This window comes from Hydra vulgaris, chromosome 12 (assembly GCF_038396675.1).
Source record: "Hydra vulgaris chromosome 12, alternate assembly HydraT2T_AEP".
Classification (NCBI taxonomy): Eukaryota; Metazoa; Cnidaria; class Hydrozoa; order Anthoathecata; family Hydridae; genus Hydra; species Hydra vulgaris.
The window spans coordinates 72336631-72480809 of NC_088931.1; the positions used below are offsets into that span (position 1 = coordinate 72336631).

The following is a 144179-nucleotide window of genomic DNA, read 5'->3' on the forward strand; positions in this document are numbered from 1 at the left end:
TGTATGGCCTTAAAAAATGCAGCACTTTGGATTTATGAATTTGGAATTATGTGTAAATTATGTTTAAACAAATTTGGAAAATGGAATTCCTATTTCCAAATATGTTTAGACATAATATAGACATAATTTCCAATTTTTCTACTCTAGCAAGGCATTATGGAATATATCGTAGTAGAGTTAGAACAAAATCAATAGTTTGAATTGCTATGAACAATAAAATGTCACAGGAGGTAGTATTTTGTTAAGCAGTAGTGCTTTGTTAAACAGTTTAAGGATGCTTCTAACATTCAAGATAGATTGTGAATCCATAACAATTTTTTTTTTTTTTTGTTATTGCTGAAATGGTTTCAAAAGTAAAAATAACAGACGTTATTTTAACATTCTTCTAACAGCAACAACTTTTAAAATATTTATTAAAAACAATTTTTTTTTAACTGATTCTGAGTTTAAAAATTATTAACCACAATGAAAACATTTATGCTACTTGACATTAGAATCAAATCAAAGTGAACAAATGTGTTAACTAAATACCAGCTTCATTTCCATTAAATGGAAAACAAAAGGGATTCATGAACACATGAATCCCTTGTATTCTTTTAAAAACACTGTAATTAAATAAAAACAGTCACTCAACTGATTTATCAAACAGCTTTTATTAGATTTTGATTCATTACATTATTGCATCTTTAAACTTTTTTGTTTTGTTTTGGAAAATTATCAGATAATTTATTTCAAAAATCTAGATTATCCTGCCTATACATAAGATAAACCATTCATAAGGCAGCTAGGTAGAAAAAATGTATAAAATCTTCCATATTAAAATTACAATTTTGATAAAAACAAACTATGTTTAATTGGAGATACATGCTTTTGATACTTCAAAGAGTGTTGCAGCCCTCTCCTGCGTCGGATAGTTAGGGAGCTTGAGACTTTATGTGTTTTCCAACTTAAAAGGTATCTGTCTATAACAAGTTTTTCTAATTCATTTTTATATACTATATCTTATAGTTTTGTGCATTTAAGTAAGATTTAACAAAGTTATTATATTTTTAGTTAAGAAGTACACAAAAATAATTTGGACAGAATTCAGTATTCTGCAAAGGAATTAAATTGTATAAAGGTGGCAAATTGTTTGCCACCTTTGATGAAAAATTTTGAGAAGGGGAAATTTGGAATTGAAGTTGTAAAGTATGTGAAAAAATTGAACTAGTTTAGTATCAATATATCAGCATAAACAATTAAAAAATATAAAAGAAGTTTGTGTACCTAGAGCTTCCTTGTACCTAAGGCCAACCCATTTTAATTGAAAACTTCTAAGTAAGTGTTTAAGAGTTCTAAGTAATGCTTCTCAGTTGGGTGATTAGTTATTAAATTTTTTATTCTTTTATCCTATTTTGATTTTCAGAAAGCAAGTTATAATCAAAAACACTTTTTGATGGTCTAAAATAAATTTTTGTCGCTGGTATCTTAGATTGTTTTACAACCCTAGAGGAAATGCTTTACTATAAGTTCTTGTATAATATATTGTTTGTTATTTAAGTATTAAATGCAATGTTTAATAAGTTTCCTCTCAATCCAGGGTTGGCATTAAAAAACCCACCCAAAAAAAAACAAAAAATCCCAGTTAAAAAAACCCGGGTTTTTTTGGTTTTTTTTAAAATAATATTTTATTTAAAGGATTCTCTTTGCTTAGTTTTTTTCTGTGATTTATTTATTTCAGAAAACATTTAAACATAATTATGACTAATTAAAAGGTAATTATTATTGAAAAGAGGATATGGATATGATCAGAATTAGTGATCGACCGAAACCGAAATTTGAGCAGAAACCGAAAGTACCGAAATTTCGGTTCAGTGAAGCCATAGCCGAAACCGAAATTTTTGCCGAAACCGAAACTTCGGCCGAAATTTGTAAAAGAATGTTTAAAATCCTTAAACTTTTATGATCAATGAATTAAAGCAAAAAAAGCTATTTTACATATAGCTAAGCAATCACCATGAAACATAGTTTAAATTTATAATATGTCAAGACATTTCAATAATTAAAGGTAATAATTGAAGTATTTTCTCTGTGGAATACATTTTTTTTCCTGTTTTCTGGCAAAAATTTGTTTCTTTCATTTGAAAGAATGTCTCCAGCAGTTAAAAACAACCTTTTTACTTCGGTAGATGTTGGCGGAGGTCTAAAGAATTTTTTTGCTACTTTTGCTAAACCAAACTTTGCTTTTAATGTTGTTTTCTAATATAAAGCTATGAAACTTCAGACCTTCTTCGGAGTTTGAATCAATTTTTGAGATATTGTCAACCCAACCAGACATTGCAAATTGCAACATTTCAACCCTCTGCCATTTTGTTCTGGTGTCAAATAAGGGTATTGTTCTTTTTTTAATTGTAATAGACTCAACTTGATCTGAAGTTGGTATATTTTCAGGACTGCCAGTAGTTATGAGTATTGCTTTTTCAGTTAGGAGATTTTTTAGAGTAAACAACTTCTTAAATGCGATGAAAGTCCGCTAAGTGATTGAAGTTTTGGATTGTGCGATCCACAAGGTATTTTCAAGTTGCAGATGTTGCAAGTTCCATATTTGAAATCATTAGTTGCCACGGTAAAATGATTCCATAAACCAGTTTTTTATCGATTATTTTCTATTGTAAAACTTTAGTACTGAGAAACTTTTGATTTTTTCTATTGGTTTGGGTTGCTTTACTTAAATGTTAATTCATTTTAAAAATGATTTGAGATTATTAACTTAAAACTATTATGTAACGTGATTTCAATTAAAATTTCTACAATTGTTATAATTAAAAATTGATTTACTAACAAACGATTACAATTAGGAAATCGTCATGATCCCACTATAAATTAAAACTTAAAAAAAATCTTATGAAAGTTTCAGTTCATTTCGGTTGCGGTTTGAGCCGAAATTTCGGCCGAAACAGGAAAAGTAAAAAAATTGTTGAAGCAGAAATTTTGGTTTCGGTTTCGGCCGAAGCCAAAAGTTTCCGTTCACTAATCAGAATATAGCATTTAATTAGAATTAATATTTTTAAAAGACATGATTTTTTTGAAATATTTCTGAAAAAATAGTTTTAGTATTTTTTACAATATACTTTCAGTGATCTCAGTGGCATTCATCAACCATATCAAAGTCAGGCCTGTGTTCTATCTTACAAATTACTCAAGAAACTTTTATTCAAACAGTATTATTATTTGTGTAGCATTAAGTATATTTAACTTGCATATTTCGATGCAATGTGTATTTTTCAGAAAAAAATCTTTATAAGAATACCATTCGGAAGTGGAAGAAAGAAAGGATGGGAGTGGAAGGAGGTCAGTGAGATAGAAGGGGACAAAAATAGTGTTCAGTGCGATCATTGTTCAGAGAAGATTAGTGGAAAAATTGAAAGAGTTCGTAAGAAGAGAGAAAGAAGGACACTGATGAACAAGAACCAAGACCTGGAAGCTCAATGAGCAATATTAGCCTCTTGTCAAATGAGTCAGATACTTCAATTTCCGAAAGATCTATTATGTCCAGCTCCACACCAGCAAAAAGATTTAAAAGTAGTAACTGACATAACTTTGTAGTTAGAACATCAAATGATCAGAAAGATGCCATAGACAAGCAAGTTGCCCGGTTTTTTTTCAGCTCTAACATGTCTTTTAATTCAGTGGAAAATTGTGAGTTTCAGAAACTTTGCTCTTTTCGTCGTCCTGGGTATGTCCCACAAAGCCGAAAGAAACTGGGTGGAGATCTATTAAATGAAGTCTATGATGATCTGTCAGCTGGTATAAAGAACGAACTGGAAACCAAAGACACATTGGTAATTTGTCAAGATGGATGGTCTTGTATTCAGAATGACCCAATAATTGCTCACTCATTTTATGATGGAAAAAAGAGTTATCTGTACAGCATAGTTGACATAGTTGAAAAAAACTGCAGAATACTGCTTCAAAATCATCAATGAAGCTATAGTTAGCATAAAAAATGATTATAATAAGTTTGTATTTGCTGTCTGCACTGACAATGAAGCTAAGATAAAGAAAATGAAAGAGCTGATCAAACAAGAGTATCCTGATATGTTAACATATGGCTGTAATGCACACTATATGAATTTGCTACAGAAAGACATTTGCAATTCTTTTTCAACAATTCTAAAACAGGTTGTGGAAGTTCAGAAATATTTTAGAAATGTGCATATGGCCCATGGTTTGTTAAAGGAAAAAGGTGGATGTATGCCTCAGCTGCCAAATGAAACACGCTGGAACTCTCAAGTTGCTTGCATTTAGACATACCAGAAAAATTATAACTTCTACGTGGAGATTTATGGAGAGAAGATGGAAGATTTCCCAGCCAATATTGGAAGAATAATTGAGAATATAGCCATAAAACGTGAGGCAAGTCGTCTTCTTAGTCAAATGAAAAAATTGGGGATTGCCTTAGACAAGATGCAGAGTGATTCTTGTCATCTCTCTGACGCAGTTCATATCTGGTATTCATTGATAAAGGATGAAGAGCTATCCATATAATATGATGCAATAAAGAAGAGATTTCAAGATGCTGTACAACCCTTTCATATTTTGGCCTATATAACTGACCATCGCTATGTAGATGATTACAAAAGCTTCATTGATAATGATAATGAAAACAGTGCAGAACAATGGTTAGAGGACAGGAACCCTGATTTCTTGGGTTTACTATACAAGTTTAACTTGAAGGACAGGGAGGTGTTCCCCAAGCAAATGTTCTCAGAATCACTGAAGGTTATCTCTCCATCAGAATGGTGGAACATCATGAAAGGAAAGGTTACTAGATCTTAAATCAGAGATAAAGAGGTTTCTGCCAATTTCTGCAGCTTTCTAGCTTCTCTACACTCCTGTCCTGCTAGCTCAGCCTCAATTGAGAAATGGTTTTCAACCTTTAAATTTGTCTGGTCAAAGATCAGGAATTGTCTTGGTGCAGATAAGGCAATGAAACTTGTGAAGATTTACAAATCATCTCACAATAGCTCAGCAGCTGACAGCAGTTCCTGTGATGATATTGAATCTGATCAATAAGTAGGTAAGTAGTAGGAAAAATTGTTTTAAACTTCAGTATAACCATCTAAATCCTGAAAAAAATTCTATTTCTATTATTTAAGTGTAATTTATATTTGTATTAGTTTATTCTTGATGATCCCAGAGGAAGTGTTTAACTGGAAATCTGTCAAAAACATCTAAAAAGCTGACAAGAATTGAAAATTATTGTAATAATTAAACAAAGTAAAATTATGTAAGGAGAATTTTATTTACAGTTCTTCAATTTATTAAATTTTCCTTGTAAAAGCTGTTTTCAATAAATAAATATAACTATTACCATGTGTTTTTAATTATTATTTTGAAAAAATTAAATGTTTAAAGATAGTTTGAATGCAAAATAGGTATTATGTCTTTCATTATCTAAGCAAAATAAGCTATTTTAAAAAAAAAAAAAAAAAACCCAGTGGGCTGGTTTTTTTTAAAAAAACCCGGGTTTTTTCCAACCTTGTCTCAATCGGGTTCATTATTAGATTACATTTTTTATGAGGCTATCAATTCTTGTACCTAGGGCCATATATGCATATAGAATTTGCTAGATAACAAGGAAGATGGTTGAATTTTAATTGGTGCAGAATTTTTTTCTTATCGCAGTTGTTTTAGGACTACCATTTTATGTGTAGACTTGTTTGTCAATTTTTTTATTTATTTAAGTGTTGCAATCAAGTAACACTAGACAAATTTATGGGAAAAGATCTAAGATTAAATAAGAGTTAAACCTAATTTTCAGAGAACAGTCCTAGACACAATAGCTAGTGGCCCTAGGTAAGTTAAAAAAAGCTTACCGTACCTAGGGCCACTAATTTTATGAACCCTTCAACGTGACAGACTTTTATAATTCAAGTCACAATACCTATATTAACACAAAGTAATTAGTATAGAGAAATAATTATATCAGTTTCAGCACGTTCAGAGAAGACTGGGGCCTTGAATTTGAGCATTGAAAACATTCCAGCCCTAGGTTCACAAAATTCCCCTATATATAGTATAAATGATATTTGCCATTATATAGGTTAATTTGTAAACTCATACTAAACAAAATATTGTTATGAAAAAATATTTATGAAAGATTGACTAAATCTTTTTTTTATGTACATTCAGTATATAAAATGTATCATGTTTAAACCATTTTTAAAACTATATGCTTTTTTTTTTTAAAAAAAAAACAACTTTATCATGTTAACTAACAATGCTACATGATAATATTACCTGAAACCTAGCAAACTTCTCAATTTTTAACAGAAAGAGCTAAGAAAAATTGACTTACTGAATCGATGAATGACTCGGTAATTTTTTCAGGCACAATATGCGTCGAACTTCCATAATTGAATGAATTTTTTATTAAAGGATCTTCAAAGTTTTTAAAAACCAAGTTTGGATGAAGCATCCAGTCAGGACCAGACGATCTAACAGAACCAGCCATTTTGGTTTTGTAAATATAACATATTAGCAATGAGCAATAGCCCGACCGATTTCGGCTTTAAGATGCCGATATAAATTCAAATGCTTAGTAGTAGATTCCCGACATGCACGCTTTTTTATAATTACAAAAAACACGCTTTTTTGCCTTCAGACTCCAAGTTTCTTGTTTTTATCCCTTTTTATTCTATTTGTTTAAAGAAGTATGTCCTACTTAAATATCTTTTGGCCCATATTCACGCTAAGCCAATCGTGTTTAGATTTTTACACCAACAAATCGTTAGTGTCTTAAGGATTATCTATCAAAAAATCTAAGCCCGATCGGCTTGGATTTTTTGATAGATAATCCAAGTTTTTTTGAGTTGAAAATTACTTTTAAGTTGTAAAGTGTAGTTTTATATTGTTTTCTAACATCCTTAAGCGTAAATATGTGTTTTGAAAAAAAAAAAAAAACGCCCAAAATTGTATGTAAATTGTAGGGACATCCTCCTTTTATCAAATTTTTCTTTTTTATATCTTCAAAAAGTAATTTTAAATTGTACCAAAAATAGGACAAACGTTAAGATAACTTTTAATAACACTTTTTAAACCCACATGCCAAAGGTCTCACCGAGCCCATTATCGTGCTTAAATATAAAACAAAATTTATTGTTACATGCTATATTTGATTTGAAGTCTCCTACATGCATTGTCACATCATCAACGCATTTATCGTTCACCCTTATACGCTTTTAAAAGTTGGCTGCTTATTAAATTAGAAACTAGATATTAAATTGATCTGAGATTTTGTCATTTTCAGAAGGAGCTTTGTTTGATTACATTTGAAAAAACTATTTAAATTGATGTTATTCTATTAAAATAAATTATGTAAGCAAGCTATAATCAAATATAATCAAATTGCAAGTTTTACAATCATTGGTTGTAAGACTTAGGTAGGCTGAATTTAATTTTACCCTGCTTTCCAGTTGTTATCATGTGTCCTTCATCATAAATGGTTAAAAGGTGTAAAAACAAGTATCAATTTCCAAATTTAGCTTGAAATAGAGTTTGCACAAAACTACGCTATTTTTAAAACTAGATTAAAATAGATAAGCTTATAATTTATCAAGAATCAACAGATCATATCTGTGGTCATTACTCATTTTATGAAAAGTGTAAATTGGCCATTTTGCGATAAGTATGCAGTTTTGATATATTTCGTTAGATCTTTTCATTTGGTCAAACTATGATTGCTGCAGTTTTACAAAAAATAATTTATTTTTATGAAAAATAATTTATTTGTCATTAATACCCAATTTATAGCAACAATCAAATTTTAAAACTCTTCTCCTGCAAAATTTCATATTTGCGCTTATTATAAATTAACCAATGACCACAGATATATTTTCATTGTATGTTAGCTTAGAGATGTTAAAAAAAATAAGCGGAGCTCAGTTTAAAAAAAGAATAGAAAAGCAACAGGCATAAAATGATTTTCTAATAAAAGTTGGTAAAATGTCAGCAAAAAGTTGGTAAAATGTCAGCAAAAAATTAGTAAAACGTCAGCAAAAAATTGGTTAAATGTCAATCTTAAGACATTCTTAAAATAAATCAGAAAGAAAAAAGTTACAAAACTTAAGCAATACAAATATAAAAATATATGGCTGGAACAAGAAGTAGGCAAATTTGGTCTTATCGTCAAGCCCCTTAAAATAAAAATTTCTATAATAAAAATACAAAAGCAACAAAATAAATAGCACAGGTTGATGTTTAATATGTAATGCCATACTTTCCACAGATCTGTGTTTTTTAGATATAAACTTTATTAGCCTAATAAGTTTATTAGTTTTAGAAGATAACATTACTGAGTAAAAAAATAAATTAACTTAGTTAAAAAAGAAATTTGATCATATAAATGATCGAATTTCTTTTTTAACTAAGTTAAATAAATATTAAAAATACTTTATTTGAGGTAAATTAATATTTAGTGTTAAATAAATGTTAAAAATACTTTATTTGAGGTAAATTAATATTTAGTGGGGTATCCTTTTGAGTTAATAATTGTTTGACAACAACAGCCCATTGACAAGATAAATTTTTTGCGTTGCTTAGGCGTAATGGTGTCCCAAGCAGCCTTTATTTCAATCTAAAATTGGTCTAAATTTGTTGCAGTTGATCGATTTATGTTTCTGTTAACTTCCTTCCATAAATCTTCTATTGGATTTAGGTCTGGTGATTGTGCGGTCCACTCCAAAACATCAATCTTCTTAGCTTTAAACCACAATTTAACCTTTTGGCGGTGTGCTTGGTGTCCTTGTCATGTTGGAGTTTCCAAACCAAAGGAAAATTTTCCTCAGCATAAGGCAACATAAAGTTTTCTAGTATTTCTTTGTACATATATTGATCGACTGTCCCTTGAATTTTATGCAACGGGCCCACGCCACACCATGAAAAACTGCCCCAAATAATCACCTTTAGAGTATACCGAAGGCTGAGATCTTGGTTTTGGGGACAACGGACATACTGTTTTCCGTCGGATCCAAAGCAATTAAACTTATACACGTCATTCCAAAGCATATTTTTCCAAAAATATAACTCCTTGTATACGTACTGTTTTGCAAACTTCAAACGACTGACGAGATTGCGTTTGAGACCAATGGCTTTTTTTCGGGCAACTCTTCCAAATAGCTCATTTTCGCGTAAGCAACTTTTGACAGTGCTAACAGACAGATTGAATTGTAAATTTTGAGCGATTTGATTTTTAATTTTTGTTGCGCCAGCAAATAGATTTAGTTTAGCGATACGGACTATGGCTGCGTGTTCTCTGGGGGTTGTCTTTCGTTCTCGAGTCTTGAGTTTTTGGTCGCTTAATGAAACAGTATTGTTAAATAAATTAATAGCATTGATAACTTTTTTACTATAAAGCCCAATCTTCGAGCTATAGCTGTGTAATTCTTGATCTCGAAATGCCTGTACTTGTCCTCGAAAGACATCTGTTCCATGTTTACCTCGTCCCATAGTTGAAAGAACATAATTTTTGATTTGATTTTATCATTTTAAGGGTAAATTTAATATTCATGAAAATGAATAATAAATTTACCCTTAAAATACTAAGCATAAGGCTTTTCTTTTGATATAATAAAAGAACTTTGGTTGTTTTTTTTAAGAAAAAGTAAATGCGCGCTATTTAAAATGACCTCAAAAATATAAACGCAACTGCTAAAATGCTCAAAACAAGCAATTTTGATAATTATAAACATCTAATCACTAGTTCCGTTCAAAAAAAGTAAACATTGTTGATACTTTAAAAAAAAACAGCAATTGCTATAAAAACATAAAACTTGACATCAAAAATTTAAACCAACTGGTCATGAAAGTGTGTTATTTATATTGTCGCCACTGTATATTGCGCCAAATAGCAGTGTAATATCTCCAAAAGTATCAATACAAACATAAAAGAATTTTAATACTATTTTTTTTATTATTAATATATTTTTTTTAATTTAAAAAAATAATTGAGTAAAAAATTTGCGTTAATTTTTTTCTTTAATTTTCTTTAATTAAAAAAAATTGAATAAACGAATAAATTGAATAAAACGTGAATACTTCTAATCAAAAGCTTTAGAAAAAGTATAATTCATTGTTATTTAACAAAATAGGCCGCGGGCCTTACGATAAAAAGATTTTTTAAAGTTAACTTTCGTGGTGCAGTCGTGAGATCTAAAAAATTCCGATGTAAATACGCGTTTTAGATTGTGGAAATTCTAAAATAAAAATTTCTCAATTCAATGACCCGCAGTTCTTGACTTATAGTGCTTCGAAAAACCATCAAAATGACCTATCGACTTTTTTTTAATTTGTTCTGTTAACTAAGTTAAAAAAAAAAATTTTTTTTCTATAATGTCATTGGATTTTTAATTTCAAATGATTTAAAGACAAAAAAAAATTTTTTTTTAAGTATTAAAGGAAGGAATCGTATTAAAGTGTTGTTATCGTGTAAAAATATCGACTTTATCGATTTATAGTCGATTTAGGCAGTAGAATAATATTTTACAATCTGATTTTCTACAAAAAAGCATTTTAAATTATTTATAAGCATAAAAATTAACCATGAGCGAGACTAGGTTTTTTCAAACCGAGACGAGACCGAGACAAGAAGTTTGTACTTCTCGTGAGACCGAGAACGAGACGAAAAATTTAACAAGTTTTGAAAACAAATTTATTAAAATCCAAGTAAAAAAAAAAAAAATGTAAACATGGTTTTGACAAATAGACACAAATGACATTTGTCAAATGTAAACAACTTTTTCAAATATTAATTCAGAATTTTTTTGCCAAACTTTTCCAACAAGACAATGTTTTCTCTGATTAAGATGATTTGTTCTACTTTTTCTGAGTGTAAGTTGTGTCTGGATGATCGGACGACATTTCCACCTGAGCTAAAAACTCTCTCTGATTTAGTTGAACTTGCTGGATTAGCTAAAATTTGTCTAGCTAATGAAGAGAGTTCTGGCAATGTATCAAGTTAAGTCCCTTTAAAGCAGGATTTAAGTAGTTTGCTGCAGCACTAAATAAGTTTCCAGTGTGACAAAGAGGAAATCTTTTCTCAATGCAGCTTTTCAAGTTTTTTGCATATAAGACACTGTAGCCATTTTTTTATTCCGTCTCAATAAATTGATCAATTTTGTCATGGATTAAATAAAGAGAATCGGCGACAGTGTTAATTGTTGGAATAGACTCAGCCGACCACGTTTCTGTAGCTTCTTTAAGTGGTGTCAAAATTTCTACTGCTCCCTCGATTGATTTCCACTGTGATGCACTGATGGTCTTTGAAGAAAAAATATCTTTATTTGCACATAAGCTGATAATTGCATTCTTTAAATGTAGGACAGAAGCCATGCAATCCAGTTCACTACTCCATCTTGTGTCAACAGATTGGCGTAACTGTCTAAATTGATTCCTTGAGCGTCTGATTCTGATTCAAGCAACTCAGCTGCAACTGTTGACTGGTGAGTTAAAGAAGCCAAATCTTTGCATGTTTGCAACGCATCATCCATTCCAGCAGTCATTCCAAATGAGTTTCGAACTGCACATTGCAAAATATGATTGTTGCACAAGCGTTGGTCAAGGCGCTTTGACAATTTGACTGCAAGTTTCATGTTTCTTGCCTGGTCGTTCACGCAGTACATTGGCAAATCAGCAGGCAAATTTAGTTCTTCTAAGAAATAATCCAGTTTTCCTTCAATTAAGATACCTGTGTGTCTGCCTGGGAGCTGTTGGACATGGGGTGTTCAGTGATGTAGTCTTCAACTTTCGTCAATAGCATGAAAAGTCCAAGAGATGTAGCTGTCCTGAGCACTAGAAGTCCAAAGGTCAGAAGTAAATGCAGCACTTTTTAGATTTGACGTAATCTCCGTTATTATGCTATTCTTTTTAGCTTGAACTTCTCTTGACCGAATTGAAAGCTTTCTTGAATATGTTGTTCTGTGATGAAGGCTCAGTTTTGGGTTTGCAATGTCAAACAATTTCTTTAAACCTCTTCCTTCGGCTGCTGAAAAGGATGCCAGATCAGTGCAAAAGTAATCCAGCATTGCAGAGTCAAACTGTTTTTGAATGGAATTGACTTTGTCATATTTGGACTTTGTTTCAAGCATTTCGACCATGGTTCGTTGTTTCTTCTTAGGAGGAGGAAAAAGAGAGTCGTCAGTTTTTTCAGAATACTCAACGTAATCTTGGCTGTATTTTTTTTCGTGGTGACGATGAAGTCCGCTTGTGTTTCCATCTTTTGTTTTCAAAGACTTTTTGCACGCCGTGCATTCAGCACCGTCACTTGTTTTTTGAAAATATCTCCAGATTTTGTTTTTTCTTGGTGACATTTTTGATCGAAATGAGGCAAGAATATTTCTTTTCAATATGAACAATATGTGTTAAGTTGAATTCCACTGGTAAACTAATGAAATTAAGTCGAAAGTGCACCATTTTATACAAAAAGTTTTTGTATTTAAAATCTAATTAAAAATATTTAAAATCTAATTAAAACTTTTTAATTAGATTTTTTTAAAAGATCTAATTAAAAAATCTAATTAAAAGTCTAAATAAAAATTTAATTTGTTTTTGTCAAAAACAAATTAAATTTTTAATTAAATTTATTAAAATCACGGAGTCAAAATATTAATTAATTAAAAAAATAAATTATTAAGCATTTTGTAAATTATAATAATTTTTAATTTGGAAAATAATATAATATTTAAGTCTTGTTCCACTTCTCGCGATAATTTTCTATTTCTCGTTTCTCACGAGAAGTCCCATTTCTCACGAGAAACGAGAACGAGACGAGATCTCGCTCATGGTTAATAAAAGTTAAAAACTATTTGCTAATAGAATTTGTAATACAAGTCTTCTATTAAGTTTGCTTTATATTTATTATAATCATAAACACCATCATTGTAAACATCGTTGTCAGCAGCAGAATCAGTGTTCTCCCACTTTGTTCAGTTACACTGATCTGAAAACTTTAAAGGTGAACTATATACGAACAGCGTTTAGTTTCACAACCAGTATTAAAGTTACACTTTACGAAGTTCAGTACATTTTCTAGCGCTAGTCATGCTTAGCTCTAGATTTATAAACCATTTAATGGTGACTTCTGCTTCACTAATCAACCTAAATCACTCCCACTGTTGAATCATACACTCATCAGACATCAAATCACTCATTCAGTTGTATTTCGTTTATTATTTAATTGCTTGGCAGCTTAAAAAAAGTAGCCCTGCATCTTTTGTTTCCGCAAGACTTAGATGTTGCACAAACCATTTTTATAGAATTTTTTTTATTATTTACTTCAAAACAATATGTTATTAATGAATAACAAAAAAATTATTTAGCTAAGTTATGTAATGCCCATATTCCAAGTTCCTACTTTTTATTTTAGGCACCTAATAATTTTCATCTCAGCATATCACAAGGCAACACAAATTATTCAAAACTGAATTGATATTTTGATCACTTTTTTATCACTACAGAAACACTATACTTATATAAAACAAATTTTTTTAAAAAAGGAGTTTAGCAACCATTTTATGACTTCATAAAGTATTACGAAATCATTACCCAGCCGTCATATACAGATATGATACAGGGACTGTTTGGGTTGTTAACTGGGATTCATTTGGGTTCCCCTCCGGGATCCTGCCTAATTTGGCAATTTGGTTTTCATCTGGAGCTCATATGAGTTAGCCTGCAGGGTATTCTGTATAGGTTCCAACAAAATAACGTACAATAAAACTGTAAGTATCCCATATAGATTTGCAACTACAATCTATACGAGAAACTCTCCATAAACCTGCCGGATTTTAGATGTGGTTTACATGCAGAACCATGAGGTTTAACCCATAAGAGAACCAATGCAAATATTGGGAAACTATTTTATAAACCTGACTACCAGCCGGCCTCAGAATCATAAAATTGAGTTTTAGAGCTAAACCCTCATTAGGAGATAATAGAATGAGTTGCCTAGTCATAAAAACAGAGACACAAGAAAAACCCATGCATTGAGTCAAGAAGATCCAGCATTCAACATCCTAAATTGGAAACAATGTGTTAATAATACGTCTGTGCCAGCCGAATAGATGAAGAAGGGGTGCTAGGCTGGTCAACAGATAGAATCTGTTTACCCCTTAAGTGTTTGCCTAGGAGGTCTTCTACAAGACAGTACCCGGATGCATTTAACATCTACCCTAGATGAATATTTTATCGAGACACTATCTCTAGCCTTTACTCAACCAAGAACCCCAAGTCAGGGGAGTTTTAAGCCGGATTTGGGACCTCCTAGTCTTTGCCTAAAAAGGTGTATCCTTCAAGGCAGCAGGGCATAAAGGAGATTGTACTGGGTTACATGTTACCAGTAGCAAGGTAACCAGGCCTAACACTTCAATAAAAAAAATTGAGAAAAAAATCATCTTTTTTTTTATAAAATATTTAATCTCAAACTTATATAAGTTTGATATATTCATACATATATATACTATATATATATATATATATATATATATATATATATATATATATATATATATATATATATATATATATATATATATATATATATATATATATATATATATATATATAATATATACATATATATATTTATCCTCATTTGGCTAATTGCCGTTTACAGGCCGCATACCCAGGCCCGTTCAAAGACAAGTTCAACTCACTAAAAAGCATCATAAATCTCTTTGATGGACCAAGAGTAAGTGAGTTTTAGGACGGACGAAGTAAATAAGAGAGAAAGTTAGAAGAAATCGAGTTAGAAAAATAGCATAAAAAAAGCAGACAGACATTGCACTGGATGTTAGAATGTGCAATATTAAAGAAGAAGTTAAGAAGTTTTTCATTTCTCAACTTAACGAGAATTTGTCTGATACAAATTCTACTGACAATTTATATGAATTTATTTATCTCAAAAAAAGCTATTATAACTCGCGTAAACATATTATAATTACACTTAAACCGTACAAAAAATATTTATAATAATTATCATTAAAGAGCCACATAAATTATAATCTACTTGACATTAAAGATTAAACTTGTATTTTATGTAATTTAACCACACTCCTCCTTGACTCTTAAAGGTCATACAAATAATAATCAAAATATTTTTGGCATGCATCGCTTTCGATCACTTTCGATCACTTTCGAAGGAAAGCCTGTTTCTTGAAAACATTTTTTGGCTTCAATGTGCACTTTGCTTGCTTCAATGTGCACTTTTCTTGCTTCGGAAAAATATGGTATCCCGCCGGATCTTGGCCGCGGTTTCCATATGGGGCCCAGTCAAATCCCGTACTTTAAAACCATAAGGGGCCCTTTTGGGTTTGCAACTGGGACCCATGGGAAACCCATGGGACCATGGAAACCCATCGGGAACCCGCCGGATATTGGCCGCGGTTTTCCTCTGGGGCCCATATGGGTATGACCGCCGGGTATCCCGTAAGGTTTACCCATTACAAATCTTAAAAAACTGCGTTTAAATGTTTAAAATTTACAGAAAAAGCAAATTTATATATAACTTGATTGGTTTATTTCAAAAAAAAAAAAAAATTACATTCGAAAATTAAGCAAACTTTAAAACGATTCTTTATTCGTATATTGAATGCTTTCACGGTTATCTAGCGAATTGGTAGCTTTTCCATTGTTTGAACGACTTCTTTGAAAACCTCTTTACTCAATATGACTCGTTTCAATATGACTCGTTTCAATATGACCTGTAAAAAAATCAAAGTTAACTGTTAGTCTTAAATTTTATAGGTAACAAATTATTTTTAATGTTATAAAACTCTTACAATTTCTCCTAAAACTCTTCAGATGAAAAATGTAATTTTCACCATCGAACGTAGAAAAATATAATCTTTAATTTTATAATCAACATTTATTTAAAGATTTTAAAATGTACTTGTAATAAATAAGCACATGCTTGTGATTCATATAATAAATTGATAACATTCCTTTAGTTACTGATAAATAAATTATATAAAACTATTATATAAATATAATTATATATTTACATTAAATATAATTTGATATATACTGTTTTAATTACTGTTTTATCTTTTTTAATTAATATATTTTTTCAGTCCACTGAAGGAAAATACTAGTGTCATTAAGGAAATGAAGTAAGTATCACCCAACAATCATGGCGTGCCAACCTCTTTATAGTGTAAACATTTTATGGTTTAACCCAGTGGGCACACCAACCTTGGAACAGTGTTAAATAATGTTATTACTTTGGTTGTAATAAGGTTGGATTTACGTTGGAAATGGAAAGAATGGTAACGTTAGATTTTTGAACGTTTCCTTTTCCAACGTTGTAACGTTAGATTTTTCTACCTTAATCAATTTAAATGTCAACGTTGTAATTTTGATATAAAAGCAACGTATTTTTTAAGTAAAAGTTTGTAGTCATTTGGACCCGAACCCTATTTACACACTTCACAGATTAACGAGCTTTTCACTACAATACACAATCATTCTGATAAAAAAAGTATTTACTAATATATGCTAAACTTTTTTTTTTAAATGTAAATGTTATAAAATTCACTTTGTTTTGATGAAAAGTTGAATCCATTAATTTTAAGTTAATATTACAATTATTATTCAAGAATTAAATTTTCAAAAATTTGATAGTTTTTTAATCACAAATATTTTCCTTATCAAATTATATACGAAATCCTCGTCCTAAAATATGCATTAAAAACAATGTAAGTATAGCTATTATAATGTTCCGATAAGAAATTACATTGTTATAATAACTCCGATAAGGAATTACATTGGTGTAGCCAACGTTATTAAAACGTTGTAATTCCGATGAAAAGTAAGGTTGTTGTAACCAATGCCATTATAACGTTAGATTTATTTGGTCAATGTTGCCTTACATAACCCATCATGAGTTCAACGTTGGATCGAAGTCGTGTGCCCACTGGGTATACTTTTTAGCATTTTTAAAATGTGATGCGTATCGAAATGTGAAATTACATTAAAAAATATAATGGATGTAATGTTTGAGATTAGTCGAAAACAAAATATACTACTCCTGTTGTATACTTGATTCACCGTGGTATACTTTTTTGTATACTACTGGCGTAGTATACTTTATTTACCAGCCATGGTAAATAAAGTATACTACGGGATACATGGGATACATTTAGTACCAACCATTTCAACTTTAAGTTAAAACACAAATCAAGAAAGTTTATTGCTTGTCGCAATTCGTTGAAAACTGCAAAGCTTCTATTAATACTATTTTGAAGTTTTCTTTTTAAAAAAAAGATAAAATATCTGACCAACGATAAATTGAATATGTCAACTCCATTGCCAGAGTAAAATAACTAGTTTATTTAACTAAATTCATTATATAATATTGAAAAGAACCCTAAATCTCACAAATCTTATGGTAACTTGAATATATTAATTTGGGGTCACCAAAGGACCTCACGCTAAGTTTAACTAATAGGAAGAAGTAGGAAAACGTTGGCTTTTGTGCGCAAAAATTTTAACAGTATTTCCGCGGAAGTAATTTCCGCGGAGTAATTTCCGCGGAAGGTAGTAAACGACCGGGGCTGGTATTTGACTGTTCTACGGACGGGACTGCATAAATATTTGTGCATATTGACTTATTTTTATATATCATATCAATATGCACCAATATTTATACAGCCCCAGCCATAAACCCGGCTCTGGCCAAGGTTAAATACTAGCCCTGGTCGTTTACTAGCGGAAGGGAGCCAATAAACTTCTATTTCTAGTTAGTATTTAAGTTCTGAATGACGTCCTTTATGGACGACCCCTTTACTATTAAAAAGATATTTGTAATTTTAATAAGGATTATAAGTAAAATTGTCCATAAAGATTCTAAGAAACTCAATATAAAGTGATGCAAAGCAAACTTTATATTGAATTGAAAATTATTGTTGAAGTTTTTTGATGCCCCATTTTAAATATCCGCTAAAATAACAATGCAAAGCTAAAAAAAAATCAGGACGCGAAAAAGTAGTTGATACCAGTACTATCTTAATTAAGATCTAACTGAAAAACCAGTCGGCAAGATTATACTTTTATTATCTCGATTTAAAAACAAAAAACATTAATATTATTATTTGTTACTTAAATGACATAACTTTAGTGCTATGATATTGTTTGCTAGTAATACGAAGTCACAGTTATTCTTAAATGTCATAACTTAAAAATTTGGAAATAATAAATTATCAGCATTTAAAAAACTTTTTGCTTACTATGCAGACGTAATTAACATTGATATTCTTTTGATATAAATATTTGTTTTAATCATCCTGAAGTTGTAAGAACAGTATTATTGGAGTCTATCACCATGAGTTCGATTAAAGTTTTTTCATTCGATGATTACAATGTATTGATTTCAGCTCTTGTCACCATTGGTATTCAGTTTTCTTTTTTCATTGTTGCTGCTACATGCAAATTTGACAAAGTAACAGATTTTGCTGGAGGAAGCAATTTTATTATTTTAAATGTTCTCACTTTTTTTTTATCCAATGTTAGTACCTTATTTTTAATTTTTAATATTTTTTTGTTAGCAAAGAAATGCTATTAATGGCCATTTCTAATATTCTTGATGCTATTTTTAAATTATTGATAATATTATTTGCTTGTTTAGCCTTGTGTGTTAAGCACAACACTCAAACAACATTTTTATTACACTGTGTATAACTCCCATCCAATTTAATATCAATTTAATTTGTTTTTTAAGAATTGTTGAAATTTTATTTCTAATGAGATAAACTACTACTTTCTTGCTAATAATAACTGGTTGAGGTCCCAGCTGACTTTATTAAACCCAGCCCAATTTAAATACTCAAGTTAGTAGGGTTACTAATATGTGTTAAAATGTTTTTTGTTAGGTTTTAACAGTATTCAACTGCTGTAAAAGCAAAAACAGAATATTTTATTGTAGAAATTTTTCTTAAAATATTTTTTAATTTTTGGTAACAGTTTTAGTGTGAAGAAATAGAAATAATTAAGAGATAAATTGTGATTATGGCTGCAAAATAGGATGTGTTGCTAAGTTAATTATTTAGGAGAGCTGAGACTGTTGCAGGTAAGACAATTGACAGGGTAATATGCCATGTTACAGGTTTCATATCAGAAAATTTTCTTCTCTCGTAACATCAAGTTGAGGTGCAAAACTAAAAATAATAGATGTTTAATGATGTATGGAAGTGAATTAAAGGAAATAGCTTAATAACAACTTTTAACAAGGATTAATAAGAGAAAATGTGCAAGGATGTTCATAGTAATTATGATGATGAATTTAAAAAAAAATATTGATTAATAAATTTACATTCTCGTTTCAATAATCCCAAAAATTATGGTTCATCAATATTATACAGCCCTAGTCCTAGCTTTATTTAATCAAACCTTAACCCAGGTCAAAATCATGCTCTGGTCAGTTACTAATTGCTAAATATCTAATTTTTAGTAATCTTTTCACTAAAAATGTCATTCAAATGTCATTCAAATGCCTCACTAAACATGTCATTCAAAAGTGGTGTACACTGGATTTTTAGATGTTTGAGTTATGACACTTCAGGCATTGTGCAAACTCCAAACTTTTGTACGTTTATGCTTATATCAAAAAAGAATGTTTTGCAAAGAATTGGGGTGATTGAAGCTTGGGAACAAAAAACCCTAATTTTTGGGCCCACCCAGCCCTTAAGGTGGAATCAATGAGTTTATAAAATATTTTCTTTATTATTTTTATTTAAATTTATATTCATCAACAAATTTCAAATTTCATGCAATAATCTCTTATTTTTCAAAAACTATGACCATATAAAGTTTTAAACCCCTCAATTTGAGGGGGCTATAAACATTGCAGGGTTATAAAATCTGAATACTAAGAGATTATTGCATGAAACTTGAAATTTGTTGATGAATATGAATTTAGATAAAAATAGTAAAGAAAATATTTTATAAGCTCATTGCTCCCACGTTAAGGGCTGGGTTGGCCAAAAATTAGGTTTTTTTGTTCCCAAGCTCCAATCACCCTATTTCTTTGCAAAACATTCTTTTTTGATATAAGCATAAATGTACAAAAGTTTGGAGCTTGCACAATGCCTGTAAGTGTCAAAACTCAAACATCTAAAAATCCAGTTTACACCACTGAAATGTTAAATAAAAAATCAATCAGAATATTCAGATATTTATTAGTCTGATTTTTGATTAAAATTTCTATTTAAAACATTAAAAAATATAATAAAGTTTTGAATTTAAAATTATATATATTCTAAAGTATTTATAAATATTTATCTAAATTTAAATCAAATAGTAACATATTATAGTATATTAATTATTAATGTTTAATACATAAAAAGCCAAAGTATAATGTAATATAGCTTGTACTATAGTAATATAGTATAATGTTATATAGCTTGTAACTATAGTAGCCTTGACTAATGACTCCTGCAAGTTTGACTAATTAATTTTTTCATATGCTAATTAACTGCTTTTGACATTTATTAAAGAGTATTTCCGTGTCAAATGACCCAGGTCATGTCACCATACATCTCAGATTTTGCTGATTTTTATACAGTTGAGAGTATTTAGTAAAATAAGAACACTTTGAAATTTTTAGTCTCTGCCTCCAAGATGATCCTGAAATATGACCGTTTTACTTATAGCAGATACTGGCCAGTCCCCTCTTGTCTCCTCAAAATTGCAATGTTTATTTAGAGGTTTCAAGTCACATAACTATAAAAAGATTGGATTTTTTTGATCTTTCAAACAATATAAAGATTTTGATCTGCAAGTATATGGATTTCCATATATGGATAACGGGGCGCGGTTCCCACTTTTTTGTAGCAGAATATTGCAATTGATTTTTCACTACCTTCTAGACTAGCTAGAGCTCTGAAAATTTTAGCATATCTTAGTGCCAATGAATGTGAATGTTAAAATTGTTTTCAGGGCCCCAAGAAATTTGTGGGGGTTTTTCTATAAAGTAAAGATAACTTTAAAATATTGTTTTCAAAAATATTTTTGGTTTTTTACTTGTTCTGTTTTGTTTAACTATTTACAAAATAAAATACAAAAATCAAGATTGTGTTAAGATTTGCTTAGATGCATCAATGAGCAAAGTATACGTCCAGTTGTTGTTACAGGTGCATCAATGGTAAAAATTATATTGGTAATTGGAACCCAACACTCATCTACTTTAAATGGTCAGAAAAGTTTGTTAAATAACATCTTGTACAATACTGTCAATTTCATTTATCATACCAATCCAATGAAAGGAATCATATTTACACAGAACAAAGTCACCAAATTTCATTGTATTGATGTTAATTTTCAATGTATTGATGTTAATTTGCTGATTAGGTTAAATACTTTGAATATCAGAAAAAGAAAACATGCCTGTTATATTCAAATCTTCACTTTTTCGTTTAAAGCTAATAGTATCTATAGATTCTGGGTCAAATTGATGATAGCTCCTAATTCCAAGAATTGTTCTACTTAGCTGAAAGCATATTTTCAAAGTAATGCACAATTCTGTCAGTCTTTCTTTTTCTATTTTGAAAAAAATAATCACCTTATTATTTTTTGTACAGCAGGCAAGCATTTTATTACAATTCAATATCTGGTCATTTATTGGGCTTTGTAGACATGCATTTGCAGTTAATTACAGTGCCACCAATACCATCGCATGATGACTTACCATGACTTGTAGCAAAAATGTCCACTCTGCATCAATATCAAAATTATTTTCATGGACACAGATATTGTAAAGGTTTTTGTGGTTTTTATACTGTGCAGCACAACCGTCTGAATAATAAAGAATCTTTGAAATATAAGTATGATTTTCTTTTAAATGATTAACTATTTGTCTGAACTTCAAAAACAAAACTAATGTCCTGCTCATTATCTTCTGACATGAAGCAAAACAATTTTTCATAAAGCTGGTCATTTTTGTTTAATAAATAGAGGGCAACAGGGTGTAACATGCATTGATTTTAGCAAATGAAAAAAAAAAAGAATGAGATGTTATCTTGTTTATTACCTATGATAACATCAGTTTGTATTCTTCAATTGTTGTTCTCTGACAGATATTTTTCAATGTTGTTTTGTCTGTTTTCTTTTCAATTCAAAAATTTAGAAATCTAGAAAGTAGTGAAAAAACTATCAATACTTTCCAGAAATTAGATTCCGCTACAAAAGAATGGACCCATAATCCAGCCCCCTCCTCTGGTGTCTTGGGCCCTGAAAATAACCTTAATATGCACGTTCATTGGCAATGTTAAACAACCGGGGCTGGTATTTGACCTGGACTGAAGCCAAGTTTATGGCTGGGGCTGTATTAATATTGGTGCATATTGGTATGATATATAAAAATAAATCTATATGCACCAATATTTATGCAGTCCCATCCGTAGAACCAGCCTTGGCCACAGTCAAATACCAGCCCCGGTCTTTTATTAATCGGCACTACAGAAATGCCAAAAGTTTCAGAGCTCTAGCTAGTCTAGAAGGTAGTGAAAAATCAATTGCAATACTCCACTACAAAAAAGTGGGAGCCATGCCCTGTTATCCAATAATGGAAACCCATATATTTGGAGATTAAAATCTTTATCTTTTTTAAAAGATCAATGAATACAAAATGATGTGTAATTTTTTTTGTTGATATTATTAAGGCCACATAGGTTTCTTGAGCTTTAAAATCAAGTATACAAAAAATTGCCTAAATTTAATTAAATTATTAAAATGATAAATACAAGTACTTAAAAATAATTTCTTACATTTCTGATCATTTCATTGAATACGCCTAACCTGAGAATAGCCAGGTATAAATTTTTAAGTAAAATGATTGATTATTTTAATGTTATTTTCATGTATAAGTTATGTAACTTGAAACCTATAAATGAATGTTGCAAATCTGAGGGGACAAGAGGGGTCTGGCTAACATCTGTTAAAAGTAAAATAGTCATATTTCAAGATCTCCTTGGAGTCAGAGGCTAAAATTTTGAAGGAACTCTTTTTTTTACTAAGTACTCTTAATTGTATAAAAATCAGCAAAATCTGAGATATAGGGTGACATTTTTAAAAATTTCTGGGTCATTTATCATGAAATTATCCTAAAGGCTTTTAGAACTTTTGGTCATCGAAATGCATCAAAGAAGTATGTGGTACTGTTATGTTTTGGTTAAAAATTATCCAAAAAAAAAAAAAAGTTCTTAATGCTAAAAAATTACCTACACATTTGTCATGTTTGGTTTGACTTGATTTAAGTTCTTTAAAAAGCATTATAATTAGAAAAAATTCTCAGAACTCATTGACAAATGAAAGACTGCTGTAATGCAAGAGAAAGCTATGGCTTTAATACTGTGAAATAATGAAATGTTCTTAGAATATTTCCGCTTTTCCATCTTTTTAGCTTTTTTTTCTATTTCCATCAAATATATCTAAAGGAAAACAAATTTCAACAACTTTTAAAACATTTTTAACCATTTTTTATACCATAAACTTTATAAGCTATTAAATTAGAATATTTTAAACAATTTATTAATAAAATTTTATTTAGACTTACTATAAGCGACAGATTGCTATTTTTGTGTTGGTTTTACTTTGGGGTTTTCGGTTAACTGGTTATCTATTTTATCGAATTTTAAAGATAGGCGAAGATAAAAGATTTGATGATAAAAGACAGGATCCAGTCAAGTTCGCTGTTTTTTGGATATTGCAAGCTATTTGGGTGTTCACTGTTAGTCTACCTGTCATATATATTAATGCTCCTAAACTAGACCAAAATCTTCAAGTTACAGATTATGTTGGATTTTTTATTTTTTTATTGGGTTTATTAATTGAGGCTGTTTCTGACCAGCAAAAGTTTAGTTTTCGTAATAACCCTGTGAGTATATTTTGCTTTAGAATATAGTGTTTGTTATGTAATTATATGTAGTATAAATACAAACGAATGAAAAAAATTTTTTTATTTTATTCATAACATAAGGTATTTTTGCAACAATTCAAATTATGACTTTTATTGCTGTGTTGTTGTCGTTAATGTCCATAATTCCTCACTAGTGCAGTTAAGATTGGTTTCCTTAATGTCATTTTCTTATCTAAATTACAAATTATAAAAGAGTTTTAGGTATTATTTTGCAGGCGAATGTCCTTTTTGGTGTTAATCTGATTTACAGATCACAAAAGTATTTTTATTGTGATACTACCTGTAGGTTACTTTACCTTAACTACAATTAAATTGGAGGTACTTGAGATTATTGGAGGTATTGTATCAAAGTTTTTTTTCTTTTAGGTAAGTTGTCCTTGCCACAATTACAGAGCCTCATTTGCTCTTATATAAAAATAAAAAATAAGTTTCAAATAAAACTTATTTTTTGAAATATTTTAAAATCTTTAACATGTTTGTGATGCTAGGAAAAAAAATTCAGTAACTTACCCAGTATTTTCTTATTTTTCTAACCAAGCAATATAATTAACTAAGGTTATTTGTAAAAAGTACAAATAAAAGTTAAAATATTTAAAGAACAACATTTTCAAGATGATTTTTAATCAATTAAAAAAAAATAATAACATGCTTAAAAAAAAAAAAAACGTTAAAATATAATAATAACATGCTCCCAAGTGCAGAGTTGTATTGATATTAAAAAGAATGTTCGCAACAAATGTTTGCGAGAATATTTTTGATTAAAACAAAATAATAAATGTATACAAAGAAAAACTAACATTAAAATTTAAGTCGAAGCTTGCATTGTCCATTTTATTCATAATTTTAAGTTTTTAAAATGTAAGCACTTTTTTAGACACAATCTACAGACTTAATAATTTATGCAAGGGTATTAAATTCTAAAGAGTTTTAGTATATGACACCATTGTAGAAATTTGATAAGAAATCTAGAAATACTTTATAATTTTTTATATGGACTTATGAAAGTTAACAATAAAAGTTAAGTATAGGGAATTAACTTTCATTGTTGCTAATTTTTTCTATTTACTTCATTATTGATTCTTACTTCTTGCTTGTAATGGAATGAACTCGTGTGAAACTAATATATTTGTTAATCCCCTAATTATTGACTAATTTTTTTGTTATGACACTAAATTTTAAAATTTTAAAAATGGAACTTAGCTTTTAAGACATTTAATAAAATAACAGAAAAATACAAGATGGTTGCAAAGTACAAGTTGGTTGCAAAAATTCATGCTCGATATTTATAGGTGGAATAGGCATTCACTTTGGACTGTGTTATTTATTATATGATCATATTATTTATGGACTGCTTTTAAATTACCATTTGCAGTGAGTCTACCAAAATAAAGTCAATTTGAACTAGTTTGTGTGCAAGGTTGGTATGCAAATGAAAAAAGAAAAGTTGCATTTAGTTAGTGTTGAACATATTTGTGATCTTTCTCTAAGGACAATTAAAAAGTGGTTTGGTTGAATTTGAAATAATGACAACAATTTTAACAAACAAAATTTGAAAAAATATATTTTTTTTCTTATTATTTCCACTTTAATGAGTTCTTGAGTTGTGTTTAACTTTTTCCTTCAGCTTTTTTCTATCAGCTGGAAAGCGGCATTCAGAGAGTGCAATAAGACCAAAGTTTCTACTTTTGACATGATTTAAATAAGTAAAAAACTCTTCTTTTTCTTCTTTAATCTGATGTTGTATTATTGTTGCTGATGATATTATTTTTTGTTATATATTTAGTATTTCTATATTATCGCAGCCGTAATTTTTATTTTTGTTTTTGAATTTTGGTTTTAAAATATTTTTAATATTTTATTGTTTCTATGCGTGATACAAGTATTTTTAACATGTGTAAGTTTACTGAACTGTTGAGAATAGCATTTTACCAGAATAATATAAATCTAAATATTATTGTTGCTTCTTGTGACATGCACTCAGCCTTAGGCTATTTCATGTTGCAAGTTCGTTAGAATTTTTATAACAACTTTAGTTTCATTCTTTAAGAGTAACAAAGGTCTTTGGTGCAATGCTGGTTTGTGGTCCTGGTCTCGCCATCCCAATTATTTTGGTGAAATCCTTGTCTGGTGGGGTTCATTCATAATTAGCATAGCAGTTATCCGTGAAAATAAACTATGGACATCGATTATGAGTCCTTTAGTGACTATGTTGTTGCTGCTCTTTGTAAGTGGAGTACCTTTACTGGAAAAAACAGCTGATGAAAAGTTTCATTTGTACGTTCATTTTTTCATTTACTTTTTTTGTTAAATATGTTTTTTTCTTTTTTTATTCTTTTTATAATTTTCGAAAAAATATTTATATTTATGACTTCATTTCATTGTATATATTTGCAAAAAATTTAGCAAAACATATTTTAAACTAAAAGTTAAATTTAATTGAAATTATTTTAAGTTTATGAAAGTATTTTAAATTTTTTTATAAATGTTAATATGCAAATTTATTATTGTTTTAGAAATACTGACTACGTTAGTTACAAGCTTCAAACAAGCCCCTTAATATTGTGTCCACCGTTTCTTTATTCCAGAATGAACAGAATCCTCAAGCTCATTTTTTGTTTTGAGTTTCCTTTTTACAGTAAATTAGATAGCGAGGATTATAAGCGAATTGATCCTTGAGATCAGCGTGACATCAAAATAAATAAAATTAGGAAAGTTTATGAAATTTGAAACTTTGACCGAGTAGTTTAAATCCAAATTGTTTTTTGAAATGTAGTTTTCTTATTATAGTTTTGTAGTTTTGCAATTGTCAATAATTTTTATTAATTGTACCATTAATAAATATATTTAACTAATTCATGTTTTAATTTTTGCTTTAACATTTATATATGCTGACCCGACCAGTAAAATTACGGGTCTTTTTAAGTTTATACTTTTTCCTCATCTTAGCGTTGGGTATTGTTGTTGAAAAAACAACAACACAAAATAGTGATTCGAAAAACTCTAATCATTTTTTAAAAATCGAATCGAAGTGTCGCGACACATGATTCGCGATACAAATCGATTCGCACGGCCCTAATATTTATATATATATATATATATATATATATATATATATATATATATATATATATATATATATATATATATATATATATATATATATATATATATAGATGATATATATATATATATATATATATATATATATATATATATATATATATATATATTCATATATATATATATTCATATATATATATATTCATATATATATATGTGAATATATATATATATATATATATATATATATATATATATTATATATATATATATATATATATATATATATATATATCAGTGGCGTAACTTTAAATTTGCCCCCCCCCCCCCCCGCCAAAAAAGAAAAGGGCCCCTCCCACTTTAAATTTTTTCAAAATATATTTATAAATGAAATATCCAATATTTGCTTATTATATTGAGTTAATATAACATGATTAAGTATATAAAAAATATTTATTTTATAAATTTGAAAAATAATCTAGAATCTTTTCACAAAATAATTATAAAAAAGAACGAACATCCTTAATAGCAAAAACTAACTTTACCTCACTTATGCCTATGGGAGAATTTTTATTTTCATAATAACTATACTATCTTAGGACAGTAATTCTTAGAATGCTATCAAGAATAGAAAAAAAAATTAAAGAATATACTAAGAAACTTTGTATTTGTTGAACAACTTTAAATATTAACTTTTCTTGCCTTCTTATTCGCAAATTCCGCAATTACTTTATCTAATTCTAATGTTTGTGCTTTTTCGTTCTCAATTGCCAAAATTGTACAATGTTTGAGACGCTCCTGAGACATGCTATTTCTTAAATATGATTTGATAATCTTTAATTTGCTGAAAGATCTTTCAGCACTTGCAACTGTCTCAGGTATTGTCATCAGTAGCAATATTGCTGTGTTTACATCTGAAAAATCGCGCTCCATAAAACTGTATTTGATGAGCAGTATGTCAGCTAAATCTTTTAATGTAGTTGCTTCTGTGATCTCATTTTTAATAAAAGTGATTGCATTAATTAATTGGGTTAGAAATTGTTTTGTCAAATCGTCTGGGTAACTATGTTGCAATAATTTAGCTGATTAAATTAGATCATCTTCAGACAATTTTATTAAATTTTGAGGTTGCAAAAAATTAAAAAGATTTGAAAGTTTTTCCATTCCAGTAAATCTATCACTTATTTGTACGTTAACAATATTTATGGTCCTATAAAAAACATTAATTTAAAATCTTTTTTCAGCGCATTCGTTTAAATCACTTCCACTTAAATTATCAAAATGTCTCGCATATTTGGATTGCCTCTTAACCTTAAATGTTGGTTTTATTTTCCACTTACAGCAAATAGTAACAGCCTCTAATTTAAATAAATCGTATTTTGATCTAAAATCTTTTAACTTGAATTTCAGTGTACCAAATAACGTGGCCGCTTCGTATAGATCTATGTACTTTTTTTGTAAGTTTTTTGAAGCATAATTTTCATTCGTTAATATGTGATACATAATGACGCAAATAAAAACAAATTCAAAGTTTGATATTTTGTCCCTTAATTTTAGAGCTTCAGTTTGTTCTACTCTTTTCGAATATTTTAAAGAAACTTCAGTTAAAGTTTTAACAATATCTAAAAAGCGTAACTTTATAACTAATAAAGAATTAATTCTTGAAGACCATCTTGTTGGGTTTAATTTGTTTAATGCTACTTCCGACTCCCCGCTAAAATTTGATAGCAAACCCCGTCTTTTAATACTGTTGCCAAAAAAGGAGTAAATTTCTTGTAAAATTATAAAAAAATTGTTTACTTCTCTACAACTAGAAACAGCGTCATTTATAACCAGGTTTAAATTGTGAATCGCACAATGAACATATTGTGCAGATGGCTGAATATTATTTATTTTTTCTGAACTCCGTTATAAATGCCCTCATCGCGTTAGCTTGGTCATATCCTTGACCACGGCACTTTTTTAAATCTATTCCTTTATTTTCAAGCAATAATAACAATTGATTGGTTAAACCTACAGCCGAATGATCCTTTATTTCAGAAAAACCCAAAAATGTTTCTTTAATCTCTAATTGACAGGGTTGAGTGTCCTGTTTGCGAATAATGTGAACGTATCGAAAATTTAAACTTAATTGTTCTTTTCTAGATACATCTTGAGTTGTGTCAGCTATAATAGAAAAAAAGGCAGATTCATTTATTTCGAATAATAATGTTTTTTCTAAATTTTGGCTTAAACATTGAATCACTTTATTTTGGATTGCTGAACTAAGATATTTTATAGTGTCTTTAGGCTTATTGAGTACTTGTTTCATTGTATCGTCGTACTTTGACTCCCGTACGCCATTGGTTATTTTTATCATTTGAAAATAACCAACATGGTTCACAATATGCTGAGTCTAGAATTTTGGAATAACAGAGCCAAAATCGCTGTGTTCGACCAAATTTATATGCACAATAATAATAATTTGTGGAAAAATGTCTAAAATTTTGTTAAGGATCTTTTTTAAATGGTCCTTGTGGTTTGCATCTTTCAAAGGAAATAATAAATCTTTTTGTGCTATCATCAAGAAATTTTCCTTTAAAATATCCCATATCTATTGTTAATGTATTTAATTCCTGAAATATATTCGGTTCTGGATCTGTTTCTTCACTTCGCATTGCAGTGGTAAGATTTTTAGGATTTGCGAAAATATATGCATTACTTTTATAACGAGATTCATTATGATCTTTCAAAATTTCCTTGTGTTTTAAGTTAATTGAAACAGATAACATTTCTTCTTGTTGGGTTGCTTGAGAAGTACTAGTAACGACATTGATATTTTTATCTGCAACTTCTTCACTGGGTTTCTGTTCTACTGATGAAAAAAATAAGGATATCTTTTTATTGTTTTTACGTAATCTATCAACAGCCTCCTTTTTTAATTTCCTTTTTCTGGCTCCACTCATATAAGTTATTTTTGAGTCCATGCTATTGTAAGAAGAATATTTTATTAGAACAATTATATCTATGTATTAACCCTATATATATAGTTATATATAGCTAAATATTTTTGAATAAATAATAGCCTTGATTTGTATTTATTCTTTAGTTCGTATTTTGATTCCACCCTTTTAATTTTATATCAAATATGTACACATAATTTGTGTTTCTTTGTTAATTTGTACTATTTTCGTACTATAACAAAACCTAGTGCGTACTCAACACAAAAACATGGTTCAACCTGTATCGCGTTTATATACATTTTTTATTTAAAAATTCAAGATCTTAGTAATTAATTTATATAGGATATTTTAAATAGCTTGAATAAAATTGCAAGATTTTTTTAACAAGCAGTTAAAAAATATTACCAATATTATAAATATAACTAATTTATTACCTATTAGCTAAACATTTTGATAACTCAACTTATTGTAATGAAAATTATAATTTTATGACTTTTTTACTGCTTTGCATGAATGCATATAAATAGAAAACAGTGGCGGATTTACCATATGCGAGGCCATAGGCAAGTTTTCTATTATATTAGTTGAGTTTTTAATTCTTGTGTTCTATTGTGTTTTGGATATTTATTAGAACGTAACGAAGCAAAAAACGCACATAGGTTTTAAATGCACATTAAGTATTTTTTTTTATTTTGGATGAAGATGCACTAATAAGACTACTCAAAATGCGATACCATTTATTTTTTTCGCAGATTTTAGGAGGATCGATTACATTGACTTAAAACTTAACCTTTCTGACTTTTAAAGACGCAAACTCATCAATTAAATCAGAACAGTCCAAGGACCGACTTATTTTATTTTCAATGGAAATTAAAGCTAATGCAGATAAGCGGTCTTGACCCATAGTGGTCAAGAAACGTAGATAGTTTTTTATGAGTTTTAATTTGGAAAATGACCTCTCTGCGCTTGCCACTGAAATAGGGGAAGTTAGTAAAATTCGTAGGGCAATAAATAAATTTGGAAAAATTTCGATTAAAGAATTTGCCGTAATATTCTTCAAAACTTCCAGTGCATCTTTTGATTCCGCCAAAGCTTCCATTCTTAAAAATGTATTTATTTCCTAGTATAACTCTTCATGGTTCACGTCCGATTCTTCTGTACTAGGATTTCTCAGTGATATTTCTAAATTTTTACAATCATTCAATAATTCATTTGCATCTAAACTTCGCATTTTTTCGGTACGGGTTAAAAAACCTAATATTTTGTTGTATGAATCAAGCATTTTGAATCTTTCATTTAAGCTTACTAATGCAAGATCAATTATTGCATTAAAAAAAATCTACTTTATATTTAGACTTTCCATTTAGAGGTGTATCAGTTCCTTCATATTCAAAAAAACGTCGTTTTCGGCTAAGCCGCACTTGAGGGAATACTGGCTCAGTACCTAATTTTATAGCTATTTCTTCAGATTTTTTAATAATCGCTTCAAATGATTCATCACTTCTGAATGATTCTAAAAAAATTTTCGTAGTTTCCACCAATTTTATCATAATAGAAATATCTGCCGAGGGATTCTGCATAACTTTACTTACTTTGTTAATTTCAAACAATAAATCATGCCAAATTGTAAGTGAAAGTATAAACTGATATGAGGATATCTCATTTGCAAGACCGTTAGCTTCAGAAACAGCAACTCCAATTGAACTTGAATCTGCAACTTCGTATAAAGCTTCTATAATTTGAACCAAATTATCTTTTACAACTTTTATACTATTTATACGGCTTTCCCAACGCGTATCTGATAATGATTTAACAGTCATTTTACAAACACTTTGCAGTATGTCCCATCGAACGGTTGATGCAGCAAAAAATGTAAAAATTCGTTGAACAGTACCAAAAAAGTTAATTGTAATTGATACTGATTTCGCAGCATCACATATCATTAGATTAAATGTGTGGTTAGCACATGGAACGTAAAGAGCTCTGGGATTTTTTTCTTTGATTAAAGCTTGAACCCCTTTGTATTGCCCTCGCATGTTAGCACCATTACCATACGATTGCCCGCGACAATTCATTAGATCCAAATTATACTCAGCTAATAAATTTTAAAAAGTTTCAACTAAACCTGAACCAGTGCTATCAGTTATGTGAAAAAAACCACAAAAAAATTCTTCAATTTGTACTTCTTCCTGATTAATTTTAACGCATCTCAAAAGAATTGAAAGCTGTTCCTTATGACTTACATCAGGAGTGCAATCCATGATAACAGAAAAATATTTTGATGACTGTACAGAAGATACGATAGTTTTCAGTATTCTTCTCGCAACCTTAACTTAAGCAACAGCAACTTACTTGTACTAAGAAAAAAAAAAATGCGAGGCCACCTGAGCGCGAGGCCACCGGCAAATGCCTGCTTTGCCTGTGCTTAATACCGCCGCTGATAGAAAAGCACTTACCTTCTAAATATAATTATATTTAATAATTTATACTTAATTTTCCACTTTAAAATCACCTGACTTATCGACAAATACTAAAGTACTAAATTATATCAGTGGTATTTCTATAATTAGACAACGTTACTATTCGCTAATGTTTACTAACATTCAATAGAAATTCTAAAATGGATTTGCTATTGAAGTTAAATTCTGAAATAGAATTTCTATTGAAATTTAATTCTCCGATAAAACTTTTATTAAAACTAAACCTATTATAGAATTTCTATTGAAATTAAATTCTATAATAAAATTTTTATTGAAATTAAATTCTATAATAGAATTTCTATTGAAATTAAGTTCTATGATAAAGTTCCAATTGTTAAAAAATTATCTGTGTTTCATTTAAGAATACGTGAAAAATCTTCGCGGGGCCCTCTAAGCTCCGGGGCCCTACCGCCTTGCGGGGCTGTGCTCCCCCTAGTTACGCCACTGATATATATATATATATATATATATATATATATATATATATATATATATATATATATATATATATATATATATATATATATATATATATACATATATATATATATATATATATATATATATATATATATATATATATATATATATATATATATATATTATATATATATATATATATATATATATATATACAGTAGCGTGCAAAAGTAACCGGACGAGAGCATAACTTGAGATAACTTTTGAATGATAAGTCCAATTTCTTTCAAATTTTTACTGAAATGTCAAAAAATTGATTACAAATCTAAAAACAAATAAATTTTTACTAAATCTAAGTAATCTAATCTTAAAAATTCATTTAATTAAAACTTCCGCTGCAAAAGTATCCGTACCCAGTGAAAAAGTGCACATGGGATACGGGTGGATTTTTTCCATATGTAACCCATGTGGGGATTATTATTTTGTCCCACGTGGGTTTCATATGGTAAATCCCACATGGATTCCATATGGTAAATCCCATATGGGATACGCGTGGGTTTTTACCATATGTAACCCATATGGGGATTATTATTTTGCCTGGGTTGCCACATAAAACATGGGTTTTATGTGGTAAATCCTACATGGGATATAGGCGGAAAATACTACATGTTATAGATCTTAAATGCCACATATTTTAATCCAAATAGCATAAAAGTAGTCAATACCAGACAAATGAAAGTCTGAATGCTTCTATAATAATTTTTAAAAATCCTTCAATTTAAAAATTACTTAATTAGTAATTTAAAATTAATCATCGAAGCTTTCAGAGAGCCTTAACTTAATCTGGTATTTGCTACTTTATCCCATTTGGGATTCAAAATGTGTAGCATTTTTCATCTTTTACATGTGATGTTTTCCACCTTTAACCTATGTGGAATTTACCATAAACTATTATAACGAAATTTTATAGAATTAAAAAACGTGTTACAAAATGAATTTATTTTTAATTAAATGCTATTAATGAATACATTCAAAATATATATTGAAAATATTATTTTTTCTTTTGCGATTTTCACGCCGTCTTTTGTTGATTGAATTAAGTAAATCGCTTCGGCTTGCATAGTACCAAAGTTTTTAGTATTTTCTAACTTTCTTTAAACATTTTCTAAAAAAATATATATATATATACTTATAAATAAATACAATATATATATATATATATATATATATATATATATATATATATATATATATATATATATATATAAATATATATATATATATATATATATATATATAGAGAGAGAGAGAGAGAGAGTATTGTGAAAAAGTTAAGAACCACAAAAAAAACAAATCACAATTTATTTTTATTTTTAAATTTTTTTTTAACCGAATATATTTTTCTGGTAAAAAGAATAATAATAATAAATTTTAGAAAATAGACAAACAAAATAAAAAATAATAATAGTGATAAAAACTTTTAAACAAATATAAAAAATGTATTTAAAGTTTTATAGGTAATATTTATTTTAAAAAAATTGTGAAAAAGTTAAGAACCACAGAATAAAAAACGATAATTTTTACCACCAAATACCGCGTAATTCTACCATGAATTTTTAAGCACTCATTTATACGATTTGGCATTGAGTCTATTAAATTCTCTAAAATATGTTTGGGAACATTTCCAAGTATTGCTGGTAAAATATTGCGCAACTCCTCAAGGCTCCTTGGTGCTTTCTTGGCAATCTCTTTATCAAGCCAACTCCGAAGATTTTCAATGCAATTTAGATCTGGGCTATTTGGTGGCCAAGTTAGACGCTCAATATTTTTACTTTCGAACCATTCAGAGACAATTTTAGCCCTGTGACGTGGTGCATTGTCTTGCTGAAAAATGAACGGAACGCTTTGCTCAAGTGCATCAATTGACGGTAACAAGTTGTTATTTAAAATATCGACATAATAAGTAGAGTTGAGTTGACCATCAAATAATTTAAACATACCGAGACCATAATATGTCATGCAGCACCATATTCCAACCGACCCACTACCTTGTTTTGTTCTTTGAACGATGCAATTGTGATTATATTTTTCTGAAGGCTGCCTGCGAATCATAATTCGGTTTTTTCGGTTATCAACCTCGATATTCATCTCATCACTGAACATTACTGTCCTCCATTTTTGTTTAGACCATTCTTTGACGCTTTGGCAAAATTCTTTTCGCTTTTTTATATGTCGTTTGGTAAGTTGCGGTTTTAATACAGCTTTTTTCCATAACATATTGTTAGCTAATAGTTTCCTACGCACAAGTGATGCCGAGGCTTGACGTCCATTTGAAAGCTTCCATTCCCTTCTTAATTCATGCGACGGCATGGTTCGATTTTTCTTTGCCAACCTGATTAAAAGGCGATCATCATTGGGTGTCGTCAAACGCGGTCTTCCAGAACGATGGCGATCAACGTAAGATTTCGTCTCTTTGAATCTTTTGATGATTGTTAGCACCGAACTATGTGATCGCTTTACTATTCTTCCAATTTCGCGAGCGGATTTACCTTCCTGGTGAAAATGCACCACTTTTACACGATTTTCATAGGTAATAGCTTTTCTGCTCATTTTTTCAAAAGGAAAGAATTTTTTTTTGTTTGAAATTAAATACTTTTTTTAAAAGTATTTAAAAAAATTAATTTTTTTCAAATGTTTTTATTGGTTCTTTGGTAATAACTCAGGTCATTAAAAGAATATTTTAAAAAAAAGGGAAATATAATTTTAAAAAGACGTTTCCGCCGCATTTAGCACAAAAAATTCTTTGTGGTTCTTAACTTTTTCACAAAAAAAATATAAAAAAAATTAACACATAATATTTAATCCTTATTTTTTATAGCATTAATTAACTAACTTACAAAAAAAAAAATTTTTTCTTTTTTCTCATGCTATATTTAATGTTTGAAAAAAAAAGACTATATTATTATCTATAGAATAAAAATTAATTAAATTTAATTGAAAAAAAAATTTTTTTTTATTTAGTGGTTCTTAACTTTTTCACAATACTGTATGTATATATATGTATATATATATATATATATATATATATATATATATATATATATATATATAAAGAGAGAGAGAGAGAGAGAGAGAGAGAGAGAGAGAGAGAGAGAGAGAGAGAGAGAGCAATTTTAATAAGGAACCTTATTAGTCGAACAATTTTAATTATTAGCCAGGTTGAAGTCATTAATGACTACAATATTTCACAAATAATTATTTCCTAATTTATTACTTACAATGACTACCGTATCATGGGTAATTGAACACATATTATGCATAATGAGCTTGAACCCATGAGGAGAATCCTGAAAAAAAGTGATCAATTAGGATAAGTAGTTAAACAAAAAAACAAAAACAAAAATGTAAAAACCTACTTTTTCAATGATGTAGACGTTGGGTGCAATAGCCACTGGATGCAAAAGTATCTTTACTTTTTCGTCACACACACGGCCTTCTATAATCTACAGGCCTTGACATCGCGCAAATTGCCGTAAAAACTGAACGCCGATTAAACTTTCACTTTTACTTATATTAATATATTTTTATATTAGGTAGGGTAAAGACGGAAATATAAAAAGAAAATCCAAAAATTGTTAAAAGATAATCATATTTTTCGTATTTCAAATTTCATTAAGAATATTTATGTAATATTAAATAGTATCAATAACAAGCAAAACCATAACAAAGTATATATCTATATATTTGAAAGATAACTGTATTTTTAATTTTTTTTGCTAAAAATGGTAACAAAAATCACCAACAATAAAAAACACCAACAAAAGTTGATTCAAGCAAAAAAAAAGTTTTATCAATATATCTCAACAGGGTAAATATTTACAAATCCAAACATATTGAGAGACATATAGGCTAATGAGAAAATAAAAAACATAACAAGTAAATAGCATAATAAATTACAAAACTAATTTTCACAAAAATTATGATAGCTTTAGTATTTTGGGAGTGGTAATTAGTGAGTAAGTCTTTAGCAGAATATTAGAATATACTCTGCATTGTTTTTATGTGATTTTAAATTTATATTTAGCAGCAATGAACTGAAACTGAATAACACAAAATGTTCTGCATAAAGGGTCAGTAGCAACTTGAAAAAAAAAAAAGCAAAATATTGACCATTGGACAAGAGTATCAGAAGGAATTTCAAGTCCGCCTCTGTTTAGGCTATACAGATAACTTCCATATTTATAATAATAATTGGTAGAATCATCATAAATTTTTATTTCGCTTTTTTGCACATAGCCAGCTATGTAAACTATAGCCATTAATGTAGATTTATTAGCTGAGCTTTCAAGATCATGTATATTATCCAGAAGTTCTTTTTCATCAGTAGAAATATCTCTAAAACATGTCACAAGTAAGACCATCGATACCATCAACAGGAATGTCAAGTTGTAATATCAATTTAGTATGTTGAATATTAATTTTTTCAATTACAGATTTAGCGTTTATAAAGTAAGTACCTCCAGATTCCTGTCAAAGCTTAGAAAAAGCTTTTTCAAGTGGATCTGTTGAAAACCAACCTAATAGGACATACTTTGCTCCATTACTCAACAAAGTTTTTATGAGATCAATAAAGCCATAACATGAATGCGCTATTGCATTGCTAGTATCTAGCGTAAGCTGTTTTACACGCTTACCAGTAGGTTTCATAAAATTTGACAGTTCAGCAATATCTCGTAGCAGTTGTAACTGTTGATCACCAACTGAGTGGATTTCTCCGCATAATTCATTTCTAAACCGAATGCCAGCACCAAGTGCTTTGACATTAACAGCATTCGAAAAAAAATTATTTTTTTTAATAAATATAGCAGTACCTTCAAATGCTTTATTTTCAATCTCTGGATGCGTTTTTAATGCAGCTACTGTTTCTTTGCAAAAAACAGACAAACAAAGCTTTACAGAATGTCTCTCTATTGGATTTGGATAAACTAATTTAGCTGTAAGTTTAGAGAGTTTAAAAAGACTATTGCACTCAGTTTTATATAAAGTTTCTAAATCACTCCATTTAGCCAAAGCCAGTTCTTTATTGTTCAAAAATTGAAGTTCGTCAGTCTTTTCTATCAACTAATTGTTTCGTATAGATTTTAAGAGATGCACATAATCATACAATAAATATATACCTGATGTTGTTAACCATTGTTTACTATCAACTGTTTTAAACACTCCAAAAAATCTTTGATTTACACGGTTACCATCAGTAATTATTACCAGTGTCTTACTATTTTCAATATTATTTATCGTATCAACAATTTGTTGACATTGAGCAAACTGAAATTCAGAGGAAAGATTTGCAACAGGTTGAGCTCTACATATAAATTCTGGACCTCCAAAAAGACATTTAATCATAAATGATAAAATTGTTTTAGCTAACTTTTCAGGGTAGTTTACTGCTTGACCAAACAAAGCACCTCTTTGGTAAAGTAATGAAGCTTTGACATCAGTTAGTAGTATGGAAGTTCTTTTCAATAGATTTAAATTCATAAAAATACTATTTATGAAACTTAGGTCCTCCATTGAGCTTATTTTTGAAGTCAATCGTGTTAAAGTCCTTATACTTGGCAACTTGTAGTCAATACACAAACAATCATATAAACTTCGTCGCATAGCAAAATACTCATATGCTCTACATATAATATCTGAAGTATATAAAACGTTACCAACATTACTTTTCCTCATAGCATTAAGGTGTTCGAATAGAATATTTGACCGAAGCGAACTTTCTTTATTTTTTAAAAATCTAACTGCTTCAAATAAAGCTGATTTTATTTTTATTAACTTTAATTTGTTTACAGCTAAAGATGAAATATTACAAGTTGTGCCATTATGGTTAGCTACAAATGAATATTAATTAAAAATTACAAAAATAAATAATGGAACACCAAGTTTGTACATTTTTGATTATATGTGTAAACTTTTTTTATTAAGCTGGAAAACAATATCATCGTTATTATCACTTAACAAAGATTGAATATCGTCAAATATAAGTTCATCCTCTTTTAGAAAATCATTTAACTCATCTGGGAAAATGCTTCGAAAACCGCTTGAAGTTACAGTTTTTCTAACTTTACTTGCTGGTGTGGCTAAACAACTACGGAATATTTATAAAAACAGATGGTGGGTTTTAAGGTCGTTGCTTCCCATATTTGCTTTCAAAAGGTGCTTCATTTGGCCAATGCAGTTGACATACTGCTGTATAGTCTGTAACAATAAAAGCAGTTCTTGGGATAGCTTCACTACATCTTTTTCTCTCCTCTAGATTCTTTGGGAATTTATAAATTGATATTTTTGTTGTAGTTGAGTATTGATATTTTTGTTGTAATTGTGATTGATATTGTAGTTGTAGTTGTATAAATTGATATTTTTGTTGTAGTTGAGATAGTTTGACTAGCAAAGAGGTACACAGCATTTTAAAGGCATTTTAATTATTAAAAAAACTTATTGTTAGTTTGACAATATTGTTACCTTACAATGTAACGCCTTGAACCTTACAACGTTATCGTATTGAAGTTGCGCTATCTAATTTATAAACAAATCAAATTTTAAAGATTTATTAAAAAAGCGCAAACACAAACTTTCGTCTAATGTTAAATGATGAAAATGTAAACACAGTATTAGGAATTGGCCTTCAGTTTAACAACTTTGTTGCGCGATGTCAAGGCCTGTTATTATAGAAGGCCGTGGTCACACATAATATAATATTCTGAAACTAATAAACAAACATCTAAATTTCTATAAGTAAACTTATTCTTTGATCATTGCCTTCATATCTCATCTTATTTTCATATCATAATCTATTATGGTATTATTTATATAACAAATCACAACAATATTATTAAATTTGTGATGTTCAAATATCATATGAACATTATCTAACATGTTCATATGATATTTGAATATAGTTCTTGAGTATATTATCTGCAAACAATCGACTGATGCAAGTTCAAATGTTGTCAAAAACCAAGCATGCATGCATGGTTTTTGACACACTGCAGTGTCCCACAAAGAAATGCTGGTTTGAAAGTCAAATTTTCTTTATCAAAAAAAAAAATTAAAATAGGGGGGAGATAGGGAGGTTTCTGTAACTTTTTTTAGGCTCCAAAACTTTTAACTTTATATATAATAAGGTTCATAAAACTTAAGGGACTTACGAAGTACATTGAGGAACAAAAACAGGATATTTACAGAAACTTTTCAATTTTTAATCTGGAGTACCACAGTGTAATTGGGAATAAAGTCTCTGGGTTCAGTATTCAAAGTAATATGATCTAATGTAATATATAAATTAAATAAAATGCTTTAAAATGCATGCAGTTAAACATATAACTCCTGATAGTTAACTATTTGTATAACTAGTTATACATAAAATTTATTATATATAACTTATTTTTTAAGGTTATGCTTGAACAAATTAGTACCAATTAATTCAAATTCAAGATTTAGTTCAAGTTCAAGTTCTTATTTGTTTATTGTTTTTTCACTATTTTATATTTATTTGTTCAAATTTGTTAACTAGTACTAATTCTTACTACAGTAAGAATATTTATCATTGTTGAACGTGATTTTATTAGTAACTTAATTTTACTTTCAACATATTTTGACAACACATTTTACATTTTAAATGATGACAGCTTTACTTTTCAATTGATGTTAAATTCATTACGTTTCAATAACTCAGATTGAACTTTAACTGAATTATTGTAAGCTTTGTAAGGGTTTATTGTATATCAAATGGTATTGTAAATAAAGTAAAAATAATATATATATATATATATATATATATATATATATATATATATATATATATATATATATATATATATATATATATATATATAGTATTTAGGCTATGGGATCATCCATAAATGATGCCAGTAGATAGAGGGGCAGTTTGAGTTTAACAATAATTGACAATGGGGAGGGGATGTTGAGAATTGAATTTTGAATTAAAAATTGAATTAAAAAAAAAGTAAATTATTTTATTTCAAAAAAAAAGTAAAACAATTTATGCTAGCTATGAGCAGGTTTTAAAGGTATTTACACCAACAATGTGGTCTAAAAACTTCTTGCTTTTGTTGCTTAAAACTGTTGAGGATCATAGGAAAAACAATTTAAATTCCAAAATTAGCTTGCTTATCTGAAAGATCAATTTATGTTTTTCTTTTTGCTTTTAGTACTGTTGAGAATAAATGTATAATTGAACCAGAAAAAAATTGATGGTATATGCATTTTTTATATTATATTAACAATTCAGATATACCATCATAATATGATAACAAAAACTGACATCATTTTCAATGGGAGATGGCAAAAAATTGACTGAGTTTGATAAAGGGTGAAGGTGTTCAATAAACCGGGTCATCATCTTACATCATTATGCATAGATGACCTATGATTTAGGTAAAATAAGTAATCAATTTGCCATATTTCTCTTTAGAAAGTGTAAGAAAAAAGCATTGTTATGCTGAGAACCTACCTTTTGAGCAAGCTTTGACCACCTATTTTATAAATTTGAGAGACAGAAGTGGAGGTGCGAATCCCAAAAGAACTAATAACAATGCTCTAAATTGATTTTAACTTTGTAGACTAACATTAAGATAGTATTTAGAAATAATAAATGAAGTTTACATGATTTTTATAATTTGTATTTATTTCCATTAATTATCAGTTGTCAGTCTCTATTTTATAAAATGAATTAAAAAACTATTTATTTATAGTATAATAATAATACATAAATACTAGTTTCCTAATGCTATTATCATCACAATGTTAATGGTATTCGTTTTAAAGTGAAATTTTGTATCAATTTTGTTGTTTTAATGTTATATATATATATACATATATATATATATATATATATATATATATATATATATATATATATATATATATATATATATATATATATATATATTATTTTTACTTTATTTACAACGCCATTTGATATATAACAAACCCCTACAAAGCTTACAATAATTCAATTAAAATTCAATCTGAGTTATTGAAACATAATAAATTTAACATCAATAGAAAAATAAAGCTGTCATCATTTAAAATGTAAAGGGTGTTGTCAAAATATGTTGAAAATAAAATTAAGTTACTAATAAAATCACATTCAACAATGATAAACATTCTCACTGTAGTAAGAAATAGTACTAATTGATAAATTTGAACAAATAAATACGAAATTAACAAAAACAATGAATAAATAAAAACTTTAACTTGAACTTTAACTAATTCTTGAATTTGAATTAATTGGTACTAACTTGTTCACGCATAACCTTAACAAATAAGTTTTTATAACAAATTATATGTATAAATAGTTATGCATATAGTTAACTATCAGGAATATAACTCGGAGTTATACATATAACTTATATGTACAACTATATGCATTTTAAAGCATATTATTTTATTTAAACATTACTTTAGATCATATTACTTTGAAAACTGGACCCAGAGGCTTTATTCCTAATAACACTGTGGTACTCCTGATTAAAAATTGAGTTTCTGTAAATATTCTGTTTTTGTTCCTCAATGTAGTTCGTAAGTCCCTTAAGTCTTAAGGACCTTATTATATCTAAAGTTAAAAGTTTTGGAGCATAAAAAAAGTTATAGAAACCCACTCCATGCTATTTTTTTCTTTATTTAATAAAAAAAATTGGGAATTCTTTGACTTTCAAACCTGCATTTCTTTGTGGGACACTGCAGTGTCCCATGCATGCAAGATTGGTTTTTGACAACATTTCAATTTGCATCAGTTAATTGTTTGCAAATAATATACTCAAGATCTATATTCAAATAACTATTATATTATCCTAATAATACGTCTATTTGCACAAATCTTAATCTTATTTCTATAAAGAAAGATAAACATACTTGCCTGCTATTCTCTATATTAATATAAAATATTTTCACGCAATATAAATGTAACGCAATGCAATTTAAAAATATCGATTTAAAAATTTTTTTCTTAGTTTTTTAAAATTAATTCCCATGCAAATCCCACAAGAAACCCACGTGGGATTTCCCATGTGTGTAAATACCATATGGTTACCACACGGAACCCACGTGGAACCCATGTGGGACGCGGTTTTTTTTTTCACTGGGTACAGAAAAAAAAAACTTGAATTAGATTTTTTTTTTAAACGTTTTTTAAATTGAAAATACTTTATTTTAAAGTAAATTGCTTAAGTATTTTGTTGGGAAGCCCTTCGCATTAATTAATGCTTGACAGTGACAAGGAATTGAGTCCACCAGCTTCATAATCACAATAACTTTGATTTTTCGCCATTCTTGTTTCAGAATATTTAATAAATCAAATTTACTTGCTAATTTTCAACCTGAAATTCGTCAATCTATGTGTTTCCATAGATGTTCAATAAAATTAAGGTCAGGACTTTGCTATGTCAATTCCATTAATTGAATTTTTTTGTTTTTTAAAAAGTCTTTTATAAGAGTTAAAGTGTCTTTTGAGTCATTATCCTGCTGAAATATCCATTCTCGAGCCCTGAAAAATGTTCCACGCAAAATGCTGCCTTGGTAAATGCTAAAATTAAAGAACTTTATAATGAAAAATGTGGTGTTGACACAATCAAATGTCTTTGAGGTCTGCAACTCTATTTGGAAGACGTCCTACAAAGAAACTTTTTATTTATATAAAGAATCGAAAAGCACGCTTAAGATTTGCTAATGAACATTTGATTTGGGCAAGAAAACATCGATTGAAAGTACTTTTTAGTGATGAATTTAAGTTTATGTTATTTGGATCTGACAATATTCGATATGTCCGTCGACCAAAAGGCCATAAAAACGATCCTAAATACTAATTACCAACAGTAAAGCACAGAAGTCGAAACGTTATGAACTGGGCTAACTTGAATAGAGATTGTATCGGTCCTATCCATTTGATTGATGACACAATGGACATAAATATATGTACAAATATATAGTGAAGAATGTTATGCTACCACATGCTAAAGACAAAATGCCTCGAGGAAGGATGTTTTAGAAGGACAATGACCCAAAGCACACTTCAACCCTTGTGAAAAACGTTTTTAAAACCAATGAAATTCGATTAATCGAATAACCTTAGCAAAGTCCTGACCTTAATTCTATTGAATGTCTATGTAACCTCATTGATCGACAAATTTCATGTCGAAAACTAACAAGTAAACGTGATTTATTGAATACTCTGAAAAAAGAATGGGAAAAATCAAAATTATTGTGATTATGAAGCTGGTGGACTCAATTCCTTGTCACTGTCAAGCATTAATTAATGCGAAGGGCTTCCCAACAAAATACTTAAGCAATTTACTTTAAAATAAAGTATTTTCAATTTAAAAAACGTTTAAAAAAAATCTAATTCAATTTTTTTTTTTCTGTACGGATACTTTTGCACGCGGGAATTTTAATTAAATGAACTTTTAAGATTAGATTACTTAGATTTAGTAAAAATTTATTTGTTTTTAGATTTGTAATCAATTTTTTGACATTTCAGTGAAAATTTGAAAGAAATTGGACTTTTCATTCAAAAGTTATCTCAAGTTATGCTCTTGTCCGGTTACTTTTGGACGCTACTGTATATATATGTGTGTGTGTGTATGTATATATAATGGCCCTGCGAATCACACATTCTCCGCATATGTAGAGTTATAAGAGATTAAAAAAATTGTTTGTTTTTAACTTGAACGTAAATCATCGATAACTCAGTGGTTTAGTGCGCTATCATCAGTGTCTTTTCTGAGGGTTCAAATTCACCCCTTAGCATGATACATTTTTATTTTTTTCAACTTTATATTAACAGCAAATTTAAATATAGCAAAAAAAAGTGATTGTTAAAATAAAAATTTAAAGTTTTCTTAATAGTATAAAGAGATTATGTACTATCGTTTCATATACCGCCCGCAGAGTCAGTTTATGCTAAAGACGTTTACGCATGCAGACGTTTGTTTACAGTTACACTTTTTTTAATTTTTTTTTATTTGCGTAATTTTAATGACATATTGTTATTAAATATATTTTTACACATCTGTATATAAATTTCATTTACCTCCTTATAAAAACGTGCCGAGAGACTCTTTCTTGCCAACACCCCATCTATAATGGCTGCCGGGAGTTCCGTGGGGTTTGAACCACAGATCTTTTGTTTCTGAAGCAAGTGCCCAACCACTACGCCACGGCTGCTCATGTTGTTGCAGATGTTTTGTGCTGAGAGAGAATTCCATACAGTTGTTGCAATGTTGTGTGTTATAGTCCTGGTTTTTAGTTTTAAAATGGATGCGAAAATCTGTTTACACGTAACACGGTACGTGATATGGCTTTGTTGTTCCTAATACACGAGGTTAGAATTATCTTGTTCAACCTTTTTAAAAAATTTGTGTTCTTGATTGTGTTATGTACCTCAAAAAAAATGTTTTTCTACTATATTGAGTTCTAAGTTATTATTAGGGATGTACTTATGTAAGGATTTCTAAAAGTTATGGAATATTGTGGTTGAAAAAGGAGTTGCTATCCAGTTTTTAGCAACAAACGAGCTTTTTTTTCATCAAAATATTACCTGCCTCTGAGAATAGTCTCATTTTTAATGTTTACTTATTTTTAAATAGTTAAAAAATATAGAATGCCTAAAACAGTAAATACTTCAACATTAATCTAAATGTAAAAATATAAAACAAAGAAATAATTTTAAATGTAAATATTATGCAGGTTTAAATTTTAATATATTATAGGTTATAAATATATTATGTAGCCACAATGCTGAGGTGCAGGCTTTCACAATCAAAAACTTCCAATCCGGTACACCTCTAGTTATAATCCTAAAGTTTTTAGTTTTTAAATCGTTTAACTCAAAACTCAAAAATTTGGAGGTAGAACAAGATAATTCCCAGACCTCGCGAAACGTATCTTGTCTTCGAAAATTGTATACTGCTTCTTCAATGAATAATAAATCATTTGACAATAACAGCCATGTAACTTATTTGAAAAACATGTGTAATTTATAGGAAAATAGTTAGCAAATTGTTACTCTTTTTTTGGAAGAAATTTATGTAAATGAAAAAAAGACTTATAAAGGAGGTTGTTTGACTGTTATGCAAAAAAAAAAAAAAAAAAAAACCTGATGAAAATATGAATATAATGCAAACATTTACAATTTGTTCTTTATTATCATTATACAATGATGTTGTAGCAAATGGTTCTTATAAAGAACACGACTGCTCTCTATACAAAAGGCAACATTATAGAAGTGGTTAAAATGATCAACAATTGCGGTTATAAAGCTTTTACTTTGATTTCAGACAATAATTAAATTAATAGAAACATTATTAGTGCTTTATGTGGAGGTGATTTTAGGCAATTTATTCAGCATTTTCGTGTTCTAGTTAAAAAATATTTTTTTATTTTATACAAAAAAATTTGTATCAAAAAGACACTGAGATAACTTATATTGAACTGATTCAATTCAAAACTGATTTGCATTTTTTCTTATTTGTTCGCAGGAAATTTTCAAACAAACTATTTGGAAGCACAAATTGAATCTCATTGACAGTTTTTGGTTAAAACCATCCTGCATTAATTCATTAACAGTTTTTTTCACTCTTTGGTATCTTTTGATATCTCCTCAATATGAACCTCAATATGAAAATTATATATAAATACATGTATAAATATATATATATATATATATATATATATATATATATATATATATATATATATAATTAGTAAAAAACACTTATCTAACTTTTATCTTCGACTTAAAGTTTCACCATTGCTGGATCATCAGGAAGAGTTCTCTTCAGGAATTCTTCTCATCAGGAAGAGAACTCTTCCTGATGATCCAGCAATGGTGAAACTTCAAGTCGAAGATAAAAGTTAGATAATTGTTTTTTACTAATTAATTATTGCTCTGTTCTTTAAGAACATTGAGCACTCTATTTGTAATATACACTAACATAATTTACATATATGTATATATATATATATATATATATATATATATATATATATATATATATATATATGTATATATATATATATATATATATATATATATATATATATATATATATATATATATATATATATATATATATATATATATATATGTATGTATATAAATATATATATGTATGTATGTATGTATGTATGTATGTATGTATGTATGTATGTATGTATGTATGTATGTATGTATGTATGTATGTATGTATGTATGTATGTATGTATGTATGTATGTATGTATGTATGTATGTATGTATGTATGTATGTATGTATGTATGTATGTATGTATGTATGTATGTATGTATGTATGTATGTATGTATGTATGTATGTATGTATGTATGTATGTATGTATGTATGTATGTATGTATATTTATATAGGCAAGGCCGCCGAGAGGGACAGCAACCCCGATTCGCGCTCTTATTAGGACCTCTTTCTTTTTTTTTTTTTTCTTTTTTAGGTACCTTATTTTCATTTAGCGCCCCTTGGATATCCACCGCCCTGGAAAAACTCTCCCTTTTGTCCCCGTCTCGGCAAACTGTATATAGTGGCGGGTCCAGCATTTTATTTTGACAAACATTTTTTCAAACAATTATTGCAACTTTCTAATATTATATAAAAATTTTTTTAGGTATGCACCACCTTAAAAAAATTTTTTTATTAGCTATAAACGTAAAAAATATGTTTTATTTTTAAGTTAATGATTATGCTTATTTTTCCGGAAAATGAATTATTTCCATTAGATGTTCTAAAAACAAAAAACAAATATTGGCAATTTTTTTGGAAAATGAGCTGTTCTCTTTAAAATATTTCTGAAAAAAATTTAAAATATATTTTTTTTTGTCAAATATTACATATCTATCACTAATTTTGCAGCCCCAAATACACACTTTCAATTGAAAAAAATGCCAATAATCTTTTTTTTCGTTTAAATATTTTGCTTTAGAGATATGAAATAAATTCGATTTTGACATTGCGAAAAGTTAATGCTTTCTTCTGAGTACGGGAAAATAAAATTAAAAACCGAAAGTGAAAGAAAAGTAATGGCGACAAGTAGCGGATTTACCTTTGGTGCAACTAACAACAATACTAATATATTTGGTGCCAAAACTACAACTTCAACGTTTTCGTTTGGTACAGCTCCTGCGTTCAGTGGATTTGGTTTAAGTAATACTTCTAATGCTTCAACAACTTTAGCATTTGGTGCAACAACTAACACAAATCCTGGATTTTCATTTGGTGGTTTTGGTGCTGGTCTAACGTCAACATCATTACCCAGTTCCAGTGCAGGTAAAATTCATGAATGATCAATCCTATTGTTTTTTAACATAATTACATAATTTTGTGAGACAATTATTTTTGTTACTAAACATTCTTATATAACACTTAGTTGTATAAAAGAACCAATATAATCATACAATTTTTTTATTCTTTAAATTTTCAAGTCTCATAAATGTTATATGATACAATATCGATATGATAAAATTGTGGTTTTGGTAGGTAAAATAATTAATCTGTGTTACGAAACTGATTATTATATTTTTCTTATGTTTTTATCAAGATTTTCAAAATGCACAAGTCAGATTGTTGCCATATTTTTAAGCAACAGTTATTTTATAAAGCTAATATGTTAATATAAAAATTTTTTTTTCTATAAAATTTGCAGTAAATTTTGATTTTTTTGTCTATTCTGGGCTTATTCCATTCCTAACAGGTTTTTTTTGTTCTTGGGCATTTAAAAACATAAAAAAGACTTCTTTTTTTTTCTCTGTTATTTTGAAGTTGCATTTAAAAAATGTGTATAAATCATATCATTCTGATTTAAAAGTATAAATAAGTATAAATTTTCAGTAACTTAGGTTATTTTAGATATTTTTTAACCTTTTCAAACAAAATATTATTTTTGAGAAACTATTTTAAAAAGTTTAAATACAACAATTTAAAAGTTTGTCAACTGCAATAATATATATATATATTATATATATATATATATATATATATATATATATATATATATATATATATATATATATATATATATATGTATATATATATATATATATATATATTTATATATATATATATATATATATATATACATACATATATATATACATATATATATATATATATATATATATATATATATATATATATATATATATATATATATATATATATATATATATACATATATATATATATATATATTTAAATATATATATATATATATATTTATATATATATATATTTAAATATATATATATTTATATATATATATATTTATATATATATATATATTATATATAATATATATATATAAATACATATAAATATATATATATATATATATATATAAATATATATATATTTATTAGGGTGCATCAAATGCCCCGTACTTTCAAAAATCGATCTGTCCCTATTCTTAAAACTTTCAATTGGTTCTCACAAAACACTCTGTTAAATTTTTTCAAAATTGAATGAGATTTAGAGGGGCCACCTCAAGTCTGAAACTTGCAATGATACCCTAAACAGAGGGAAAAAAAGTTTTTCAAATGTATGTCATGTTGGATCTCAAAAGAAGCAAAATTTTATATAAATTTCAAAAATAATAAAAATTTTACACAAAAATTATTATTTTAAATTTTATTACATAAAAATTATTATTTTTTAACAAAAAATTATAAAATAAAATTTTTTTAATGGTTTTTGTCAAAAATTTTTTATAAGTTGTTTTTAACAAAAAATGATATTTATTTTTGTAATTTTTATAAAATTTTGCTTCGTTTGAGACCCAACATGACATACATTTGAAAAACTTTTTTTTCTTCTGTTTAGGGTCTCATTGCAAGTTTCAGACTTGAGGTGGCCCCTCTAAATCTCATTCAATTTTGAAAAAATTTAACAGAGTGTTTTGTGAGAACCAATTGAAAGTTTTAAGAATAGGGACAGATCAATTTTTGAAAGTACGGGGCATTTGATGCACCCTAATATTTATATATATATATTTATGTATTTAAATATATATATATATATATATATATATATATATATATATATATATATATATATATATATATATATATATATATATATATATATATATATATATATGGGTCATTCTCCTGAAAAGTAACATTTTCAATAGTTAATTTTATAAAAATTAAATATTAAATTTTTTAAACCAAATTTTTTGTGGTTATAGCTTTGAGTATATTTAATCATTTGAAAGTATCCACACAACTCGTTAAATGTCAGTTTACTAAAAAAAAACAAAAAACTTATAGCGTAATCCACAGACATGACAACTTTACCACAGACGTGACGTTAAGAGTAATATCACTAATGCTGTAACAGCTATAAGTGTTGTTCAAGTAATTTTCAAAAATAATAATCATTTGTAATCAATAGTTTTTATTAGCTAACATAAAATAGTATATGGTACAAGTTTTTAAAATTTTTTAAGTGTTATTAGTACGTAAATTAGCAAATGTTTTTGAATGGTAAATCTTGTGGAAAACTGTATTGCCCCTTGTTGTTGAGGTTTGGCTGGTACAATATAAACACTACATCACCTTTATCGATGACAGAGATGTCATCTTTCTCCGAAAATGTAAAAAGTTCCTGGCCAGATCTTCTCAAAAAATTTATGACAAACTCATTTCCATCTGCAACTAAGGCTTGAATTAACCCAACATAGTATTTGACAATTTTTTTTGAAGTTTGAAACTTCACAATCACAAAGTCATTCATTTTAATAGACAAGCTGTCCTCCTCACTATCGTCGTAAACACTGTGATAACTTAGTCTTGTCTTTTTCTTTTTACATTTACTTGGGCCTTGGTTTTCTTGTGGCAAACCTTTGGATATTGTTCCTTCAGCAAGTGCTTTCTTCCTTTTCAAGGATCGTTGACCTGGTAAAGTATGTTAAGGAATTTCTTAAAACAGAAGCAAATAAAATTATTTATAAAAAAAAAATTACACAATTAAATAACAGTTAAATAAGGTTTTTGATGCACAACTTATTTCAATATTTTATGAAAATACAAGGCTTGCTGAAAAACTAAATATTAATGTTCAAACATTCTTGATGGCTAAGTACCTAGAACATTTAAGCAATGCAAAAAATTGCAATATTCAATATGAGCCAATTTAAATTTATACATTAAAAGGATACGAGGATGAAGATCTGTCAAAGATTCAGTAGGGATTAGTACTTCTCCAATACTATAGTGATTGCATTTTGTACCATTGTCACATTAAGTGCATGTCAGCCTTCTCATATACAGCGTTTCTTTTTTAGTGGAACTCCAAAACACCTCATGAACTTGTAAATTCCCTCTTGAAAGTTGTTAGGTTTTTGGGTACACATTTCTCATAGAGATTGAAATCTGTTTTTTTAATAGTATAGATGGTTATACTTGGACACTTTTCTTTTATTTCTTCAACCAAACAATTAATATCAGGAATATCTTTCCCTTGTCCTATTATTCTGTCTGCTGTTCTTTTGATACATCCCCTATTCCCTCAGGGGCACCTTTTCCGTGCCCCTTTTCTGTGAAATACTATCTCATTGTTTTAGCTCCAAATTCTTTTCGAAAAAAAGTACCAAGCAAATAGAACATGGACTTGTTTCGGTACTGTTGAGAAGTACTATCGCTAAGAAAATGAACTTTTTCAATGATAGGCAGCTTTTCTTTCAAGTCATTAATAACAGGCTTTAAATGTGCACAGATCCCAACAAAGTCGTGTTGCCTGTTATCTGAAAATGTACAGTAAGATTTGGCCTTTATTTTGTTTTCATAAATACTGTAATAGTACGCCACAACTGTATAGATTGACAATCGGTTTCTTGATCCACCAAAATGGAGCGATTGAATTTCTTTTGAGTATTTGCAATTGTAATTTTCTGAAAAATCACAATGAATGAAAATATCCCAGGCCCCAAGTTATTTTTATTTCTGATGTAGCTTTGTACTGGTGTTTTATATTGCATACATGCCTCATAAACTTTTCCAACATGTTATTAATAAAATGTAAAAACAGCTGTTTTTTAGTTAATGTTAACTCTTCTTTTACAGTTTTGAAACATGTCTTCATTTTACCTTTTAACAAAACTTCAACTCTTTTTTTAGACCATTCGGGAAAAGTTGCTTGTTCATTCTCAAATTCTTTACAAATTATTTTTTTGTTTAAACAGCATACTCCACATTTTCTTTCTAGGCACAATTCTCTCAGCTCGCTATTACATATTATACTTTTTAGCAAGTCAGTGGGATATTAATATGCCAACATCTTTAAATACAACTTTTCAAGAACCAAAGCAAAATTCTCATGGTCAATACAAAGACAAGTATCTCGTTTACGGAAGTCTGGTTGAACTACCCAAAAGGGTCTCAATTTACAAAATGTGCTATAAGATGTTGAGTTGAACTCGTTTGTTTGTTTAAAGTCATTATACAAATTTAACATTGTATCATTCAATAGTCTTTTCTGTTTTTTCCGTTTGTTTCTTGTTATAGTTTCTTTTTTCCCAGCTGTAAGCCTACTAGAACTATCTTTTTCTAAAAAGTTTTGTACTTCCATCTTAAGTTTTCGTTGTTTCAGTATATTTGAGAGTTGATGTGTATGGTATGGATTGCGTGGTAAGATATATCTAGAAGTAAGATTGTTAAGGCTTCTTTGAAGTCTGTACTTCTTTATTATCTTTCCGCTTAATACCCTAGCAAAAACCTTTTTTTTGTTAATACATCTCTCAGTAGAAAAATTTAATTGTATTTGTGTCTTTAACACTTTGCTAAAAAAACAAGCTTTTCTTTACTTCCTTTGAGCATTTTGTACCACTAGTCATTTTTTTAACCACCTTTCGAGGAGTATTATCTTTTGCAGACTGCAGTCTGTAGAATTTTTGTTTGTATTTATCACCTCTTTGCTTTAACAATTTGTTTTTTTCTTCTAATTTTTAGATTTTTTTCTTTAACCCATCTCTATACTTTCTACAAATTTTTAGCCCGCTGCTATTTCTGGAACTAGATTCTTGACTGGGACCAGGAAGTACATTGAAGTCTAGTTCATTGTCGATAGGAATATTTAAAATTGGACTTTCAGGTGGTGTTGACAAATATTCAATTAGTTGTTTTCTTTTCTTTTTCATTTCTCGACTTCTTTTGGTCCTTTCATTCCAACCTTTTCTTACTGATCTTTTATCCCTTTCTGAAAGTTCATGAATTTTCTTCCATGTTGCTTTTTTTCTTTCTCTGTCTTTTTGTTTTTGTTCTTCATACTTTTCTGGGTTTTCAGCTTTCATCTTCTCCCTCACCTTTCTCATACTTAGTTTTTTCAATTCTCTAGTTTTTTCTATCTTTCCCATCTTTGTAATCTATCAGGCTAGAAACATTTATTTTTTCTCTAATAATTAATAGTATAGCGTTATAATTGCTATGCTTGGCAAGATTGAAATCCCATGCAGTTTATTGTATTAATGTATTATTTAGTTAAGCTATATTTAAATTGTTTCTTATATTTTAGGTAGCTTATTTGGAAGTAAGCCAGCAACAACAGGGTTTAGCTTGTTTGACACAAAAAGTACAACTGCTACATCATTACCTTTCCAGCTAGGTGTAGCAACAAGTGCACCTTCACAATTACAAAGTGATAGTTCATTTGCATTGTATGTTCTTTTCATTTGTTATCATGAAATGTTTTTTTGTAAAGTTATTTTTTGTTAGTCATTGATTGATTAAACAAATCTATTTTCCTTTTTTGCATGATTTTGAAATGAAGTATGTTCATTTATTTGTTTAATGTATTGTTTATATGCATAAACATACATACATGTGCGTAGTATAAGTGGAAATATAGATTGAAATGGCTATATTTTTAATGTATATTAAACCACATAAAATTATATTTACTAAGAAAAAGAAAATTGCAATTTATTTTAGAACTAGATATCATTTTTACACAGTAAACTCAAAAAATTATTTTATTTAGAACAAAACCACTTGAAAATCCTAAAGAAGAAAAAGTTCCTGCAGAATTTGTTACATATATTAATGAAACAGAGTAAGTTTTTTTCTATTTACAATCAAAGTAATATTTTTTTAGAAAGTTAAGTGTGTTTCATTTATATCAGCAAACTCAATTAACAAAAGGTTTCTTATAGCAACATAGTTTACTTAAAAAACTAAAAGCAAAATTTTCTAAATTATTCTTACCAAACTGTAACAACATAATTACAACATTATTATACCACCATAAATTATACCAAATTAAGCAATCACAAAAGTTTTTACCTGGAAAATTATCTGGTCTTCAAACTTTAGTTTATGCAAAATTATGTACTTTGTAAACCATTAAGCATTTCTCAACTGTTACTAATGGTTTAGGAAAACATGCGTTATTTTTAAAATAAAAAATAAAAAATTTTTATTGGGTAATTTTGAAAGGCATGTTTAACTGAACTTAAAATAAAAAAAAACAGATTTTTCCAGATATTGCAATTCGCAATTCCTTAATTAATCCTTAGGTTAATACCATTATTTTCAATGTATAATTCATATAAAAAAAGCATAACAGTTTTGCCCTTATTTTTCTTTTATACAAATTATACATTGAACATAACGGTAATTATCCATTATAAAACACGAAATCTAGTGTTTATATATATATATATATATATATATATATATATATATATATATATATATATATATATATATATATATATATATATATATGTATATATATATATATATATATATATATATATGTATATATATATATATATATATATGTATATATATATATATATATGTATATGTAGAGTTCCACGCGGTTATTAAAACAAATCTCGTTTTAAAAAATAAAAATAATGAATTTTTTTTTCCATTACTATAAGTATATAGTCTTAAAGGTTAAAAAAAAATAATTAAAGAAAAAAAAAAAAAATTGAACAAGCTATTTATAGATTTTAAAGTAAACGGAAAAAGTATAATTTCATTTAAGAAAAAGTGTTTAACTTTCATTATTTTTTTAAAATCTTGTAGTGATCCAAAATTTTTCCAATTAGTTTTAAATTGGTCGGCTGCAAAGCTGGTTTAATATGTTAAAGCACTAACATTTAATTTTTAGTTATTTCACGCGATATAAGCAAAATAGTTTCTTACACAATCATGATGCGTAGCTGACCGCTGGGAAGGAAAAGTTGTCTTTTTTCATCAATTTAAAATTTTTTTTTAAATCCTTGTCGATTATTTACGTCAACTAATTAGCCATATTAAGGTTTTGCAATAATTAAAAAAAATTGGCATCAAATAGTTAAAAAAAACCCACTCAACTTCCTGTTGCGTAGCTGACTGCCAAAACTAAACATTTAAATGTCGCAAATTTTGTCAATTTTTTTATGCAACAAATAGTTTTGCCCAAACTATTTTGAACTTCAAAACATTTATAGTCAATTAGAAATTATTTAAAACTCCAAAAGACTTTATAGTCAATATAAAGATATGGAATCACTGCAGGAACCAGTTGCTTGCGCATCCAATGAAAATAAAAAAGGTGAGCATTGTGTTTTTATAGAGTTTTTAAGTAATTTTTACATTTATTTGAATGTTTACTTTTTTTATTACAGCTATAAAGATAAAAAATAGAAAAGCAATGAATCAAAAGAATTACATGAGTAGAAATCATGAAGAAAAGAAATTCAAAGCTAAAGAAAATGCTAGACTTCGAAGACAAAGATGGAAAAAAGATTTTCGAAAAATTGCAGCTGAAAGATTAAAAAGTTTAGAAAGAATGAGAAAATTTCGACTGCGGCAAAAAGACGCATCTTTATCTCTCGAATCAAATCACTCATCATTTGCAAATGTGCAAGTTAAAGGAAAGTATATAAAAAAATTGAATCGCTCTCTTCCCAAAAGTCTTGTTCAGAAAAAGGAACTGTTGTGTTGTTTACTCAATGAAACTCAACCATTAACTTACTCAATTCCTAAATCAACAAACAGTCTCCGAGAAAAAGACTTAGTGGTTATACAAAATTTTTATTGCGACGATGAAATAAGTCGAATATCCCCAAGAACAGCAGATTATACTTCTGTAGTGATAGGAGAAAAAAAGGTGCGTGTTCAAATTCGACACATGTTATATACGCTAAAAGAAGCTTTCGAAGAGTTTAAGCTAAACAATGCAGATGTTAAATTAAGCCTGTCAAAATTTTGTCAGTGGAGACCAATTTACGTTCGATGTGTATCATCAATTCCTCATAACGTGTGCGTTTGCATGTTACATGAAAATATGCGTTATGCTCTTGAATCACTTTCGCCGGGTTCAGATATATTCACTACAATTAAAACGGGAAACTCTATGATTCTAAACTTTATTTGTGAAAAACCAACAAAACAATGCTTCAATGCCGTTTGCAAAGAATGTACTGTTTGTAATATGTTTGATAAATTATTACTTCAGTTCGAACAATTTGAGTTAGATGTTTCATGGAATCAGTGGCAGAAACCTCAAGCAAAATCGTATATCAAAATAGAAAAGGTTAAAAAAGAAGGAACAATTGCAGTTTTATTATCACATATTAAAGAAATGTGTGCAAAGTTTATTATTCATTGTAATGTCAAGAGCAGTCAATCGTCCGTATTTAAATTTAATATAGAATCAGCGATTCAAAAAGACTCAAATAAGGCTGTTATTCAAGTTGACTGGGCAGAAAATTATACTTGTATTTACCAAAACGAAACGCAAGCAGCTCATTTCGGTCAAAATCACATTTCTATATTTACATGTGCAGTTTGGCATCGTCAAATTAAATCTTTTGCGCTAGTTTGTGATTCAAGCGATCATACAAAATTATCTGTTGTTCCAAACATAAATAAAATTATCGAGCTTCTATCAGACGATATTACAGAAGTTCATATTTTCAGTGACAACGCAACATCACAATTTAAAAATAAATATATTTTGGCATCAATGAAAATTTTAGAAAAAAAGCATACAATTAAAATGCACTGGCATTTTTTTGCTGCAATGCATGGAAAAGGAGTTGTGGATGGAATTGGAGCCACTGTAAAACGTGTTGCCAGAAAAAATGTTTTAACTGAAAAATATATAATTTCTAGTGCTAGCGATTTGGCAGCCGCAACAAACAATTTAAAAATTACCGTTATATTACTGACTGATAAAGAAAAGCTAGAGATAAACAACTCTCTTGGTTTGAGCACCTTTTTTAAGAAAACAAAAAAAATTAAAGAATTGCATAAATGCCATTACTTTCAGGTTTTAGACGGTAACGTTGTAGGTGAGCAGCTTTCGCCAAATATTGCATAATATCAAAGTGATAGAAGCGTCTAGACATTTAGCAGTGATCAGGTAATTTAAAAATCACCTTAAAAAGCTGTAAAAATTTCTTAATAAAAGCCATAAATAAATATTAGATTTGTTTTGCGTAGCTGATTGTTGCGTAGCTGACTGCATGATTTCTTAAAACGTTTTTTTTTTACCTGTTATTGTTATTCTATTGAAAGTCTTACTTATTTTTTTCAATACTTTTCAAGTTTTCTTGGGGTGACTTTTTTTGCGCAACTAAGCTCGGAAGGTTTATTCAGTTTATCCCTAATACATTTCGATCAACAATAACAGCTTACACGTTTAAAGAACTTCTAGTTGTTGCTTTTTAAATTATTTTAGTTGTTCAATTATTGTCCAAATACTTGATGCTTTTAAAGCTCTGAAGATCAAAGTTCCAAAGTAAATGCAAGTAAAATGAATGTATTTATATACATCTTTGAGTTAAAAACGTTTATATAATAAGGTTGTGAACAGATAAAAATATCAATAGTACATTTAAAAGGAAATTGTATTACCTACCCCCTAGCCCCATTATTTAAAAAAGTGAGAGTACTGAAGCTTCTAAAGCCCCCTCCCCCTTTTCCACCCCGGGGTCCAGGTTTCTTTTAATGTAAAATTATCTTTATAAACTTTATAAATAACTTTTATTGTTTCTAAATACAAGCTATAAATATAGTTTTAGATTTGTTTTGGGTTTTAATTTGAATTATAATAAAAATTCGCATGTTGCGTGGCTGATTGTTGCGTAGCTGACCGCATAGTTTTTTGAAAACTTTTTATTTGACGTGTAATTATATTAAAATTTTATTATATTATATTAAAAATTTTTTATAAATATAACTTCAATGAAATAATTGTTTTTGAAGAAAAAAACGTTTTTATAAAAAAATAAATTATAGATTCGGAGAAAAAATAATTCAAACTTTAAATTAAAAAAACAAGCTTTTTTGCGCGTTGCGTAGCTGACCGCTGTCTTTTATTTCTATTTTACTCAAATTGTCTTCTTATCCTTTTTTTTTTGTGAATAATAATAAAAAAGGATAATTTGAGTGTAAACGTAAAAAAAAATTAAAAATTATAATATAACGAGTCAGTTAAATTTTTAAAAACATGTTGCGCTCGTTGCGTAGCTGACCATAGAACTCTACATATATATATATATATATCCAGATATGTGGGTCGGATAGGGGTATTTTTTGGTATCCGATATCCGGCTGGATAATAACTTTATCCGGTTTTTATATACCAGATATTTCATGTTAATGTCATTTGAAAATTGAAAGAAATCTAGAAGGAAATTGAAATCTAGAAGAAACTTGAAAATTTTCTAGAAATATAGAAGAAAATCAGAAATCTTGAAGAAAATTGAAAGAAATCTATTTTTTAATAATCTAATGTTAATGGTTTCTATTCAATTTTGTTATCATTATTATTAAAATACTTCTAAAACTATATATGCGCAATAAATACATCAGTTTATTGCTCATTTCTATTTCTTTTACCGGAATGTGGATAAATTAACATTTATAGCCTTGATCGCTTTTTCTCATAAATAATGAAAACAATTATTTGAAAATACAGAGGATGCAGATGCTGCTAGTAGCTTAAGTGCTAACTCTTTTAGCAGTGGAAACTTCTCTTCATGTTTCCAATAATTTAAAATGTCATTCTTTTTTTCTATAATCAAGTGATTAAAACATTATTTCCTTGAGTAGGTTTAAAAAGGAGCCTTGATTAGAATTGAATACATTTTGAACTTCCTTGTGAAGAAGATTCAATGATAATTTTTTTTCCACTTTATACAATTTAAAATGAAATTTTTTTGCGTGATTATGCAGTGGAGATGTGCAAAGTGACTTCTGACCAGATTTATTACATCACCTGCTTATCTGCTTTCCACATGGAATGCAATTGCTGTGAAATCACAGGTATCATTAATTTTGAAAAGCTTCATAACAAAACTCGCCATTTTGAAGGTTTATCGCAATAATATATTGTCATAATAAACTATATATTTTAGGATTTAAATTACATTATCCGGCCGGAAAATTTTTAAATATCTGGGTATTCAATATCTGGTCGGATAATAAAAAAAATGTTATCCTGGACACCCCTAATTTTATGCCACTAACTAATAAGTTTTTTCCACATCTTGTGCGTAATTAGGCATTAGTTTTTGAGATTACTTTCAATTCCTCCTATAAAAATGCGATAGGAGAGAGATCTTATGAGCTTTATCATTTTATTTAATATTTGATCGTTCTCCAACTCATTCAAATAACTTATACAATTTTTTAAAAAAAATAAGTTTTGGATTTAAGCCTTAAGTCATTTTCTTCTAAAAAAATAAATGGGTAATAAATTACCTGTTATCTCAGGTTTTTCAAACATAACACTACGCTAAAATTGTTTGGAAATAAAGCTAAAAGTATTCTTTGAAAAAAACAAACAAACAAGGAATAATAAAATATTCAAATAAAGTTTAACATGTGTTCTATTTAAAAAACTCTAGCTGAAAATTCTGTTATCACTAAGTCTAATACGTTTGTTGTTTCCTTGTTATTTATTTGAAATTTAGGTTGATTTTTATTTTAGTTAAAAAAAACAATCATTCAGTGCATCTAAAAACCTGTTTTTGGTAATATTCCATTCGATTTTTGAGTAATTAAAGTCACCTCATATAAGTAAAGCTGAATATTTATTTTTTTCTAATAACATATTGGAGTGTTTTATTATTTTCCTTAATACAAGCTTCTACTCTATAGATACACCTAATAAGAATTATTTCATAACCTTTACAAACTGAGCATCATATTTAATTAATATTGTTTCATTATGTAAATAACTATTAGTCAAATTAAAAGAACTGATGCTGTCATGGATATAAATGTATATTCTACCTCCCATATTAATCAGTCAGTCTTATCTGTTCAAAAATAAGTCAAGATGTTTGTTGATGGTGATTAGTAAGTGACTAAGGCCCTGGCCCCAGCAAAAAATGAGACTTTTTGCAAACCCAGCCCCAGCAAAATTATAAGATTTAGCAAGAGTTAATAGTCCAGACTAGAAAAAAAATTATGATACTTTATATATTATAATTTTATACTTACATTTATACTTACACTATATTACCTTACTATTTATTAAATACTGGCATATATAATATATTTTTAAACTCTAGTTTACTTGTAACAATGTTGCAAGCAACCACTATTAAGTTATAAGTTACTTTAAAATAGAAGAGTTGAAAAACTAAGAAATTGTTAACTGAAGACTTAAAAAGTTGTAGGTTGTATAGAAAAGGAAAACATGAGTAAGAGTTATAAGGTTTTTTTGATGTGCAAGGAAAAAAACTGGATTAATAAAAGTTTTTATAGCATGAAGGAACAGATGCAGTAAAAGGATGCAACTTGTTGAATAAGAAGCGAGCAAGAATGAGTTTTGGTTTATTGTAATAGAGATGATAGCTTGTTTGAGCATTGACCATGACAGTATTTGTAAAAAAAAGAATGAAATGCAACCTTACAACAATGGGAGAGTTAAAATCTACAAAAATCTTAAAATCTACAAGCCACTGCAAGCCTTAGACTGTTGCAGAAAAGAGATCAGACTAAAAATCGACTTTCTTGTTCTAAGCAAAAAGTGAAGACTTTTTTTCAAGACAAGAGTATAAAGTTGAGTCGTCTGCAAATAGAGCCATTTTAAATGTAAAATTTTCATGAAGATTGTTGTTGTAGATAAGAAACAATAAAGGAGCAAAGATGAAACTTTGTGGTACCTTTAAAGTTACTCAAAATGAAGAAGACTGTAGGCCTTCATGAATAACTTTAATTCTGCAGTTAGAACGAAATAATTTAATAATCTCAAAAACTTTATATAAAGAAACTAATAACAGCGAAGACTAATCCAAGAATAGTTTAAGAGGTCAAAATGTGTTTTCTAGAATTTGTTCAAAAATTGGAACCACTTATTTAGCACTTTTTAATAGTTAAGCAAAAATTGAAGAGAGTTCTGATTATCACTTTTTAAAGACTATAATGGAAGTAAAAGTATAAAGAATGATTACGGTTTAATTAAGCAACTATTCAAGATGGTAAAAATGTGGAGTAGGATGAGGTTTGAATTGATGAGAAAGAATAAAAGCTTCCAAACTTTTATTCCAGAAAGAACAAAAGCTTCCAGGATGCGGTTTATGCATACATATTATGGATATAAACATATATGTTTTCTATATATTTAGATGCTGGCATACAACATCATTATATATTTATACAAACTTTGGTATATATGGTGTAGTATTTGCCGAAAGAGAAGATGATCAGATGGATGTGTGTTGTGGCTCTAACAAGACAAGAAAAAAAGGCATAATCTTAGACAGATTAGAAAAAAACGTTGTATCGAACAACATTTGTTAGAGAAGTAATTTAGGTATCAGCATGTAGTGAGTAGCAGCTTCAGGCGAAAATGGTATTAGTATAAGTAAGAAAACTTGAAGTGAGTGCTTTACATATTGTATGAATGAGCTTCAGTTAAGGAAAGATAATGCTCTAGATTGTTTATATTAGGGTAATTCAATGTCAAAGACCCAGAAATTTTGAAAATGTCAACCCTTATCTCAAATTTTGCTGATTTTTACACAGTTGAGAGTACTTATTAAAACAAAAATTATTTGAAAGTTTGAGTCTCTGGCTCCAAGAAGATCCTGAAATATGACCATTTTACTTTTAACAGATGTTGGCCAGGCTCCTCTTGTCCCTTCAGAATTGCAACGTTTGTTTAGAGGTTTCAAGTTATATAACTTTAAAAATGATTAATCTTTTTACTTAAAAATTTGTACCTGGCTATTTTTAAGAGTGGCAAAACCGATGAAATGATCAGAAAGGTAAAAAATTATTTTTAAGTACCTGTATTTATTAGTCTAAACAAATTTAGGCAATTTTTTATATACCTGATTTTGATGCTCAAGAAACCCATGTGGCCTTGATGATATCAACAAAAAAAATTATTACACCTCATTCCATATTCATTGATCTTTCAAAAAATATAAAGATTTTGATCTGCAAGTTTATGGATATGCATATATAGATAATGGGGCACGGTCTCCACTTTTTTGTAGCAGAGTATTGCAATTGATTTTTCACTACTTTCCAAACTAGCTAGAGCTCTGAAAAATTTCTGTAGTGCCTATGAATGTGCATGTTAAAATTGTTTTCAAGGCTCCAAGACATTAGGGAGGGGGGACTGGCGCAAGTGCCTCACTTTTTTTGTAGTGGAATCTGGTGATAGATTTTTCACTACTTTCCAGACAAACTGGAGCTCTAAAACTTTCAGCATTTGTGTAGTCCTGATGAACGTGTGTTAAAATTGTTTTCAGCTCAGATGACCAAAAAGCTAGGGCGCTGGGGGAGATGCCCCACTTTTCTCAAAAAAAAATTTTTTTGTATTTTTAATAAAGATTACTTTCAAAAAATTATTTTCAAAACTTTCGGTTTATATTTGTTCCATTTGGTTTTTGAACATTCTGTATTCAATGATCTTTCTTAAAATGTTTTAAGAAAGTAAATATGTCTATAAGATTTTTGATTCGCAAGTATATGAATAAAAAACATTCATCCATCTAAAATAATGGTTTTAACAGAATTTTACATTGTATAATTAAAAACTTTTTGAATTGAAAAGAAAAAAGACAGAACAAAATTGATCTGTCAAAGAATGACAATTAAAGAATACAAATTGATGTTATGAGAGGCAATAAACAAGTTAACAACTCATTCCTACATTGCAAAATGTCAAGTTGTTACCTAAGGTAAGAAAAGTTAGTAAAATACTGTCTTAGTTAAAAGATTGAAGTGATTATGCAGAAAACTACACATTTGTGATTCAAGATGAAATCCAAAGTTTGTGTCAAAATCAATGCAAGTTACACCCTGTTGCCCTCTATTTATTGAACAAAAATGACCAGCTTAAAGAAAAATAATTTTTCTTCATATCAGAAGATAATGAGCATGATTTTGTTTTTGTGTATGAAGTTCAGAAAAATACTTAATTATTTAAAAGAAAATCATCCTTATATTTCAATGATTCTTTATTTTTTAGATGGTTGTGCTGCACAGTATAAAAACCACAAAACCTTTACAATATCTGTTTTCATAAAGATGATTTTGACATGGATGTATAGTAGGGTGGAGTGATTTTCATACTTTTTTGGAAATTCGACTTTAGTAACCCAGGAGTAAGTTCAGCAGAGTAAAATATGAGCTCATGAAAAATTTCGGCTGTCCAAAATAAAAAATGGCAAGCTTAATCGACTTTGAAAAATTGCGAAAAAACGCAATTTTTCTTAGTTTTCACGTTTTTTCTGCAATTTATGAAATCAACTAATAATAAATATAAAAACCAGTCAAAATTTTATTTTTTCAAATAAATTTATTCATAATGAAATAGTCAAATAAATTTATAATAAATTATAAAAATTTTATATAATATAATGGTATATAAGCAATATTCGCATTTAAAGATTTAATTTATTTTTAGCAAGTTTTTATACCTCACTTTAACGCACATCTATTAATATAAAATACAATCAAGTTTAAAACAGATAACTTAAAATTAATTATAACTAAACTGTATATACAAAGTTTACTTATGTAGGTTATTTTTAGTTTTTTAAAGTACAATTAGTGGTAATAAAAATAGTCATGGAGACCATCACCAAAATCCAAACATGTTTTTTAAGTTTTTTTTTATTGTTCTTAACAAATCATAAACACTTAAATTCATGAATATAAGATTTCAATTGCCAAAGGGATGAGCATATGTGAAATATTTCTAAAATAAATATCTTGCAAATGTGAGTCGAACACTTTACCACTACCCTACTACTGCAATGGTCCTAAATCCTAAACACACTTTTATATTCCTCGCAATCAAAAAAGTAAAAGCATTCATAATAAGATACATTCATAATAAGATTGTATACATTCATAATAAGATTGTATACATTCATAATAAGATACATTCATAATAAGATACATTCATAATAAGATACATTCATAATAAGAAGTACATTCATAATAAGATGTTTTATTAACATCAAATGCATAACAAAATTATTTATTAAAAAACCACGTTTTTTAATAAATAATTTTGTAATGTAAAAAAAGTCGTTTTTAGTTTCAAAATATGGTCGATATTCCCTGGATTTTAGTTTGGTCAAAATATATTTATGATGAGCTTCCCTGACATATACTTGGTGACTAGCCTCTGTAACTAATTTGACAGCACGTTCTACGCTCTGCGCATGAGAAGGAAATTCAGGTAAGTTCGGAACTTCTTTAGTTGCAATTAGTGCATCGATTTGGCCATCCAAAAATTGAAAGTTTATGTCATTATTCAACATTAGCAATATTTGTAACACGGCATTCTTTATCTTTACTTGTCCTGAGTTTTTTAATGACTAGTAACGCCTGTTCCCTTATGTTAGAATCTTCATCTCTAAGCATACAATATAAAAAGTTCTCAGGCAATAGACAATATGAATGTTTTTTTAGATTTTTAAAACAAATATTCTGTATTTCCTCATCTTGCTTTTCATCTGTTCTGTCATTTTAAAGAATATACTTTTCTGTCATTTTAAAGACCTTTTGATAAGATACCATTTTTATCATCTTTACCATCAACACCCAAACATACCAAGTTACTTAAATTATTATCATGTTGATCACCATATCTTGACATTGTTTTCTTCTTCTCTCTATAAAATAACTCAAAGTATTATATTTAGCTAAATATCATATTAAATGGTTTGTAAACAAGCATTTATATAAACTAATAAATAAAGAGATATATTTATATTTGTCTAACTTATATAATGAAGTAGTATTTACCTCTCAATTTTGCTTCCATCTACAACTTGATTCAATTCAATCTCCGTGTTTAATGATTCCATAATCTAGAAGTAGAGCATTTGCTAGTGCAGCTGCAGCACGAGATGAGACATCATACCTATAAATAAGAAACTATGAAATAAATAAACAAAACTGAAAAAGCAAAGTATATTATCTATATGTGATCCCTTAACATTCTATATTCACCCTCTCCTCTCCTACTGGGGATGAGCAATGGTGAAATTAATGATTTTTTTTTCACACTTTTAATATAGTATATATAAGAAATTCTCATCTAAACTCAATATGTATACAAATTTTATATACCTGACAGCCTCCATTGCAAATCTATCAAGTTTAATTAAATTATATTATTTAATTAAATTATATTGAGAACCTTTTAATGGATTATATTCTTCCTCAGAATCATTTACCTGTAAAAATACTTAGTATTTAAAATATTAAAAAAAAAACAACCTTATATCTCAAGCAGCACACTTTGTAGGGCCAACATTTAAAAAATGTTGATATTGTTGAAACAAAGCTGTTTTAGTGTTGCCCCAGTGTGCTGTTTGCAATATATATATATATATATATATATATATATATATATATATATATATATATATATATATATATATATATATATATATATATATATATATATATATATATGTATATGTATATATGTATATATATGTATATATATGTATATATATGTATATATATGTATATATGTATGTATGTATGTATGTATCTATATATATATATATATATATATATATATATATATATATATATATATATATATATATATATATATATATATATATATATATATATATATATATATATATATATATATATATATATATATATATATATATATATATATATATATATATATATATATATATAAATTAAAAAAAACGCATCTAATTTCATCTAATAGTCAGAAACCTTCCTGATAAACTTACTGATGGTGACTCAAGTTATTTAATAAAAAAATTAGATAAGAGTTTTTACTAATTTATTATTGCTCTGTTCTTTAAGAACATTGAGTACTCATTTGTAGGTTATTATAACATAATTTATATATTTATATATATATAAATATATATATATATATATATATATATATATATATATATATATATATATATATATATTTTTGATATCATTAAGGCCACATGGGTTTCTTGAGCATTAAAAACAGGTATATAAAAAATTGCCTAAATTTGTTTAAATTGATAATTAAAGGTACAAAATATTAATTTTTTAAACTTCTAATCATTTCATTGGATTCGTCACCCACAAAAATAGCCATTTACAAATTTAAAAAAAAAAAAAATCAAATATTTTTAAAGTTATGTGACTTTAAACCTCCAAATAAATGTTGCAATTCTAAGGGGACAAGATGGGCTTGGGAAATAATTGCTAAAAGTAAAACTGTCATATTTCAGGATCTTCTTGGAGCCAAAGCTACAAGTTTCAGGAATTCTTATTTTACTAAGCACTCCTAACTGTATAAAAATTAGCAAAATCTGAGATGTATGGTGACATGACCTGGGTCATTTGATATGGAATTACCCATTAGAGAAATAGCCTAAAAGAGGAAGGCTAAAGCCTGATAATGATGATGATGATGATAATGATGATTATGTTGATTATAATGATGTTTATATATGCATATATATACGAAAAATAACATGAATTTCAAATTAAAAAAATATACTTTAGGATGTATAAATGTTTATGCAGTCCTGATCACAAACCCAGCCCCGGCTATATTTTATCAAACCTGACCCCAGCCCTGGTCAAATTTTAATCCCGGTTGCTTCCTAATGATGATTTATTCCACCATTTCTTACATAACTCTACACAAAATGTGTTTGCCTAATTTCAATATCATTTAAATCCATCAAACTTGTTGTTTAGTAACATTGCATTAGTATACCAGCAATACAGCTTGACTGTATTTACTTGATGTAGTTTTTTCAGATTCTACTTCCTCAAACGCCATATCAAAAAGGTTTGTTGATAGTTCTTTCTATAGCAAGTTTTCTGTTGCATTTGTTCCTGTCAATAACTAGTTCTTTTGTTTCTTTCCTTTCAAGTTTGATTTGGATTAATGTATACTTTTTGAAAATTCAATGTTTTAATCTTTCAGCAGCTTTTAAAATTTCTGCTTTGTTTGCATTGTTGGTTAATTCTACTAAAACAGGGCTACTTAATGCATCGTTCCTGGGTTTGAAACAATGAACTTTTGTTTATATTTTTGTGCTTATTTCACAAGATCATTAACCAATTTGGAGTCCAGTACTCTTTTTTTGAATATCAATCTTCTTTGAGTTTGACATTATTTTCTCTCTAATGTCCTTGTTTAAAGTAACAATTGTCCCTATGGCTTAAAAATCCGATTTAAACTAATCTCTCAGCAATCAAAGACCCAATTTTTCAAGTTATTTTTAGTTTTATCTTATTTTTCTAAAACTGCAAGACGATTATTTAGATTTTTGTTTATATATATATATATATATATATATATATATATATATATATATATATATATATATATATATATATATATATATATATATATTTAAACAACTTTAAAATGTATTCTACACAATAGAGTGCTCAATGTTCTTAAAAGAACAGAGCAATTATATATTATATTAGTAGAAAATCACTTAACAAAAATTTTTTTTCGTTTTACACTGTGTTTCATCAACAAAGATTCATCAGAAATCTGACTTCTGATAAATCTTTGTTGATGAAACACAGTGTAAAATGAAAAAAAAATTTTTGTTAAGTGATTTTCTCCTAATATAATATACATATATATATATATATATATATATATATATATATATATATATATATATATATATATATATATATATATATATATATACATATATATATATATACATACATATATATATATATATATATATATATATACATATATATATATATATATATATATACATATATATATATATATATATATATATATATATATATATATATATATATATATATATATATATATATATATATACAGCGGAGAAAATAGGTTTAGCCTCACCTTTATTTTTCATTCTAATTTAACAAAAATGGCAATGAAACAATTATTAAATCTACCCTATTTCTTATTATCCTCTACTGCAATTAAAAAGTTTATAAATTGGTATGTTTAATTAATTACAAGCAGAAAAAAAGTATTCAATTTGTGGAGAAAATAGAATTAGCCTCATTTACGTTATATACAAGAAAATACAAAAAATATTTTGTTTTACGCTCATTTAATATTAAGTATTGCTTCCTGAATTTTTTCCTAAAACTGCAAGACGATTATTTAGGTTTTTGTATATATATATATATATATATATATATATATATATATATATATATATATATATATATATATATATATATATATATATATATATATATATATATATATATATATATATATATAGACACACACACAATATTACAATTATATTACTATATGACAGTGTTAAAATTGCTTTGATCAAAAAGCTAAAACTATCTTTTAAAACAAAAAATAAACATAATAATAAAATAAAGAAGGTATTTTTTAACATTCGATTTAAAATTGCATTAAGTTATAATATATTATAATCTAATATCATTATGGCATATTATAAATATAAACTTTTAGAAAATATGTGCTGTTACAATTTTTATCAATGCAATGAAAATCAATCAATATATTTTACACACAAAAAAGGGTAATTCTACAGTTAAGAGGCCTAAAATAATTCTATTTTCACGCTTTAATTTTAGAAATCTTCTTTATCAATCTTTATCAATCTCTGAATGAGATAAAGTGAATACGAAGAAGATAAATACCTGTGACTAGTCAAATTATTATGTTTTTCAGGAATTATCTTAAAACACAAAGAGAATTGAAGGATGAAATATCCAGAATATCTTCACAGACAGTTAATGAGATTCAAGATCAGTTAAACACCATGAATCAGGTGCAGTGTTTGTCTGCTATAAGTTTTTTTTATTTTGTATACTATTAGGGTTCCCACTCCTTAAAAACCTTAAATATCCTTAAAAAATAAACGCCTCTATATATTTCTTCTTACTTTTTAAAATTTTTTTAATCATCTAGGGAATTTTAATTAAGTGAATGGATTATACTTATTAATAAAGAAGAAAATATATAGTTCTTTGATAGTTTGTAAACCCAGAGGTGTGGTGGCCCCAGAGGTTATGCGGGATTCCCGCATGGGCTTTTCACTTTTTCATCTGAATATGGGACTTTTGGCAAATTTTAATTTTATCTACATTTTAAAGAAATTCCACAATCATTTACAATATTTATGTTTGCACAAATTAAACTTTATTAATGCCTAGATTTTAAGTCTTCAACTTTGAGCACAATTATATTAGTATTAAGCATAAAAATAATATTGCTCTGAAAACAAATTAGATATTTTAAGACGTATTATGATATTTTTTTCATAAGAAAAAATATGAACCCATAAACAGTTTTTAACGATCGCAATGTTGACAAAATAAATTTAAAAAAGTATTTGAAAAATTTAAAAAAATATTCTGTGATTAAATAAATTTAACCCCAAAATATTTTTTTTAATTAATTAATACGCAATACAATTACTTTATAGTGATTGTGTTTTGTTTTAATTCATTTAAGTAAAATGTTTTGGTGTTAAATTTTAAATTAAGTTATATTTAAATAAGTATTAAACTCATGTTTTGCATTTTTGTAGCGTTTCGAAACAAGTATAAACTTGTTTTATAATAAATAATGTTTTTTATTTTTAAACAGTTTATATTATTGTATGCAAATAAACAAATCACTCCGTAATATCCTGTGCAAAAAGTACATTTAAAGAAGATATGTTTTATGCAAACTTTGAATTATGAACTATATAGATGCACAATAAAACCTTTTAAAAATAGCGTAAAACCATATTATTTAACAAATTTATTTTAATTGAGGTGTGGGAATAACGCAAATATTTTCAAATACAATTTCATAATACACCTTAACAATTTACTTATTTACGACACATTTTTATTACTATTAATTATAGTTAAGTTTAAAATAAATTACAAAGATTCCATAGCTTTAAATTTTTTTATTTTCATTATTTTAATTTTGTTTTATTTTTGAAATGACAAAACAAAAGCATTTTTAATAAAATAGCATTTTTGGAAAAAATATGAAATACTTTCAATTAAGTAACTAATATTTTTGTTATAAAAACTTTTATGTTTAAATTATGTCAATAATGGCACGATTTTTATAGCGGCATTTTTGCTGTTGTGATTTATGCGAAAATGTTAAATAAAAGTTAAAACACCGAATTAAACAAAAGCATAAACTATCTATAAAAAGAAATTCTAATTTTTGAAGATTTTCAATATTTATTTTAGAAAAATAATAAAATATAATTTAAAAAAATGTATATTATTTTACAGTAAAATATATATCATTATATAGTAATAGAAAAATTAAAATCTTTGATTTTTAATTTTGCGATAGGCTATAATTTTCAAACAATAAAATACTAATCGTATTTGCTTGAGGTAAATTGTGTTATAAGAAAATCAGAACAAAAACGTGGTCGCTGCATCGTTTTGTTACCATTTTTTATTTTGAAGTATTACAAACAATATTAATAATTACAAGTGTTATTTCAACTTGCTAGTTTGTATTGATTATTTATTAGAGTAAGGTCAGTTATTATATATATATATATATATATAAATATATATATATATATATATATATATATATATATATATATATATATATATATATATATATATATATATATATATATATATATATATATATATACACACACATACATTACATTTTTTTTTCGTATGGGCCTTTACATCGAACATATACGGTAAAATACCGCATATATAGGCCTTTTAATATAAATCCCGCATGGGCTTTTTAGAGCCACCACGCCCCTGTGTAAACCTATATTTTTATGAAATATATATTTATATTTATATATATATATATATATATATATATATATATATATATATATATATATATATATATATATATAAAGTAATATATTAATTTATAATGATTTCTCTGTTTAAACTTAAAATTTATTGAAAAAAATAAGATTCTGTTTTTAATATAATCGTTTTCTCCTTAATTCTCCTTATTTTTTCTTTCAAAAAGTTGTTGTTCGCGACCAAATCTCCTTAAATATCAGGAAAATATCTCCTTAAATCTCCTTTAAATCCTTACTTTTAGTTTCAGTTTTAATAGTAACCCTGAATATCTTTTAATTTTCTGCATGTTTACATAATTAATTTGATTGTTTACATAATTAATTTGATTGTTTACATAATTAATTTGATTGTTTACATAATTAATTTGATTGTTTACATAATTAATATGATTGTTTAGGCAATTGCAATAATATCAAATAGCTTGCAAAGAGACAAGCTAGCTGCTGAATATCTTAAAAATCAAGTTGGCCAGGTTTATGCCTTATTTTTCTTTGAATATTAAATGCTTAAGTAAAAAAAGTTATAGCATAGTATATAATTCCATTATATATAAATAATACTGGGATTATACATAAAATGTATAATTCCAGTTGTTTTATTGTTGCTGGCATTTAAATATTAGTGTTTAAACGTTTCAGATTTTCTTATATAGATTTTTACCATAGGAGAAGTATAAAGTTAGTAAAAGTTGCTTTAGCTACTTTTACTAACTTAAGCAATTTTTAACAAAAAAATTAAATAATGTATAGCGAAAAAAAGGTTTTTCTGAAGCAAACTATTTTTAGATTTTTGCAGTAGGATAGGGAAGTCTAAAACCTTAACTAGATTTTAATATAGGATAGGGAAGTCTAAAACTTTAATTAGATTTTAATATAGGATAGGGAAGTCTAAAACTTTAATTAGATTTTAATATAGGATAGGGAAGTCTAAAACTTTAATTAGATTTTAATATAGGATAGGGAAGTATAAAACTTTAACTAGATTTTAATATAGGATAGGGAAGTCTAAAACTTTAACTAGATTTTAATATAGGATAGGGAAGTCTAAAACTTTAACTAGATTTTAATATAGGATAGGGAAGTATAAAACTTTAACTAGATTTTAATATAGGATAGGGAAGTCTAAAACTTTAACTAGATTTTAATATAGGATAGGGAAGTCTAAAACTTTAACTAGATTTTAATATAGGATAGGGAAGTATAAAACTTTAACTAGATTTTAATATAGGATAGGGAAGTCTAAAACTTTAATTAGATTTTAATATAGGATAGGGAAGTATAAAACTTTAGCTATTTTTGAGCAAAAAAAAAATGTTTAGTAAAAAAAATGTATGGTAAAAAAAAAAAATTTTTTTTTAAAACTTTTGTAATTAATTAAAATTTCATAAAAAGTTCAAACTTTTTAAAGTTGTTTAAGAATCATCATAATCATAAATAAATAAAATTACACTGTTTAGTGAGGTTATGTTATTTGTTTGATGAAATATACTTACTCATAGAAAAGGACTGGAGTCATTGAGTAACTCCTGCTTATGATTGGTTTAAATCTATTTTATAGCTCTATTCTATAGCTGCTGGGCTCAACCTATTAAGGATTTAGAGAGAGTTTAAAAATAAATTTTATTTAAAAATGATAAAATAGCATTTTCATTTAAAATTTTAATATTTGTATAATAAATTCTTAGCATCTGATTCATATTGATGGTCCTATATTACCCCGCCTGACTATATCAAACGATGCTTTTTTTTGATCTTTAAACTTATTTATTATTAGTTTTAAAATAATATATAAGTTTAAAGACCAAAAAAAACTTGTTTTTTTTTGTTTTTGTTTTTTTTAAACATCTTTGCTTCCAACAAGGCTGCAAGCAACCACTAATTAAAGTTGGAAGTTACTGGAAGAGAAAAGATGAAGATTGTAGAGCAAGATAACGATTGATGGGCGACTTAAAGGATAGCAAATTATATGAATCAGGAAAGCAAGATGAAGGAAGCAAATTCCAAAGAACTGATGTTCGAGGAAAAAAACTAGACGAATAAGAGTTTTTGGAGCACTTAGGTACAGTCACAGAAAAAGGATGAGACTTAATTGAATGACGAGTAACACAAGAATAAATTTTAGAAGATGACACAAGAGATGCTAGCTCTTTAGAGCAGTGCCAATTATAGAATTTGTAGAAAAGAGAAAGAGAAGCAACATTACAACGATGTGATAATGGTTGGAGGTTGGCTGCAAGAGCAGGTCTAACTATGTTTACAATGCGTTTTTGCACCTTGTCTAAAAGAGAAAGGGCATCATTAAAAGATTTGCCCCAGATATGGTAACAGTATTCAAGGCCGGATTTGAGATTTATAGAGATAGAGAATCGAATCTGAAGTAAGAAAGAAGTCGAGCTCGATAAAGAGACCTTAGCAGATGCTAATTTTACAACTGATTATGGTTTGCAAGAAAGATCAGAAGTAAGAGTTAATCCTAGAAGATAAAGAGTAGATTACTCATCAAGTACATCACGTTCATAAATATAGGAAGATCTAACTTATTGCGATAACGATTGACTGAAAAAAATTGAGTTTTATCTGTATTAAAGTTCACCAGCTACTGTGAGCCCTAAGCTGTAGCAGAAGTGAGATCCTTTTCAAGCTCAAATGCCCCCTCCAAGCAATTAGAGAGTGTTGGTTTCTTATCACAACAAGAATAAATGGTAGTATCAGCAAACAAAGCCACCTTAAATGTGAGAATATCTGGAAGATCGTTAATGTAAATTAAAAAGAGTATAGGGCCAAAGATAGAACCTTGAAAAACCCTTGAAGTTACAGAATAAGAAGAAGAATGCTGTCCATCGAGGATAACTTTTATACTACGATTGGAAAGGAAGGATTCAACAATCTTAACGTTGTTGCCAAATACACCATAATAAAAAAAATTATGCAGAAGACCAGCATGCCAAACTTTATCAAAAGCTTTTGAAATGTCAAGAGCGATGGCCTTAACCTCTCCACCTTTATCTAATGCACGATAAAACCTATCGGTTATTACTGTTAGCAAATCAGCTGTAGAACGAGAAGATCGAAATCCATATTGATGTTCAGAAAGTTAGTTATTAGGTTCAAGATGAGAAATTAAGTGTTTGTTAATTAAAGATTCAAAAATCTTGCTTATGATAGGAAGAAGACTAATAGGACGGTAGTTAGACGAATCAGATCACTCTCCAAAATTTTTGAAGACAGGGATAACAGATGCTGCTTTCCAGCAGGCTGGAAAACAAGACTCTGATAAGCACTTGTTGAATAGTTTTGAGGGTATAGGCGACAGCTCCGGAGAACACTTCTGCAAGAGAATAACAGGTATGTTGTCCAGGCCACAAGCTGTAGAAGAGTCTAGGCAGGAAATCACTTTAGATACAGAAGCTGGAGTGATACGAATGTCAAGCAATGGATCAACCTGTTTATTGGCAATATCAGGTAGAATGCAACTAGTGGAATCAAGAGATGATATTGATGAAAAGTTCTTAGCAAACAATTCAGCTTTGTCTTTAGGTGAGGTGACAAAGTCTGAACCATACAAGAGAGGTGGACTTAAAGATTTGCCCTTATTATTAATACTATTAAAGATTCTCCAGAAGTTGCGAGAGCCTAATTTTTGAGATGAGATACAAGATTTCATGACCTGAGAATAGCGTGCTTTAGCGTTAGACAATACCTCTTTACAATAGTTTCTAGTAGTAATAAACAGACGTCTGTTTTCTGGAGAATTGTTTTGCTGATAGATACGGAAGTAACGATTTCATATGGCAATCACAGCAGCACAATGTGAGGAAAACCATGGAGGAGAGTGAGGCTTGACCTGGAATCATTGAGAGGGAACAAAAGATTCCACGCCAGCCTGAATCCACAAAGTTATGTAAGAAGGACATTTGTTGACAGGAAGACAAAAGACTTCCAAGGGCCATCACGAAAAAAATCACAGAAAGAGTCCCAGTCAGCTTTACTGTAGTTGTAAGAGGTACGATTATAGGGGGATTCAGGTGATGAAAAAGAATGAGATATTACTTTTAGAGAGATCAAACTGTGATCAGAAGCACCTAAGGGTGAATGTGGAGAAACTGAGCACTGACTAGGATCAGAAACAAGACATAAGTCGAGTAGAGTAGGTAAATGATTCAGGTTGTCTGGAAAGCGAGTTGGAAAGTTGACTATTTGAGTTAGGGATTGAGAATGGCAAAAGTTGTGGGCTTTAATGTCTGCAGAATCACTAGAGCCAAGCCATTTAGAGTGGTGAGCATTAAAGTCACCTACAACAACTATATTAGCTGATGGATAAAGAGAGAGGGCTTGGTCAATATGATCAGAAATAGCATCAAAAAGAGTGCAGTCTTGAGATGAAGGATGGAAATATAGAACAATGAGAAAGGCAATAGAGGGGAGTGGTGTTAAACGAAAGCACATGAAAGATTAGTCTGATGATTCAAGCCTAGTTTCATGACAAATGGGTGATTTCTTACGAATGTAAATGCCCAGGCCAAGCATGTGTCTATTGGAGTCTTTACGAATTAAAGGAAGATAACCATCAACACCGAGATTGCAAAATGAGACAGCTGAACTCAAATTAGTCTCACAATGAGCAAGTATGTCTGGTGAACTTTGCAAGAGATAAGACTCAACAGAAGAAAAGTTACTTTGAAGACCACAAATATTAGTGAATAATAAGTTTAGAGAACTTGGTGATGACAATGGTTTTTTGTGTTTTATAGTTTTTGGTACTTAATTCATTTTTAAATTTGTTGAAGAACTTGACTCAAAGCATAGATAGTACTCAGAACTCTTTAATAGCCCAAGCAATTGCTACATTACTATTAAAAAACACTATGCTGTAACAAAGGGCTCTAAATGTGGCCTTGACAATGCACACCAAAAGTACGAACAGGGATACCATCCATGCGCAACATGGCACTGTTAGTACTCTGATATTTTACAGCTGTTGTTGGAATCAGCCTCTCTGAGAGCTACCACAGAGCTTGGGAAACCTGACTACCAGCTGGCCTCAGAACTATAAAACTGAGTTTTAGAACTGTACCCTCATTAGGAGATAATAGAATGAGTTGCCTAGTCATAAAAACAGAGACACAAGCAAAACCCATGCATTGAGTCAAGAATCCAGCATTCAAAATTCTAAACCAGAAACAATGTATTAAAAATACATCTGCGCCAGCCTAATAGATGAAGAAGGGATGCGAGGCTGGTCAGCAGATAGAATCTGTTTACCCCTTATTACCTGTTTACCCCTCTTTATAATATTTCAACAGATAGAATCAGATAATTAGCAACAGATAATATTTCAACAGATAGAATCTGTTACCCCTTATTATCTGTTTACCCCTGTTTATAATATTTCAATTATAACTTAAATTCAAAGTTTCTTGGTTTATAATTGACCTTAAAAAACTTTTAGTCAGTTTCAATTTTGAAAAGCTTCTTTCATCAGAATAATTTGTAATAATAAAATAATAAAAAATTCTTTAATTATTCTCAAGAAATCTCACATACTGAATGTAATCTCACATACTGAATACTATCTCATACTGAATGTAAAAAAAAATCAAAAATGCATTAGACCAAACATCAATTCCAATCCTGAAGTTTTCAGTCGTTTGTTCCAACTGCAGAAGTAACTTATTTAGTCTAGACAAAGGAGAGACTGCATATCTTTCGGTAGAAAAGGAATGCACATTTTTAGGTAGAAAGGGAAATGTATTTGATAGTCAATAATGTATTTTAATAATAAAAATATTATTAGTTTCTTAATTAGAATATTATAAAATCTCTTCACTTATTCATGAAATTGCTAAGACAGTCAAATGTATTAAATATGACTGAGAAACTCTGTAGGCTCTGCTATTTATATCTTGGTATTTATATAAAATATTATGATTTCATAATTTTAATATGATTAGTTGGAGTATAGTTATCTTTATGTTATATTACAGTTTGATTCAAGTTTGTTGGTTTCTTTTGTTATTTAATGGAGAGCTTACAATGTTCTAAAATTATTGGCACCTCTTAACCTTGAAGAAGTTAATTGAAGTCTGACATTCCATCCAAATAGGGATTGCATCTCGAAATTCGAGAATTCCATAATTCCTTTTGATAATATAGTTTCGAATTCAAAAATTTTTCCAGCGAATTCTGAAATTAAAATTTATTTTTTCATGCTCTCTCCAACTTTTAAATTGTGTTTTTGTTTCTGTACATATAAATATTCTACATTCTAATTCTATAAGAAGAAATAAAGAAAACAATTGTAAATTACAGTTATCCTGCATAATACAAGTAGACATAGAGAAAACATTCCTAAATTGCAGTTAAAGGGTTTCATATCTTCATTTCATATTTGCATGTAATAATCTGTTGAGATTTGCTTACTGCTTATATTTTCATGCTATTTTTAATAATCTTATTATTAACATTATAAGAAACAAAAAAGTATCAAATATCAAATATATCTAATATCAAAAGTATAGTATTATACAAATATGCTTGCCACTTTAAATTTAAGATGTTATCATCTAAAATTAATTTAATAATATATTCAAACAATAATGTTATATAAAAACAATTTGTTACAAAATTATTTAGATATATGTAAATAATAATATTTAGATTTGTTCAATTTCTTTATTTAATTTTTTTAAATTTAATTTAATTTTAAATTTAATTTTAATTTAATTTAATTTTAATTTTAATTTAATTTTAATTTTAATTTAATTTTAAATTTAATTTTAAATTTAATTTAATTTTAAATTTAATTTAATTTTAAATTTAATTTAATTTTAAATTTAATTTAATTTTAAATTTAATTTAATTTTAAATTTAATTTAATTTTAAATTTAATTTAATTTTAAATTTAATTTATTTTTGTAGGAATTAAAAAATACAGAAACAGCTCGTCTTATTCGTGATTTACCTCAATCCAATCTGCATGGCTTTAATGCTCCTATGCAATACTTTCAATCACTTGTTCTTACTTTTCAAATTAGAATAAAAAAATCACGCCAAGAAATAGAAGAGCTAGAAGTCTTTCTATCTTCATCTTCACCCTCTAATCAATTTACCCCACAAGGTAAGTTAACGCATACAACATCTACATCCATAGTTTTCATCCATAGTTTGAGTCAAAATAAAAAAATTAATATGCATTTTATTAGATTTTAGTTTGCAGTCATAAGCAACTATTACCCAATAAAACTTGTTCATTTAGTTAAAAAGCAATATATTTAGTTTTTTAATGTTAAGATTTACTTATCTTTTATATAAACCTCTAATCAATTTTAGATTTAAAAGTTGTACTTAAAAGGCTAAGTGAATCATTTCTTGGACTTGCTGCTGAACTCCAGACTGTCCATGAAGCTGTTAAGGTTAGTTATAAACAGCTGTATTATCTTAAAATAAAATTGTTTTAAATGATTTTTATAACTTGTTTGTTCAGAGGAGGTATTTAGAATTTATTTATAAAATCTATTTTTTTATTTACTTTACTCTGCATAACTATAGAGTAGGGGAGTAAATCTTCAAGTTAGGAAAAAAAATGTCCTACATTTAAAACTCTCCCTTACTAAAGCTAATATACTTAAACTATATACATAGTAGTATATATAAAAAACTATATACATAAGTAGTATATATAAAAAACTATATACTTAAGTAGTATATATAAAAAACTATATACTTAAGTAGTATATATAAAAAACTATATACATAAGTAGTATATATAAAAAACTATATACTTAAGTAGTATACATCTTTGAATACATTATAAATAATAAATGTTTCCCATCATGCTTTTGTACAAACTTGTACAAAAGCATTAAAGTAAATAAAAGATTATCTAAATCAAATGTTTAAAAAAATATATAAAAAAAAAATTCGCAACATCCATTGCGCCAAACTAATTATTAATTATGCTGTATAAAATAGATTAGTATACATTTGTTTGAAAGAATTCCTTTTAACAATTGATTTAAAGGTATATAACTATTCTATTTTCCATCCTGCCTAATTCCCCCTACCACTAGGTAAAGAAATTTTAAAGTTTAACTTATATAGTAAATAAATGAGACTTAAATAATCAAAAAGTCCTTAATTAAGTTCTTCAATAATCAAGTTCTAATTAGTTTTTGAGATTAAAAAATGCGGCTAAAAACTCACATTGTCATAATATATCATAGCATTTAAGTTTTCTAATTTTTTCTAATATTTTCTAATTTTTAGATGATCAAACAAAAGTATTTACAGTTTCTTCGTTCAACATTTAATGATTATAGCGATCCCTTCACATCAAGACGTAAAAAAGACTTGCGAGGTAGGTAAGAAATAGGCAAAAATCTTTTTCAAAGATTTGCATGTCATAACATTTATTATTAGCCAAATATTTTGCGTATGTTTGTAAGTAGTGCTATTCAAAAAAATGAAGGCACATAAAAATTATAAAGTAATATATAAATTCTTAAGTATCGACAAGATATGTACATAAGATGCAAAAAAAAAAAATTATTAACGTTTGAATAACGATTAATCTAATCGTTATTTGTTGTTTTAACTGATTCCGATTCTCTTATTTTTAAAACTATTAATTTATTGTTTTAGAAAAAGAACCATCAGATTTTAATGGACCATCGCCATTTCCTGTGATTCAGGGAGCTGGAATTATATCCGGTGCATTTAAAATTGACAATAAGCGTGAGTTTTTGTATTAGACTTTATTTTTAACTTAAATTTTTTTTAATGCTAATTTAAAAAAATTTTGTTTATTTGATTTATTTTTATAGCTCAAAATCTTGGATATAATTTACGAAATTCTTCTGCTTTTTCGAAGCCTACTGGTACTGGTTTAACTCGCAGTTTGTCATTTGATGAAATTGCGAAGTCAACTCCGATTAGTGTTTCAACGGAATTCGGATCGTCTACTAATAACAATTTGCTTTTAGGGCAATCACCATCCACTAGCTCATCTTCTAATTCATCTTTCAAGCTTCGAAACCCTCCTAATGGAAAAAGGGGAAAGTTATATTAGCTGATAGTTTAGCGTAGATTTGACGAAGATTCAATCAAGTTTGCTATCATTAAAATATAACTTTAAAATTAAAAACTTTATTTATCGCAATAATGGGAATTTCTAGTTGTATAAAAAATATTTGAACTATAAAAATATAACTTCTTGTTGATTTTTTAAAATATTTTCTTAATAAATTTTGATCACGCAAATTTGTTACCAGATATTTTGTAAAAACTGTGTTACGTCCAAATAGATCGTTTAGTCGATCTTAACACATAGTCTACTTTTCTTCTTTTTTTTTTACTGTTAAAATTTTTTACCTCCCTAAGACCGCGAGCGCATTGCAATCGATCTTTTTTAATTGCATTTTTTATTACAACTTTGTCTAAAACCTTTCTCTTCAAACATGAGCCTTGACCAACAAGGCCGCTTCGCGGAGAAATAAATTGGATAAATACTTTACTGACACAATTATTTTGTCAACAGCTCGATTATTGCACTTCATTGCGTTGCAAATTACAAGGACTTGTAGTACTTTAAAAAAGCAGACCAAATTGTGTGTTTTCGCAATGATAGAAGCTGCGTTGCAACATTGTAAAGAAACAGATAACAGTTTTTTTTTGCAATCGTGGAACTTGGTTAAAAACAACACCTGTTAATTAATTCCCGCGGTGCTTAAACAATTTTAAAATTAGGCTGATGGGCGGCATTTTTTTAAATGCTGTGAACGCGTATGTTTGAGTTAATCAACAATGGGCTGTGGCTTTTGTTATATTATAGTCATAACGCTTCTCGATGAACCCTTTTCAATTGTTGACAAGTCTTTTTAATTCAGTTCTTTTTTCTCTAGTATATCGGATAACCAGAGTACATTTTATCGGGAAAAAAACTGAAAGTTTTAAGTTATCACAAATAGTATTTTGCACCGCTCCTTTTTTTTTGTTGTTGAAGTAATAAACAATTTCACTAGTTTCTCAAGCTGTCAAGATTAAACCAGTCTGCTACATAAGTAAATCTTTAATAGAAGCTTAGTTAAAATATGGGATTACAAAAATGGAGTTTCTTGCGTTGGTCGAAACAGTTACTAAGTTACATTTGTACTTGGACAAAAAAAATTTAAAGGTCACAAACGGCATAATTGTTTTTCCGTTTTTATCTTTTTTTGTATGTGTTTTCGTATTACATAATAAAATCGTTTACAACATGTAAAGTCCGTAGACTTATTCACCGTAGACAAATTCAAAGTCAAAATAACAAAAATATATATATATATAATTAAAATGCAAACAAAGGTATCTGATAGAAGATCCTAATGATCTTATCGCCAGAATAATGATCTTATCGCCATTTTTTCAAAAACAACACGTATTCCAATACCAGAAAGAAAAAAAAAACGTACACATTGTTTCATAAAATTTCATTACATATTGTTTAGTTACATTAGTATTCAAAAATATTTTCAATTAAGAGAACGAAATTTTTGAGTTTATTTTTGAAGACTAAAAAAAGTAATCGAACAATCAAAATTTGGTAAAACAATCCTATTCTAGAGATGTGGTGTACGATATGAAATACAAAATTGATTAAATCTTGTTTTGCAATGTGGTTCATTTACAAAATTATTATTTCTTAAGGCGTATTTGTTTATGAATTTTGAAAAAAATAAATCTTAAAAAACTAAAAAGCATAACTCGTTTTTCCACATATAAATGAAACATAAAACATTAAATACATTTAATTCGTATACATTGAGTATTCTTGTTTCCATAAAAAAATATTCTAGTTGGCAAGAATCGATTTTCAAAATTGATTAAACGCATAGCGTGTTTTTTTTATTTATTTTATTGATATAGAGTAAAACCGGGTCAAACCGCCCACTTATCAATAAAAATTAAATAACTTTTTTATAATTTCATTTTTTTTTTCGTTTTTTTTTTAATTCGATAGGCAATAAAAAACTACATAAGATAATATAAATATATGTTGAAAAAATATATATATATATATATAGAAAATATTAAATGTAATAAATGAAAAAAAATTGGTCGGTTTTAGGCGACATTCTGATAAAACCGCACACTTGAGAAAACATTGAAATTTTGAAATTTTAACTTTTTTTAATTATTTTTTTAACACAACTTATATTTAGGAAACTATATTAAAGTTAATACATTTTTTGCAAAAAAAATATTTAGTTCCAACCACATATTTCTTTGGTAAACATGTTTCTTTGTAAAACCGTTTCCGACACATCGAATTTTCGCATTGCAACTTTTAATCGTTTGGCTGCTGGTACTTGTTCTTCATTATTGTTTTTCTGAGATTACTCAGCATTGTTATGCTCAGGCATTTGAGTACTTGGGATAGAGAGTCTACGCTTTGCGTCAAGTTTAGCAACTTTCACAGCTTCCTTTGTTGCTTTTTCTTCACCTTTTTGTTTGAGGAACTCAATCACATTTTCTTCGGTAATACTATTTCCGCCAAGTTTTGACATGTAGTACTGCTTCAATTTCTTAACATGTGATTGATTTCTTGCTTGAAAAAACTGCTCTAACTCTATCTCAATACTGTTTTTGCAAAGCTCAACACATGCTTGATACCTATCAAAACTTGAAGCTGGTGTAGTTGAGAAAGATGGCAATTGGTGTGTAGTTGGACTTGTCCCTTTTCGACACACTACGCTTTGGCTTGATCACCCAAAAAACCTGTTAATCACAGTTCTAAATATGCGGCCCCTAAGTTATACCAGTATGTTGATGTTGCTTGGCGACGCATTAATGAGCAATTATTTCTGGCGTACAAGAAGCGGCTCTTTTAAATGCTAAGGTGCTCGCTTTTCGTTTTGAAATTTCTTTTGACCATCTCTTCATAAAGGCATAAAACAAGTCTTTTTTTTTTTTTTTTTTGTAGTTATTTTAGGTGCTCCCAGAAGTCCTTACGGTCTTTCCACAGAACACCGCGTCTTTACCAGGCTTGCCATTTTTGCAAAAGTGCAAATGATCTTTGCGTTTAAGGTAACCACATACAATATATATATATATATATATATATATATATATATATATATATATATATATATATATATATATATATATATATATATATATATATATATATATATATATATAATTTTTTTTTTTTTTAATGAGATAATCCCACCGCACGCCTAATAAGATTGCGGTGAGAGAGAAGAATTTTCGAAAATTAATAAACGTCCTCTCCCGTGTATTAAACACCTGAGAGAAACGAAAGCGAGCTTCAAACAAAAAAATAGTGCAGACTCACTTTGTTACTCAATTTATTACGTTCTCTACTATAATATAGTATGCTTATAGTTTTTATTATAATTGTACACTATAATTTTTTTGTAGGGAAGGGGGATGGAATTTCCAATCTGTGTGTGACAAGATACTAAAACAGACAAAGTAGATAGCAGATGAATTAATGCATTTTTAAAAAAAGCATGTCGTATATTTAACAAACATAAAAAATATTTTTATACATAAATTGTATTCATTAAGTATTTAGATTAGATATTTATTAAACATTTAATTAAATTGTAGATGGATTTGAAACAATTTTACTCTCTCTTGGAACAATTTTAAATCTCTTTTTTTAAACAAAGTTTTAAAAATTTTGAAAAAAAAATTAAATGCAAAACAATTTGCAAAAAATGCAAAAAAAATTAAATGCAAAAGTTTATACTATTTTATATTTTATGTAAAAAACTTACCCAAATTTAATTTTTTTTTCTTTGTAGTGTTTATGTCCTATGAAAAATATTTTAACAAATTTTAATATCTATTCTAGAGCCACTTAAACATTTAACAGGTCTCTACTTAAAAATTTTTCAAAAGTATGTCTTGTTGGATCTGAAATAATCAAAAATATCAATTTTAGATAAAAAAGAAAAAGAAAAAAAATCTTGTAGAACATTTTTTCATTTTTAGTTTGTCATTATCTTAGCAGTAATATTTTTTTAAATTAATTTTAGCGGCCTGTTTAACATTTAAGGGCTTTGAGGGGGCTCTAGAATAGTTACTCAAATTCGGTAAAAAAAATTTTTACATTGTACACAAACACTAAAATGGAAAAAAAAATCGATATGAGTGGTTTTAAAATTTTTTTGCATAGTGGACACCCCTTACTATTTATAGAGCGCTACTTTTTTTTGTCAAAAGACTAAAATATATTAACTTTTTTAATTTTTTATGTTGTATTAAAATTGACTGTAGGAATTTTACGTATCCATTTATTAATATGGGTGTGTAGGGGTTTTATACTTTCAAAGTTAAAAATTCAACGAAGGTTAGAAGCTACCAAGACATCAGGACATGAGTCATCTTCTGTAAAAGTAAAGAAACCACATAGTATAGTATTTGATAAAGACTGGTTTCAAAAAAATAATAGTGTTTTTTTTCAAAGTGATGGCCACGACGGAAATTTTTAAAACTTTCAAATTTCTTTTTACCATATACAACTAACAATGCTGGTCAACTACCAGTTATTTAGTTTTTTTTTTATGTTTATCCATGAATCTGTGTTTTGCTCAATAATTTTTATAGTTTAATAGGAAATTTAATAGGAACATTTAGAGGAAAAATTAGAGAATTTTTATTTCTCTAATTTTTCCTCTAAATGTTGTTAAATAATGTTGTTCTCATCACTTGCAGATATATTGCTATTATTAATGTTAGTTTTAGGAACAGTACTTTCTTTAGTAGATTTTGTAGAGATGAATTTTTTATTTTTTGAAGTACTTTTGAATCATTATCTAAATTATTTTGATGAATAGCATAAATTTTCATTTCATTGCACAATTAATATTAAACTTTACTGTGGTTAACTTTTTAAAATCAAGAAAAGTAAGATCAGCATTGTAAGTTTTTCTTTGACATAATCACGATCTACGAAGCAACAAGCAGCTATTTTTGTAAAGTGATGGCTGAGGTGTTCAAATAACGATGAAGTTTTATACTTGACTTTAATAAAACTTTTTAACCATGGAACTCAAAAAGAATTTTTGTATCTTTTATTTTAGACTTTATATTGCTCTTTGTTTTTAGAATTTCTCTTAAATATTGAATTTTCTGGGTCTTCTACAACAATTGTTTCCTTGTACAAATTTTCACCTATTTCTTTACAAGAAAAACCTGCTGAATTTGGCGTTTAATTTGGAGAAGCAGAATCGTAAGAATTAAACCTTCTTTACTTCAACAATGCCATTTTTGAAGTTGTTCAGTACATGAAAGCGATAATATTTTTCCTTAATTTTATGAAAGTGTTTTAGAAATAACAATAATGCAAAAACATGGCAACACAGTTCACTCACACCAACTGAATGTTCACAATAGGATTTCTGTGGAACGTTATTTTTCAATAACATTATATCAGAACGAATTTGTTTCCTGCGATATTTTAAGTGCTCTTACAAACAACGTATTAGGTGAACTAAAATCCGTTAAAGCAATTTTTCTGCTTATCATAATAGAATATCCTTTTTGTTGTTGACCTAAACTGCCTTTACGTTTATTTAAAGCATAATTTTAATTAGTTATAGAAAAGTACAACGAATTCGTCACTATTCCAAAGAAGCAATTGAATGTGGGATGCTTGTAGGATTCAAGAATGTTACGAATACAAAACGCCTTTCTGCTTTACTTTTTAGCTTTTGAGTTTAAGTTTATTTATTCTGATACGTTACCCATGTAAAGTGCCACATTTAGATAAGCCATTGTCAGTTAACCATTTTATAATATCTTTTTTTTTTATTTGAAGAATCAACCATTATTTTTTATTAAAAAAAGATAGAGATTATATGATTTTTGTTTTAACGGTTTCATTCATTGTAAGCGAAAGATACTATGACTCAAAATGAGGTTTTGATCTAAACCTGCCCCAACCCAAACCCTCAGTCAATTCAGCAGCATTCCTTAACATATTTTTCATAAATTAGTCAATGAAGCAGCACTCTCCTACAATTCAGTATGATATCTGGTCTTCGTTTTTAAAAAATCGAAACATTACTTTGAGTCATAGTATCTTTCGCTTACCTTGATTCATTTATCTCTATTAAAAATGACACCGAAATCTCATACGCCAAATCCTCCCCGTATGAAAGTCCCTAGTTATGCATTATTCGCTCTAGAATTTTAGGAAAAAATGGAGTAATGAAATAGGTCTATAATTAGATAACTTTGAGATATAACCATCTTTAAATATTGGAACCACTCTTCCTAGTTTCAAAAAGTCAGTAAAAACTTCATTTTTAGATGAAAGATTAAAAATAACGAGTAAAGGGTACTCAATAATATCAAAAACTTCTTTAACAACCCTAGTGCTTATACAATGAAGACCTGCGCTTTTGTTTGGCTTTATCATAATAAATGCAAACCGAAGTTCATCAGGCGATATCTCAAGCTCATCCATGACATAGTCCACTTCTTTTAGATATGATTAAAAAAATTTTTTCCTGGTGTTATTTTGTTTGCTAGGTTTTTACCCACGTTTATAAAAAAGTTATTGAAACTGTTTGCAAAATTTTTTTTCTCAAAATCATATCAAATATATTCTGAAATAGATTTTACATTTCATGGAGTATTTACATATAGTACAAGTACTGATTTTAATTAAGTAAGATAGTACAAGTACTGATAATAATTAACTAAGAAGTTTGATAAATTTAGGACAAAATTCAAATTACTTTTATACATCTATCTAGAATAAAAGACTTTTATATACCTAATTAGAATATAGCAATGAAAGAGAAGTAGATTATAATAATATACAGTAACAACATTGTAAATAATATAGTAATATAAGTATCAGTAATAATAATAGGCAATAATAATAAAAACTGCAGTTATTGGTAATAATAATCAAAATAATAATAATACTCACGATAAAAATAACAATTCTATTAGTAATAATAATACTAATAAAAATAATATTATTAGTAATAACAACAACAATAGCAGCAATAATAATAATAACAATATTTATAATAGTGAGAGTTGGAAATAGATAAATGATATTAATTTGAGAAAAAGTTAACAAAGAGCAAGTATTAGTAGTAATAAATCAGCATTGAAATGAAGAAAGTAGTAGAAAAGAATTTTAGAAAAGATCAATTATTAGTAGTTATAGATTAGCATTGAAGTGAATAAGGTAAAGATGGATAGTAGATAGGTTGCAGTAGAGTTGCATAGAAATTAGGATTAGTTTTTTTTCTTTATTATTATTTATTATTTTTAGTTTTAGTTATTTCTTTTATCCTCAGTATATAAATATTTCTGTAAAGTATCACCACGAGTTTTCTTTTCTTTTTCTATCACTTCTTTTATTATATCCCAAGTTTTTTTATTATTTCCAATATTAATAAATTTGTAATAAATTTGAGAAATAATTATTTTAGCTTTTTTTTTCAAGTTTTCAAACAGATTTTTGTATATTTTATATTTTTTTTCATTTTGATAAGTTTTTTTTAAGTATTTTTCATAGAGTTTTTGTTTCTTCTTAGAAGATTTAATAAGTCCTTTCGTAACCGATGGACTTTGTAGACTTTTAAGCTTGGTTTTAATAAACGCATTAGAGAAACTTATTGTAAAAAAATTCATAGGCTTTATTTGTATCTTTGCAATTATGTAATTGTTTCCAGTTTACTTTGAGTAAATAATTTCTAAATTCATTAATATTAAATTCATTTTTCTGCCTTTTTATTTCCGTTAGTACTTTTCTTTTTTTTTCTTTTTTATAAAAATCATATATAAAAAAAAGTTGGAAAGTGGTCGCTTATATCGCTTTTTATGATTCCGCTTTGAATCTTACATGTTGTAAAAATGTTAGTAAAAATATTATCAATGAGAGATTCGGTTTGAAGAGTTACACAAGTAGGTTTGTTTATTAAGGGAAGAATGTCGTATTGAAAAAGAGAGTTTAAGAAACTTTTTACATCATTATCAGTTTTAACATTAAGAAGGTTTAGGTTTAAGTCCCCTGTGATGAAAAATTGTTTATTTTTTACTTCTTTCAAATACCATTTTAAGTGTTTTTGAAAAGATTTATTATTTCCGCATGGTGGTCTATACAAAGCAGTTATTAAAACGTTTTTTTTATTGTGGTTTATTAATTCAATAATTAATGATTCATAATCCGCATTTTGAATTCTGGGAATTTCTATTTTCTGAGAATGGATTGACTAGTGAATAAAAATGCATACACTGCCACTAATGCTACCACCTTGAGTTTGGTGGGTTGCTTTATAACCTGGAATTTGAAAATTTTTTTTTTTCATTTTTGCACCATGTTTCGATTAAGCATATTATCATAAACACAGAATTTATATTCTTTAGCATTGATTTAAAATTCTGAATCTTTCGTTTAAATATTAATAATATTTGGGTTTCAATTTCTTTAGCAGATTTTATCTTTTGGTCTATTAAATGTTCATGATAATTTAAAATTTCTTTTAAGTCCTCCATACCGTTTTCCAATAAGTGAACTTTTTTATTGCAATCCGATGATTTTCTTAAAAAAGTGCTTTTCTCGTCAATAAAAAATCTCTTTTTATTTCAACTTGATCAATAAAAATTTATGGCATATTTATGGGTACGGAACGCTTTTTTGGAGAGGAGATAAAAGAGAATCCATTTTGTTTTATTTATGTTTAAGGTTAACTTGTTACATTTGAACCAACTTGATACTTTATGCAATTCATCATTTATAGTCGAAAAGAGTTGGTAAATATTATTATTAGACAGAAAAAAAATGGTATTATCTGCAACCATGATAATTAAAAGATTTGAGGGTTTATAAAATTCATTTACGTAAACCAACAACAAAAGTGGCCCGAGAATAGAACCTTGGGGAACACCACAGAATATTTCTAACAAATTTTTTTGACATATATCATTATAATAGACAAAATGTTTTCGATTTGATAAATAGCTTCTAAACCATTGTAAAACTCTGCTATTTATTCCGCAATGTTTAGGCTTATGGAGCAAAATATCGTGATCTACAGTATTAAACGCTTTAGATAGATAAATAAGAATGCCTAATGTAATTTGAGAATTGTCACAAGAATTAAAGATTTTGCGTACAAACTATATAATTGAATGTTCAGTTGAGTTATTTTTTTTAAAACCAAATTGATTTTTGTATAATAGATTATTGTTATTGAAATAACTAAACACTATCGTACATAACTTTTTCTAAAATTTTTGAGAAGGTAGAAAGGACAGAGATAGGGCGGTAATTACTAATATTAGTTCTGTCACCTTCTGTAATAATTTTGGTAATTTTTAATCGATCAGGAAAAACGTCTAAATTGATTGATGCTTTAAAAACTTTAAATAGAACAATTTTTAACTGTTCATAACACTCCATGGGCGCCGGCAGGCAAGGGCAAGGGGGGGGGGGGGCAGTTGCCCCCTCTTGGAAAAGCAAAATAGCAAATTTTAATATTCAAAAAATTTCTTTTAACTGTTAAAAGATTTTATTTCGGTATCTCATCAATTTAACTCATTTATAGTTTACTCACCGTAATGTAAACGACTACAATTTTAAATGAAATATTACTATCAAATGCAATAACTTCCACGATGGCGGAAGCTTTTTTATAAAGGCATATTTTATATTTAAAAAAAAAGATGTTTAAATGAAAGTTTAAGAAAAAATATGATAGAAATAGATCGTAGAAAAATAAAGAAGGTATAAATAGAAAAAAGGAATAGATCAAGAAGAAGTATAGAAACCAAAAAGAAGAGAGAAAGAAAAAAAAAGGAAAAGAAAGGAAATAATAATAATAAAAAAAAAAGAAATCGAAATTTTAACAATACCTTGTGTTTTCTGCAAGCTAAATGTTGATTATTATAATAAAAAAAATTAAAAAAAAAAAGTTTCTTCAATTTATTTAATTTTTTGGACTGTTCTAAATTTAGGTTTTTACAATTATTTTTTTTCAGAATACTGAAAAAAATGTCTAAAAAACGACAAAGTAATAATATTTTGGATTACTTCAATTTCAAACGTGTTGCAACTAGAGATGATTCCGAAAAATCACAGGAACACATTACTCTTCCTCAACCGGTAGTCGCACCAAGTAAAAGCCATTGTGATGCAAGACAGCAACAAGATGTTGATGCATGCAACAAAAACATGTAAAAAACGTCAGAAGTTATGATTGCAGATAAATCATCAGAATGTAAAAATGACAACGATAACTCAGTTTTCGATGTTGGACTTTATATTCAGGCAACAGCTAGAATAAATGATGATCTTAAGTATCATATACTAACCGAACCATTCAAGCCCCATGAAACTTTGATTTTAAAAAAGATGTGCCAGAACATGAAGCTGAAAAGCGATGGTTTAGACATGCATGGTTGGTTTCATATGCGCCTTGGCTGGTGTACTCTTCAAAACTAAAAAGTGCTGTTTGTATATATTGCATTGTTTTCCCACAAAAAGTACATCGAGGTTTTCAAGGTACATTTATTACTACAGCCTTTAGAAAATATAAGTATTTTAACGAATGTGCTCGAAATCACATGTCATCGTCATGGCATATGTGTTCTCAACAAGATGCTGAAAACTTCATGGCAGTGAGAAGAAATTCAAACAAGGATATTGTATACCAGCTTGATGATTCTATAAAACGCATTGTTGAAGCAAACATACAGAAGCTCTTTTCTATCCTTTCAACAATTTTGTTGTGTGGAACAAATGATTTGGCTCTGCAAGGGAAGGAAGGAAGTAAAGGAAATTTACATCAGCTATTGAACTTTTAAATTGAGGCTGGTAATAAGATTATAAAAAATCACCTTGATACTGCAGCAAAGAATGCAAAATATACATCACATCAAACCGAAAAAGAATTGATCAAAATACCTGAACAGATTCTGGTATATGATATTGTGTCAGCTGCAAATAACTCCACTGGATTCTCAGTATTAGCTGATGAAACAGCCAATATTTTAGCGACAGAACAATTATCCATTGGAATACGCTTTGTAAACCCAACAAAAGAGAAAATGATTTGGGAAGAATTCCCTGGATTTGTTCCACTGAACGACATGTCTGCAGCTTCAGTTTCCGACGCCATGTTAAGCAAGTGTTTATCATTAGGTCTCAATTTAGATCGTCTGTTAGGTCAGGGATACGATGGTTGCTTAACCATGGCAGGAAATGATAACAGCGTCCAATCAAGAATCAGAATGAAATATCCAAAGGCAGCTTTTGTTGATTGCTCATCACATAGACTGAACTTGGTCGTAAATGATTTGAGTGCACTTCCGCATTGTACAATTGGTACTATCAAGTCAATTATTGCGTTTTTCCATGAAAGTCTTAATAGGAGGTCAATGATACCCAACGTTTCTCTTCTCTGCGAGACTCAATGGACTGCAAAGTATAAGAGTATGCGAGTGTTTTGTGATAATTTTGACCAAATATTTACCCAGTTGGATGTGTTATCTAACGAAACAAACGGAAACACACGTCAATCGGCACATCAGTTGTTATTAGCATCTAGCTCAACAACTTTTTATTTGGACTAATTATCATTTCATTCTTCTCTCCTGGAACCCTGCACTCAAGCACTTCAAGCCATTTAACTACACCTTCCACAAGTACAGAGACACATTCACGAATTGCTCTTGGTTATAAATCTACACCGTAACAAGACAAATATGCATTTCAGTGCAGATATCTACAAGAGAGTGATCCAGTTGTCTGGAAAGTAAAATATTCAACTAACACCGCCAAGGCAATGTTCAAGGCAGTTATACCAAAACAATTGTGGAGCAACGGATACAAATGTCGAGGAATACTTTCGCCAGGCTATGTATATCCCTTATCTCAATTCATTAATCGATTCGCTTCAAACGCGGTTCTCAAAAGATAACATGTTTACTTCATCCTGCAAAGATGAGAACTTTAACTCGTGAAAAATTCATTGAGAAAATGTCAACTGTCAATGAAGTCTACAAAATTGATAACTTTAAACTCGATAGTGTAATTTGGCTTTATTTTTGGGCCATTCAGTCTTTTCAAAACGCAATAAACAAACTCACAGATTTATTACCAAGGACTGTGTTCTACTACGGTTCGTGAAGCTTTACTCATTTTAATAACACTGCTAAAAACAACATGTACTGCAGAAAGATCATTTAGGACATTGCGGCGCGTGAAGACTTGGCTACGATCAACCATATCCAATGAGCGTTTGTCTGGGCTTTGCATGCTGAGCGTGCACAGTGAAAAAATACGCTCCAGAAAATCTGAATTTATGGAACAAATTGTAAACAAGTATTGCAATAAACGCAGACGACTACATTTTCTTTTTACTGAATGACAATGATTTAATACTTGTGTTTTTATTTTTACATTTTCTTTAATTTTCTGTTGTCACTGGTCTAATAAAATGACTTGATTAATTGATGCATTTATGAAGTTTTTGAAATATCACTGTTGAATTTTATTTTGCCTCCCTTTGTAAAAAATCCTGCCGGCGCCCATGTAACACTCTATAACTATGTTTCCATTAATTTCACCAGCTCCAATTACTTTATTTTTTCCAAAGAGATTTATCAAACTCTTTAAGCCTTTTTCAAACTCTTCAAGCCTTTTTCAAACTCTTCAAGCCTTTTTCAAACTCTTCAAGCCTTTTTCAAACTCTTCAAGCCTTTTTCAAACTCTTCAAGCCTTTTTCAAACTCTTCAAGTCTTTTTCAAACTCTTCAAGCCTTTTTCAAACTCTTCAAGCCTTTTTCAAACTATTCAAGCCTTTTTCAAACTCTTCAAGCCTTTTTCAAACTCTTCAAAGGAAACTTTCAAAACAAACAAAATACAAAACACAATTTTCAAATTGACAACAAATTAAAAAACATATATTTCTCCAGATTTTTTAAGCTTCTGAACTTATAAAACCCACTTTAAACAAAAAAACTTTCAAAACCAAAAAATCTCTTAAAAATATCCACCACTTTCTAGTCAACTTTTAAACTTTAAAAAAGCTTCAAAATAATGATAAAAATACCAAGATAGTTTACAAAAACAATGACCTTCAAAAGAAGTTTCAAACTTTTAAAATAGTATAAGAAAAAAAAGAACAACAACAACTTACAAACGACTTTCACACCAACATCAACAGCTATCAAAGTAATCTTTCTTCTTTTATTCAATGTCACTTTTCTTTTATTAAATTTTGCATTAGTAAAAACACGTCTGTTCATTCAGGGCCGTCCTGAAGAAATTTTAAAAAGGGGGGGGGGGGATTATGTATCAGTTTTTTGCCGACTAAAGACAAAAAAAATTTTTTGACGACCAACTATTCTAAAAAAAAAAAGAGAGAAAAGGTTCTCGTTAGCCAACAATTGCCAACTGCCAACTATAGCTTCAATTTTGCCGACTCCAGTGTCCGATTTGCCGACTAATAAAATTTGTAGGGGGGATAGAAACCCCTCCCTCCCCCCCTCGGTACGGCTTTGTGTTGACTTCGAAATTCCCGACAAAACTCCCAAATCTGAATGTACTTATTGAAAGACACCAAATAGCAGCATATAGTTTTGAAGTAAAATACAAAAAGAGTGCAAAACTTTGCAGATTTTATTTATAGAAACAATTAAAAATCCTCGGGGTGAGCTTTTTTGAATAAAAAATGTTAAACTTGGAAAACATTCCATTTTTTTTTTTTTTCACTTAGTTTTTACAGAACTAAGTGAACAATTATGGGGGTAAATGTTGAGATGGTATTCGCTTATCAATGAAAGTTTACTAATTAAGTTATATTTATGGATATATATCAATTTAATAAGTATTATCATCTTACAAGTAATTAGAGTTCTGGCAGCCGTGGCGCAGTGGTTAGAGTTTTGGCAGCCGTGGCAAAGTGGTTAGAGTTCTAGCTCAAAAACAAGAAGCTCGAAGTTTGATGTTGGTTCTGGTTAGATAAGCAACATTGGTAAGGCGCGAACTTTCCGGTTAAATGCTCTTCCACAAAATAAACAAAAAAAGTATCAATCATATTACTAATAATCACTGGCGTTACCGCAATGCGATTACTCAGTAAACTTTGTTACGATTGCGCAGTTTAGTTAAGTAACCGCAAAGCAATTTGAATAAATTTGCGATTACGATTAGCCGCTAACTAATTAAAATGTGACTATTTACAATTTACGAATACCAAAAATTGCAGCGATTACAATTAAATCGCATTTTTATCGTTATTCTCGCAACGACTAAAAAAATAAATGCTATAGACTTAAATATGACACTCAAGGAATAGGAAATTTTAATGTACCATATACAAAATCAAAACTATCCCGTTTTCTCTATTTCATATCTCCAGGCTTATCTTTACGTCACACTAATATTCTAAAATACAACAAGTTCAAAATTTAGCAACACGAGTTCTCTGAAATTTAAAATAGTTCATAGAATTTTAAAACAGAAACGCTCTATGAATATATTATTACATGGTTTTAGCTGAAGCAGTGTAATAATGTATTGATGTGAACAAATACAGTATATATCTGGTTTTGATTAGCTAATAGTTTATTATATGTAGTTATAATGCCAATCAGATATTGTAAAACAGAAACCTTTTGAAGCTTAACTAAACAAAAATATCACAAATAAAATAAAGCGGTTTTTTGATGACAAAACCATATGGCCTTCTGCAGTTTCACGTTCTTTGAACAACAGCGATATGTTAAATGTTGCGTTAAAGAAATTTTTTTTACAAGTTGAATTGCATTCCGATGCAACGTTTTTTCCTACTTATCCATATCTATTTAAAAAAAATTCACGAATAAGTTCACCAACAATCTGTTGTAAATGCAACTGCAGAATTTAGCACAGAGGGACCTGGTATGTTCTTCTACAACAAATTAGCTACTTTATCCAAGATATTTTTGACAATATATATTTCCAAGATAGTTTTGACAATTGAATACACTCTGTTTGTTGTTTATAGCTGGATTATATCAAATTTATATATAAAGACTTGAAATTTTTGTTTATCTAAAAATATATTTCAAGACTAACATAATGATGTAATGTAATAAATAATTTTAAATTAAAAAATGCAGAAAAGATCAAAACAAACCAGTATACTGTTTTTATTTTTTCTGCATTATCTGATTTTTCATTTATGAAGTAAAAGCTTTTCTCGAATTCAAAGCAACCATTTATTATTTTTTATGTGTAGAAATTTTTATGAATGTAAATTTAAAATGTAACGTCATGGTGCTGATATAAAAAAATATTTACAATGAATGTCGTTTATAAACAGTATAAATTCAATAAATACAGTTTAAATCTTATTCCTCTGGTACACCATCCTTTATTTTCATCGTATATTTTTCCCAGTCTTTTTTATCTTCTCCAGGGATACTAAAAATAAGGTATATTTTTATAGTATACAATCTTAAACGAAAACTAAACAACTTTTACAACTAACTTACAATTGACGTTTAATGCTGTTTGCTTCGCTTGCTTTTGACTCGATCGTTCCTGCTTCCTAAATGTTAGTCATTACTAGTTAGACTACAATAACTTTTCATTTTTTTAAAAATAGTTTTATTAAAATAAATTTGAACCTCTGAACTTGGTTTTGTAGGCTTATTTGAGTTTATTTCTTTTTCTAAAAAATTAAAATGTTTTATTATTATTATTATTATTGTATTGTTTATTTTATTTTCATTAGCTTAATTTTCTACAATAAATAGGCATGTTATTTTTAGTTAAAAATCTTATTTTTAGTTAAATATCTTATTTTTAGTTAAATATCTTAATCTTAGTTAAATATTTTATTCTGTTGGATTTTAAACGTTAACATTGATCTATACTTAAAAATTATTGTTACTCAAGAGGTAGAATAAACTAGGGTAGGAGCAAACGGTTTAGTTTAAAATTTAAAGATTTTTCGAATCTTTTTATTATTTCACGGAAAAGTTTTTGTACTGTATAAGTATACGAAAACTGAAAAAAAAACAACTTCAAAAATTAAAAAACAATTATCTGTCATAAAAAAAAAAAGTTTAATTTTCACATTATAATTTGCTATAACTAAAAATTGTATGATTTTAATAAAAATTTAGATATTAAAAAAATCAAAGTTACTTAAAAATAAAATAAAAACTACTCTTATTAGAAATTAAATTTACAAAAAAAAATATTTTAGTTAAATATTCAAAATAACTATACATTTATTTAACTAAAGTTGGTAAATCTCCATGTGGCTAAACTGATAATTACTAAAACAAAAACAAAGTCAAGTTTTTTACTTAGCACGATTGTTGTACCTTTGTAATGTGGTTTGACTTTGTTTTGCATTAATAATATTAGTTTTGGTTTAAATGAAATATCATTTGTTGATGACTTAGCTGATAACAAACTTACTGATGATAAAGAAGATATCATAACTGCTGCTATTCTTTTCTCACAAAGCATAATCAAAACTCGGATGAAAATATTTTTAAAAAAAATGGTAAGACAGTAAAGAGTAAAATTTTAGTTCTAAGTATTGCTTAGCTACGTGTACACTATAATATTCAACAATCAACTGGTCTAACTCAGGTTGCAGCTCAGATTCGCGGCCATAGTGTTGATACTGCTTTTAAATTTTTTAATAAAAATTATAAAACCTCTAAGAATTGTAATGAAATTTGTTTAGTGCTAAATATAAAACAAACTATAACTAAAGTCCACACCTTACTGTCGTTATAAAAGCCCCATCCTAGTTATGAAAATGGGACTTCGCATTTAAGATGGTGGTTTTGAAAGAATTTATCGAAAATTTGCATAAAAAATTAAATATTTAATATACTTTTACCGTCTTTTAAAGTTTAAAAATTTCAAAAAATACAATAAAAAATACAACAACAAAAATTTGATAAAGCATTCACTTTTTTTTGTTTTGTTTACTCTTGCCCTAGTTGATCCATACTATTAATTTAAGTCGTTTTTTTTTCACAAACATTTTTGGCATCATCTATTTTTGCTGTTGACACTTGATAACACTGAGGAAATTATAGAGTTGTAAATTACACGTTTCTTAATGCTTTTAAAGATGGTAACTAACAAAGCATATGCTATAATTTGTGACAAACAATATACTGTTTGTAGCAAATAATATATCGTTTGTAGCAAATAATATATTGTTTGTAGCAAATAACATATTGTTTGTAGCAATTAATACATTGTTTGTAGCAAACTGTAGCATATGCTTATTTTTCTTATTATAGTTTATACGCAAAGTTGTTTACTTTATTGGAGCTAGATAGTGTTATGCGTTGATAAATCGAATGTCTTTTTTATTGGAGCTTGACATTATTATATGTTGATTAATTGAAGTTTATTAACACATAATAGCCATTTTAGTCAAATGATATGTAAAAATTGAGTTAAAGTGAGTTTAAATATTATTCAAAAAATAAAGTAATCCAAAATTAAGTCTTTTTTTGTCAAAACATTTATACCATATTATACCTTAGATGTTTTAAATTAACAAATCACAATTTTAAACAAGAACTCTGCTAATTAAAAACATAAATTTCACATGAAAAACCAGATTAAAAACTTATTTGGTTCCAAATTAAACAATATTATAATTAGTAAAATTATGCTAAAATTAGTTGCAGATTCTTATTTCCATAATAAAAAAGGTTGCCTACTTTACGTTAGGTTGCTATGACTACTTAAATAAATAAAATCTTGTTTTGTAACCTGAGCAACCCCTTATTTACACATTAATAGTTTTATAATACCTGATTGTTTTTGTAACAAATTTTTTAATTTTTGTTAGGAATTTATTATACAACAGCGCTTGTTGACGGAAATTTCTTGACAAAACTGTACAATTTGCGTAAAAAAAAAAAAAAAAAAAAAAAAATTTAAGAATGGTCTTTAATATCATGAAATGAATAGCATTTTATATGAATGCAATGATTCAACAATAGATAAATTAATGGAAAATATAAATTAAAAAAAAGTTTTAAATTTTTTTTGTTAAAACTTTGGTTAGTTCTAGATAACTCTTTTATCCTATAACTAATATTCAAAGTATTGTAAACATAGTCAATTTATAGTTAATGTTGACAGCGTAAACAGCATTTATGAAAGGAGACAGAGAGCTTTAAAAAATAGAGCATAGTACTTATTCTTATATTTATGGTAGTGTCTAGGTTATATTCTTTTTTTTTAAATATGTTTATTTCGCCTTCTGCAATAAATAAAATTTTCATATATACAACAAAATAAGTAATGGCTGGAGCAAGAAGAAGACATAATTCTGTCTTATCACTGAGCCCCATTTTTATAAAATCGTGATTTATAAATATCATATTATATTGGTGTAAATATACAAAGTAGTAATTAGTAATTGCTAAAATGTAACATTATCTGCAGTTGCAAAAAGAAAAAGAAGGCAGCTGCAATTGCAAAAACAAAGCGATTATATACTTTAAAAAAAGAAAAGAAATATATATACATATATTTATATTAAGAGAGTAATATCATTAATTAACTTTGTTATGGTGGATTGTGATAATAACTTTCTTTTAAAATAATTTTTTTTTAAGTTATCTTGATTTTTTATTAGAGCTTTACTTTATTTAAAAGAATCAAAATCTAGCATAGTGAGATCCATAAATAAGAATAACCGCTTAGATTCTTTTTTAAATCGATCAAGAGTGGTTTTCTTTTTATTTGTAATATCTGAAAACAAGTTCTATAAATATTGCCCACGATACTTAATTAAGTATGAACTCAATTTTAAACTATATCTTGGGACAGCAAAGTTTTTGACTAAGAAACCTGTCCTATATTTATGGCAGATTTCACTAAAATAGGATTAAATATTTTTGGCGACATTCCTAGTTTAGTTCTATACATGAAAACTAAAATTTCATGTAAGTTTATTTTATAAATATTTAAAAATTCATGTAAACACAGTAAAGGCTCACAGGGTTCTGCTTTATTTGCTCCAGATTCGACATGCATGTTTTGTTTACTGTAAAGCTTTTTTGTATGATTGGTATTTGTCCAGGCAATATTACAGTATGTTAGGTAACTTTCGATAAAAGCAAAGTGTAAACCTTTTAATGATTTAAAATTAAGAAATTGTTTAGCTCTATAAATCATTCCTATATTTCTAGAATTTTTTTTTTCAAGACTGTTTACATGGAAATTCCATCTTAAATTTTCGTCCAATGCAACGCCTAAAAAGTTTACTGATGATTCTCTTTTAATGATGATTGAATAGAACTGATAATGAGGCATTATCAGTTTTATTCAATTTTTGGAACAAAATGAATTTAGTTTTATCAGCATACAGAGAAAGTTTGTTACTTACAAACCACTCATTAACTTTATCTTATTGTTCATTAACATGTTTAAAAAGTGAATGAAAGAGATTGGAGTCATATCCATAGAGAATAAATTTTATAAGATTTTATGATAAATAAAGATCATTTATGTACAGTAGAAACAACAATGGCCCTAGAATAGAGTCCTGTGGAACCCCACAAGTTATTGAGTGTTGAATTGTAGCATATGAACTATTTTCTGATTGTTAAATAGTCTTTAAACCAAAGTAAATTTTTGTTTCTAATGCTATAGTGTTCAAGTTTACTTAGAAGCATATCATGGTTTACTGTATTGAAGGCTTTGGACAGCTCAATGAAAACTCTTAATGTAAAAGAATCGTTTTTTAGAGCGTCCGATGTCTCGTTTACAAACTCGAGTTCTGAATAATTTGAAAAAGTTTGAAAAAGCAATGGAGGTATAATGGAGGCAATAACTCCGGGACTCCAGGCTTAAGAACAATAAGTTCTAATTCATTAAACTTTATGAATTTTTCTCTTATAGCAAATCATAAGCCAACTAACACATTTCGAGCTTCTGGACACCAGAGACCACGAAAAAATAGAGATATAAAGCCGGAGTCCTTTTAGCACTCCTCATTCCTGACTGCAAAACATGTCTTGCAAGGCTTGCAAGACATATGTCTCCCAGTTGCTATCAAAAACTATTATTGATAGCAATTGCAAGCCAATTGTCTTTCGATTGTTATCAATAACGCTACATAGTTGCAAAGAACTGTAAATAAAAATTAATAAGTAAAATTATAAATATAATTATTAGTAAAAATTAGCAAAATAATCATTTATTAATAAATAACTAAATCGCAAATAAAAAAATGAATAATAAATACTCAAAATAAAAAAGCATGTCTTAATTACAATTTGCGTTCAAGTATTTAATCAAGTATTTAAGTATTTTTTTAGTATTAATACAAATATTTTTATATCAAGTATTCTAAATTATGTATAATATTGGTTCTGATATCTTTCATAAGAAATAAAAAACTAGGTTTCTCTTACTTTCCACTTTAGTGTGTGTTCCAAAATGTATATAAAAAAACATGTGTTAAATTATAGAATTTTTTCAGTTACAAGTAGCTCAACAAGATATTTAGCTGTTTCTTGAAAGTTCTTATAAACTGTTTATTTTATAGAAGTTTACTTTTACTTCTAAAGTTTACTTCTAATTTTTATTGAGCATTCGGCCAAATTTTAATTTTATTTTAATTTTTATAAATAATGTTTGTCAAATAGTAAATATTTCTGTAGTCTGCAAAAATTGCTGTAAATAAATTTTCGTAATATGGTTAGACTGAACAACCATATCTGAAAATTATGGAGCTAAATTGGTAAATGCTAATAATCGGCTAATAGTAAAAGCTGCGAAATTTACAACCTCATTGAGCTACCTCTAAACTTTGCCCAAATGAGCTTATATTTGACAAGAATTATTTCTATATGTATTGGAACAAGATGCTTATTAGAAATAATTGTATTTAAAAATTAATTTTCAGAACAACTTTTATATATATATATATATATATATATATATATATATATATATATATATATATATATATATATATATATATATATATATATATATATATATATATATATATAGAAAGAGAGAGAGAGAGAGAGAGAGAGAGAGAGAGAGATATTCTAGTATAAACTGAAGCATAACTTCTAATTTTAAATTTCAGAATATATATTGTATACATCTAGTATATTGAAGTCTATATCTAATATTCTATTATCTATTAAATTTTTTTTAGAGTTTTGACGGAGTTTAAATAAAATAGTTTTAGTTCAAAAAAGTGGTTTACATTTTTGCAATTGAGTACGGAGATAGAGCATTGTTTATTAGCAATTAGCATTATTCATGGGTCATTTAGACCCAAGTTGGATAATAAAGGTTCATTTGTATTTTTTGACAGGTTTCTTGGTTTCAGTAGCCACAAAAGTCTATATTTTAACAAGAAGAATCATTATTTTAAAACCCATTATGCAAAGATTATAATATTGGTATATAATTATTTAATCCATCGCACAAAAATAGTTTAAATAAAAAAATTTATCTCAAAAAAAAGCAAAAATTGACTTTTTGAAAATTTTTTTTCAAATAAGTTTTTAGTACTTTCAAAATAAGTTTTTGGATAATCGAGGTACTCTCAAAATAAGTTTAAAGAACAGTTTTGATAACATTAAGAAGTTGTTTTATCTTGTAAAAGATAACTTGTTAAAACATAATTGGGTATTTATAAAATTAACTTACTTGTTCCAGAAACACCTCCACCTCCTCCAGATCCGCCTCCACCTCCTTTAACACCCATTCCACCTCCACCTCCACCTCCACCTGCTGCATTTAATGGTGGAGAAGGCATGCTAACAGGAGAAGAGATGGTCTTAGGTGTAAAAGTGCCTTCCGAACTAGTGGTTCTATCTGCACCACCTCCACCACCGCCTCCTCCGCCTCCACCTCCAGGATTACCAACTCCTCCACCACCACCAAATCCAGCACCGCCTCCAAGTCCAGTATATTCAGCTTGACCTTGCCCACCTCCACCTGCATCAAATGTTTCTGTTCCACCATTCATACCACTGCCACCTTCTGTTGCGTATCTTTCTAGTGTTGTAACTCTAGCAACCATTGGCATTATGTTAAGATAATCGCATTCGCTTGGTTGACATATTCCTGGCTCGCCTTTAGGTCCCTATATTAAAAATGAAACAAATTACAGATTTTATAAAAACTGGAAATAAACGTATTAAAGCTGGTGAACAAGATTTTAAAAAAATGATATTATTCCAATCTAGCTATTTTTAATTAACTAATTTAACAGTTATCCGTTATATATTAATTTTTTTTGTTAAAAATTATGATTTTAAAACTGAATTTAAGTACCTCAGGACCAGGCACTCCAGGCGGGCCTGGTGGTCCAGTTGATCCCTAAAAAATAATTTGTATCTTATATTTCTGTTTGCCAAAGTTATTCAAAATGAAAAGGAAGAAACCAAAACGTTGTATTAAAATTGTAAAAATGTTTCAAAAATGATTACGTCTGATCCATCCGGTCCGTCCATTCCGTCAGCACCTTTCATTTTAATTTGCATCGCATCCCCGAGCTAAAAAGAATATAATGCTTTCCACAAAGAGTTTGATTTAAAATAGTTTAAAAAGTTTGAAATAATTAGTTAATTGATATTAATATCATTAACTGTTAAACTCATGTTATTAATTAGCATATTATACTTTTTAACTTTACTTACAATACTTTGAGGCGATGCTTCAATGTTAAACTTTTTTTGTGTTCTTTTTGGCGATTCAATCTGTGCTTTTTTAACTTTTTCTGTCTAATAAGTGCAAAAAGAATTAATCACTAATAAAAAAATATATATATTTTTCATTATTGTAATTATAACACCAAAAAAAAACAACCTTTTGGTTTGCACCCTTGGTGTACTTATGGTGGCGTTTAGCTTCATAAAGCTGAATGGCGACCAAGAAAACTAACACCCATTTACTCCAGTACATCTATTTTTCAATTAAAAATAAGTTACTACAAACTTTATTATAAAATTACTATAGAAAAAATTAAAAAATGCAAAACAATAAAAAAAGTTATTCAAAGTTTACAAAGAATATTTTCAAGAATTTTTTTTAAATTGTTTTTTAATTTTTTCAAGAACTTTTTTAAGAAATATTTTTTAATTTACTGCCCTATATATTATTTTAATCCTTATTTTACACAGTTGAGTATAATACATCATAAGGAAAATATATTTTTTCTATTAAATATCTAGTCGAAATAGTGTAGTTTACCTACAATATCTATATCTATATATCTATTTAGCTATCTATATTATATATATATATATATATATATATATATATATATATATATATATATATATATATATATATATATATATATATATATATATATATATATATATATATATATATGGCCACAAAACTTCAAATACACATGTCGTTAATTCCGTATACTTTCTGTTAACTAGAGGATTCTTGTGTAATTGGTCCACAAAATATCTGTTAGAAATACACTAATTGGTTTACTGATTTGCAAGTACTTTGGTAAAGAGGATGCATCCAAAAAAAATACCTGAAATACTTGTTAAAAAGAAACCGCCATGCAATTGATACCCAATAAAATAAACTTTAAAACGCCATTTTAAATTAATTGTGCTAAAATGAGTCATTGGTTATGCATCGACTTATTGATGCATAAAGTAAATGAAAACAACCAAAAGCTACATGTACTAGTGTTGATTTTTAAAATTAAAATTTTTTTTTTACGTTTTAAAAATGTTCTTATCTAAAATCAAATAAAGAATGGTTTTCCGATTTTATGTTTTACATTTACTTCCTTGTGAAAAATCTCATAACAAACATTTATCAGTAAAAAACTTTTATTACATCATCTTTAATTTTCCATTACTTTAAATAGAAACAATGTTAATCAAAATATCCCAAGTAATTTGTCTGTAGACAAGCACAAACATGGACATATACGTAAACTGATTTATTTAATAGGTGCAGTTAGATGTAATGACTGCGCCTATCAAATAATCATCAAATATCAAATACATGCACTAACAAAAGTCCTTGGTCAACTTAGTCAAATGTAGAGAAGTGGAATAATATACAAGTGGAGTAATTTACTTTTGAGTCAACTTTTAGTACAATTTTTTTAAATATGTATAAATTTTATGCATATTTAAAAAAAAATTTATGCATATCCAATTCATTAAAAATTATCAAGCTCAACAATGAAAGAACACATTTCATTTACAACCAACTAGTTTAAAATTGGTGTTGGAAGTCATAAATGAGATTGGAAGTCATAATGGAAACACATTTTTAATATGTGTCATATGTGTAACACATGTGTAATACGTGTAGTTGTGTTATGTTGCATTATAATATGTAACTTTAAGATATTCATTAAATTTATAGTTTACTTGTCTTAAGCTTTAAAGTCAAATTATGATAAAAAAAGGTGAGCCTTAAAAAGAAGTGAGGCATAAATTAGGACATATTAATAATAATAAGGTTTTTTAATTTTTTTTAATTTTATTATTAAAAAATGCAAAAACAAAAATGTAAAGAATTTTTTCTAGAAAATAATAATTCTCAACCTCTTACAAAAAAATGTAAAAAGAAATAAATACAAAAAATATATTTAACAAGACTTTTTAGTTATTTTTATTAAACTTACCTGCTGCTAAATAACAGAAGCATCAGCAAATTTAAATTGGCTGTTATTTCTTTCATTACGATCTGATCAATTTAAACATTCTCTTTATTCTTTATAACAACTGAGTTATTAGTTATTTGTGAAAAATAGAGAGTTTTCATTTCTCATATTTTTTAATGTATTTCTGTAATTTTTTAAGCCTGATTTATATTGGACGGTGTGTGTATGCACGTTAAAAGAAAAGAATACATTGTTTTTAATATGCATAACTTCTTTTGTTAGTGCATGCTGTTTAGTGAAAAATTATACTTTAAGTAATGTGTTTAGCTATATAATAAGTTATTGATTAATAATCAAACGGGTTCCTAGCCTCAGGTAATTTTAGCATTTTGTTCAAATTTTAGTTTTCAAAAAGATTTCTAACCGGTTCTGTGCTATTTCTATTTTTGAAATTTTATAAAGTCATTGTAGCAATGTTGTTTTTGGGCTCAGTGTTTAATCATAGTGAAACGCATTATTAGAGATGTTTTTACAGCTAACAAAACGAAAATTGGTACTAAGTTTCCTATAGGAACCTTAGTACCAATTTTCGTTTACTACTGTTGCTTAAATAAACAAAATAAACGTGGGTATATCAACGTTTTATTACGTTGCAAATGATGGTTTAAGAATATTTAAAGACATTGAAATAGTTAAAAATTAATTATAATGTAAATTATTTATTTGTTAATATTAAACAACAAATATAAATTAATATAAAATAAAAAGTTCTATAAAAAATTTCTAAAAAAATAAAAATTATTCAAATAAAAAAACAAACATAAAAACTGTAAAAATATATTTATAATATATAAAAAATAAAAAAATGCTCAAAAAATTATATTATTCAAAATTGAGAAAAATCCAATGGATGGACCTAACATGGAATGCAATTAAAGAAATAATTGATTAAAACAAATATATATAAATAACTTTGTGCTAAAAAAACTTTTATTTTCACAATTTAAGCTAATAGTTGAAAAATCGTTTTTTTTGTTAATGTTCTAATTTAGCTTTAAATTCTCTATATTCTCTATAAGCTTTAAATTAGCTTTTAGAAGTTTCTCTAACAGTTGATTCTTATCTAACAACTCCTAATAAAAAAAAATGAATCAATCAAAATTAGATATAATTAACTTGCGAACTGTATATTAAGTCAAAAAAAAAAAAAAAAGTGGATCGCGTAAAGTCAGTGCAACATTTTTTTTTTTTTTTTTTAGTATTGTATTTGCCGATTGAAAATAATTTACACTCGTAATTTATAAAAACAAATATTTACATGACTGGGGCTTGAAGAAGACAAAATTCATCTTATCATTAAGCCCCCCCTAAAAAAATGCATATTCATCAAATAAAATGTTTTAACAAAATGCAAAAAATAAAATATATAACGTTTAAAATATTTAGTAATTCAAAGAGTATTTATATTTAAGAACTGATTAGTAAAATAAGATGATATATAAGTATTAATATTACAAAAAGAATTTACAATAACTCTTTTTAATAAAAATTGAAATTATAAAATTTTACAATATTTTTAGTAATTAGTATTTCAAATAATAAAACTTAAAAAAATCGTTTGTAAATTCAAAACTTATAAGATAAGAAATACATTTACAATAGCAGACTATTGTTTAGAATATTAAATATAATATTAAAGAGTAATTAGTAGGTTAATTTTTGTTTTTGTTTGCTAGTTTAAAAAGCTTTTTAGAAGAACTTTAATTCATTTTCATGTATCATCAGTAATTGCTTAAGTTTTGTTTTAAACTGGTTTAAAGAATAATTAGATTTCAGCTCATTATTTAATATTGTATTCCACAGCTTAGGACCTCGGTTAGCAATTGAGAATTTGGTTGCTGAATAATGTGTTTTGGATTGAATGTAATTGTTTTTTGAAAATCTGGTAGGGTATATGTGGTTTATTTTTTCAAAAAGTGAATTAAATAACATTGGTGATATTTTTTTATCAAGTTTAAACATGAAGATAAGAATATGGTAAAGGTTTAGTTTATATACATTTAGAATATTAAGTTTATTAAATAATGTTTGAGTGTGAGAGAAACGGTCTACGTTTGTAATTATCCTTATAGCCTGTTTTTGTTTACTAAACAGTTTTTTTACTTTTGTTGCGTTTGTGCTGCACCAAGCAACGTTTGCATAATTTAAGTAGCAATGAATTAAAGAAAAATATAAGTTTTTTAAACAAGATAGATTTAAAAACTGCTTGGCTTTATACAAAACACCTATATTTTTTGATATTTTATTTTCAATTAGACCTATGTGGTCCCTCCAGGTTAAATTTTCATCCAGAACCACACCTAAAAATTTTATTGATTGCTCTCTTTTTAATAATGCGTTATCAATAAAAAGATCAGGAAGTTTTAATGGAATATCTTGTTTTTTATGAAGACGATGGAACAAAGTGTATTTGGATTTATTGATGTTCAAAGATAGTTTGTTTGATTTGAACCATTGGGTTAATTTTTCAAGTTCTTTGTTTACTGTTTGAAATAATTTACTGATATCTTTACTAGAATAAAACAAGTTTGTATCATCTGCAAACAAAATTAAGTTTAAAATGTTAGAAAATTTATATAAGTCGTTAATATAAACGAGAAATAAAAGTGGTCCTAAAATTGATCCTTGAGGAACACCACAGGTGATTGACTTATATTCCGTTTTTCCGCTATCATATGAAATAAACTGCTTTCTATTAGACAAGTAACTATCAAACCAGGACAAATTAGTATTTATTATACCATAACTTTTCAGTTTGGATAGAAGGATTTGATGATTGACAGTGTCAAAAGCTTTACTTAAATCGATAAATACACCTAGGGTATACTTGTCTTCATCAAACCCTTTAAATATATCATGAACAAGGTGAGTGATTGCATGATCAGTTGAATGACCAGATTTAAATCCAAACTGTTTATGAAAAAGAATATTATTAACATTTAAAAAGGAATATAGTCTATTATACATAACCCGCTCTAATATTTTAGAAAAACAAGAAAGAATTGAGATTGGTCTATAATTCGTAACATCGGAAGGATCAACTGATTTTAACACTGGAATGACTTTTGCAATTTTTAGGTTATCTGGAAAAACGCCTTGTTTTAGAGATAAATTAAAAATATGAAGTAATGGAATTGTAATTTGTTTTATTGATTTGATAATGACATTACTACTTATATCATCAAATCCTAAACTTTTATTGGGTTTTAATAAAGAGACTGCGTCTAGTAATTCTTTTTCTGTAAGTTTATAATTAGACATAACATTAAGGTTGGTTGAGGTTAAGTACGAACTAAAGTGTGATTGAGTAGTTGCTATATTAGATGATAAAGTAGGACCTATATTTACAAAAAACTGGTTAAGTGTTTCAGCGACTAAGGATTTATTTACAATTTGTTTGTTATTAAATTTAAGATTTAGAGGAAGTAAATTTCTGTATAAGCTTTTTTTTCCAATTACCTCCTTAATAATATGCCAAGTTTTTTTAGAATCATTTTTGTGCTTTATTAATTGTTCAGAATAGTAACGTTTCTTTGAGCGTTTTATAATTGACTCAAATAGCCGTTTATAGTTTTTATAGGTAGTTTCATTTTTAAGAGTTCTTTTTTTAAGAAACTTGTTATATAAGCGTTGTTTTTTTTTGAAGATTTAAGAATGCCCTTCGTGATCCAAGGGTTTAAAAGTGTTTTTGTTTTGATTACTTTAGTAACTTCTGGGAATGCCTTGTTATAAAGATTAAGAAACTCTGTTAGAAAAATATCATACGCTTTATTGGCGTTTAGATTTAGTTTTAGGGTGTCCCAGTTAACACAGGATAGAAGCTTATAAAAATGACTAATAGAAGTGTCGGTTATTAAACGTGTTTTAATTATTTTTTCCCGTTCATTTTGGGCATTATATATGCATTTTTGCGATAGGATAAAAATCGGAAAGTGATCAGACACGTCATTTGTAAATATTCCTGTTCTTATATTTTCATTTATAAATTCATTTGTTATAATTTGATCTAGGGATGTTGAACTTTCCTTAGTTATTCGCGTTGGTTTATTGATTAGTGGAATATAGCTATTTTGAAAAATGGTGTTAAAAAAGTTTTTAATATATATATTATTTCATAATCTAATATATTGAGATTGATATCACCAATAAAATATACAGCTTTATTCATAGACGATTTATTTTTAATTATTTTTTTAATGTGGTTTTCAAATACCTTAATGCTTCCTGAAGGCGGTCTGTATAAACCATGAATGACGATATTTTTTGAGGTTTTGTTAATAATTTCAATACATAACGATTCGTAATCGTTAGTAGTTGAACTTAAATTTGGTTTAACTTTGAATAATATTGAGTTTTTTATGTATATACACAAACCCCCACCTTCCTTATTAGATGCTCTAACTTGATGAATTACTTTATAATTAGGTAATTGAAAATTAGAATTGTTTTCAATGTTTTTATCTTTACACCATGTCTCACTTAGACAAATTATTTGAAATTTAATGCCAATTTTATATAAAAGTTGTTTTAATGACTCAAAATTTTTTTGAATACTTCTAATATTAATATGAAGCATTGAAAAATAGTTATCCTCCATTCCATTAGCAATTTTTTTAGAATTTGGGTCATAATATAAAGGGCTAATATTTTTAATTATTTCATCATTATTATAAAAATTAATATCAGGATCCGAATAGTTGTTTAATAGTATTGACTTTTTTGATACAAATGAATTAAAATTTATGTTTGTTAAAACAGTTTCATCAGCCATTTTAAATCAGAAATAACTTAAAGCAATATTAAAATTCAAAAAGTAATATAAAAACGTAAGAAAATCATTTATCATTATTTTTTTTTTTATAAATTCTCTAACAATAAGCTTATCGTATATAACAACGGAATACTTACCATTTATCCTGTGCAATTTGCTTTCTTCAAGAAGTTTCTTTCTTATTGTGGAAGTTTCCAGCGAAAAATCCTCGTTGATATAAATTCCGGATCCTTTCAGTTTATTGGCATTTTTTAGGATTTTTACTTTGTCTTTATGGTTAAGTAACTTAATTACAATTGTTCTTGGATTTTTTTTTTCAATAATGCCAGTTCTATGCGCTCTTTCTATGATTACCCCATTTACATTGAGATTATTTTCAAAAATGTTTATTATTATTTTTTCCGTATCATCCCAACTTTCGTTGTCATTTTCTTTAACTCCTTCAATTCGAAGATTATTTCGCCTTTGTCGATCTTCCAGCTGTCTAAATTTATTTTTTTCATTCTCACCTATATTTGCATTCGATGACTTTTTTTTTCCAACTCGCTCATTTTTTTGTCATTGCAATCTTGATAAAACGTTAGACTTTCCTCAATGTCTTTTTGTGTTTTTTCAAACTTTATCAACTGCTTGTTAGTTTTATTTTGATCAGCATTTCGGTTTACGTTATCTTTTTTTAACATTTCACAAGTTTCCTTTAATGTACTAATTTCTTTCAGCAATCCATCGATTCGATCATTAGTCAGTTTTAAATTTGCACTTATTAACGATAGTATATCATTTTGTTGTTTTTGGAACATTTCTTGAAAAATTTCCCTAACTAATTTTATCGAGACGTCAGTGATTTGTTTTGAACTCATTTTCGATAAAATATGTACATAAAATGCTTCGACTAAGTTTAAGAAGTTTGTATTATAAAAAAGTAACATAAAATAATAAAATAATAAAATAAGTAACATAAAATAATAAAATTTGTCTATGACAATTGAACCATTCTTATTTCATAATTTTAAAGTATCACTTAAATCAGGTTCCAGATAAATTACCCTGTAAATAATGATTATCATTTATCACATTTTCCTACATTTTTTATTTTGGTTTGTTTTTTATCTTATTTAATTTAGTTACGGTATTATCTATTTATTAGAAATATGATTTTTTTTTATTCTAAATATTTTTGTAAACATCTATTTAATTTTCAGTTGGTACTATATATTCTCGGACAAAGTTTTGTAAAAAATTATAAGTTTGTTAAGCCGTGCTCCGTGATAAGACAAAAATAATGTCTCCTTTTTGCTCCGGCCTTTAACTTAGTTGTAAATTTATGTGGATTGTAAATATTTATTTAACGGCGAAATATAAAAAAAAATTATTTTTATTTTTTTAGATTTATTTTTGAAACTAATGTTTACAAAATAAGGCTTAAATCGCCGCGACATTTTGAAAAAACTTCTCATTTGACATAGCCATGAGCATACCTTGAGCATATTTACTTTTCCCATTTTCAAGTATAAACTAAAGGATTTAATTATCTTAATGGATGATGTAGTCAGGTTTTTTTAATTGTAATTTTATATTTTCTTTATAACTTTTTTCGATAATTACGTTTTATTTTGTTGATTATGTTTTGATGTAGTTTATATACACATGCTTGTAAAAGGTTCTGATGATAAGATCAGTACGATCTTCTTTCAGAAACCTTGTTTGTGTTTGTGAAAATAATTTATTTACTACGACAGCAAAGAAAACTTAAAAAAAAAAAAAAATACCGAAGCTACATATAATGACTGAAAATGTCAAATCTGAAACTTCAAAAAATCCTGCGGGCGTTATCACCTAAGGTAAAAAAAAAATGTATATGATATAGTTTATGATTTAGATATTTTTGAAACTAATATTTACAAAATAAGGTAAGCATTTTTTTTTTAACTAGATTTAATATAACTAATTAAATTATTTTTTAATTTAATTTAATATATTTAATTAGTACAGGTATAACAATATTTTTAAACTCGCTTTTTAAACAAGATATTTGTACGAAAGGAGTCAAAATATGGTGTACTTTTAATAGACAATATTTTCAACTTCGACATATGTCATTTATTTAGTTTTAAAAGTAAACCTCAAATAAAGTTTAAACTATGTACAATGGAAGGTCTTTCAGTGCAATTGATTGTGACCAAATGCCTAATTAATTGTCGAGTTGTTCGGTTCATAATAAAACATTGAATACACTCATCAAGAAGCTAAATATATTGTGCTTATGTAAATGCAAGGATTTTAAATCCATGAGTTGCACTTTTTACTTAGCAAAAATATATTTACTTAAATAAAACTTAAGTAAACTTAATGAAAAGTTTAAATAACAACAACAAAAAAAACTTTTAGCAATAACTTAGTGTTAAGCTTATTATTGATTTTAAAGTTTTCATGTTTAACAAGTTTTGCGAAAATGAAAAACTTATCCATTTTAGCCGCGTATATAAAACTATTCAGAAAAAAGCTAATAATTTAAATTTTTTATTAGGATTAGCTGATGGGTCATTTCGTGTCGGCAGGCAAAGCGTCTCATATAGAACTTAACAGTTTGTCATACTTAATGCGAAAAGATTAAAGCGTTTAAAAGCCGTGTATTCCAAATTTAGGTTTCACACAGATTTGCGACAGTTTGTACAAATTTTGTGCAAGTTTTGCTCAAGTTCAAAGATACACGAAATCATATTTACAGACATTGCTTAACTCTTTACATTCAAAAGCTTAGAAAATTCTTAAGTTTATATCTAAGTTTTTACTTCTTTAAAACGTCAAAAATTCCAGAAAATAGTTCTCATTACATTTTTTGAAAAAATGGCAAACCTTTACTGACTTTTGGCGTAACTTACAAATTATTTAAGTAAAAAAATAACGTTATTGTTTGGGATTCATTTCATACTGTTTTGCTCATTATTGGCTACAAAACTAAATGATATATCCTTTATAATTATACTACTTAAGTAAATTAAAAAAAGACTGAGTGTTTAGGTTAGGGAAGTGATATATTTAAGATTAATAAAAAATTGTTTGCTCTTTATTACCCCATTTTAACCATTGAAAATTTCAGCATTTTAGTTTTGCACGTGTCCGCATTTTACCCATGATCACAACAAGTGATGACTTTAAAACACGTAATAATCAAATATTTGTGAAAGTTATTGAGTAAGTTTTGCGTTATTCAAACGCAACTTTAACTTTACGTAAGTGCTGCAAAAATTTGTGAATACCAACTAGTTCGAAAAAAAGTTATTTGTGTACGGTTTTCATTTTGTTTAAAGTTACTGTCAACTTTGTTACGAGGTATGAAAAGTAAAGTTGCTAGTTATTTAGAGCTTTTAGAGTGATTCTTGCTTAGGTGTCTTTTTGGACTTAAAATAATTTGACTAAGGTAGCTAAATATATACAACTTAGTGAATATTGTCTAATATTTTTAAATCTTTTAAAATAGATCTTTGTATAACTAAAAATGTTCATGTCTATAAAAGAAACTTTTCTCTTGTTATACTTTATCTTTTGCAAACTCTATTGATCTACAGGCTTTTATAAAGACAAGTTTAACTGAAAAGTTTCATTGGTGATAGTTTTAATCCTTAGGTATTAATGATGGTTACCATCTAAGGCAATGATGGCTTCCTTTTCCTTTTCTGCTTTAATAACCACTACTATAACACTGTTTTATTTACATAACAACTTACATTAACATAACAACTCATCTTTTGTCGTAGAACTAAACTTCCACCAATTTTTTAAACATTCATTAAATTAAGCCAAGATGGGAAACCAAATGTTTTACAAAAACCCAAGAAACTACTGCAAAAATTGGCAAATAGTAAATTCTACACCACAGGTATGAGTTGTTATTTTAAAATATTATCAGAATATATAACCTTTAGAAAATAGTATAATGATAGTGTAGAAGTCTTTTAAATTTTTTCTTTAAATAAATTCTTATGCTTTTTTTTTTACGTCTAAGTAAAATCTTAATTTGTAATTTACCATCTGTTGTTTTATTTTTTACAGACTCATTTTATAACAATTTTTTTTAAATTTTGCAATACAAAAGGTGGTTTTATCTGAAATGCATCTTTACTTTCATTTTGAGAGCAACTTAGTTATTTTTCTCGTTTTGCTTTCTTTAAAAATTTTCTTATGTGATTTTGATAATGAATGATTTAGACAAGTTATATGCTTCACTTTTCGTTCGTTGGTATAGCCACGGTTACCATAGCCTAAGGATTAAGTTATTCTTGTTATTGCTTCTGCCATTACTTTTAGATTATATTTTAAAAAATATGTTTTTGAGAAAAATGTGTTGTTTTTTTTTACAAGAAATAAAGGTTAGGCATATTGAAAGGGAGAACTTTGACCATTGCTCAGCAAAAATAAAAGGCAAAGAACGTCTTTTGCAAACATTTAATCAGTCATGGCGCAAAGGCATGAGCGTTTGCTTCAAAATTAGGAGATTCAAGGTTTGATGCCAGCTTAGGCCGTATTTGCGAAATTAGTAAGGAAAGAGGCGTGAGTGTCTTAGTACAATGCTCTTCCGTGGTGCTCTGTGATACGTTAGAACTTCTTGGAGCATCTTAGTCACCACGAAAAACAATAACAACAACAAAATTGTTTAACAAGATGATAATTTTTATCTGAAAATTTCTTTTTAATTAGTAACACACTAGAAAATTCTTAATTTTAAATAAATATTTAAAAGCGTACAAATAAATTATAAGCTTGTTAATTTTTTTTCTGTAATAACTATGCTAGTTCAATTACAAATCTTTGACTTATAAACCTTTAAATACTTCTCTACCTATTCTTCGTACCGCAAGTGGGTTTTGTTTAATTTAATATAACTTCGGTTCCGTAAATTTCTAATAAATTCAATCTAATATTATTGTTAAGAAATATTGTGAATAAGAGCAATTATTTATTTTTCAGAGCTTGCAAAATATTAAAGATAAATTACTAATATACCGTTGTCAATGAGATGAAATAAATGTTAAAATCTAGTGGTTTAAAATATTTTGATAAATTAAACTATTTCTACAATTTACGTAAGTAATTACGACAAATTTCTAAGACGGAGTGTCACGATTGCTGTTAGGTAAATCTATGTTTTTTATTTTTTAAATGTGATTTTTAACTAATTAAGAAATAAAACTTTGAGTTGCAATGAAAATCTTTTTTCCAAAACATTGCCCCTGCGTGGTTATCTTTGTGAGAAGAACTTTTTTGCACAATCATTTTCTTTTAATATAACCCTTCAAAAATGTCTTTAAATAAAATGCTATATCAAGATTCTTCCAAAAGATCATTATTTAAGATCGTTAGGAAAGATGCTTAAAGAAGGTCCTAATAATGAGCCGTATGGATAGAATCCATAAAGGTCATATTAAGACCTTCTTTAAGGTTTTTCTTATGGGAATTCATTTTAAATTTATTAACAAAATAAAAAAAAATAAAAAATAAAAGTTTCACGGATCATTCAGTTGATCCCATCAATTCAGTTTTTGGGATGCACTTAAAAAAAATTGATAGCAAACAAATGACTAAAATCCATGTTAGTGATGTTAACCCGATTTTAAACTATTATTAATTTTATATAATTATTAATTTTTTTTGATAATCAAACTTATTTGATATTTAACAAGTAAAAAATTAATTTATATTATTATAGATAAATGAGGGGTTTGATCTTACAAGAATAAATAAAATGTTAAGATAAAGAGGACGAGAATGATAAGGGTAAATAAGTCCAAGAAAAAGTGTTTTATGGAAGATGGTAATAAGATAATTATTAACGACGATAAGGATAAGAACGATAAGAAAAGCGACAAAAGTTTTACTTATATATTATATTAATTGCACTTTTTTGTATAGTTAATGATTTAATGTTTTTTATAATAAAATTAAGTATATTCATCATTAGGTATTTTATAACTATTCTTTTTGTTTATTTTAAAATTTCACTGATTCAACAAAGCCACCGACGTAACAAGAAGCAGTGGCTATTAATGTTTAGAAACAATACGCGGTTGATGCGTAACACGCACTATATTATATACATTTTAATGTGTTTTAAGTTAGCAAGAAATAAAAGCCGAAAAAAAAAAGAGCATTGAAAACACGCAGTCAGTCGGTGCATCAGAAAAAAAAAACTTGTGTCAAGTATCGGTAACTGATGGATTATAACTTTCAAAAGAAATTTAAGCTTTATTGCTGTCTCTAGCTACGTATTTATTGACACAGTCAACGCAACATTCTTATGTTGCGACAAAATTTTATTTAAAATATAATAGAATTAGTAATAACAAACTTGACAATGAAATTCTTCTTTAAAAAAGCGCCATGGAAAAAATAAATTAATAGGAATCGTGTTTCATCAATTATTCTTGAAGGTTAGAAGTTAACCAAACTGATAACTACTTATTGAACCCAATTTAAACGAAACTTTTCTATTAATACATCTACTTTTTGACTAATTTTCTTTATTTTTTCAAACATTTTTTGCTATGTTTTGTTAAAGATAATGAAAAAGTTAACTTCACATAATCGATGAAAATAGCGGGTATAAAATGAGCAAATCTGCAGTATATAACATATATATATATATATATATATATATATATATATATATATATATATATATATATATATATATATATATATATATATATATATATATATATATATATATATATATATATATATATATATATATATTGTATATATATATATATATATATATATATATAGATATAAAGATCTTTATCATAATAATTAAACAGGTAGGTAGATTATATCGTAAAACTTTAAAAATCGAGAATATGTGTATATCCATTACATATTATCAGAAATCCGGCTTAAAAAAGAGAAATACAAATTAGTCTGATTAGAATGCGGCTTCTTCTAATCTTTTAATGTAAACGAAATAGCATTCAAAAAATAAAATAGTGTCACTTGTATTTATTGATTACTATTGTGCATAAAAGTAAGGTATTTACGTGTATATTAACACTAATATATAAATAAAAATATAGTTTTTAGGTAATATGTAAGTCTCGTCTGCAAAACCTTTTATTTGAGTTTAGTTTATTGAGATTTTTTTGTGTTTGTTTATTATATGTAGAGTTGTTGTTTTTTACAAATAAATAGTTTCATTTTTTTCCCTACTCAAACAGTTTTGTTTGAGTAGAGAAAAATTTTTTTTGACGTTTCTGAATGTCTAAACAGTTATCTGGAGTATTTTAAACAAGTGTAGATATTAAATCGTGATATGATGAGGTCATGTTAATGAGAGTCTCTAATGACTGCAACTCTCAGCACCACAAGTAAAAAAAAACTGCTGTTTTATATGATCCAAAATTAACTATATTTTGAATATATATATACATATATATACTATGTAAAAATATTTGTTTGATCTCAAATAATTCCTGTTTCTTATAAAATAGCTGAATTATCTTTGCACAATCTAACATCATGTGCAATCCTGTCCGCTTTCTCTATGCTATCTTTCTAACACGATTACTTCCATCTTTTGCTCTAAAATAACTTCGTTCTTCCAAAACTCACTTTACTCTCGGCCGTAAAGCGGTTATGACGCTCCTTCTTGGGGGGCTGAACATGTCTTTGCGTGCCTTGGTATGGTGGTCTCTGTATGGTAACTAGCCGGAGGAGAATTAACCACAATACCTATAAAAATATTTGTTTATATTGTTATAAAATTTAACAAATTGTCATTTAAATTAAAATGGTTAACCTATTTAAGTTACCAGCTGTTTAAATGCTTGTATATAAAATGTGCACAGTGGTTTCAACAAACTCAAAATTGTTAAAAATGTCAACAGAATCATCCTCTTAAGCCTTTATCAAGAGGTTAAAAAATTTGTTGAAATTAAAACTTGTGAGCTAAATCGTGTATTCGAAAGATATTCGTGTATTTGATAAAATATTACAAATGAATAGTGTATTAAAAGTAAAATATGAAAACTTGTGAAAAATGTGAAAAAAATTTCAAAAATATCTATAACCAATATAAATAGGAAGAAAAATTGTTTTGTCACTAAAGTCAGCAACAGATTTTATTAAACAATTCTCATAGAAAACATAATTTATTATATTATTATTATGATATTGTCACTAATAACTTAAAAGTTTTTTATGGATAACTATCAAGCTTCTTCAGATGCAACACCAAGTCCGGATTAGATTCAACACCAAGCCCAGATCAGATTCAATACCAAGTCCATAATCTGATTCCAATAGTTTAAGAAATTGTTTTATGTGTTCAGAAACAGTGTGGTTTAATTTTTAACAAATTTATTAATATTGAATTTTAACAACTTATTTTAATCAATTTTTAAGAATTTTAAAAATTTTATTTATAATTTACATTTTTAATAATATTTGATTAATTATAACAGCTTTAATAATATTAGATTTAAACCTTAGACCATTGTGATTAAATTTGAAGCAATTTAGATTCCAGTTTCCAGAAAGTTTTACTGGCCTTCAAAAATCTTTAACTATTTATTACTTTTAACAATTAAATTAAAGGTAGAGACAACATTGGACTTACTTGACCAAGAATGTCAGTCGAGAAGTTTATCAGCATGTTGAAGTAGTTTCCATCATGTCGCTGTTTTAAGATCCCTTATTATGTAGCTATTGGATTTTTTTAGGCAAAAATGTTTTTATGACTGTTGTGAAATTTTCGCCTAATAATAACTGAAGTGCTCTTTTTTTAAGTCAAAGATACACTAAAAACTACATGACATAACATACGGTTTGATAATTATTATTAAATTTTGTGTACTTTTGTACTTTAGTAAGTACTTCAGGCAATAAAAATTTTTTAAAAATATATTTGCCACTTGCCCTAACCCTAAAACCAGTCTAAATTATTAAGGCCATAGCAAAGCTTGGGTTTTTCTCTAACAAACATTTATTACAAAAAATACAATTTTGAAATGTTAGTTGAAAAGTTTTTTACTTGTGAATTTGTGGCCAAAATGTAAATATATTAAAAAAAAAATTTATTTCCTGAAGTACTTACTAAAGTACGCAAGTACACAAAATTTAATAATAATTATCAAACTCTATGTTACGTTATGTAGTTTTTAGCATATCTTTGACTTCAAAAAAGAGTACTTCAAAAAATATTTCAACACAACCTGCTTTCAGTGTTTATATTAAATATATTTTATTATTAAAATCCCGTCATTGGGGCTAGTTAAAGTAGACAATGAGGTTAGTCAGTGGCGTCGCTTGCGTTTGCAACTCAACTGAGGTTAGTTGAAACATAAGATGAAGTGATGAAATGGTACGTATTTAATAATAATAAATACATTTTTACATCACACAACTTAGTAATATATGATTTTAAAAATGATTTTAAAATTTGTATCCAAAAGATTTAAATAACTTACACCTCAGTCATTTCATTTCACTAACCAAGAATTCATACCTAAATTTAGCAGCAAATTTAGTTTTTTCCTAGATTGGAATAGCCAAACAGTTCTTGGCAATATAGACTTAACTTATTCACGTTGATTTTGGGGTCACTATTTTCAACTAATGTAGGCGTTTTACTGTTTTTAGGCTTTGTTGCCTTGTTTTACCTTTTGATACCCTTGATCCTTTTTCAGCAATCATATTTTTCAGCAATAGCATTTTTTGGTGCAGCGTTTGTAAATATTTTCTTTTTTGAACTTTCTTTTTTAGCTACTTTGTTTCTGGCAATCTCTCTTCTGGCAATGATGTGAGTCATTTTCTTTTTAAATTTTTTATAATTTTAAGTTCTTCAAATATTTCTTATTTAGCTTTTAGCTCAACACATCTTTCACCAGTTCTCTTTAGGTCTTCTTGGATTATTGCTCACTTAAGACCTTTTATTAGCAACCATACATACAAACGATTGTATAAATTCAGCTAACTCTTCTTTTTATCGTGCTTGCCATTTTTTTACTCATGATTCTATTTTCATTTTTTACTCATGATTCTATTTTCATTTTTTTACTCATGATTCTATTTTCATTTTTTTACTCATGATTCTATTTTCTACTTCTACAAATCTTTTATTTGTCCCTGTATGGAATACTGTTGTCATATTTTGATTTGGTTCTAATGATGCTCTTTCTCTTCTAGACAAGGTCCAAAAACACGTTGTAAACGAAGTTAGACCCGCTCTATATGCTAAGCTTAAGCATCTTTCCCATCGTCGCAAAGTTGCATCTCTTTCTTTTTTTTATAATGGTTGCTGCTCTAAGGAGTTATCACCTCTAGTTCCATGAACTAAAACTCATTCTCGTTTGACTCGTTATTCAGCCAAGTCTCACTCGTTTACTGTATCTGTCCCTGCATGCTCTAAAAACTTTTTGTATAGTTTTTTCCCCGCACTTCAATCCTTAGGAACTCTCTTCCATCTTCATGTTTTCCTGACTTATTCAACTTTTTAAGTCTTCTGTCAACCGTTTTCCTTGCTCTATAAATCGATTCTTTTTTTCCTAGTAACTCTCAACTTAATAGTGGTTGCTTGTAATTTTGTACTTTTGTAGGATTGAGTTCAGAGTTGTGAAGTTTCTAATCTGCATTTCATTAACACATTCTCTTTTTCTGTAGTAAAAGCATTTCAGTTGTTGTAATACCCTACGGTTAAAGTAATGGTGATGCTTAGCATTGCTTTAACTTTGATGCAATATATTCTAGTTGCTTCATAATAAATGCTATACTCTGATGTAACTGTATGGTATTTCCCTCTAGTTTCAACTATTATCGTGACAGCAGCAGCTATTATACTGCTTAATAGCGTGGCTTTTGCTAGTGCCTGTTGTTTAAAGCAACACATTTTGAAAATAAGTTATTACCCAGGAAACATTGTTGCAGTGGATTTGCAGTGAACTTATATAGGTATTTTGAGCAGTTAATTAGAGTTTTAAGAGACTTGCTGGTTAGAGTTTTAAGGGACTTGCTGGTTAGAGTTTTAAGGGACTTGCTGGTTAGAGTTTTAAGGGACTTGCTGGTTAGACAAAGCGTCTTATTCTTGTCCTTGCTTTATCTTTATATATTTTAATTCACAAAATTTTTAAGTATTATGTAAACGGTTATATAAATATTAATAATAATAATAATAATAATAATAATAATAATAATAATAATAATAATAATAATAATAATAATAATAATAATAATAATAATAATAACAATAATAACAATAATAATAATAACAATAATAACAATAATAATAATAATAATAATAATAATAAAAGAATAAGTTTTGCTCGTTGGTTACTAAGTGGATCATTAAAGACATCCGCAATAAGTGGCCATCCGCTAACTTTCCAACCAGTTATATAGTGGCTAATCATCGGCTACCCACTTCTGGCGGCTGATACTAATGGTCCACTAAAATTCCGCCCTAGAATGTCTGTTGGGTAATAATGTGAATAACCGTGAGAGTTAGGACATTTTGACCAAATATCTAATCACCAAATATCTAATAGTATTAAAACTTTATTTTAGATTTTTATCTAATCGCTCTATCGCTGCTATTAAAACTTTAATCGCTGCTATTAAAACTTTATTTTAGATTTTTTTTTCCAACATGGTGTACAAGGCATCTTTAGTTTGCAAATGCATTTTTTCATATATTTTAAAAAATATATATGTATAAGTGTTAAAGAACTTTGCGAGTAAGTATAAAAAACTTTTTTATAATCAATAATTTATATTGAAATTAAACTAACTATAATGAATTAAACTTTAATTATAGTTGTTAATCAATTTCAATATTTTTCATTTCTGTTTTTAATAAGGAAAAGTTCATAGCTTTAATAAGTAGAGTATTTTGCAATACAAGTGTTTATTTTAATTTTTAAGTTAAAATTACTAGCAAATAATCTAAATAAGCCACCATTATTTAAATAGGACATTTAAAAGTATCAGCAAAATGATTTATTTGAAAGACTATCTAAATATTTGAAACAAGCAAGATTTTAACTTCATCAGATTTATGATCTCATATTAGAGTTCTTTGAGGATCTAGAAACAATTTTTATTCACATTTCTACCAATTTTGATTTTGTTGAGGACCAGTGTGCGTGTGCGGAACTCATATACATACGTACATTTACATATACATACGTATACGTACATGTACGATCACGTATTTATTCTATATACCATATTTACTTTTTTAACATAACTAATATTGCAACGTCACAGTCTTTATAAGATAAAAATATCCATTTCAATTATTATGTTAGATATTTTAATAAAAATATTAAAAACTAAAAGGAATTATATATATATATATATATATATATATATATATATATATATATATATATATATATATATATATATATATATATATATATACATATATATATATATATATATATATATAAAGGGTTTCCTATAAATAATAGTTTATATTGCTCTAAACATCAGACCATTTTATTAGTTATAAAACGGTAAATACAGTAATACTATATACATATTAAATTGCATAAATGAAAAGGTTGTCTGATAAAGTTGTTAGCATCATCAGAGAAACAAATGAAGCAGCCGCAACTTATTCAAAAAAAGAGGACGATCAACGATCAACTTTTTTAGATATTCCACTTCTCAAAACAAGTTCTTCAACATCTCTCTTAGAAAACAATCCACGGCTAAACGTTTATACGCCGGATGTCCCCCATCAAAGTAGTTTATATTTAAACCCGCTCTTTTCTTGTACGCAAGACAATAATAATATTTGTACCCGTGAAAATAAAAGGCATCTTTTATGTGAAAGTAATAGACAGTTAAATAATCCAGAGCAGCTGACTGATACGGATACCGATTCAGAAGTTGAAGTTTTAAAGTCTTTTAAATTTTCTTCAAGAAGAAATACATATTCAAAATTGATTAACGAAAAAATTGAATATTTTCAAAGAAAACAATCACTTTCATTGATTAAAAATGCCGCAAAAAAAAAACTAAAAGAGATTGCAGAAGAACGTCTCAACGCTAAAGAGATATTTTCTCGCTACATAGAAGCCTCAACCTTGCATGGATATGCTTATGTATGTTCAGATACATTTTACATACGTAGAGTTTTGTGGGCAGTTTTAATGTTACTAGGTGGAATTTATTTTGTTTTCAAGTTAAAGGTTGGAATAATAGAATACTTTCAATACCCCTTTAGCACATTATCAACTGAAGATTTTCCCGAAGTTCTCACTTTCCCAGCAATTAGTATTTGTCCAATAAACAATTTTAACATTAGTAGAGTGCAAAATAGCATTTTAAAACGACTATATGATGCTAATCGGCTCCCGTTGGATAAAAATTGGATTGATCCAGGATTTGATATACCTGGAAACGAGCTTGCCGATATTTTAAAAAAGAGTTCATTGCAAATTGATAAAATGCATTTCTATTGCGATTGGATAAGTAGAAACACTACTCATCCCTTAATAGGCCCCAATCCCTGTGGAATTGAAAACTTCACGGAATACTTTAATTTCAAAGATCAACTTTGCTTTACGCTCAACTCAGGTAAAAAAGGTTTTAGTCTGTTGTCAGTAGACCACGAAGGTTTAACATACGGATACGAGCTTGGACTTGATGTACATACCAATGAAATAATTAGTAGCTACCCTTACAATGGCATTAAATTAATTATACATAACCAACAGGAATCTCCGGTTATGAGTGATGGGTTTGTGATATCACCTGGTGATAGAACATTCATAAAAATGGCAACGGTCGAGGTATGTAATATAGATAGCTGTTATATAAGTATTTTTGTAATTAAATATAAAATAACACTTTAATAAAAATAAAAATTTCTAACTTAAAAACTTTTTTAATTTAAATAATAAATGCTTTTTTAATAATTATCTTGTTTATGTCTACTTCTAAAAATATTTATTTGATATTATTTATTTTATTTGGCAGAAATATTTGTTCGCTTTTTTATCTAAATAAAAGTTAGGAAACACCCCTAATTAAAGCTTGTGATACAAAACAATAGTAGTGTTTTTTTTTTTTTTGATTAACACAATCAAAATTATATTGAAAAAAAAAGTTATAATGAAAGCATTATAATAAAAAAAAAATCCTATCATTTTATGAAATTGTCATTTGAATACCAATATAATCATCAAAAGATTTTGAGTCTGTAATGGTTTATGTTTCTCATCTTATCTACAGGCTATGAAGTGAATTATATGATCCAGATATTTTAGGTAAAAATTTAACGCTAGTTTATAGTGTACATAATAGCGTTGTACACTTGAAGTGTGATGAGTCTAAACTGCAACACACAACAAACAAACATCATAAAAGTTGTTATTTAAAATTTTTTTTTTTGAATTGATTGGCACTGACTGCATCTATTGCTTTTTGTTTAAGATTGTTTCAGTCGTTTACCATTCAATTGGTGAAAAAACAGGACGTATAAATGTCGTTTTGTATTTCCTGTATATTTCCTGTATATTTCCTGTATATTGCCTTCTCAGTTTACTATTGTGGCCACTAGCTTTATAGTCTTCAGCTAGTATTGCGGGTTGCTGTGAAAATGTATGATAACATATCCTTTCAAATATTCAAACATTTGTATTCGAACACCCGTTTTTTTTTTTTTTCTTTTTCTGTTTTCCAACAAGAGTAAAAGCAACTTTTTAATCTCTCTTCATAACTGTTCTAGTAGCATTTCAATAACATTTCACAAAAGCATAAAATTTGAATTCTAGTAAATTTCAATAGTAGTTTTTTTTTTAATTCTATGTTGGACACTCTTTAGTTTATCTTCATCATTCTGCCGATGAGAATTCCGGATGGGAGCTGCGCATTCCAAAACTTATTGCTCGAAGAAAAATAGTAGCGTTTCTTCGTAGTTTGGTAGGGATAATGATTTATCTTATTGATTTTCGCAATAGCTTTGTAATATTTATTTTATATAAATTCTTTTTTAGATCTTTTGCATACTTAGTTCTTATTTTGAAACAAAATCTACTCCAGAAACTGATGATCTTCTATATACTTCAAAAAGACCTATGGCCTAGACCTAAGAAATTCTTTATTCAAATTTATTTAATAAAGCTGAGCTCAATATAAACAGCATATATTTATATATCTGCGGTCATTAGTCTATTTAAGATAAGTGCAAAATAGGTCATTTTAAAATAAGTATGCAGTTTTGTTATATTTCGTTAGATCTTTCATTCGGTCAAACTATGATTGTTGTTGTTTATAAAAAATTTTTTATTTTTATGAAAAATAATTTATTTTTTATTATTATTAATAAATTTTCAAACTCTTCTCCTGCAAAATGTCATATTTGCACTTATCATAAATTGACCAATAACCATAGATATAATTATTATATAATTAAATAATGTTATATTAATGTATAGTATATATATAATATATAGTATATATATAAAATATAATATATAGTATATATATATATATTAAAAAAAAGCTTAAATTTTACGTTTTATTGTTCAATTATGCTAGAACAGTGCAATGTTATAATTTTAATGTTGAAAGGTAAAGAAAGTATAACTCCGCGTTATACTTTCTTTACCTTTCAACGTTAAAACGTCAATATTACTTATTATCTTTGCAGTATCTTGGACTAAATGGAAACGCTTTTACAATTTTAAATATTATTAATTGAAGTTTGAATAAAACCTTTGGATAAAACCATACGCGACTTAAGATAGTCTGACAGAAGACTGTTGTAAATCCAGGGAAACAAATCTGTAGTGTGGACTAGTTACTTACTTATCAGTTCACCAACAACGAAATGCAGGTGGTGGCTTTTTTGTTATACCTTAATGAAGATCAAAATTCATCTAAAAAAATTAAATATTAAGGGAAATTTTCAGTTTATTTTAAAATAGTATCATGTAAAGTTTTAAAAAAGAATAAAAATAGGTTTAGACCTTTTTCGTTTGTTTGTTTGAGGAGGATGAAAGCGGTTTATTTAAAAGTTATGACTTTTTAATTTAAGAGCTATGACTTGGTTATAACTTTTAATATCAAAATAATCATTTAAAAACACTTTTCTTTACCTAATTTGATTTTTCTTTACCTAACTTGATTTAAATTCTTCACAGAGTCTCTTCTCTTCAAGTAATCAAATATGATAAGAACAGTTGCTCCCTGAATATTACTTAGTCCTAAAGAGTTTTTAAACTTATTTCCGAGATAAATTTTTCTTCAATTAAAAGAATAGGGATTTGCGGACCTTTTAATTTGTTCAACGACAAACAGTCTATTTATTTTACCCGTGTTTTATTTTTAATTGCAACCTTGATTTTACCTTGCTTTAACGTTAGTTTTTTTTTTCAATACTTTTGAGCATTAAAGTTCGGTATATTATGTATTTTAATATGAAAAATAAAATTTACATCCAGGCTTTTCTGCTTTAATTAAATAGTTTATAAATGAACTTAAAAATTCTGTTCATTGCCACTCTTTCTTCTTTAACAACTGTCATTCTTGTTCCTGTTAAAAAAAATAAAGTAAACAGGCTAAAGCTCTATTATTGTTGTGAAATTGTTTATTATAAGGTATTTTTAAAGATCCTAAGCAACACAAAAATATTTGTAAAGTGTTTTTAACTACTGCAGTAGTTAATAAAAACATTCATAAAGTATGTTAATAAATTTTCTTGCATTATACTACATGGCAGTTTTCTACGCAGAGAAGCTTGCGTGATATTGTGAATCTAAATTTTATTTACCGTAATTTTTTAAAATATATTTTCTTAATAAATTATTTTACAAAAAAGACTTGAGAAGGAGTGGTACAAGAGTTCCTGTGCAGAGCCCAAAGTTGTTTGTGTACATAATACATTAATAAAAAAAGTGTTATTTTTAAAATCCAAGACAAGCAAAAGCTATGAATGGAAACCATAATGTTAATGTTATCACATTTTGAATAATATTAACTCAGGCTGTAATGGATTTCCTCACAACGTGACGATCATATTGCTCTTTAAAACTACTCAATCCTGGATCATCAATGATTTGCCCTGGCAAAGATTTACCTTAATTACTATAATACAGCCACAAGATCTAAATGGATTTGTAGATTAGTGGGGGGTTTGATAAAAAAATGTTTTAACGTTTAAAAGTTGTAGCGTTGTTAAGTAGATATCTACACCCTCCCAATAAATAGCATTATTTACATGGTTGCCATTTCAAAATAATAGTTTTTTGTTTTGCTAATATTTAAACATTTTATATGTTGTTGTTATAGTTAGATATTGCACAAAAAGTTCATCTTTTTTTTTCTTCTACATGGGGATAACAGGGGAGACTATCTCCATGTTTAAAAACTTACTAAAAATCTCAAAAATGAAAATTAAGAATTTAATGAATTAGAAAAATTAAAAAAATGTACTTAAAAAACGTTTTTAAAATTATTTAAAAAAAATTAACGGAGGCACTAAAAAAATATAGAACGTAACTAAGGATTTATTTGAAAAAGATTTTTACAAAAGAAACCAAAAAAAACTTTTAAATAGTGGAAACCAGTTTTTGACCGAAACATAACATTGTAAACTAGCTGTTTAAAAACAAAGCTTAGAATGTTATTTTTTTAGGAAATTCAATTATTGTTCTGCAATTTTACATCTGAAAATCAGAGGTGTATGGGTGCATTACGATAAAAATAAAAAATAAATAAAATAAAAAAGCATTTAACAAAGATATGCTAACACACCCATGCGCATTATTTATTGTAAAGTTAACTCTCCATGCTTCTCCAACGCTTAAGTTTTTCAAAACATTAAGTTTAAAACAATCAAACTCTGAAGTTAACCTAAATTAGGCCCTCAGTTAACCTAAATTAGGCCCTCAGTTAACCTAAATTAGGCCCTCAGTTAACCTAAATTAGGCCCTCAGTTAACCTAAATTAGGCCTGTCTCATTTAATGAATAATGAAAAAATAAAAAAATAAAAGAATAGTTTTATTCAACAATTGATCACTACTAAAATGTTGATTATACATAATCTTTATTAATCATACTAAAAAATCGACAAGCTGAATAAACTCAAATAAAGTACAATCGAGCATATCTCTCCATTAAATAAGTGAAAAAAACTGCCATATTAAAATCATTTGTCACAATTTTCTTTAATAGTAGACATAAGTTAGCTTTATTGTTTAATGATTCAGCATTAAACACCGCTTTTTTTTATCGGGGATTTGATTAGTTTCTTAACGGTCTTCTTATCGTAAACTATTTCTTCTAGTGGGTCTTTTGTCTTCTAGTAAATGATTTTTTGTAATACTTTAATGGCACTATTATTATATATTTTTTTTTTTGGCGAGTACTAACTTTTGGAATAAACTTCTGTTACTGAAATAATTGGTTATTTGAAATAAATTTGCTGTTGCTGGTGGCACTACTTATTATGAAGAGTTGAGATTTTGTGTCAGAACCTGATTAACATCTTGAGCAGGGGCGATTCTACAGTGGTGTGGGGTGTGTGAGCACCCCTCCCCTAAAGAAAGCAATTTACAAGTTTTAGTCGGTTTTTTAAAGAATATAGTCGGATAGTCGGGCATTTGACATATTTTAGTCAATTAATTTTAAGAGGACCTTTCATTTTGTGTTTTAGAAATCAGTTGGTACTTTTTAAGGATTTTCCTCCCTCTAATTGCCCCAGAACTTGAGTTACAATTTCTGAGAATATAAAACTAAATGATTTCTGAGAAAACTTAATAAGCTGATTCTCATCTCGAGCGAGTTTATAACTGGTTAATTAATAAATGTTTTTTCTGGCTTGTGATGTAGTTTTTTATTTAACTTTAAATTCAGTTGAGTACCAGATGAAGCATTTGATTGTCTGTAAAAACATCTCAATTGACTAGTGCAATGTTAATCTTCCTAAAGTCTAAATTAAAGAAGATGGTGTCCACGAGTAACTATTTTTAAACAATTCGGATTTTTGCATTATTGCAACTTGTCTATGATGATTTCTTAGCCAGTTTTCAACCACTTGTATATAAACCTAAAAGCGGAAGTCTAAGGCTACATTGCGGTGGAATATACACTAAGTCAACATTGTACATTCATAGCGGGCATGCGTTGTCCGAGAGACATCCTTCGGACAACTTGAGGACGTCTGGGTATCCGTGAGTTGTTTGACGGACGTCCCCCTGATTACACGTACCCACTGGGTTGTATAGATTCCACATTATATAGAACATACATTGATTGAATTTAACTGGATGGTTCAAGTCAAATAAAGTATCATTTAATATAAGTAAAACCAAAATTTTTCATAGACTCCACGAAAAAAAATTATTTCATCATTATTTCATTAAAACTTCCCTATTTATGTATTGATAGTTCTAATATAAAAAGGTAGCACTTGTGCGCGTTCTTAGGAGTATTTCTCGACAAAAATCTTGCATAGCGAGAACACATAAGTATAATAGAAAACAAAATATCAATAAATATTAGCTTATTATATAAAGCTAAAAGGGTTTTAAGTCAAAACTGTTTAAAAAACATATAGTATTCTTTTATTCACAGCTACCTTAATTATGAGAACATTGTTTGATACAGCATAAATAGTTTTAACGCCCTTTAAAGATTTAATTAATAAACTAAATATACTCAATGTTTATCAACTAAACATTTATCAGATACTCACTTTTATGTACAAAATTGATAATAAAAAGACATCTTTTATATTTAATACCCTTTTTACCAAAATAAATCATGTTTACTCTACTAGATTTTCAAATCAGAACTACATTTAACCCAAAACTTATTATACGACCACCAAATTCTCTATTGCAAATAGAGGACCCAAATTATGGAATTCTAAACTTAATAACGGCATCAATACTACTACTTCTTTTCACAAATTTAAAATAAAACTCAAACAAAAACTTCTCACATTTAACAATGATTTTAATTATTTCTAAATAATTTTGAAAATCTCTCTTTTATTTATTAACTTAAATATTTTATTTTATGTATATATTTTTTTATAAACATATATTTTCTTTTCTTTTAATTTTATTTATATTTTATTTTACATTAGTTTTTTATTTATTTTTTCCCTTATGCGAGCCACCTGCCTAGTTTGTTTTTTTCTGTTCATGTTATTATTAACTTAAACAGTGTAAAAATAACTCGTAATAATTATAAGTTACTTTAACAGATATAATAGAATAGTTCTCTTTATAACTTTGGGTTAGCTTGCTTTAAAAAGTGCTTGAACCAAGTAACAAATATACCGCTTTGCATCCAACCCAATGGATGACAAATTGAATCAGTACACATTAGTGAACTTGTGGAAATAAAAAAGGTAGCACAAAGTTGTATTCTTTTGCACACTAAACTTTCCAAGTGCACACAAGACGTGTTTATTTTTTGCTATCAAGTATAGTACATTTTAGAGCATTTTATTCACAGTTTAAAACTTTAAAAAACATATGCTTTATTGCTTTAAATCATTTATTACAGGCTTTAAATTAATTACATATTTTGCCATATATAGTTCAACACACAAAGTATAATGATACATTAATAAAAATGTTGTTAAAAATTTTAATACACAAAGTGTAAAATGCTTTATACAATATATTTGATATTATATTCAGTCAACTGCAAAGTATTCATTCAAATAATAATTTATAAACACTAATTATATTGTTGGATGCTCATAACTAATAAACTTAGAGTGTGTTGTACATTTTTGTAATGGTGCAACTAGAATAAATATTATAAATAAAAAAATTATTATTATGATAAAACAAGACAATTTATTACATTATATTATATGGCAGCAATTTCCGTAGTATCTAAAATTTGTAATGATGTAATACAAAAAAAAAATAATACAAACGAAAAAAACAAATTTTGTTTTAAAACTTTGAAGTATAATATTTTAAATTACTAAATTTTTTTTAGTTAAGAACTATAAACTACAATTTTTACTACTTCATTCATAATGTTGCCTTGTGTTAGTTTTCCAAAATGTCTTTATTTAAATTCATTAACATCCTAACATCCGAATTGTAAAGTTTTTGCAGTTTTTTTTTAAAGCAATAAAGCATATGTTTTTTAAAGTTTTAAACTGTAAATAAAATGTTCTAAAATGTACTATACTTGATAGCAAAAACAAAAAACAATGAATCTAGAAGATTTTAATAATAAATTTTTATTTTGCAAAACTTAATCTCCACTAACAGAGGCTTACAAGAGAACTTTTTTATGTGTACTTTTCACCTTAATTATTTTGTAGTAAATGCTTACATCATATTTGATGTAAGCATTTACTACAAAAGTTTGTTTTATATTTTAGTGATTAATTAAAATGCCAAAAAAATCATTTTCTTTTCATCATAAACATATTTGACTCATCAGCAATGACATCATTTTTAAAGTACAGTAATGAAGACTCTTATCTATCTGGTAGCAAAGATATCTGAATTGGCATGGTGTTAAAAACTTATTTAGAAGTCAAAATAGTTATTCTTTTGATATATTCTTATTCTTTTATTCATTGTATCACTAACCTTGATCTGGTTTTAAGATCCTTGATTGAAATAACAATTCATTCTCCAATAAAGTACCAAAAATGTGCATAATATTAAGTTCAAAAGAAATAGATCATTTGATCTAATGCTTTACTGAACCCAAAAACAAAAAAATCTTGTTCATTAACAACCTCTAAAATAAGTTTATTGAAAATGATTTTTTATGAGAAAAATTAAAAGCTAAGATTAATAAATACTGTTCAATAAGATTGTAAAGAGACTATGCAAGAACCGTAAGGAACGTAATTAAAAAAGAAGTTATATTGCGCATAATAAATATGTATATGTATATATATATATATATATATATATATATATATATATATATATATATATATATATATATATATATATATTTAATCTATTAAAAATGGTCATTTTATTATTTTAAGTATTTAAGCATTCATTTTGGTCTGTAATTTTTTTGTGTCATTGTGTTTCTTTGGCAGGTAAACCCTGTTTTTGGCATATTAAGAAATAACTTCCTAGCTTAAAAAAAGTTTAAACCTTTGCTCGTTAACATCAATGTCAATTGTTGAATGTTTTGCAAACAGTTGCCAGTAGTTGGACTGTACAAACAATGATATCCTAAATAATGCACTATATAAAGCATACGGGAAGGCAATTAGGTTTTGAAAAAATAGTTATATCTTAAATAAGATCCAAGGTCTTAAAATAAGATAGAACTATTTTTATTTACTTTATCTTAAATAAGATAATAGGTCTTAAAATAAATAAGTTTTTAATTATAAAAAACACTAAAAGGCGAAGTTTTTCATTTTCAACCTCTAGCTCATGTAAATCTACTGTAAAGTTTTATAAAAGTTAAAAGAAAAATGATACCTGTTTAATTATAAACTGTACTGGTAATCCTTGTTTGCAGAAAAAAAGCTTACAACCACCTTATTCAACTGAATGTGGCAGTGTAGAGTTAAAGTATCATTCTGTTTACAATCGGAAAGCATGTTTACTTGAGTTGCTAACTGAGTATTTAGGATTAAAATGTGGATGTCGCAGTCTATATATGCCAGGTATTTTTTTATGAGATTTTTGTACAAAAGGTATATGTTATTTTATATGCCAATGCAAAGTATAATATGTTATGTTATACTTTTGTATCAACTGTTTTAATTCTAAACTATTTCATAAAAAATGTTCTAATTTTAGAAAAACAAGCAATAATAGTAAAAAAGACAAACACTCTTTACTTAACATACTCAAGAAAGTAATATCCAATATACTTTAGATCAATAAAAATACCAATAAAAACAATTATATTTTAATAGATTTTAGATCTCTTTATCGAGCTTGCCACTTTCTTACTCTGGATTCTATTCTCTATCTCTATAAATCTCAAATCCGGCCTTGTATGGAATACTGTTGCCATATCTGGGGCGGATCTTCTAATGATGCCCTTTTTCTTTTAGACAAGGTGCAAAAACGCATTGTAAACATAGTTGGACCTGCTCTTGCAGCCAACCTTCAACCATTATCACATCGTCGTAATGTTGCTTCTCTTTCTCTTTTCTACAAATACTATAATGGGCACTGCTCTAAAGAGCTAGCATCTCTTGTGCTATCTACTAAAATTCATTCTCGTGTTACTCGTCATTCAATTAAGTGTCATCCTTTTTCTGTGACTGTTCCTTAGTGCTCCAAAAACGCTTATTCGTCTAGTTTTTTTCCTCAAACATCAGTTCTTTGGAATTCGCTTCCTTCATCTTGCTTTCCTGATTCATATAATTTGCAATCTTTTAAATTGTCCACCAATCGTTATCTTGCTCTACAATCTTCATCTTTTCTCTTACAGTAACTTCCAACTTTAATTAGTGGCTGCTTGCAGCCTTGTTGGAAGCGAAGATGTTTTAAAAAAAAAAAAAAAAAAAAGATACTCTGTGCATTAATAAATATAGTCTCAAAATCCACCATCACAATAAATCTTTCACCATCACATTAAATCTTTGTCAGTAAGCTAGATAATATATTGGTTATAGTTAAATATCCTTTTCCAGAATTACATTTACAAAAAAAACCATGCTATGCCCGTAAAAAGTTTTGAAACTGCAAAAGTTTCTCAAAACTTATCTCAAGACTTAACTTCCATGTCAACTAAGTATTTAATTTACACAAGTGGAAAAATTTGCAATAATATTTTTGAAAGTATATATTGTGGTATATGCTGGTGTAACTAGGAATGTTAAAACAACCATTCTGTTTTCACAAAAGTAATTGATGGTATCTAATTTACCTGGCTTTCATAATTATCAATAAAGAGTAAGGCTGGAACCACTTTTAAACATCTAAGAAGTTTTTTTAAATGTGTTATAAAACCATTAAAAATAACAGCCCCGTGATAAAGCAATTATTATAAATTTTTTCATAATCAATTCAATCATGTGGCTGTCCTACTTGTTTTATTCCACACAATACTATAATTTATTAGATTTATCATTCTTTTTTACAGCAACTCATTTCACATCATGTAAAACTTTTATTTTTTTAAATATTTTTTAAAAATTTACCTTGGCTAGCATTTTTTGATTTTGGTTGTTTGAAGATTGTTAAGTCTATTTAATCAATATTTAATAGACTTCCTTCAACCAACCAAAATCGAAAAATGCTAGTCCAGCTAAATTTTATAATATTTTATAATTTTGTAATATTGTTTCATATCTTTATCAATAACAAAACAGTAAAATTATAATAAATAAGCATCTAAATCTCCAAGTTCTTTGTAATGAACTGAAGCAGAGTGTTTAACCTTTCATAATTTTTTGTAACTATTTTTTTGTGTTAATAAATAAGAATCTTCCATAATTTTTTTCCATAACATAAAACTTGTTTTTTGTAATTTTCATAATTGTATATTCATTTGTAAATTTATAATCTACGAAAGTTTACAAATGTATTTTTTTGCTTTTAAAAAAACTTTAAGCTTTTCTATTCGTAATTACTGTAAAAATTTTTCAAGTATAATTAGTTAAAATAAGTTTTTAATTTTTTTGTTTTGTTTTAATTTTTATTGTTTATTGCTTGTTTCAATTTAATTTCTTTTGTTTTGATTATGATTAATATTGTGCTCTTATTTTTTATAAAAACTTATTATAAAAAGTGTTCTAGACTAAAGCACTTTTTACAGACTTAATTCAATTTTTTACTTTTTTAGTTTAAAAAGAGGGCAATATTAATTTAAGTTAACAATTTAGCGCACTGATCACTGAAGCACAGTGAATCAAAATCGTATTTTGTAGAGACTGTACTGTCTAAAGCTAAATTGTTAGTTGTGATCTTTTGGTTGTGAATTGTGACTTGTATATAGTAACTTTATATAAAATATATTATATATTGTAATTTTATATATAAAATCAATGCAAAATAATGTGATAAATGAAAAATACAAGCCTTTCTATATCAGCTGAATGAAATAACTATAAAAGACTGATATAATTATATGATATAATTGAAATATTTAATGTAATTATATGATATACTAATGTAATTATATAGCATAGTATAATTGACAGCAGACTGACATAATTATATGGATATAGTTACATCAGTCAGCTGATATAGGAAGACTTGTATTTCTCATTTAATTATTTCATTTTGATTTGATTATTTTTTATGATAAATTATAAAATAATTGCAATTAATTACTAAAGGTTATGTACCATTTTTAATTAAGAAGCAGAATTAAGAATTAAAACACAAAATATAGAAATTTCTTAAAATTTAGTGAACTCCAAAAAAAGAAGCCTTAAACATCAATTTTATTTTGATATATCCTATATTTGTGGAAAAGAGATAGGTTGTTTTAAATCTACAGCAAGTAGTATAAGAGAGAAATTTAAGAATTTATATATTTTTTTTTATATCAAAAAAATATTTTATTACCATCAAAATACTTTATCACCATCAGGTTAAATTATTTCTAACCACATGTGCTCAATATTTTCCTTTTCATAGGTAGAAGCTCTACACATTTTTTTACTTGTTCTTAAATCAAATTAAATTAAAAATGAAGAATGAAGGTTATGGTTAGTTTATATTTGTTGCAACAACTGGATTTGCTGAGGACTGAGTAGTAAACATTCTAAGTAAAGGAAGTAAGAGGAAAGAAGAAAATAGAGGTTTAAGTGAAGCACAAATGGAAGGGATCCTGATGTACTTGAGAGTACAGCAATTTATAGAGGAAGCTGTAATAACAATAAGATATTAATTTTGATAAATATAATAAATAGTATAAGTCACATTATAGTGGTACAAAAGTGTATCTGATATATATTTGTAGTCACCTACAAAATATTAAATGATAAGATATGAGATGCCTGCAAGAAAAATCCATGCAAAAAAATCTGCTCATTATTTATTTTTGCTTTGTTATTTTAAATGTTAAAGCTATTTATAAAAACAAAGAATGATATTCTAAAGATTGATGGAGGAAAGTATTCCAAGAATCTAATTTTTTTTTTTCAACATTTTTGATTCCAACAAGACTGCAAGCAACCACTATTAGAGTGGAAGTTACTGGAAGAGAAAAGATGAAGATTGTAGAGCAAGATAATGATTGACAGATGACTTAAAAGATTGCAAATTTTATGAACCAGGAAAGCAAAATAAAGGAAGTGAATTCCAAAGAACTGATGTTCAAGAAAAAAAACTAGGGGAATAAGAGCTTTTGGAGCATTCAGGAACAATCACAAAAAAGGTTGAGACCTAACTGATTGAAGAGAAACACGAGAATGAATTTTAGTAGATGGCACAAGAGACGCTAGCTCTTTAAAGCAATGCCCATTATAGTATTTGTAGAAAAGAGAAAGAGAAGCAACATTACAACAACGTGATAATGGTTGGAGGTTGGCTGCAAGAGCAGGTTACAACTAGGTTACAATGCATTTTTGCACCTTGTCGAAAAGAGTAAGGGCATCATTAGAAGATCTGCCCTAGATATGGCAACAGTATTCCATACAAGGCTGGATTTGAGATTTATAGAGATAAAGAATAGAATCTGTAGTAAGAAAGTGTCAAGCTCAAAAAAGTGAACCTTAGCAGATGCTAATTTTGCAATAGATTTGAAAGATTGGAAGTAAGAGATGAAGGGTAGATGACTTACTGGAAAAGAGAAGTTGCAGTCTTCTCCGTTACTGGAAAGTTACTGGAAAAGAAAAGATGCAGTCTTCTCTGTTTTGCGAGTGCTTTTGCGCTTTTTCAGTTTTGCGCTCGCCCACACGCCCTCTAATACTACAGCTGGCGCTTTTTTAAGCGCTCCCCAAAAGCGTGTTTTTAAATTGCAATAAATCTTTTTTCTTAATCAAGTTCTAATTAAAGAGGTACAAAAAACAAATATTTTTAAAAATCACATACGCCAAACTAATAATTACTGTCTGGCTAGCGCTTTTTTTGTATGCTGGCAGTAAATTTCAAATGGAGAAGACTTAAGATAAAGTTTATAGAGCAAGATAACGATATACAGATGACATAAAAGATTGCAAATTATATGAATCAGGAAAGCAACATGAAGGAAGCGAATTCCAATGAATGGATGTTCGAGGAAAAAAACTAGACGAATAAGAGTTTTTGGAGCACTTAGGAATACTGACAGAAAAAGGATGAGATTTAATTGAATGATGAGTAATATGAGAATGAATTTTAGTTGATGACACAAGAGACACTTGCTCTTTAGAACAGTGCAGGTTATAGTATTTGTAGAAAAGAGAAAGAGAAGCAACATTAAGACAATGTGACATTCTTGGTCAAGAAGTGGGAGCATTTAGTCATTTTGAGAACATTTCAAAAAACAAAAAAAAACGCAAAAAAGATTAATTGGACCAATGAGAGACAATTACAACAAAAAATTAACTAGGAAAAGAAAATAAATTTAACGCGAAAAAACTTAAAGCAAAATAAATTACATTTAGAACAAATATTTTCGAAACATTGCTCTTTTATAATTTTTTTATAAAATTAACGACATTTTTTATATAAAGTAACATCTCGATTGCTTAATAAGGAAACAAATATTCTTTTATTTATCAAAGACTATAATATAATTTTTATTTATATACTTGTGTCTTATTTCCAGTGCTGGATTAAGAATGGTTGGGGTTAGAGGGGGCTATAGTCCTGAACCCTGCAATGTTAGGGGCCGAAATAGTCAAGAAGGCCTTTTTTTTTTAGTCATTTTTACGCTGTGGCACATAAAAAAAGCCTCAAAAATCAAAATAGCCCCTGGCTCCGCAAAGTCCAAAAAGATTCTAATAAAACTAATGCTAGCTTTAATTTTATTTAAGCTAAATTATTTTATAAATAAAAAAGTTAATTTTTTTATAACTATTTTATGCTTCACGTAGTTTAATAAGTTTAACATATTTGAAACAATTCTTCTTAGTAAGATGAACAAATGAAATAATTAAGTAACTGTAGAATTAAATTAACTAGATAGAAATCGACTAAAAAGGTTAAAAGTACTTTGAAGAGGAAGCGGAACTGCTTCACAATACCGCTGACGATGTTTAGTGATTTAATTTTAATTAGTATTTAAAACAGAAAAAAGTAACTTTAAGTATAACGAGTTTGTAAGACCGAAGTGAAAATAATTAGAATAAGTAAAGCAATATCTAAGAACTTAAAAACTTTTCTTTCTTGAGGGAAAGAATCAGTTATCAGGTACATGGAAGAAAATGGATTAATTATGTTTGTGTTGTAAATCAATATTGTCTAATGTTGGTTATAGCTCCTTAACTTCTAGTTTTGTTGAGTTCTCTCCTTATGGGATGCGTTATTGCTGTTTGCCCACTCTGTAATTTGTACACAACAAAACAGTTTTCCAGTTTTATCGCTTAGATTTAGTTTTTATGCATGTTTGTGTTTAGTAACCAGAAACTTCTCGTATGTTTGTTTCATTATTTGTTTTATTAACTTGGATGATTATTAATAATTTCATTGAAAACACAATTATTGTTGAAAGTCTTTTGTTTACAAAACAAATCGTAAAAATTGATTTAAAAGATTACATTAGAATAAAAAACAGATAAACAAAATTACATTTACATAAAAAATACTTACTTTTTAAATAAAAAATAAGAATACACTAATAAAATCTATAATATTTAATAAACTTTCAAAATTTTGACAATTTAAAAAATATATATTTAGAACATTTATTTTTGTAAACAAATAATAATGGTTTAAAAGATTTATTGCTTTGCAGATATGGCTCCGAGAATGAGTCACAAAATAATAGTTTGTTTGATAATATATACTTAAAACAATTTATGCCAGAAATCTCAAAACTTAGCAAATCTTGAATAATACAATTTTTAAAACATTTCAACAAAATACTCTAGAACTTTATTTTGCTTAGTCAGCATATTTTTTGAAACAATAGAATTAGTTTGTTTGTATATTTGGCAGGTTTTTAGAGTTTGCAAATGTTTTTTCTATTCTTCCGCACCAAGATGTTTTGAGAAAAGTTTATGTATGTTTTCATGTATGTCCATAAAACAAAAAGTTTTTGTTTCACGTTAACTTAAATGATCTCAAAATGACTAAAAAATCTGTCAGTTTTTCGCAACTAAATATTATTTTCGTGGTCAGTAATGGAGAGCAATTGCTCCTGGAGGTTGGCTGTAAGAGCAGGTCCAACTGTTTACAATGGGTTTTTGTACCTTGTCTAAAAGAGAAAAGGCATCATTGGAAGATCCGCTCTAGATATGGCAACAGTACTGCATACAAGGACGGATTTGAAATAAAGAATATAATCTGAAGTAAGAAAGTATCGAGCATGATAAATAGATGCAACCTAGGCAGATCCTAATTTTGCAATGAATTTGATATATGGTTTCCAAGAAAGATCGGAAGTAAGAGTTAATCCTAGAAGATGAAAGGTAAATGACTTGTCAAGTACATCACGTTCTTAAATATAGGAAGAAAATTATTGCGGTAATGATTGGCTGAAAAAAATTGTGTTTTATCTGAATTAAAGTTCATCAGCCACTGTGAGCCCCATGCTGTAGCAGAAGTGAGGTACTTTTCAAGATCAAATGCCCCCTCCAAGTGATCAGAGAGTGTTGGCTTCTTTTCAAGACAAGAATAAAGGATAGTTTCATCAGCAAACAGTACCACCTTAGATGTGAGAATATCTGGAAGATCGTTAATGTAAATTAAAAAGAATATAGGCCCAAAGATTGAACCTTGAGGAACCCCTGAAGTTACAGGATATGAAGAAGAGTGCAGTCCATTGAGGACAAGTTTTATACTATGATTGGAAAGGAATCTTATAGATTTTCCCTGATATACCTTAAGAAGAAAGCAAATGGAGAAGATCAGCATGCCAAACTTTATCAAAAACTTTAGAAATGTCAAGAGCGATAGCCTTAACCTCTCGACCTCTGTCTAATGTATGATAAAACCTCTCAGTTATTACTGTTAGCAAATCGGCTGTAGAATGAGAAGATCAAAATCCATATTGATGATCAGAAAGTTATTAGATTCAAGATGAGTGTTTGTTAATTAAAGATTCAACAACCTTGTATATGATAGGAAAAAGACTAATGGGACGGTATTTAGATGAGTCAGATCACTCTCTAGAATTTTTGAAAATAGGGATAACAGATGCCGCTTTCCAACAAGCCAGAAAACAAGACTCTGATAAGCACATGCTGAATAGTTTTGAGAGTATAAACGACAGCTCCAGAGAACACTTCTGCAAGACTACAACAGGTATGTTGTCCGGACCACAAGCTGTAGAAAAGTTTAAGATTTCATGACCTGAGAATAGTAAGCTTTGGCGTTAGACTAAACCTTTCTACAATGGTTTCTAGCAATAGTAAACAGATGTCTGTTTTCTAGAGAATTGTTTTGTTGATAGATATGAAAGTTATGGTTTCGATTGGAAATTGCAGCAGCACAATGTAAGGTAAAACAAGGAGAAGAGTGAGGCTTGACCTGGAATTGTCAAGAGGGAATGAAAGATTCCATACCAGCCTGAATCCAAGAAGTCATGTAAGAAGCACATTTATCAGCAGGAAGGCGAAAGATTTCTACCCAAAGGTCATCACAAAGGAAATCACGGAAAGAATCCCATTCAGCTTTAAGGTATTTGTAAGTGGTATGATGATAGGGGGATTTTGATGATGAAGAAGGATGAGATAACAGTTTTAGAAAGATCAAACCGTGGTTAGAAGCACCTAAGGTTGAATGTGGAGAAACTGAGCACTGACTAGGATCAGAAGCAAAACATAAGTTGAGTTGAGAATGTAAATGATTCGAGTTGTCTGGAAAATGAGTTGGAAAGTTGACTATTTAAGTTAGAGATTGAGAAAGGCAAAAGTTTTTGGTCCTAACGCCTGCAGAGTCATTGACACTAGAACCAAGCCATTCATTGTGATGTGCATTAAAGTTACCAACAACAATGATATTGGCTGATGGATAAAGAGAGAGGGCTTGGTCAATTTCATCAGAAATAACATCGAAAAGAGTGCAGTCTTGAGATGAAGAAGAGCGATATAGAACAAAGAGAAGGGCGATAGAGTGAAGTGGTGCTAAACGAAAGCACATAAAAGAATATTTGGTGGATTCAAACCTAGTTTCCTGAAAAATAGGTGAATTCTTACCAATTAAAAAGGCCTGGTCAATGTGAGTATTGGAGTCTTAACGAATTAAAGGAAGATAACCAGCAACACTAAGGTCACAAGATGAGACAGCCGAACTCAAATTATTCTCACAAAGAGTAAGTAGATCTGGTGAACTTTGCAAGAGATAAGACTCAACAGAAAAAAAGTTACTTCAAAGACCACAAATATTAGTGAATGATAAGTTTAGAAAACTTGGTGATGACGATGGTTTTTTGTGTTTTATATTTTTTGGTGCTTTATGCATTTTTAAATTTCTTAAAGAACTTGACTCAAAGCATAGATAGTACTCAGTGCACTATTTAATAGCCCAAGCAATTGCCTTATTACTATTAAAAAACTTTAAGCTGTAACAAAGGGCTCCAAATGTGGCCTTGACAATGCACACCAAAAGTACGAACAGGGATACCATCCATGCGCAGCATGGCACTGTTAGTATTCTGATATTTTACAGCTGTTGTTGGAATCAGCCTCTCTGAGAGCTACCACAGAGCTTGGGAAACCTGACTACCAGCTGGCCTCAGAACCATAAAACTGATTTTTAGAGCTTTACCCTCATTAAGGGACAATAGAATGAGTAGCCTCAAGCATAAGCCATGTATTGAGTCATGAAGATCCAACATTCAACATCCTAAACTGAAAACAATGTATTATAAATACATCTGCGACAGCCTAATAGATGAAGAAGGAGTGCAAGGCTGGTCAACAGATAGAATCTGTTTACCCCTTAATTCTTTGCCTAGGAGGCCTTCTACAAGACAGTAGCCGGATGCATTTAACATCTGCCTAAGATGAGTATTTTTATTGAGACACCATCTCTAACTTTTACTCAACCAAGAGCCACAAGAGTATTTTAAGTCGGAGTTGGCTTCTCCTAGCCTTTATCTAAAAGAGCATATCTTACAAGCAGCAGGACTTGAAGCAGGTTGTACTGGGTTACATGTTACTAGTAGCAGAATAATCTGACCTGATGTTCAAGTAGCCGAAGTAGTTAGTTTTTCTTAATTAAAAGTAAATTTGTTTTGCATTATAAAAAAAAAATTAGAAGATACTTTTTACAAGATTTTTTAAATACAATTAAAATTGTGCCAAATTTTTAATTACTCCTAAATATTAATAATTTTAATTAATTAGACTAATGGTATAAACTATTAGTTTCATACACTTAGTTTATATATAAATAAGTATATGTAAAATAAATAAATATGTATATATATATATATATATATATATATATATACATATGTATATATATGTATATATATGTGTGTGTGTGTACCTTGAAATTTTTGCAATAGATAATGGAATGCAATATTGCTCATTAAAAGAAACATTTACCTGCATGTTTCCAGCTCAAGGTTTCAAATATATATTTACTTTTTTCATTAGTATTCAATTTAATTTCAATTTAAAGCTTCTTCTATGTTGACTGTAGATTACTTTTAATTTTTAAGAATCATTTAATGAATATGAAATGGGAAAAAGATGTCCTGTAGAATGCAACTCCATAACTTTTAAGCACGAACTTACTTATTCTCGGTATCAACCTCAATCAGTGTCTGTACCTTTAATGGAAACATTATCAACTAAAAATATTACACGTCCAGTTTTAAAGTTAATGAAAGAAAAACACATGGATTACAATGAAATTATCAATTACATAAGGTAAAGTTGTATGTATGTATGTGTGTGTGTGTCTGTGTGTGAATATATATGTTTATATATATATATATATATATATATATATATATATATATATATATATATATATATATTTATATACATATATACATATACATATATATATATACATATATATACATATATATATATATATATATATATATATATATATATATATATATATATATATATATATATATATATATATATACGTATATATATGCATACATATATATATATATATATATATACATATACATATATATATATATATATATATATATATATATATATATATATATATATATATACATATACATATATATATATATATATATATATACATATATATATATATATATATATTTATATATATACATATATATATATTTATATATATATATATAAATATATATATACATATATATATATATATACATATATATATATATACATATATATATATATATATCTATATATATATATATATATATATATATATATATATATATATATATATATATATATATATATACACATGTGCGTGTGTATGTATGTGTTTCTTTTTTTTTCTCAGTTTTTATATTTCAAATTTTTAATAAATTGTTTTCTAATTTTTTATTTTTGATATTATCTTTTTTTTAAACCCTGCAACTCTAGAAAACCGGAAAAAATTAATCATGGTTTTGTTTTGTTATTTGATCTACAGCCATGTTGATCAATTGACATTTTTCTTAGATGACAAGTGCTCTGACTATTAAATACAGTGAAATAGAGTGACTCAAAATGTGATATCTTTTTGATCCAAAATGTAATATCTGGGTGACCCAAAATGTGATATTTGAGTTACCCAAAATGTGATATCTGAGCAACCCAAAATGTTATGAGATTTTATTGGTTATTGGATTTAGTATAGAATTTTTATACAGTTTTGATGTAGAATTTTATGTTTCTTAAATATAAAAATAAAAAGAAAGTGCTTTCCATTTTTCATTCATTCATCAAAATTATTTTATTTATCAAAGCTGTTCTCCAGAATATTCTCTCTTAACTATTTAATGTGTCTGTTGGAAAATGACATCTGTGATTCCAGTATTCAAAAACTCTGGAGTATATTCTGACCCCTCCAATTATCATCCAATCAGTCTTCTTTCTGTTGTTAGCAAGGTCTTATAATCTTTGATCAGCAAATATCTAACATACCATCTTGAGTCAAATAACTTACTTTTAGATTTATCAATATGGTTTTCAATCCTCTCGCTCTATTGTTGATTTGCTAGCTGCTGTGACTGAAAGGTTCTATCATGCATTTGATGGAGGCAGCAAGGCTAGGGCTATTGACCCATCTAAAGCTTTTGACAAAGTTTTGTCTTCATATGGGGTATCTGAGAGTTTTGAGATTATCAAATTATTTCTTTCTAATCACTTCATTAAAGTCATCCTCGAAGACCAACACTCTTCTTCATTTCTAGTCACTTCTGGGGTATCTTGAGGTTCTATCCTTGGTCCTGTTTTGTTTCTTATCTACATTAATAATCTTCTTGACAACCTTACATTTAAAGTGGCTCTATTTGCTGCTGACTCAACTTTATACTCCTGTC

The 144179-nt window shown here is 27.7% G+C and overlaps 6 protein-coding genes and 1 long non-coding RNA gene across 9 annotated transcripts in view; 3 read left to right on the forward strand and 4 right to left on the reverse strand.

The window, feature by feature from the left end:
- Positions 1–6558, reverse strand: part of LOC101234685 (zinc finger protein 567) — a 17112-nt gene extending 10554 nt beyond the window's left edge. Inside the window, exon 1 of the mRNA XM_065814344.1 lies at positions 6341–6558. Coding sequence (XP_065670416.1) covers positions 6341–6496 — 156 coding nt within the window. The 5' untranslated portion in view covers positions 6497–6558. The remainder of the gene's footprint in view (positions 1–6340) is intronic.
- Positions 6559–18033: 11475 nt separating this feature from the next.
- Positions 18034–26796, forward strand: LOC100206053 (uncharacterized). The gene is made up of 4 exons (XM_065814345.1): positions 18034–18538; positions 23576–23902; positions 25992–26218; positions 26458–26796. The coding sequence occupies exons 1-4, from the start codon at positions 18356–18358 to the stop codon at positions 26618–26620; spliced, it is 900 nt and encodes a 299-aa protein (XP_065670417.1). The 5' UTR covers positions 18034–18355; the 3' UTR covers positions 26621–26796.
- A 2093-nt stretch (positions 26797–28889) lies between these two features.
- Positions 28890–29363, reverse strand: LOC136088313 (zinc finger MYM-type protein 1-like). Its single transcript, XM_065812008.1, has one exon. The coding sequence runs from the start codon at positions 29361–29363 to the stop codon at positions 28890–28892; it is 474 nt and encodes a 157-aa protein (XP_065668080.1).
- Positions 29364–33830: 4467 nt separating this feature from the next.
- On the reverse strand, positions 33831–42900 carry LOC136088993 (uncharacterized). The gene is made up of 4 exons (XR_010642683.1): positions 42784–42900; positions 36263–39609; positions 36125–36193; positions 33831–34011 (listed from the first exon to the last, which is right to left on the reverse strand). It is a non-coding gene; the product is annotated as an uncharacterized LOC136088993 (long non-coding RNA).
- Positions 42901–44966: 2066 nt separating this feature from the next.
- LOC100215393 (nucleoporin p58/p45) lies at positions 44967–80413 on the forward strand. 2 transcript variants are annotated; one of them, XM_065814347.1, is made up of 11 exons: positions 44967–45207; positions 47847–48190; positions 53429–53570; positions 53894–53965; positions 69056–69155; positions 71594–71668; positions 78114–78312; positions 78525–78607; positions 79461–79551; positions 79836–79928; positions 80018–80413. In XM_065814347.1, the coding sequence occupies exons 2-11, from the start codon at positions 47887–47889 to the stop codon at positions 80260–80262; spliced, it is 1404 nt and encodes a 467-aa protein (XP_065670419.1). In that variant the 5' UTR covers positions 44967–45207; positions 47847–47886; the 3' UTR covers positions 80263–80413. The 2 variants fall into 2 exon arrangements, with proteins under 2 accessions (XP_065670419.1, XP_065670418.1); XM_065814346.1 differs by having other exon boundaries at positions 44976–45243.
- Positions 80414–95256: 14843 nt separating this feature from the next.
- Positions 95257–103863, reverse strand: LOC100214190 (uncharacterized PE-PGRS family protein PE_PGRS46). Its single transcript, XM_065814348.1, has 9 exons — positions 103741–103863; positions 103053–103148; positions 102884–102967; positions 102674–102739; positions 102519–102563; positions 101889–102327; positions 95846–95889; positions 95711–95766; positions 95257–95639 (listed from the first exon to the last, which is right to left on the reverse strand). The coding sequence occupies exons 2-9, from the start codon at positions 103146–103148 to the stop codon at positions 95567–95569; spliced, it is 903 nt and encodes a 300-aa protein (XP_065670420.1). The 5' UTR covers positions 103741–103863; the 3' UTR covers positions 95257–95566.
- An 18265-nt stretch (positions 103864–122128) lies between these two features.
- Positions 122129–144179, forward strand: part of LOC101239437 (amiloride-sensitive sodium channel subunit alpha) — a 36543-nt gene continuing 14492 nt past the window's right edge. For both annotated transcript variants that reach the window (XM_065814349.1, XM_065814350.1), the window contains exons 1-4: positions 122129–123456; positions 132147–132294; positions 142194–142253; positions 142350–142560. In XM_065814349.1, the coding sequence (XP_065670421.1) occupies positions 122212–123456; positions 132147–132294; positions 142194–142253; positions 142350–142560 (1664 nt within the window). In that variant the 5' untranslated portion in view covers positions 122129–122211. The remainder of the gene's footprint in view (positions 123457–132146; positions 132295–142193; positions 142254–142349; positions 142561–144179) is intronic.

Bases quoted from the DNA above. Each gene is read 5' to 3' on its own strand.
- LOC100206053 (XM_065814345.1), top strand. From the start codon at position 18,356: ATGAGTTCGATTAAAGTTTTTTCATTCGATGATTACAATGTATTGATT. The intron at 18,539-23,575 runs GTTAGTACCTTA...AATTTTATTTAG, and splicing joins TCACTTTTTTTTTATCCAAT to ACTTACTATAAGCGACAGAT. The intron at 23,903-25,991 runs GTGAGTATATTT...TCATTCTTTAAG, and splicing joins TTAGTTTTCGTAATAACCCT to AGTAACAAAGGTCTTTGGTG.
- LOC136088313 (XM_065812008.1), bottom strand. From the start codon at position 29,363: ATGATAAAAATAACCAATGGCGTACGGGAGTCAAAGTACGACGATACA.
- LOC100215393 (XM_065814347.1), top strand. From the start codon at position 47,887: ATGCTTTCTTCTGAGTACGGGAAAATAAAATTAAAAACCGAAAGTGAA. The intron at 78,313-78,524 runs GTAAGTTAACGC...AATCAATTTTAG, and splicing joins TAATCAATTTACCCCACAAG to ATTTAAAAGTTGTACTTAAA. The intron at 79,929-80,017 runs GTGAGTTTTTGT...TTATTTTTATAG, and splicing joins ATTTAAAATTGACAATAAGC to CTCAAAATCTTGGATATAAT.
- LOC100214190 (XM_065814348.1), bottom strand. From the start codon at position 103,148: ATGTACTGGAGTAAATGGGTGTTAGTTTTCTTGGTCGCCATTCAGCTT. The intron at 102,328-102,518 runs GTACTTAAATTC...TTTTTAATATAG, and splicing joins CTGGAGTGCCTGGTCCTGAG to GGACCTAAAGGCGAGCCAGG. The intron at 95,890-101,888 runs GTAAGTTAATTT...TTAATTTTTTAG, and splicing joins TGGAGGTGTTTCTGGAACAA to AAAAAGAAATAAACTCAAAT.